General features: G+C 38.1%; 2 protein-coding genes across 3 annotated transcripts; one reads left to right on the top strand and one right to left on the bottom strand.

Annotated features, from left to right (window-relative positions):
- Window positions 1-10525: 10525 nt before the first annotated feature.
- Window positions 10526-36641, bottom strand: LOC127810723 (uncharacterized). The gene is made up of 6 exons (XM_052350338.1): window positions 36638-36641; window positions 35207-35563; window positions 32674-32741; window positions 24262-24345; window positions 23804-24097; window positions 10526-10748 (listed from the first exon to the last, which is right to left on the bottom strand). Exons 1-6 carry the CDS (start codon window positions 36639-36641, stop codon window positions 10677-10679), a joined length of 879 nt encoding a protein of 292 aa, XP_052206298.1. The 3' UTR covers window positions 10526-10676.
- A 13597-nt stretch (window positions 36642-50238) lies between these two features.
- On the top strand, window positions 50239-121004 carry LOC127801364 (uncharacterized). 2 transcript variants are annotated; one of them, XM_052336395.1, is made up of 12 exons: window positions 50239-50651; window positions 58956-59023; window positions 60371-60454; window positions 60618-60911; window positions 82284-82423; window positions 85082-85169; window positions 88072-88257; window positions 89392-89553; window positions 93454-93647; window positions 118053-118203; window positions 119028-119187; window positions 120380-121004. In XM_052336395.1, exons 1-12 carry the CDS (start codon window positions 50297-50299, stop codon window positions 120445-120447), a joined length of 1950 nt encoding a protein of 649 aa, XP_052192355.1. In that variant the 5' UTR covers window positions 50239-50296; the 3' UTR covers window positions 120448-121004. The 2 variants fall into 2 exon arrangements, with proteins under 2 accessions (XP_052192355.1, XP_052192362.1); XM_052336402.1 differs by having other exon boundaries at window positions 88078-88257.
- The last annotated feature ends 892 nt before the right edge of the window (window positions 121005-121896 follow it).

A 121896-nucleotide genomic window follows, 5' to 3' on the forward strand; every position in this document is an offset into this window, starting at 1 on the left:
GGCTTTATTTAGTACTAATAATCAAATGCCGGTGATCAATCACCTCCACGCCAGCGGCGTTCCCCCGTCCAAAAAGCGCCGGCATGTCGGCAGCCTCTAATCTAAGTTAACGGTCTCTTGGTTTTGTGAAAAACTAATGATTTTTTTTTTTTAAAAAAAAATTGTGAGCCAAATAAAGTATTCAATGTCACTGTAATATTGCGCTGATGTTGATGTGATGAGATCGTTATCACAAGTAAATTATGGTGGTGTCACGTGTAGCAATAGAAGATGAGTTTTTCTTTTATTTTTAAATTATAAATTAGTTATTGACGTGTTCTAATTGATTATGATCTGGCGTCACTACAATGATATAATATTATATTATATTAGATATATATATATTTTTATCAAAAGTGACCGGATAAAATGATAACTCTTAGTGTGTGTTTGATTGTATTTAAGTGAAAAAAAATATTTTTCAATTTTCATAAAAAGCAAAAACTACCATCTCTTAGAATCAATTTTTCATGAAAAAAATAAGATAAAATATGTTTTAAAGGGTTGTACTATAAAATTTAATTTCATAAAAAATACAATGTGTCAAACAATAAAAATATAGTTTAATTTCTCGAATATGAAATTTTCATACTATTAAACACACCCTTAGAGTAATTAGGGATGCAATGGAGACACCTCATTCTATTTTATTTCTCTATCTCCATCTCTATTATTGTTTTATATCATATATATTATTATACTATATCTTATGTGAGATATTTAGGAGAGTTTCTCTGAAAAATTTTGTTCTGGCCCAAGGGAGTCATCTCTGTTATTATTTTATATCATATATATTATAATACTATATCTTCTGTGAGATATTTAGGGGAGTTTCTTTGGAAAAAATTTGTTCTATCCCAAGGGAGTCTTCTCTTTCCAAAGGGTTTTCAGCAACCTTATTCCCCAAAAAGCTCATTTGAAGACCCTTTGGGGACCAGCTTCCCTGAAGGCCTTGATAGTCTTCTGAAGACTCTTAGAAGATTACTTCCCCGAAGGTCCAACTAGTCTCTAGAGACTATTTGAGGGCTAACTCTCTTGAAAACTAGGTCTTCTCGAAGCCTAACTAGTGACATCTAGATGCCCTTGCTCGAAAGATCGTGCCATGCATCGTTGTGCATGTATGCCACTGTCTCAGTTCTCCAAGGGGTACAAATATCCCTTAACCTTTCATCTTCTACCCAAATTCGAAAATTCCCTTCTGACTTTTCCGCACACACCTCTTCCAAAGAGTCTATACTCTTCCAAAAGCACCATCTGCATCACACTACATCTGCATAACATCTTTCGCACCATAACCATATCTGACTTAGGTAGTAGAGGGCTCGCAAGGGAGAGATCCCTACTTGCCTTCTCATTGTCTCCTACCTTGCAGACCGAAAGACCTGAAGCTTCCAAGACCCCTTTAAGAAGATCCTATTGTAATTCCCTCGAAAGTAGGGGTGTTCGTGGTTCGGTTTGGCCGATTTTAAACCGGTTTAAAACACCAAACCGCAAAGTCGGTTTTGTACCAAATCAAACCGATCGATTTGATTTGGTGCTGAAAATCGAACCGAACCAAACAGTAGTTTGCGGTTTGGTTCGGTTCGATTTTCGCGGGTTCAAATGTTATCCATTTGGCGAAGATTCTGCTGAAGAATTACCTAGGGTTGGGTGACGGCAACTTGGACGAGCGGCTGTTAACGGAGTTGGAGGAGGTGGTAGGCGAGGCACGAATGACTCCGGCGGACATCAGCGAGGTCCTGATCAAGAACCGGCGGATCAAGGAGAAGGCGGCGAACGAGCTTCTACAGGTGCTGAAGTTGAGAGCCGAGAAGAATAAAGGCAACGCCGGCGGCGACCCGAGGGAGAGGAGTTCGTCGGAAGATGCAGGTGGAGAGGAGGAGCAAGTGAAGCGTCATCTGGAGAGCCCGAAGCAAGGCAGCGAGCCGCAAGAAAGCAGCCTCGAGAAAGGCCATGAAAACGGCGGTGGAGAGGACAAGAAAGATGAGAGGAAGGAAGGAGGCTGATGACGCCCGCCCTAGCCATTTTATATTTTATATTTTATATTTTATATTTTATATTTTTTTAATTTATATATTATATATATACTCGGGCGGTTCGGTTTTAAACCGAACCGCTGGTCTGCCAAACCGCAAACCGCGCGGTTTGGCAGATTTCCAAACCGAACCACACATTCGAAAAATCGGCCGGTTCGGTCCGGTTTGGTTCGGTTCGGCCGGAAACTGCGGTCCAACGATTTTTTTGAACACTTCTACTCGAAAGACATTTCCATAGCTACAAATGCCCAAAGATCTTTTTGGAGCCATCCTTTCCGCACACCCTTTCTGGATGACTTCTTTCGAGCAAATCTTACTTTTCCACCTAGTTTTGCTAACTTTCTGTTGAGTTTCCCCAAAACAAACAAGTTTCAATTGTTATATTACGACAACAACATATATATTTGATATATATTATTTTAATAAATTTATATTTAGAGTTTAAATAACTTCACAATAATTTGATAACGATGAAATTTAATATTAGAAAAAAATTAAAAATGCAATAACTATAATATTTTAAATTATTCTAATTTATTAAGTAATAACAAATATTGCATTGGTTTTTCGTTAAGTAATAACCTAGTGACTTGTGAGAATATTTCTAATTTAAATTTTTAATATAAAATTAAATTTTATATATATATATAAAAAATTTATATGAGGATAGAATATGAATAGGAAACCTTATTATGGCCACCTTATCTACTGAGTATTTTGATACTTTATTGATACCACTCTCATAAGTATTTTCTGATACCCAAACTCTCTTTATTAAAATATCATTTTAACAAATACTCATAAATAAAATATCCATTAAAATCCCTAATTTAGCCCACACTTTCAACCAAAATAATTTTTGAATTAAGAGGAATAATATTTGAAAAGGTTCCATGAGTGAAAAAAAAATCCCTAATTCAAAAACTTATTTAAGTTAAATTAAAATTATTGTGTCCAAAAAAGTAGGTCAAACCTCAAAGAAAAAAGCCCAGAGACTTATTTGAGAAAGAAATTTATAGAAACAAGTCACATGTATATGAAGTCAGAGGGCCGAGACCGAGGAATACCTTTGAGACTAAGTGACCTCATTCGAGAGCCTCCCTCAATGCCTTCGAGAGACCATTATAGACCAAGATCAAGTGTCCTCACTCAAGAGCCTTCTCAATGCCTTCAAGAAACCCTCCCGACCAAGAGCAGATCTACATATGTTTAAGAGTTGGCAATTGCCCTTGTCAACTTCTAAAATTGCATTTGGTCTCTTGACGTTGTGCATATAAATTATTATACCATCTAATGCTTATCTCGCTAAAATAAAAAAGATGAGGGCAATTAAGTAATGCCAAACAAATTTAATATCCAGACTTGAGCCTTCTACCCTTCCAACCCAAGATCCTGACTCCGCCACTACTCCCGGGAATTCATGAGCCACTTGATAATTGTTATTTAAAAAATTCTCGTGGGCCACGTAGACTTGGAAGTCTTTATCCCAATTGCGTGAGGGACCTTTCTAGAAGACTACAAGCACTGAGAGACCCAATCTTTAGACACTATTCACATGAGACTATGAAAAACAAAATCAATCATACCTTCAATATTCGCGCTTACAAATTTAGAAGAGAGCCCAAAATGCACACCGATGATTGCGTTTCTCATTCCACCTATTAGTCTCCTTCCCCCATAAATATGAGACTACTCCTCTAACAAAAATACACTCACAACTCTGTTTAGACTAAAACTCTATTGATTTTCTACATTTTGCACTTTGAGCACAAGACTGATTTAAGTATCAAAGGGTTCGCGCAAGACGCTTGTATATGCCCTTTAACTGGTTTCTCTTATTGTAAATAAATTTATTATTATATTTTGACAAAAAAAAATAATCTCAATTAAACTTAGGGGGTGTTTGGCTTAGCAAACACTTATAAGTTGTCCCTTCAACTTAAATGTTTATAGCTTATTTAGTTATACATTTGTTAAAAATTAAAAAACTTAGACGCTATTGAACTTAAACATTGTTTTAACAGCATTTTGAAAAACCTCTCATCAACTTTTTTTCAAAATGTTGTTACCAGTTTATTTCGTTGATCAAGTGATTTACGATTTTGCTCTCAAATAACAATCATATTTCCAAACTTATCCATCCCATTCATCTTTCTGCCTTCTCCATGTCGCTGCCTCCATCCATGCCCTCCGTCACCATCGCCACCTCCATCTCCTCCATGTCGGCCATCGCCTCCAACCCCATCCCTATCGCTGTCGTCGTGCCCTTTGTCGGTTGCCTCCATCTTTACCTCATCCATCTCTGTCTATTGTTGTCATCTCCATCACCGCCTCTTCCATCTCTCTCTCTCTATATATATATATATTTAACTTATGTATATATTTTAATGTCTCAACATATATGTTTAACATTTTTATAAATTAAACTTAAATTTTAACATAAAATATTGTATTAATATATTTATTAATAATTGTATATAATTAATCAATATCTAATGATAAAAAATTTATCAATTTATAATTTATTTTTATTAAAAATTAATAATTTTATGAGTTTTATTTGTATTATTAGCAACATATTCATTATAGTGTTTTTGTTAAATTTTGATAGGTTATTATCATTTTCAAATTAAACATATAACTATATAAATAATAATTTAAAATATATTTATTTAAATACTTTATCAATTTAAAAATTAATTAATTTTAAAATTTTATACGGCCATTAAATAGAAAGATTTAAAAATCATTTAAAAAGCTTAAGTTACTTGAGTCAAAAGCAAGGCCTCCTTAATCAATGCTCCGTGCAGGAATTCTTAAAATTTTATTTATTTAATTTCTTGTTAATGTTTGAAAAGTTGTACTTTAATTCATTGTATATGAATGTTCTGATCTGATTTACTTTAATAATTGCATTAGGGATTTACATATACTAAACTGTACTTATACTCTTAATAATAATAATAATCATAAAGTTATGAAAAATTTAGACTTGATTCTCTTTCTTATTTTCAATTCATTTTTTATTTTTAATTTTCTAAAACATTCAAAACTTGTTTACTTATTTATTTTTAAGAATACTTTTTCAAAAACATAAAAAATATTTATACACAAAACTCAAAACATATAAAACTTGTTTTGCCTGTTTTTAGTAAAACAATCTCTCAAATCCAAAACACGAAAAACAACTTCTTTTCTCGTGTCCGTTTGACTCTTTCTTCTCTATTATCTTCTCTTCAAGGCCATCACCGCCGCCACTGCCGCGACCATCGTCAACCGCCATCTCTCTTCTTTTTTCTTTTCTTCGTTTTGGTCATTTCCTTCGACCAACAACCTAGATCCGTCATTTAGTCGTGGGTCTCTTCATCTTTTAAGCCAACAGCGAGAGTCTTCAGTTGTAAGAGGTGATGACGACGACCTTAGTAATGAGGTGCGGTGATGACAAGCAACGACAGCAAAAGGAAAAGGGCTGGAAAAGAAGAGATTTGACGACAAGGAAGAGAAGAAGAGAAGAAATAGAGAAAGAAAAAAAGGGTTTCAAAAAAAGAGTGAGTTTCTTGAGTTTGGGAGAAATAAGTTCTAGGTAGAAGAAGGAATAGACATAGGAGAGGAGGGTGAGGATATGTATGTATATATATATATATATGTGTGTGTGTGTGTGTGTGTGTGTGTGCGCATGTTGAGTTTCACTACAGAGCCAAAGAGAATCACAGAGAGATTTACAGAAAGGGGATAAAAAGTCAAAATTGCCCCCGCTCACTTTGCAAATTGGGCCATTGCCCTCGCCCCTGCTTCTCTCTTCTCTCCTCCCATGGCCGCTGCCCTACCCTTATCGTCGCCCTCACCTCGCCTCGTCGCTGCGCCTTCGTAGCCTCGCTGCCTCTTCTCTCCTCGCCGATCATCGCTGAAGATGCAGCGACGATCGGGCGAGGCGAGGCGACAATGGCAATAAGGCGAGGTGGCGATGGCAACGAGGCAACAGAGGCACAGTGGTGAGGCGAGGCGAGGGCAGCGACAAGGCTAGGGCAGTAGCCATGGGAGGAGAGAGGAGAGAAGCAAGGCGGTTGCAATCCATGGGAGGGGGAGGGAGAAAGCAGGGCATGGGGGCAAAATCGTCTTTTTGCCCCCTTTTGGTAAACCCGTCGGGCTTTCTAGCATTATTCATGTATGTTTAAGGAATATATTTATAAAATATATATATATTTTTTGTAATTTATTTATTTAACAATATATATGTTTAGTTTTGTTTATTTATCATAAAAAATTAGGTTGTGCTACTTGAGTTTGTAATTTTATTTTATTATTTTAATTTTTAAACTATATTTATTTTTGGTATTTGTATTGAAACTTGTAATTATATCTCACTTACTATTGAACTGTTTGGTATAATTTTATTATTCAGAATCACATTATGTAATTATAAGTACACGTCTTTAATTTTTATTTTTATGCCTTTTTTTCAAGTTAATTTATTTATTTATTTATATTTTATTCTTGTAACGGGAAAAAATATTGCAAGATTTATCAACTTTAAAATATATAATTTCTTAAAAATATATTATCATTAAATAATTCTAATTTATTGAATAATCAAATTTATTAAATTAAATATCATTAAAAATTTATTCTTAAAATTTCAAACAGAACACGTTTTCTAGTTTTTTGTTATGAGAAACAATTTTTTAGAATGACAACAAAACGCGTTTTTAATTTTTTGAAAATAAACTAGTAAAATAAAAAATTAAAAGTAAATTCAAAATTCAAAATTAAAAATTAAAACGTAAAGAGAACACAATCTTAATTTTTTTTCTTATTGTGTTAGCAACATTTACTTGTCTAAACGTACGTATATTCAATAAATCGTATGAACTTAAAATAGTATTCTCAAACTAAATAATTATGACTAAGAGAAAATCACCAATCACTGTACATAAGATGAGAGTTATTGATCAGTTATGGTTAACAATTGTTACCCAATTTATATATATTTAGTAGTAGTGAATTTCACTCTACATCTTGAGGTTTAGTAAAAACATATCAATTTTGTTTTTAAAAATGACATAAATCTTTCTTATTATTAGCTGATTACTTAAATTAACAATTTTTCCTTTTGTATATGTAATATAAAGTTTTTAAAAATTAAATATTATATATTTAAAAATATAAAAATAATAAAAATATTACCAAAGATTCTTGTTAAACTAGTGACAATCTCATCGAACCCATCTCAGTTCAATTGACTAAAGAGAGATGGGTGCTCGCATATCATCACCAACCAACTAAATGCGTTGACAACTCTACAAAGAAATGAAGTTTTTTCCATAAACTATAGTGGAATCGACCATCCTAACAATTTGATTTGCAACATCAATAATAGAGTTCTCAATTTGTAGATCAATTCTCTATAAACTGAACTTCTTCAAATAGAACCCTATTGTACAGGTTGGTTCAATTTACTTAAAATCAAATCACTCTCGCAAATCAAAAACTCTATTGTAGGAGTTTAGTAAACATGTGTTCAATTTACTAAAAATCAAATCATTTTCGCAAATTAAGAACCCTATTGTAGGGTTCACTAAATAAGGGTTCATTAATAACATTTATTAATGGTAGCTTGTAAGGGAAAAGTATTGTATGGTCAATAAAATCAAGAAAAATCGGTGTTATTTTTTAAAATATAAGAATAATTGATACTTTCTTGACAAATTTAATAATGATATTTAAGATTTACCCATATTATTTTATAATAGTACAAGTAGAGATTCATTAGTTTAATTACATAAAAGATTAGATATAAGAAGGTAACATGTTATGAGTTACGAGACTCGTAAAACTTTTAACGAATTCTAGTTAGAATAAGAGTTGAGTGCCAATATTTAGAAAATTAGACCAAGATATTGGACCTAAAAGAGGGTAGTTTGTGGTTTAATGGTCGGATTGAGATGTATTTTTATAAAATAAATTAATATATATTAATTAGGATTATAATATAAAAAGATATAATTTATTGCATAATATTAATAGATTTAAAAGTGCACTAAATAATATTATTCTACAATTAGAAAATTTTATATGACAATACTAATACCAATTTATGATGGAAATAAAATAAAACTTAATATCAAATATTTAAATTATAAATAAAAAATTAGATAAAATTATGTTATAATTTTTTTTGTTATTTTAAGAATCACTTTTACGAGAAAAATACAAACATCATTTTTATAGAAAATTAGTTTTGTGTTTGCCCAAATTATTTAAAAATACTTTTAATATTGTTATATTTATTTAGTCAACAAAGAAAGAAAGTACTTTTAATAATCAAATTAGTAAAAGGAATGTTCATAGCAATACTTTTATTGTTAATAATATTTTTATATTTATAATTATTTCAATAATAATACACTGGATCCTATTAGAACTTCAAAATTAAAAGTGTTTAAGCCAAAGCACTACTAAAATAGGTAATTTCCTAAGAAATCCTCGTATTGTACTCTTTTGTTCAAAATAAATAAATATATATATCTTTTTATTAAAAAGCTTTTATTTTTTAATTTTTATAATTAAATATTACTTTAAATGATAAATGTATTATATTTTTTACACTAAAATATATATCATATTTTATATATATTAATAAAGAGTAAAATGGTTGCGAGGAAGCATAGATGAGATTTCTTCAACTTCAACTTAAGTTGCACAGAAACAAAAATAGAAAACGAATACGATACAAAACTAAAACAGAAAAACGACATTTTTCCAAAAAAAAATAAGAAACAGTCAAAAATACAGAAAAAACGCATGAATAAAAAAAATATAAAGGTCTTTTAATAAATATAATTTTTAATATAAAAAATAATTATTCAATTAAACATAAACATGAATTCCATCATCTATTCAAATAAAAATAAACATAAGTCACCTCTATCCCTAATGTGGTTATCAAGACAAGATGACAAAAATAAAATTACTTCTATCTTTAACGTAGACATGAAATAGAAATATATTTTTAATAATTTTTTTTAATATTACAAAACAACCCCTAAATGTTTTGACTTCAACATTAACATCAAATGTTAATCTCACCGCTCAATTAACGTTCGTTGAATAAAATGCTAGTAGCTAATTGTAGAAATGATAGCGGGGCAGTTTAAAATCCCATCAAACTAATTAAATACTCACCTCTAACTGCACCACACATGACATAAACCATAAAAAGAACTCTAATTAAAATTATCCATGTTTATGGACAACAACAACAATGCCCAACAAACATACTCCAGGGTTCAGCATTCAGCAAAACAAAAGCAACCAGCAGCTTTGCTATTATAGTAATAATAAGTTCCATTCCACCACAAACACACACACACACAGAGAGAGAGAGAGAGAGAGTTCCATATACGCTAATGGTCCAGAAAGAACTTCAAGCTAGAGAGAGAGAGAGAGAGGTTCCATAAACACCAATGGTCCAGAAAGAACTTCAAGCTAGAGAGAGAGAGAGAGAGAGATCCATAAACACCAATGGTACAGAAAGAACTTCAAGGTATCTCCTCTATAGATAGTAAAAGCATCCTGGATTTGTGCTTCTTCACAATTCTCTCCACAGCTTCACCATAAACCCCTTCATCGTCCCCATCAAAAGAACCTGCTAAAATGTCACCCTCCCCATAATATGTAGACCTCGTTGCCATTGGCTCATCATATGCCCGCCTCACTAAAACTAGAGTTGCGTCTTCTATCTCATACCTGGATTTTGGCAACTGCAATAAAGGCACATGATAAATATTTGTGTAGAAACATTTTGATGGGATAACAGCTCCAGGTCCAGGGGGGGTAAGTGACTTTGACATTGCTAAATCTCGCAGTTTAGCCAGTTGTTCACCAGAGACACAAATCTTACCTTGTTTCTTAGAGTCCCCAACGGTAACATTTTGAAGCTTCTGATTATTTTTTAGAACACTTAGAAGAATAAAAAAACGCTCGCATGCATGGTTTAAAAACACCTTTGATAAGTCAAGCAGGCTATCCATCACACTTCTATCTACATCATCATCATCTTCCTCTCCTTCTTCTTCTTCATCAATACCAAAATCATCAATACCAAAATAATCATTATCATCATCCTCCACCTCCTCCTCTCCTTCTTCTTCGCAGTTCAACGAAAGTTCACTTCTAATAAGGGATTCTGCTGTGAAAAGTATAAAACTTTCAATATTATTATCGAACCTAGCTATCTTCCATTTTAATTGGCTCAACCAAGCCATTTCTGGATCCTCCTCAGAGATGCTGGCAGTCAACCTGGTTCCATTCCAATAAAGGAGGGGACACACTGACGCTCTCAAATCCTCGTGATGGAGGACAGGTAACTGGAGATCCAAAGACATAAGATCTTTGAGTCTAGCCAGGAAGTCAGAAACAGGAGTCTGTTCTTCTACTATGAAGTAGGGAATATTGCGGGGTACAGTGACAGAAACATTCTGAACACAGAGGACAAGGGAAGCAAAACGCTTGGAGACCATGTAGCATCTGCACAGCGATTTAGCATCCAATACCTTGTTGAATATGGAGATCACAACTCCATCAGGTAAAAGATCGAACTGATTATGACGTGAATTCACAATCCGTTCCATTACTTGGGCTTTCTCCTCCAAAAGCTGCACTCACTTTAGCTTGCTGCAAGCACCATTAAGATAGGAACTTCAAGAAACAGAAGGAGAATAACAGAGAAGAATTATCTGCAGATTTCTACAGAAAACCAGATGATCTAGAAGTGTACTTAGATGATCTCTATAAGAAACCAGAAATTAGGAAAAATTCTATAACTATTCCATACAGTTCTAGCTTTCAAGAGGAGTTAGTTTGATGTTTGTCATGAGAAAACTTTATCTAAATCCGGGAAATCAAGAATTTGTTAGAAAAGAATGATAAAAAAGGTACTACAACATAAATAATAAGTCAAATATATTTCAAGGAAACAAATGCAGATGTGCTATTCGATAATAGTGCAATCACATGGATAAAACTAAAGAACAATCCTTACACTTGACCAAAAAAATAACTATTAATATCAGAAATAACTGTGGGAGCAAGATATAACAGAGTCTCCAATTAGAACTAGTTCTGAAAGTGTGTGTAGAGATAATGATGAGTGATTCTGAAACACAAACAAAAAACAAAAGCGAATTACCAAGGACCTGGCTGGCAGAACTTTCATTTTCAGTTCTCAGCTTTTGTTTTCAGGATTTTGGATCGAAAACAGAAAATGGTGTTGGTTCTTTGTTTCCATTCTAGAAAAAGATTAGAAAATTTTGATAATATTTGGAACAATATGAACATACCCAAAAAAGTACTTTCATTTTTTCAGTTTCATTTCATTTAATTTCTTTCTCCACCCCACCTCTTCCCACCCAACTTCCCATTACTGCTTTCCTTCTTTCCTTTTTCATCTCCCACTGCAGTGGAAGATCAGCCCTAACCTTCTCCACTTGCTAACTTGATGCAGAAGCATATTCTTTGATTTATAAGTGTTTTTATTTGTCTTATTTGTTTATCTTATGGGTGGTACTTACATTATTACCTTTAGTAAGTAGTTATGTGACTTTTTTAATATAGATAGATGGCTAAGAGTAGAAGGCTTCCTTTGCAATCAATGGCTGGGATTTAAGATTGCTATAACCCTAGCATAAATAGTCATTCCAGACAAAACATTGGGAACCTTAGGAGATGTTCTCTTCGTATGTCAGTTTTCAGTTTTGTATTTTGAGTGTCCGTTTTGAGATTATCGAAAACGCATTCTTTTTGTTTATAGCGTTTTTCGCATTTTGAAATTTTTGAGCATGTTTGTAATGAAAACAGCCAAAACGACTTTTTGTTGTTTCAAGTTTTCTTTACAAAAAATTTTCTTGTTTTCGAAAATGCGTTTTTGAAAATATGAAAGTAAACACGTTTTCATTGTTTTGAAAAACTGAAAATGGCCTAAAATCAACAAATAGAATAGGGTCTTATTGTTCTAATTCAACATATAGTTTAGAGGGGTTGGTACAAGATACCTTGAGGATAGAAGCTAGGGTTGCAGTACCACCCCTGGTACCATGAATTCGGACGAACATCCCAATTTGTGGGTTGAAAGTGACCCAGATCACTCTAGGTCCTGAACTGGATCACCATTGTTGGCGATCTAGACTTTCAGTGTGATTCCCAAAAAATTTAAGCTTTTAGCATTGATTTGTCATCGAAGAATGTCTTTTTTTGTCAATACAAAAGCATATTCACATAGATCGGAGAGAGGCAAACCTGACGGTGGTGGTCGGAAGTCAATCAGACATTTCACGCGCTGGCAACCTACTGCAAATGAAGCTCATGCGCCAGCAGCAAGTCGTGCGTGTGGGCGCGTTGATCTTCCCTTAGTCAATCTATTTTCACACAGTGGTTGCCAGAAGTAGGCAAACCACCTCCTACAACTATTCTGCGTTACCTTGAAGTTTCGATTGTTTTTTTCAATGTTCTTTCATGGCATTTCGTTGTCGCAAGAGGGCTGCTCCAGCTTTTAACATTCTGTTCTTGCGTGGGCTTTTAGTATTCTGCTCCGGCTTTTATTATTCTTGTGTGGCCTTCCTATTGTTATGTTGTTTTTGTGGTTGAAAGTTGAACAAATATTAATTGCTACAGTATTGAAACTGAATGCAATAACAACACTGAAATAGTTGGAAAAATATTACCATGATAAATTTTAAAACATCAATGAAAGTATTAAATTTTATTTGAAAATAAAAAGATATATAATTTAATTAGTATAAATTTAATATTGATCCAAGAAAATTTTCAAAATGCACCACAACCCCAAAAAACATAAGTTAGATTTATTATGATTTATTTCCTTCCATATATTAAGGAATGTGTAGAATGTGTATATAGTCAACAGGTAATTAGCAGATAATTGGGGTAATTAGTCTCAATTAGTCTCCATAATTTTAGACCTCATTCATTGTAAGTAGCCTAAAATAATAGAATTGAGAGGTTAATCTCTCAAGTTCTCTCCCACTCACTCTCACATGGTATCAGAACTGTGTTCAGAAAACCCCTAAAGTCTCTCACTGTGTCTTTATCTCCAGCGACACTCAAACCCTATTGTTTCTCTCTACCTCGCTCTTTCACTTTTTACCCACAACAAACCTAGCATGTTGGCATATTTTTTGGTGCCTTTTCCAAAAACCAACAACGCCATCACCCTCAAACACCTCTGATCAACATACCCCCGGTGTCATGCCGCCATCGACGAAGGCGCACGCCAACGCACACAATTTGCTTCTTCCTCCATACGCTGGCACGTGTAGGCACGTCCATCATCATCCTGCCTCCAGCCACCCCAAATCGAACCTCTAGCACCCCCAAATCGAACCATGTCTAACCTCAGTGACACCTTCTCAACCCTTGGTGCTCCCATTTCAATACCTGAAGCCTCTCTACCTCTCAAACATTTGTCACCTCTAACCTTGGGACACCAACATCACCACTATCAAATTGATAGGGTCTACCAATTCTCTCTCATAGGCAGCCTTTGTCAAAATGTGGTTCAAAGGACAAGGCCAAACCGATCATCTTACCACAAAGGTTGAAAGTGTGCCAGCAACCAACCAGGCTAAATGAGAACAAGTCGATACCCAATTGTGCAATATCCTATGGCAATCCATTGATCTATTAGTCTTGCAGCTCTTTCGCCCCTTTGAAACTTGTGCTAAAGTATGGAAAGAAGCTGAAGAGTGTTATACCAATGATATCCAATGCTTGTATACCATGTTTTCAAAATCAAGAACCTTAAGCAAGAGACCTCCATGGAATCTTATCTAGGGCAAACTTGAGCACTCATGCAGGAATTTGATGTTCTTCTCCCTCTTACTACAACTCGGGCTAAACAAAGATTATAGAGAGAAGTTTTTCATGGTTATTGCTCTCTCTAGACTGAAACTTGAATTTGACGCAGTCAAACATCAAATCCTAACCAGCTCCACTAATCCTACCATGAAGAATTCTTTTAAAAGGTTGTTGAAGATGACAGGTGCTCACAATGTATCCTCTTCATCTATTGTTGCCCCTCCATTCGAATTTTCGACTCTTATATCTCAAGCTTCCAACTCAGGAGGAAACACAGGATGTAATAATGGTTGTCCACATCCACAGTGCACCTTTTGCAAGAAAATGGGTCATCACTTGAAGAAAAATGCTAGAAGAAACACGGTCGCCCTGCTGCTCTGCATGCGTCGTCTACCAATATAGCTAATGTGTTTTAGAGTGATCCTAGTCTTGCCTCGTCTCCGCCAAGTTCACAGTTGATACCTATGTCTGTAGCAAAATATGACTGTTTCCTGAAATTTCAGATCGCATAGTGGTCCCAAATTGGTAACCCCGTTGCTTGCATTGCTAAAGGTTAATCTCTTGGTCCTTGGATTCTAGATTCTGATGCCACTAACCATATGTGTGGTAATAAATTTTGTTTCTTCTCACTTACCTACTTTGATACTTTGTCCACTATTACCCTTGCCAATGGCACCAAAACTACAGTTAAAGGGATAGGCCAAACCACATCCAATTCATATTTATCTGTGAATTTTATTTTATATGTTCTTGGTAGTCCTTTTAATTTAATTTATGTTAGCCAACTCATTAAAACCCTTAACTGCTCAATCACCATCACAGATAACTCTATTTGTATACAAGACTAGGGTACGAGACAGACGATTGGCATCGAGCATGAATCATGCAGTCCCAACCATCTTGTTGGCCTAGTTCACCAGTAGCCTACACTAGCATCACCCCTCCCAAACTCCTCCATCATCGCCTTGGTCACCCGAGTCTCTCTAAACTCAAGAAATTGGTTCCAAGTTTAGCCTATCTGTTTTAGATTATGAGTCCTGTCAACGTGGAAAACACACTTGTAGTCATTTTTCCCGTAGATTCCCCAATCGAGCTAAGTCCCTTTTCTCTCTTTTTCACACAGATGTATGGGCTCCTAGTCGTGTTAACTCTACTTTAGGCTTTTCTTATTTTGTTACCTTTATTGATGACTATTCTTGTTGCACTTGGATATTTTTAATGAAATGTCGTTTAGAGTTGTTTTCCATATTTCAAACATTTTGTGCTAAAATAAAGACTCAGTTTGGCAAAATTATTTGTGCCTTGCATGGTGATAATGCTCCAAAATATTTGTCATCTCAGCCTATTGGAAACAATCATACTCTGCGGAATAAGAGTAGCCATAAGCTGTTAGCAGTTGCTGCCCCCTTATTTTGTGTGCGTAAAAATGCCTCTTTTCCTTTTCCGAACTCGAATCCCTTATACATGGATGAAACTTGCGCATGAAAAATATATTTTAAAAGGGTTGTGAGTGGCTTAATGCATATAATAAATAGAGTGTTGAAGCATGGATTGTTTTATGGTTATCATTTCCGTATGCATGAAAATGATTTTGGGGAAAAGATGTATGAAGTGGAAAGCGCGCTGCAGACGGGATCCGCTCGGATATATCCTATACAACTATGACCGACATACTCAGGTGGGCTGAAGAATCTACCTTGAGGCATACTCAGGTTGACAAACTCGAGGGTTCTTGCTTATGGTTGTGGGGATGATGGAGTGGGGGAAATTGTACCCAGATTTTTCTCACATGAATATCTTATAAAGCACGCCATGGGTACAGGAATATGTTTGATTACATGATATGGCATGGAGAGCATGCATGTAGTTACTTGATGTCATGTACCGCGCGATATAAGGGGTAGTATAACAATTAAATGTAATGGAGGAGCTAAATGTAATAAGAAAGGATTCTAGGTGCGAGTTAGTTAGCTGTTGTAGGGGATGGTACAGAATTTGTTGCTGTTGTGGCAGCTTGTACATTCCCTAATGATGTAAATGGTTACAACACGTGAGGGGCTAGTATCCCAGCTATATATGGGTACTCTCTCTCTCTCTCAATTATCCAAGCAATACTACAACTTAATTCTCTGAAACCATCTCTCATTTCTCTCTTTCTCCCTGATTTCTCTTTGATTTCCTCTCTCAACTCTATCTCGATCAGCCTACTGATCCAGAATCCCTTAGTCAGTTCCACCAGACCTGACAATCTGGTATCAAAGCTCGCTCTTGGGCGCTGGGTGGATACTACAATATCAACACAATGGCTGATGGGACAAGAATGAAGCAAATGGAGTCCTAGTAGCAAGTGACGACAGCCATGGCGGAGATGCAGTCAAGGCTAGGATCCCTAGAGTCATTGATTGGTACTGGAGTGGATACCTGTATTGATCAGGCGATGGGGAGGTGGCGTGAAGAAAATCGAGAGCTAGGTACCCTGTTGCGTGAGCAGGTGATGGAGCAGATGCAAATGTTCATATGGATGTTTGCATCACAACAACTAGGGAGGATGTCGTCGAGATTTCCGCCCAAGGAAAGGACGGAGCCCATATTCCCTAGAGTAGGAGCGGAGCAACGTCAGTAGGGTACTTTGGACTTTGAGTTCGATACTGTTGTTGCCAAAATACAACAATTAAAATTTGTGATGTGGGGTCCACTCGAGCTTGTTGTCGGGTGAGGTTAGGTTGCCGTAAAAGATGGCGCCTCAAGGGAATTTGCCGCTAGGATGCTCGTCGCAGGAATTCGCCACTAACTCTTGCCACTAGCTCTTGCCCCTAGCTCTCGCCACTAGTTTTTACTACTAGCTCTCGCCACTAACTCTTGCCACTAGCTCTCGCCACTAGCTCTTACCACAAGCTTTTTGCTTTCGCCGTTAGGTCTGGCCACAAGCTTTTTCCTTTGCCACGAGATCTCGCCGCAAGGCTTTTTGCTTTCGCCGTTAGGTCTTGCTGCAAGGCTTTTTGCCTTCGCCGCTAGGATGCTCGTCGCAGGAATTCGCCACTAACTCTTGCCACCAGCTCTTGCCACTAGCTCTCGCCACTAACTTTTGCTACTAGCTCTCGCCACTAGCTCTTGCCACAAGCTTTTTGCTTTCACCGCTAGGTCTCGCCGCAAGCTTTTTCCTTTGCCACGAGATCTCGCCGCAAGGCTTTTTGCCTTCGTCGCTAGGTCTCGCTACAAGGGTTTTTGCCTTCGCCGCTAGGTCTCGCCGCAAACTTTTTTCTTTGCCACAAGGTCTTGCCGCAAGGCTTTTTGCTTCGCCGCAAGGATTTGACCCTGTTGAAGCTCAAAAAATGGGTTAGAGGGCTCGCGGGAATCTTCCCCCGCGAAGACCCTCCGATGCCAAAGTCAATCTCGGATCCCAATGAGTATTCACGAAAATAGTAAAAGTGTATTCAAAGTGACAAAATTTACCGAAGTTGGAAGTCCCCATTAATGTCCTGTAACTGGGTATTTATAGGGCACGATTCTCAAGGGTGGCTAGTGTCGACACGTGGCAGTTACTGAATGGGTTAAAGCCAAGCCAAAGAAGTGGGGGAGGTTGCTTCGACGCAGCCGCGGGGCAACTGGGCCTCGCGGCAGTGTGCCTTGCGGCCAAGACTGCCGCAAGGCAGTTGCTCCTCGCGGTGTGCAGGCGCGAGGCAACTATGCCTCGCGGCATGCAGTCGTGAGGCTGCGCGAGCCGCAAGGCAACTGTGCCTCACGGTTGCTGCTCCTTGTGGCTGCAAGGCTGTCAACTGGTGGCAATTGTTGCCGCCAGCCTTTTTCAATTTTTTCTATTCTCTCTTTTTTTCTTTTTTTCTTTTTCTTTTTCTTTTTTTTTTTTTTTTTATTCATGGAACCACAGATACAAAGACCCTAGGTGAGAATAGGAGGTATGGAGTACAGGCGAATCGGACCTAACCAAATTTTTCGAGGCCGAAATTGGAAATTCCACCATTTGAGGGTGAAAATCCAAGATGGTGGATAAAGAGGTGTGAAAGGGTGTTCTCATTGTATCAAGTTCAAGAACAACAAAAGGTAACTTTGGTTGCGGCTTACTTGAACGATATGAGAGGTGCATGGTTTTAGGGTTGGCTCACATCGAAGGAGGGGAGTCCCTGGCATGTATTTGTAGAGGACCTTTGAGCAAGATTTGGAGACAGAGACTTGAGGGATGTGATCGAGGAGTTCAATAAGCTAAGGCGGGATGGGACAATCCAGACCTATCAACTGAAGTTTGAGGAGTTGAGATCGCTAATGGTAATGCACCAACCCCACCTAACTAAAGAGTACTTTGTATCAAATTTCATAAGTGGATTAAGAGAAGATGTGAGACCCATGGTAAAGATGATGCAGCCCCAAACAGTTAAGCAGGCTGTCAATAGTGCAAGGCAGCAGGAGATGACTATCGAGGCCATGTTGAAGAAACAATGGAGTCAGATGAGAGGGCTAAGTGCCAGAGGCTGGAAACCTAGAAACAGGGCTATGTGTAGGGATACAGGGCAAGGTAGCAAGAATGTCTTGGCCCTACCTTCCACAATGACTCCAGCTGCAAATGGGGGAAGGATGATGGAACAGAGACACTTAGTCAGGCTCTGTTATAGGTGCGAGGATAAGTACTTTGTGGGGCATAAATGTAAACGACAATTATTACTGTTAGAAGTTGAAGAGGAAGGAGAAGAAAAAGAGGACGAGAGTATGGAAAAGGAGGAAGAAGATAGAAGGGAGATATCCCTGCATGCACTGAAGGGGTTGGCAAATAGCAAGATTATTAAGGTAGAAGGGAGAGTTCAAGATGTCCCAATATTGGTACTCATTGATAGTGGGAGTACCCACAGTTTTTTGGATGAAACCATGGCTAAGAAGTTGCAGTGTGAAGTCTCTAATTCACATCCACTGTCGGTGATCATAGCAAACAAAAACAAGGTGGTGAGTCAATCATCTTGCTTGGGGTTTTGCTGGGAGATGAATGGGGAAGAGTTTGTAAATGATTTAAGATTCTTGAAATTGGGAGGTTGTAACATCATGTTGGGGGTGGACTGGATGAAGGAGGTCAGTCCTATTAGTTTTGACTTCAATAAAATAGAGGTACATTTGAGAAGGAGGGGAGGAGGAAGACCCTAGTAGGCAACCATGAAGTAGGGATGTGTAAAATGATTTCGGGAAAGAGGCTGCACAGGATGCTCAAGAACAAGTTATCACAGGTGACTCGATTATTTTCAATCCATACCATGGAATCCACCCTCGAGGAGCAAGGAGAAAAGGGTTAGCTGGCAGAGGCAGTGGGCAGTAGTTCTCATACGCCATGGCAGGTACAAGAATTTGACTCTCTTAACATGTTAATTGAATTTAAGGACCTATTTTCCGAGCCAAGTTTCCTTCCACCAAAGAGACCTTATGACCATACTATTAATCTTAAGCCTAAAACCACCGAACCTGACACTTGATTATTTTTGTCCTATTATAGATGGGTATGGGATGTTCCTTGCTTTCTTTTATTCCGTTTTGACTTGACTTTATTACTCTTGTTGCTTGTTCTTTCTTATGCACTTGCTGAGTTTCGTAACTCACTTTTATTTACGTCATTTCAGGCAAAGGAAAGGCTAAAGAAGAGGGTGAGCCTAGCAGTGTCTGAGTTGGGTGCTAGATGTGTACAAAGCGGTTCCAGCTAGAAGATCTTTGGGGAGTGAGGTTGTTATGTGTAATAGTGGACATTTTGTTCATGTTCCTTGTACCATGTCCTTTGTATTTATATAAAGTTGTGACCCTGTTGTCTATATTCTTTTAGGAGGTGTTGTACCACTTTGTGATGTGGATTATGCTTAGTGTTAAGAGTTGTCATGCGCCCCCCTAAATCTTCAGCAGGTGCCATTCTTGTTGACACTTTCCCTTGGCCGGGGTTTCTAAAGGTAAGGTCGTCATATGGAATAGGACAAAAGGTTGGTTATAACTGAATGAGGGAGGGATTTGTTGCGGCAGCACCTACACCCTACCAGTTGTATATATTCTCCTAAGCTATGCTTGGGAATTATCAATGAATTGAATATTAGAAACTTCTTCTTCCTTCTCTTACCTCTCCCTCTCTCTCTCTCTCTCTCACTTTCTTCCTTCTCACTCTCTTTCTCCCTCACTCTGTTCTATTATGTTCTTACCAAAATCATCTCCTAATCCATTTCGGACTAGGAGCGTACCAAATTCATGGAAGAGCCGTGGCATTTCCTTGACGTCCACATTAAAATAAGGAGGTGTCACGACAATGCTATTTTAATTTTTGCTTTTGCCTTACTGCTTGCTATTAAGATTCTTGTTACATTGTTATTAGTATTGTATTTCAATTTCCAACTGTCAGTTTGTTAGAATCAAAAGGTCACATGTGAGGCCTTAGGAAAAGGACAAAAGATTTGGTTGTAACTGCTAGGAGGGGGAGCGATCTGCTGCATCCGCACCCACCCAAGCGAATATATCAACTCTTCCAACTTTGTGGGAGAGGCAATGAACAATCAATAGAACAATTTCTCAATTATCCTCCCTCTACATTCTCTCTCTTTCTTCTCTCTCTCTATATTCTTCCCTTGCTTCATTCTACCCTTGAATCTCACTAATTCAAGGTAATCATCATTGTCACACCGTGACAGGAGGGGAAAAAGTGATACAAAATATAGGGTGAGAATCAAATAACGGGATTTAAAAGGCAAAAGGCATGCCATTTTCGAAGAAAAAGTATGTGGCAAAAAAGATTGGACCACAGGAAAAGACACTAACCAAATTTGGATTGAGATAGCTACTAGCATTTGAAATACAACAAAAGTAGTTCTAGGAGAGTTGAAGGGAAAAGCTCCAACCAAAAAGAGTTTTGTGGTAAAATGAAGAGGTACAAGAAAAAATCAAAAGCTATAGCTTGCTACAAGACTTTACATAAATGTTGTGATGAAGAAAACTTCAAATTTGAAAAGGTGAAGGAAGCAAAGAAGGCAACTAACAAAGCAAAGTCAACACAAGAGAAAGAAAAAAAAAGTATTTGAACCAAGTGAAATATATAAAAGATGAATACCAAAAAGAACTAGTAAATGAAGGAGCAATCAAGAGAGATGGAAGGAGTATTTCCCAAAGCTTTTCAATGAAGTTTGTGAAACAAGTGTTATCTTGGGGCATCTTAGAGGTTGTTCAGTTGTGGACAATGTTTTCTAGTTTTCTATCTCCAATTATCTATAAAATCTCTAGTTTCATTCTCTATAGAAAATTTGAAAAACACGTTCAAAAGTTAGAAGTGCAAAAACTATTTTTCAATTTAGAAAATTAGAATATATGTTCATAAAATAGAGAAACTTGATAGGTTTTTCTTTTGTGCAATTGTAACTTGTATTAGGAAAGGAGATACAAATGATTTGGAAAAAAAATTGTGGAAAACAGCATTTTTCCAAATCTCAAAATTAGTAAGTAAAATTTGGACCCAAGTTTAGTTCAATTTTGAGAACTACGTTTTTTAAATCTCCATTTTCTGTTTAGAAATTTTTTTGTATTTGGACAAGTTTTCTAATTTTCTATTTTATGTTGTGGAGTAAGTTTCTACAAAATTGCGGTTGTTTTTTGCAACCAAACAACCCCTTAGTAACTCTAAAAAGGATAGGAATTATATGTTCTATGGACATATTTGTCTAAACGAAATAAAGCAAGCATTAAAAAAGATAAATAATAAAACAATTGGACCAGATAATATTTTGTTACAAACATGGTTGGACTAGATAATATTTTGTTACAAACATGGAAATTCATGGAGAAGGGGCATTTTTTGCGTTAACAAAATTATTTAATGTAATCCTTAAATCAAAAGGCATGTCTTATTTGAGTGGAGATAGCATGTAGTGCCTATTCATGAGAAAAAAAGAGATGTTCAAAACTTGAAAAAAGGCATCAAGCTAATGAGCCACGTGATGGTTGAGAGAGGGTAATTGAGAGAAGGCGGAGAGAAAAAGGTCTTTGGAAACCAATTTGGTTTTCTGCTTGATTGGTCAACAATGGAAGCTATCTACTTATTGAGATGCTTAATGGAAAGCTATATAGATAAGCAAAAAGATTTGCATATGGGATTTATGGATTTGGTTAGCCCTTACCATTGCCATTTACACAAGTGCACAGGGAGAACAGAATCCGTGTAATACAGCTTAGTGAAGCTGATTCATAATTAAGAGCTGCTTGTGCTAACAGCATAGATTCAAAATTGGGATACCACATAGATCTATGCTTATTATTGGCATGACTCAACCAAAATTAGAGGAGAGGAAAAATCATTTTCCAGATACCACCGGTCCACACCTCATATGGAAGTCATATAGGATGGCACACCCACATTTTGCCATCTTTGGGCACCCCTTACAATCCAGTAATGGTGCTCATACATATAACTCATGAAGACAATAGGACCATCAGGCTAATTGTGCTTCCTGCAGCAACTGAAGAGATGAGAATGAGTTTGAAACATAGCCAAGTGTTTTAAATATCATCTCCTTGCATACATCTGCAGTTATTATTATCTTCAGACATACGAATAGAGGTCCTTACTTTACATCAACTTTCCAAGCTCTAGAAAAAGCCTAAGAATTCCTAGAATATTCAAGTTAATTCACGACCTACTCTCTCGCCTGAATTTATTTCTATTGCCTTACTATTTCAATTGGATAGGTATCCCTAGGGAATAACAAGGCAGTTATTATTTCCCCTAGACCAGGATAGAGGTCCCTAAATCCACTTTTGACTATTTAATTCCATTCACTGATGTTGCAAGAGTTCCTGCAACTGCTTTGACATTCCTAGCATATTCAATCATAGTTATGGCCCTACACAATTTCTGAATCTACTATAAAAAGCTGCCATGGCAAAAAAGCCAATGAACCTTCAATAATTCTAGGAGCCAGGCAACAAGAATCTTTGGGGTAGACAGGAAGAATGAACTCCACGTATCCCAGCAAGGATCAACAGTTCTGTACCCCTTGACTGAACCCATAGCAAGTTCAGGTCTAATGAACAATTATTGGGACAAAAGGGAAGGGCTGCAGAATTTTTATGTGCCTGAGAAGAGTGATTCATAGGGGATGATGAATTTCATGAACCAGACTTCGGTTCTTTATGTTAGCAAGGGATAACCTACATTACAATGTCTACATGCTGCCAGCCTTATTTGACATTATGAACCTACCAAGGATGACCTGCAGATCAACTAATGAGGCATCCACAAGACCAATAGACATATGTAGCTCGGTCCAGCAGATGTTTTCCAAGCAGTGAAAAACCCCTTCAGCTTAACCTTTGTAAAACTATATTTCTGGTTCTAAAAACTGTGTCTACTTATAGTTTCATAAACTGTGCTAGTTTTAGTTCCAGAAGCTTAAAAAAATTGTAGTTGTATGCCCATTTGCTTATGGTTCCACAAAGTGTTTTCTGGTCTTATAAGCATATAAAGCTCAAGATAACACATTTTATGAACTAGTTAAGGAACATGTCTTCAAGCAATTGAAAAGAAAATACCATGAGTTTAGAAAATAACAAAACCTTGCTTAACAGGTTTCAAAGTTCGTTATGAAGCAAAATCAAAACTATATGAAAATTTTCAAAGTTCTGTAATGTTTGGCCCCAAAAATAGCAAAAAGAAAGCAAATTGAGCTGAAAAAAACATCAAACAGGCCCATAACATCTTCTACTAATTATTCTACTCTTAATTAAGTTGAAGGAAAATAGCAGGAGAGGAACAAAATAATGAAAGAGAAACACAGTAAATCTCTTTAAAAAGTAAAGCTTTATTACCAGTGAAATTTGGACATCCATAAGGTGACACATAATACCTGGCCATCAACAAGAAATATAACGACTGATGATTCTTCCACTGCTACAGTAGCCTGTCTCTCAACCATTGAAGGCATCCTAGAAACAGCTGCCTCTCTGGTGGCAAGTGAAATCCCCTCCATACCTATGGTTGTTGAGATAGCTAATTCTTCCATAACGTCAGCCTGGGACTTGGAGATTGTCAGAACACCTCCAGTATCTGCTACCATAAATTCATGGTCCCCCCAAAAGGATCGACCATACAAGCGATCCCTGGTGACCCCGTGTTCATCCACTACAATTGCTTTGTTACCCTGAAAGATAATATAGAGCAAAAACATAAAAGAAGATTAAGAAAAAAAGATTTGAGTGTGAAACAGAAAATAACAACACTGAAAGATCAAATTTCTGTTTTTTAGAATAGAAATTTAAAGGCATTTTAGTCAGAAAAGAGACTCCAAGGTCAATAATCAAATACCCCAACAAGCCAATTAAATAGTGCTGATTTACCAACATTTGGCCTTCCAACAATGGCAACCTTCGGGAGAAGATTATCAGGGATCTGCAGAATTAGAAAGGTGTAGTAAGCCACCACAAGAAATAGCCTGAGTCATCCTGAAGCGCCTTCAGAGATGGTATCCGATATATACTCCAGAAGCTCCATTATCAAACAGAAACCCAGTTTAATTGCATCACAAGAAAATAGAAAATTTAATTTCCAGCATTAAATAATGTATTCCAAAAATAAAAATCAACAGAGTTCACAAATTTCAAGTATTTAAAATTCTATTAAGCATTTCCCGTATGTTTCTTGACAAATCTCTTGGAAATTGTCAACCATTAAATAAAAACTCATCCCTGAAGATGATGTGAACCCCACGAAGGAAGGTGAGACCCGACGATCAAAAATGGTTCCTTAGCCAAGGATCGTTCTAAACAGATTCGTAATAAACAAAACAAAGAACCTTGACCCGTTATCTATAAAGAGATAAGAACCAAAGGTATAAGAAAGTAGGGTTGACGCCACACTCAAGATAGATGAGAAGAGTTGTGAGTGATAAGTCAAGGATGAACGCCACAAGATAAAATCTTGATAAGTTCAGAGTAGTTCGTTGAAGAACCAAAGAGAAAACTTTCACTAATAATATTGTCCAAAAACTGAATTCCTCTTAGGTTACATTGGCTTATATAGCCGAACACAAATTCTAAATTAGAAGGAAATAAATCAAATCCTAGGCATAGTAGGAATTGATTACAAGAAGAAAATAGTATAATCTGATAAAGAAACAAGAATTATCTAAAATAGAAAAGATTTAAAACAGAGTAGGAAATAAGGGAAGTGGTCAAATATTCAACCATTCTTTTTTATACGCTGGATCTTATCAATCAATCATCCCCAAATCTTGTCAATCAACCAATCAATCAATCAACCCCAAATCTTCTCAATCAATCAATTAGCCCAGATTACTTTCAGAGACTTGGATAACATTGACAAAGCATTGACTATCTTGAATACTTAATTCGGGCATATTAGAATCTTGAACGATGCTTGAATTTGAGATGTATTCAATTAGCCCATTTAATGCTCCGCTAATTTTCTTGGTTCTTGCCCTTGTCATTGGACCTCCATGGATGCTTAACGGGTCTTGTGGGGTTTTAGCTACGTGACTTGCATCATTCCCCCTCTCTTGAAAAGGATTTGTCCTCAAATCATCACCTACATCAAATGGAGACAAATCAACAACATTAAAGCTGGCACTGACATTATACCCACCTGGGAGGTCTAACTTGTAAGCATTATCATTGATCCTTTCAAGTACTTGAAATGGTCCATCTCCCCGTGGAAGTAGTTTGAACGCCTTTGAACAAGAAAATGTTCTTTCCTCATATGCAACCAAACCCAATCACCCGGCTCAAATAAAACTTTCTTGCGCCCCTTATTAGCTTGGTTAGCATATTGTTCAATCCTCCTTTCAATGTTTTGGCGAGCCTTTTCATGGATGTGCCTAACAAAGTCATCTTTCTTCTTTCCATCAAAATTAACACGCTCAGCCATAGGTAAAGGAGTTAAATCCAAATGAGTTAATGGATTAAAACCATACACCACTTCAAAAGGTGAAAATTTAGTTGCTGAATGCACACTCCTATTATATGCAAACTCAACATGCGGCAAACATTCTTCCCATGTTTTCAAATTCTTTTGTATTATAGTACGCAACAAAGTAGATAAAGTTCTATTAACTACTTCAGTGTGACCATCAGTTTGTGGATGACAAGTAGTAGAAAATAAAAGTTTAGTTCCTAACTTACCTCATAAAGTCTTCCAAAAATAGCTTAAGAACTTTGCATCCCTATCTAAGACAATACTCTTTGGCATGCCATGTAATCGTACAACCTCCCTGAAAAACAAGTCAGCAATATGTGAGGCATCATCTGTTTTGTGACATGGAATGAAATGTGCCATTTTAGAAAACCTATCAACAACCACATATATGGAATCCCGACCCCTTTTTGACCTAGGTAAACTCAACACAAAATCCATAGAGATATCAATCCAGGGTTCACTAGGTATAGGCAAAGGAGTATACAAACCATGAGGCTTAACCTTAGACTTAGCTTGTCTACAAGTGACACACTTCTCACAAATTCTTTCGACATCACGTTTCATATGTGGCCAAAAGAAGTGTTCATGCAAAACATCCAAAGTCTTAGTTATACCAAAATGCCCCATCAAACCACCCACCATGAGCTTCTCGAATAAGCAATTCACGCAAAGAACATTTAGGCACACATAACTTACTTTCTCTAAATAAAAAACCATTATGCCTAAAGAACTTTTCAAACGCCATTTTCTCACATGCATTGAATACATTACCAAAATCAGAGTCATCAACATACAAGTTTTTAATGTACTCAAAACCTAATATTTTTGCATCTAAGATAGAGAGTAAGGCGTACCTTCAAGACAAAGCATCAACTACAATATTTTCCTTACCTTGCTTGTATTTGATCACATAAGGAAATGTTTCAATGAACTCCACCCACTTGGCATGTCGCTTGTTTAGTTTGTGTTGCCCCTTTATATGCTTGAGAGATTCATGATCCGTATGAATCACAAACTCCTTCGGCCAAAGATAGTCCTGCCAAGTTTCCAATGCCCTAATTAATGCATACATCTCTTTATCATATGTACGGTAACTTAAGGCTGCCCCACTTAGCTTCTCACTAAAATAAGCAATGGGACGTCCTTCCTACATTATAACAGCTCCAATACCTATTCCTGAAGCATCACATTCAATTTCAAAGGTTTTAGCAAAGTTAGGTAAAGCAAGCAAATGAGCATTAGTTAGTTTTTCCTTAAGCAAACAAAATGCCTTTTCTTGTTCATTACCCCACTTAAAACCTACATGTTTTTTAATAACTTCAGTCAAAGGTGCGGCTAGGCTACTAAAATCTTTCACAAATCTCATATAAAAGCTAGCCAAACCATGGAAACTTCTCACATTCCCCACACTTGTAGGTGTCGGCCAATCTTGGATTGCCTTAACCTTTTTTTCATCTACCTCAATTCCTCTAGCACTAACAACAAAACCAAGGAATACAAGCCTATCTATGCAAAAGGTGCACTTTTTGAGGTTAGCAAATAACTTTTCTTTCCTTAAAACATCTAAAACAAGTTTTAAATGTTCAACATGCTCACCTAAGTTTTTGCTATAAATCAAAATATCATCAAAGTAGACAACCACAAATTTGCTGATAAAAGCACGCAAAACATGGTTCATTAGCCTCTTGAAAGTACTAGGTGCATTATTTAATCCAAAAGGCATAACTAACCACTCATATAATCCATATTTTGTTTTAAATGCAGTTTTCCATTCATCACCTTCTCTCATCCTAATCTAATGATATCCACTCTTAAGATCAATTTTGGTAAAGACACAAGAACCATGCAATTCATCAAGCATATCATCTAATCTAGGAATGGGATGTCGATACTTTACAGTGCTATTGTTGATGGCGCGACAATCAACACACATCCTCCATGAACCATCTTTCTTAGGCACAAGCAAGACTGGAACTGCACAAGGACTCATGCTCTCACGCGCATACCCCTTTTTCATGAGCTCACTAACCTACCTTCTAAGTTCCTTAGTCTCCTCAAGATTGCTTCTATAGGCTGGTCTATTTGGAATTGATGCTCCAGGTATGAAATCAATGTGATGCTCGATTCCCCTTATTGGTGGTAAGCCAATAGGTAGATCTTCAGGGAATACATTATCGAATTCCTGCAAAAGAGAAACAACAACACTAGGTAGAGGGAGGTTAAGTTCATTAGAACTAAAACAAGCCTCTTTGTACAAAAGTACAATCATAGGCTGATTTAGAAACAAAGCCTTTTTTATCTCACTCTCCCTTACATAGAAGTTCACTTGTTTTCTCTATTTTCTTTCCTCACTACCCGAAACTCATTTTCCTTTTTTGCTCTCTTTTTCTCTCTTCGAGGTCTCAGTTTCTCTTACTTTTGAACTCTCACTCTCTTTTTTCATCATCTCAGTTTCTCTTACTTTTGAACTCTCACTCTCATTTTTCTTATCACTCTCTTTTTTTAACCTCACTTGATCTTCATACACTTGTCTTGGGGATAGGGGTACAAGAGTAATTGGTTTTTCATTATGTACAAAGGAGAATCTATTGGTGTAACCATCATGAATTGCACACCTATCAAATTGCCATGGTCGCCCCAAAAGAATATGGTCGGCATGCATCGGCACCACATCACACAAAACTTCATCTATATACTTTCCAATTGAGAATGAAATAAACACTTGTTTAGTTATTTTAAATTCTCCACAATCATTCAGCCATTGTAGCTTATACGGCCTAGGATGCTTCCATCAAATTCAATTTTTCAAGCAAGTTAGTGCTAGCCACATTAGTACAACTCCCCCTATCAATAATCATGCTACATACCTTATCGTTGACATGGCATCTAGTATGAAAAATGTTCTCACGTTGCTCTTTCGCATCCGTTTTGACTTGCACACTAAGAGCTCTCCTTGCCACCAAGAGCTCCCCATCAACCGGGTACTCAATGCCACTTGCATCCTCTAAAGGTGGCATGGACTTATTATCAAACTCATTTTTTGTCTCAATATCACCATCATCTTTCAGAATCATCACTCTCTTGTTTGGACATTGAGATGTAATATGGCTTGTCCCCAAACACTTAAAGCATTTGATATCTCTATTTCTAGGAGGTAGAGTATCAAACTTTACCTTATTTGGTGCTCCTCCATCTTTGTTGGTGTTGGAGGTTTCGACTTTAGGCTTGAAATTAGGCTTTTCATCCTTTTTGCTCCAATTCGATTTCCATGTTGAAGAGCCCGAATTTTGCCCAATTCGTGTGGACCCCTTTCTCTTCAATTGTCACTCCACTTTAATGGCCATGTGTACCATGTCATCTAACTCAACATAATGTTGTAATTCTACCACATCTGCAATATCACGGTTCAATCCAACTAGGAACCTGGCCATGGTAGTTTCTCGGTCCTCCTCCACATTGGCTCGAATCATGGCTATTTCCATCTCCTTGTGGTAGTCGTCAACACTTTTAGAGCCTTGAGTAAGGAGTTGCAACTTCTAGAATAAGTCCCTATAGTAGTGACTTGGAATGAATCGCCTCCTCATAATAGCCTTCATTTCTTCCCATGTCTCAATGGGCCTTTCATGATTCTGTCTCCTGTTCAAAATAAGTTGATCCCACCAAATAATAGCATAATCAGTAAATTCTACGGTGGCCAATTTTACCTTTTTCAATTCAGAGTAGTTGTGACACGCAAACACCATTTCCACCTTTGTCTCCCACTCCAAATAAACTTTTGGATCGTTTTTTCCTTGGAAAGATGGAATCTGCATCTTAATGTTATCCAAGTTGTTATCAATCCTTTCTCTATGTCTAACTCCTCTATCTCTATTCCCACGCCTAAATCGGCCTATACTGACATTAGAGGCACAATCATCATCATCTAGGTCTTCTCCATAGTCATCTTCATATTCATACCTAAGAGGATGCCTCCCTCTTCGTTGTACAGTAGGAGCTCTAGGTGGCTGCCCCCTTTGTGAACTAGATTCAACTTTATCTATTCTCTCATTTATCTCAACAAACCTCATCTCCATTCGTTCAAATTTTTGCTCTAAGGACTGAAAGAAGAGTTTGAAATCTATATTTTCCTGAGCTTCATTCTCTCAAGACATGTTTAATACCCTGCAAAATAAAGTTAGGAAACCTCACAAACACTCCCTCACGTGTTTCCTCTCAAGATTGATAGCACTCACATTCGTGTATTCTCAAACTTGGCTTTTACCCTCTTATGAGCTCACACTCTCTTGCCTTTTTCCACTCTTTAGCCTCCTCTGTTAGTTCTTTATTGAACTCAAATGAACTCAATCAAAACTTTCCTTGCAACAATCCAAATTCAACAAATCAGATCACTAAGAATGAGAATGGGTTAATTCGCAAAGGATGAAAAAAATAGGAAGAATTTAAGAAGCCGAAAGAACAAAGTTATAATGAAACAATGAATAAGAAAGGCAAAGGAAAAGGAGATACGAATTTTGATGTAACTAGGGTCGACTGCTCTAAATAGACAAAATACACACTTTATGCAATCAAAACTTGGATGACAAGCAACACTTCAACTAATTCAGATTCAATTGATTTCTGAATTTTCTATACTTTTTTTTTTTTTTGAATTTTCAATTTTCGCACTTTCTTTTTCTTTTCGAACTTCCAACTTTCCACTCCTTTTTTTTTTTTTTTTTTGGAATTCCCAACTTTCCAACCTTTTTTTTTTTTATATATAATGAAAATAACAAAACTTGAACAAATCAAGATGAAGAAATAGGCAAAGTTGCAGACTCGACGAACAAACAATGGTGCGGGAATAAATAGAAATAATAAACAATGAAAGCAAAAATAAGGATAGTTCAAACCTGATTTACAGCCAAAGTTCTGATACCAAATGATGTGAACCCCACGAAGGAAGGTGAGACCCGACAATCAAAAATAGTTCCTTTGCCAAGGATCGTTCTAAACAGATTCGTAATAAATAAAACAAAGGACCTTGACCCGTTATCTATAAAGAGATAAAAACCAAAAATATAAGAAGGTAGGGTTAACGCCACACTCAAGATAGATGAGAAGAGTTGTGAGTGATAAGTCAAAGATGAACGCCACAAGATAAAATCTTGGGAAGTTCAAAGTAGTTCGTTAAAGAACCAAAGAGAAAACTCTCACTAATAATATTATCCAAAAACTAAATTCCTCTCAGGTTACATTGGCTTATATAGCCGAACACAAATTCTAAATTAGAAGGAAATAAATCAAATCCTAGGCATAGTAGGAATTGATTACAAGAAGAAAATAGTATAATCTGATAAAGAAACAAGAATTATCTAAAATAGAAAAGATTTAAAACAAAGTAGGAAATAAGGGAAGTGGTCAAATATTCAACCATTCCTTTTTATGCACTGGATCTTATTAATCAATCATCCCCAAATCTTGCAAATCTTGTCAATCAACCAATCAATTAATCAACCCCAAATCTTCTCAATCAATCAATCAGCCCAGATTACTTTCAGAGACTTGGATAACATTGACAAAGCATTGACTATCTTGAATACTTAATTCGGGCATATTAGAATCTTGAACGATGCTTGAATTTAAGATGTATTCAATTAGCCCATTTAATGCTCCGCTAATTTTCTTGGTTCTTGCCCTTGTCATTGGACCTCCATGGATACTTAACGGGTCTTGTGGGGTTTTAGCTACGTGACTTGCATCAGAAGAGATATACACTTTCTAGTAAATAGATAATGTGAGCAACAAGAAGGATACCTTATGAGAAGAGAAAGAAACATACAGCCGGAGAAACAAAATTATAGGTTAACAGTGCCAGAAATGATACCTGAACTTAAAAATAGACTACACTCATACCCAAGTACCAGATCAAATTATCCACACAATTACTCGAAGTGACAATGATTCCAAAAGTTAAAAGTTTGCTCTTAGCCAATTTATCACAAAGCTAAGATTCCCTCAACAAAGAACCAGACAGCAAGAGAAACAAAACTATAGGTTAACAATGCTGGAAATTATGAATGTACTCCTTGAACAAATTGACTACCTGATTACCCAAGTAGCGGATCAAATTATCCAGACATTGAAAGATGGCCACAATTTGACAAGTTGAAAACCTGATCATGGCCACTTAATCATAATCCTAGCTTTGGTCTCTACAAGGATGCTGAACCAACCTTTGTTCTAAAGTTTTCCAAGTCAATCAACATAACTACACCCTCAACATTTATAGCAAAAACCTAGCTATCAAGAAAAGGGGAAACTCAAGAAATCTCTCCAACTTCAAGCTAAATAAACCATAATTACCAATCTTCCAGTAGTTTATAATGAGAAGCTGAAACACATTCCTCCTAAATGGCCAACAATTTCCAAATAGTAATACATCAGAATACCCCCAAAAGCATTAGCAACCGAAGCCCTTGGAGAACTGTGCTAAGCTCTTCACATTGAGTAAAGGAGTCCAAGATGATTCTGCCATTCCAGCAGGCCAGATAAACCGAAATATTCCCAAGTATGCCCCACACAAGCTTACAAGTCACACGTCCAAATGCCAGAAAGTCTACTAATGCATCCCTAATGTTTTCTACGTGCTCTTGGAATCTTTCAAATGCTTTACAAACAATAATCTAGTAGATTATCGATAGAGATCCTTAATGCTGCACATCACTATCCAGAATATAAACCAAGCTAAACAAAATGAACCAGTTACATGCAATTGACAGAAACAACCAAGAGAAGTTGCTTACTGACATTTCTAGTAGTACTCTTACGCCCATTCTGCCTTCCGCTAGTTTCCTTTTGATTATGTTCGTCATCTTCTGAAACAACACAATATTCCATATCAAAGTTCTGGGCAAATAAGAACAATCCAAAAATCAGAAAAGACTAAAATGCGAAAATATAAGCAATCATGTAGCAGATTTTTTAGCCATTTTCACTGAAAGTTCAAGAAATAAATTTCAATCATGTTTAGCAACTTCCATCCTTGCTGGTCTAAGCATTTACTCCTGTCCGTTTTCTATTACAACAGATGGTATTCATAAGGCTACATCATAACTTTTTTCCCATATGAGATGAAAAACACCATAAATATCAACAACCATGATGAATCTGAATGGCAATTACTTTGTCAAGAGGAATTAAGTCAAGGATTGGTTCCACAGTTTTACAAATCTAATCTTCTCCACATTTCAGTGCTTCTTCTTTAGTAATACCTATTGATACATTGGTCTAACCACCTAATTGCCTTCATTCTTATAGAAATTCATTAACAAAAAAATTGAAACAAGTTCCAAACATAATCAAAAAGCAACTTGCATTAGGAAAAATATAAGTTAAGAAGAGAAAAACAAAAAAAAAGTGGGGAGAGACGGGGGTGGATGTTACTTATATTAGAACACTGCACTGGAAGATAAATTTTATGCAGACTTTGCCCACATTAATATTATTTCTCAATCACCTGTCCTTATTTGATTAAAATGAATTCCACCATCATGTTCTTAGTTTATGGCAGAGGATGAGTAGAAAACTAATCATTGTACATACATGTTTTGTGCATGTAGATAACCACACCCTCCTTAATATTTAGCTTCAAATTACAGAATCCTTCGATTTATTTATTGTCACTAACACCCTGTGTATTGTATTGCTTTTCAGCCTAATAAGATTAGACATGTTGATTGGATAAATGCAACAATATACTTCAAGCCTAATATAATAGGCATCAAATCTACGGATAATATGTCCATCTCTTACTTAGGTGTTCCCTTAAAAGCTATGCTTTGCACATTCATCTTTTTTGTTAATCGTCCTCTTTTTGACGCAGTAGAAAACCAAATCACCACTTCTTCTACAATGCAGACCATGGACCCCCACATTATTTTTAGCCTCTTCTACAAATAACTACCACCAACAGCACTTTGCACTATCACACACCTTCTTTTTATCGCTATATCAAAACAAGGCACAGCCACCCTACTCACTCTATCAAAATCAGAAGGAGCTGCAGCTACCACTCAGCATGCCACCTCTCCATCATCCCTCAATCAACCTGAGTATACTTCCAAGTCTTCCTCTTTCTAATTCTTCACAACAAGCCTTCTCTACCTGCTCTGCTGGCCTCCCCCCTGTCCTATTCCAATGCTACCTCTCTATCTGATTTTATATTGGACACCATGGGGCCGCATGCTAGCTGCAGCTGTTGGAGTCAAAGATAAAACAAGTATGTCCGGTATCAAAGGAGATTTTCTTGCAACAATGCTATCTATGCTATGTGCTAATTGCCTGATATGGTTTTTGTGTTTTATGTTCTGGTTTTTACTTGATAGCTTAATTGGACTAAATGTGTTTCAACTTTGTACCTGCATTTTTTCTATTTCTTTTTCTTAATTTCTGCACCTGTTCATGGATAAATTGGATTGTTTAATTTATGGATTATGCATGTTTGTTTATCATTTAGTTATAAATTTATGATGTTAGAATCTTAATCTCGAATGCTATGGGTCCACTTATTTTTCTTGGAAAGATTTGTGTGTGCTATAAAGAAATATATTGTTTGCCAACATCTGTCCATGTTTTGTATTGGTTACCAAAGCTTGTCTTATTGTTATACATATGCATGTAGAAATCGCATGCGAACAAAGGATGCCATAGCAGTTGCAGTTGCCACTTCTTCTGCAAGGGCTATTGTTGGTAATACAAATTGAAACCAGAAACGGCTCATTCTCGTAACAGTTAACTAATTATATTTAACTATTTTTACATTTTGGATGTGAGCAAACTTGTTCTATGTGCTGTAAATTTACACATAGACTTTGTGTTTGTGCACGTATGACATGCGAATAAAAGGCAATATATCAAGGAATGTAAAGAGCGGTGAATGCTATATTGGCTTTCTAGTCACTCTGCTATGAACCCAAAAGCTTTAGACGTTGTGTCATGGGAACAGGCCATGCCTCTCCCACTATGATTGGGATTATGCATTGATGGCATCAAACCATAACGGCGGATGGGCAAACTTGCTGTCTCGCACTTCCAGGCTAACTGTTCTCATCATAAAATAGTTTAACTTCAATATTTACCGATTTGAAGTTTTAGCAATTCAAAATCAGCCTTCTAGTACAGAAAGCAAGGCCCACGAGAATGGGAATGCCAAGCAGGTACAATAAAACTTTCCCTATTGCCGTTAGCTTGGACGGAAAATTTATAACGGTTGGATTAGGATACCCCATTATTGATATTTTATTCTGCTGAATACGTCAGGCCGGGCGTTGCTAAAACGTACCAATTCTCAAATCACGGGATAGAGATTGGGAATACTCTCGAACGGCGAATCGTGCTTCTTCCTCGAGCGCTTCCACGTCGAGAGTAGAAGTTTCGTAGTCCTCCTCCTCCTCGCCATCATCGTCGTCAGAAAATTCTTGATCCTCGTCCAGGGAGCCTGCTTCGCCGTAAAATTTACCGGCGGGAGGCGGGGGCACGCAGCGGATGATAGTGAAGTGTCGAGGACGGCGGGGGCGATAGAGGCGGAGGGCGGCGGAGGAGAGAGAGAGAAGCAGAAGTTGCAGGGGGAGAAGCGAGGAGTCCCGGCGGCGGTGGGGATGAGAGATAGAAGCGGGGCGTTGAGGCCTCGACCGTACATCTTACGCTCCAGAGCAAGAGTTCTGCTATTTGTACACAAGCACTCTTACATAATGGTTTATAAGAACCATATAGTGCGAGAAATTATCGATATTTGTAGGTGTAAATTGATACAATTTATTATGATATATTATGGATGAATCGAATCAAAATGAAAGGAGGGAGACAGACAAATGGGACAAGACTCATCAACTAAATCCTTATTTTTCAATCGACAAATACGTCATTCTCCTTCTGTGACACAGAAAGCGAGAAAAGCTACTTTCTCGACAACCCCTTCCCCGTTGGCATGCCATAGCGCCACCATTTTTCTCTTGATATCGTCATAGCCACTGCCTCCAAGCTCTCCGTGAAGGCATCGTCACTGTGAAACCACCAATCATCTCTGTCATCAACCTCTCCTTTTCTATCTCTTTGGGGATTCACTTCAGAGGCCACCGATGTCCTTTTTTTATCGACATCGCAAGGCCACTGTTGCTTGACGATTCAGATTCGTCTCCCTCTAATCATTGCTTCTGTAAGCCCAACTAGGAGGTCAAACCCAGGCATCAAAGGGTTAGTTCCTTCCTTCCGTGTTTTTTCTCGCCCCTAATCACTTTTGTCTCTATAATACATCCATGAAATTAGGAATATTATTCATCTTGTTCCACCTCCTTGTATCTTTCCTCATCATCAAATGGTTTGGTGGTTCACGAATGTGTTATTGAAATTTATGTTGGCCAATGAATTTTTTGATACCGTGATGCGTTGATTTTTCTCAGTTGATGAAATACATTTTTTTCTCTATTTTAGTTTATTGTGAGATGTTCAAAGGTGCTAATTTTTGTGAAGTGTGATGCAGTATGGGTTTGTTATTTGAACCTACAAGTATAACCATGACAAGTTTGTGAATTTACTATGCAGGAAATTGCTTGGTACACCCCTTGTGCATTTGGTTTAATTAACAAATTATTTTGCTTCTTAATTTATTTAATTAATTCTTATTAACTATTTGTGCAATTAATTTACAAGTCTTTATTGAAACTTGATTTCAGCTTTGTACTTGAATTTGTATTTCGCTAATTTTGGAACTTACCCATCACCGACGATTGGGGTGACCAGCAACATTCAGTAGTCAAGATGGTCAACAAATGTTAGAAATGTCATCTTAATGAACATGTAATTATCTTGTATGTGTAATTGATGTTTTTTCTATAAAATTGATTTGTTTATGAATGAAATGAAATTTTTGAAATTGAGAATGATGAACTTTTGAGAGAAGCTGATAATGTGAAAATAAGGGATGATGTGAACACATTGGATAATAAATTATTAGGAGAAGATGCTTTCACTTGTGCCTAAGGTTAGGATTAAGTTCAACAATGAAAATGTAATATTCGATTTTTACAAATCATATGCTTATGATATAGGCTTCCCAGTTAGGAAAAGGAATTCAAAGAAGGTTGACGATGGGGTTGTAAAGTAAGTGAAGCATTGCAAACACTTATTTAAAGCCTCAACCAACGACTCAAATGAGGTGTAAACTAAGGTATCAACATGTTTAGAGACTTGTGGGGTGTAGCGGATTAACTCTCTCATTCTTGAACATAATCATCAAATAAGTCCTTCGAAGTCTAGGTTGTATCAATGCAATCGAGAATTTAGTGCACATGTAAAACGCAGGCTTGAAGTAAATGATATTGTTGGGATTCCATTATACAAAAGTTTTAACTTAGCAGTTGTTAAGGCAAAGAGATATGACCAGATGACTTGCGTCGAAAAAGATTATAAAAACTACATTGAAAAAGTGAGACAGTTAAGACTTGGGGAAAGAGATGTTATTGCAATACAAGCCTACTTCTTAAGAATGCAAATTCAATGCCCTGATTTTTATTTCAATATTGATTTTGATGAAGAGACTCGATTGAAGAACGTGTTCTAAGCAGATAATAGGTATAAAGAAGGCTACAAGTAGTTCAGCGATGTTGTCACCTTTGATATCACACATCTCAGAATAAGTATGACATGTCATTTGCCCATTTTGTTAGTGTGAATCATCATGGCCAATCAACACTGCTCGGATGTGATTTAGCGTCGAACAAGGATACTGAGACATTTGTTTGGCTCTTTAGGACATGACTCGAGTGCATACATGGTCAAGCTCCCATGGGCATAATAACTGACCAAGATAGGGCAATGCAAAATGCAATTCAAATAATTTTTCCAAACACTAAGCATAGATGGTGCTTGTGGCATATCCTAAAAAAGTTACTAGAAAAATTTGGAAACCATGTTCATAAAGGTTATATACATTCAATAATCCATAAAGTAGTATATGAATCCCAAACTCCTGAAGAATTTGAACAGGACTCAACTTCAATGATTAATATCTACACATTATATGAGAACGAATGGTTGTTAGGATTTTATACAAAAAGAAGTCGTTGGGTTCCATGTTTCTTAAAGATAAGTTTTTTGGCAGGGATGTCGACAACTCAACGGAGCGAGAGTATAAATGCATTCTTCAATAGGTATGTTAATTCGAGGACTTTGTTGAAACAATTTGTTCAACCGTATGAGCAAACATTGAAGAGCCAAGTGGAGAAAGAGTTTCTAGCAAATTTTAGGTCATTTTCTCAAATAGTCCCCTATGCATCTAGATACAAAATGGAGAAACAACTTCAATAAGTTTACACAATATCAAAATTTAGGGAATGTCAAGAAAAGTTCACCGAAATGATGTATTGTCAGGTTATCCCTACCGATGAGGATTTTATGGTGACGAGATACGACGTCCAAAAGGTTGTCATGTTCGACGGAGAGAGGAAGAAGAAAATATTTACAGTTTTGTTTTAGAGATAAGACTGTCATATAGTTTGCAGTTGTCATTTGTTTGAGTTCAGGGTAATACTATGCAAACATGCTATCTCAATTTTGGTACGCAACGATGTCACTATGCTTCATGAGATGTACATCTTGAGGAAATGGCAGAAAGAAGTGAGAAAAGCCCATTCAAGAGTCGCAATCAACTACGATGGTTGGGTTAGTACTCCTAAACAAAGATGATATGATGAAATGCGTAAAGCATTTGACAAGATCGCAGACTTGACATCAAATAGTGAATCACGAACTCAAACGATTATGAAGTGAATTGAATTTTAATTGAATGACTTATCAAAAATAGGAACAAGTGGGAGTAATCTCATTTCCCAACAAAGTGTTCAAGTTGCATCTGAATGTGAAGTACAAGAAACTATTGACAGTGGGAACATTTAAGATCCGAACTGTACGCGTCACAAGGGAGCACTGAGGAAAAATTGCTTACAATGCGCATTAGAATGAACTTTGAAGAAATCTAAGATCAATTTCGAAAATTGTTGTTTTAAAATGTGGGCTCATTATCAATACGCAATGTTAAATGATGACATAAACTTATGAAACTTGGTTGATTATTTGCATTATCTTGTAGGTAGCAATTTCAGATGTTTCTGTAACCTCCGGTGGATTCCTATGAGGATAAATGTGCCTTAACTTTTAAGATATGCATTTCTATGCTGATACAGAGTGATGATAAACTAACTTTTTAAGTTTAATAGTTTTATTTTAAATTGGATCCATATTGCAATGTTGTTATGCAGCGTTCATGGTGCTGCAAGGAATGTGTGTATTTGCTATTGGACTAGTATAAATTTGCAAGGATCATATCAACACTAATGTTCATCAAACTTTCTTCTTTCTATATTATCAGTTTTCCTTGCTTGGCATTATTTTTGTGTTTTCAAACATTTTTATATTTTTGAGGCATGTGAAATTACTTTTGATTGCATTTAGATACTATATCTAAATGGAATATAAAATCACAAATAACCTAAGACCTAAAAGGCGTCAGCAGAAACTAAAACCAATTAAGCAAAGTTGGATCTAACTATTGATAAAGTAATTATAGATCGACCTAATATGTTTATTTTAAAGTTGTAGTGCAACACCTAGTGTATTGTGTTTTTATTGATTAAGGCTCATGGTTTACTAACTTTATACTTGTTGTTGTAGATTTTATTTATTTATCTAGTAATTTTATTGAGATAGATTTATTTTTTATTTTTTGGGGTGGGGTAATACATGGAGTGTAAAGTATAAAAACAAGAGGCAAAAATGGGCAACCAAAGTATCAAGGGAGATTGACAAATCATAAGAATTAATTGAATAAATTATTTATTTATTTATCTGACTTTATACTATTTGTATGATGCACACATAATTTCAAAAACAATAAAACGCAAAAAACTTGAGCCAAACTATATTACAAGAGGAATCGGTCATCATCTAGCCATCACAACAATCACATTATTACATGCTCACTTCGCTCACGTTTTCACAATAATTAATGGTAAAACTATACGAAATTTTTTCTCATTATATATAAGATCACATTTTAGTGGTTTATGTTACTCATTTATGTGCAAGGTGTTCAATCAACAAATTGGAATCATGCTTACAGAATGAGTTTGACACCTACAATAGGGATTAGTCAACAATTGGTTTCAATTTTTTTGCGACTACAGTGTCTTGTGATGGGAGAAGCTGCTGGATTAGTAGACGAGCCCAATAGTAAACAAAGTTTTACGTAGGAGAATGTGGTTTAAGCTATTAGAGTGACTTGTAGGGAGAGGACAATCATTTTTTTTTTTTTAACCAGGACAATTTTTTTTTTTTTTTTGGGAGATTGTCTTACATGCCTCATTTTTATTGTTGTTTCTGATGAATTGACCAGATGCAGCATTGTGAAGCCAACCAAAATAGTGATGAATTGGGCTCCATAGAAGCTGCCAATGAACTAACTAATCCACCATTTTTTGGAAAAATTCTTATAGTGAATTATCTTCCATGAACTCTGTATATAAAGTTTTAAGTGACATAAATTGGCCCGTAGAAGATAACATCATTTCAATGAAAGATTTATGGACAAAACCATTTGTAGAAGACACATTTGCAGCCATTCAATACACACAAAAATGTTAATCATATTTGCATTCAAACCAACTGTCGCAGTTGTTGCATTTTGTTCCTAAAATATGGTGGTGTTTGGCTACAATAATTGAGCTGGCTAAATAATTCTAAATAATTATGAAATAATTATCAAATTTATTTATTTATATAACCTCTAATTAAAAAATTATGAAAGTTAAAAAATTATGAAATAATTATCAAATTACCCCTACAAACTTGTTCTCTTGACATACAATTTATGAAATATATGAAATATCTCCATAAATACTTGTTATAATTTTACCATTACAAACACATCCAATTAGAATTCTTATAACATATAGTTTTACTCAATTACCATTACACACGCATATATAAATACAGTTTTCAAGTGTCAACCACAATCATGCCAGCCCATTTCCTTTACACTCTTCATTTTCCCTTGCGAAATGTTACACTCACTAAAATCTCCACATCTTCTTCTTCATATATTTGAGCTAGAGTCTAGAACATGCGAGAAAACTTTTCTACGAGAAAATTGGTCATAAATTTAGTCGAAACACTGCCACTTGATTCACTTTCTTCGATTCACTTCCAAAATCCACACTTAATACTACAAATATTGAACAACCTTTATTTGTTTATAGACTTCTTTTATAACATCCCGCATCGAGCGATAGGTAGAACCATAATAACTTACCCCTGATAGACCTATGCGAACTTCCCAAAGGTCACCCATCTTTAAGTTTCCCCAGCTTAAGCACGCTTAACTCAAGAGTTTTTTGTCTACATTCAGTTCAAAAGGTATCTAGCTAGTATTATTTCATTATTTACTTATTCTTGATATATACTACCCTTCTCTGAGCTCTTGGGGTATTACATTCTCCCATTTTGAGCACATGACTGGCTGCACTCTCACCTTGTAATTAAAACACAAAACAAAACACAATAAAAATTTTATATATTTTTTTCTTTATTTAGGTGAGAGGTTTATACTCGTCAGTGTACGAGTGCAATTGTAATCCAAATTTAAATTTATACTTTTTGGATGAGTCAAGGTCGTCCACTGAGAAATTTATTTATGGCAAAAGAAAAAAATAATGTCACACACGCGCACACGTATTTAGATGGATTGATAACAAGATTTTCTTATGATTTTCTTAGATAACAGATACTAGAAAATAAAGCATGGTAGAAGTTGAAATAAATGCTTAATGTGAGGATATAAAATTGGATAGCAGTTGAATTAAGACAATTTCAACACCAACACGTTAATTCTCAAATTTTACCAGACAAGGTTAGTAACATTAATTTAACTTCAGATATGAGGGTTTGTTATTAAATGCAATTAGAGATGATGATAGTTCTAGTTTAAGCAATCCCCATACATGATATGTGGGATTCTAATTTAAGCAGCCACCATAAATCCAATTACAATTAATATACAAACAACTAAATTAATCATTCGAGTTTGGGTATGATAGCGTTTCTAGTTCTAGTAACTCCCATGCGTCACGTGAAAGCTCTAAGTTAGGCTTACGCTCCAATCAAAACCTAGTGATTTCCAAATAATTAAAACTCACTCATACTGAAATTTAAATTAATGTTACTCATTTAAAGCGCAGCTTTCTTTGGGAATCATTGGTGTTGGACACTATCCTTGCCTTAACCCAATATTAGATTTAGCTACTCATTTCCATTTAAAAGATAATTGACAAGAATTTAAATGGCATAATTTAAATAACAGAATTTAAATGACAAAAATTAAAATAGCATAAACTAACCGGCCACTTAGGCGGTGGATAATTAAAAGACAAGAATTAAAATTATAAAAATTTAAAGATAGAAATTAATCGGCCATTTAGGCGGTGGAGTAACAATAAATGACATAAGAATTTAAAAGAAGAAAGAAAGAAAGTAAGATTATAAGAGAAAACAAGAGAGAGAATAATAGTAATTATCTAAGAGAAACTCTAAGAACAAAACTAAACTTTGATTCAAGTAATAACAACCTCTCACAAATTCACCAAAGTGAGCTATTTATAGTCCACAAGATGCAATACAAACCACACAATTATTCAACTAAACATAATTATATCTAATGGGCACTCACAAAACATCCACCTAACTAGTGGAAGAAAATTAGGTAAAAGACAAAAAAAAAACAAAAGACTTTAGGTGGTGGAATACTCATAAGAATACAAAAGACTTTAGGTGGTAAAGCACTCATAAAAATACAAAAGAAATAAAAGTCTTCTACAAATTGGGCTTTGTTGGGCCTTTGGTTGGTCTTGGGCCTTTCTTATGTTGGATTCTATTTGATAGTTGGGTCAAGTACACTTGAAACATCCTCTAGACTCTATAGTTGGCCCATGATTTTGAGCAACAATAATGGGTAATCCAACGTCTTCGATTTATGCCCCTAATTAATTGTAGAAGTCAACTTCCTTGCTTCATCCTGTAATAATATGTAATGCAAATAATTATTTATTTTAAGCATAATTATAAAGCCAAAATGGGGATATAATTCATTAAGATTTAGGAAATATTGAACCCTCATCAATGACGTCCTCGTCATGCGACCTTATAACTAGTCTTAGCTCTCCCTCATCCAGCGTCCCCAATCTAGTACCCCCAACATTTAGCTAGTACATGGTTCCCGATCTGGTACCCCTAGCCTTTGGTTAGTACACGGTCCCAACACACAGGCCGGGTTGCTATGATACCACATGTAATATCACGCATTGAGCGATATGAATGACCAAAACAACTTACCCTTATGGGCCTACGCGAACTTCGCAGGAGTCACCCATTCTTAAGCTTCCCCAGCTTAAGCATGCTTAACCCGAGAGTTATTTGCCTACATTCAGCCCAAAAGGTATCCAGCTAGTGTTGTTTCATTCCTTACTTATCCTCGATATATATAATCATTCTCTGAGCTCATGGGGTATTATACCTTTTCCACCTCGAAACATTTTACAATGCATTTTCTACATAATGGACATAACCGCTTTGTCATATATGCCGCAAAGTAGTGCCCCCGCTGTCTACAACTATGACATATTTCTGCGTTTCGTCCCATCATTATAACAATGTGAGTTAGAAATTACACTCCAATTAACAACAACACAAGGAAAAAAGATTCATAATAACAAAACTTCTATAGAAAGAGAGTGTTACACATTTCCTATCCATCGCAAATGCCAGCTTTTCCTATATCTATTACTATTAATTCAATTGGGGATGCTATCCAAATGAGATAGTGATGACACTTGAGCAACCAATTTTGGCAAATTATTGCCTCTGCAGCATACTACAATACTTCTCCTAACATAGAAAAATTGGTCGTCAACCATCAAACCCAACGGCCTAAGCAACAAGTTCATGTTTGGACATCTCCTTTCAACACCTATTATTCAACTACAAGCATGATTTCATCTGGTATGACAACAAAACTATTTTCAAAATCCATTTATATTAGAGGACAAGAGTAATGACTACTCTGATCCAAAATCATTGTATTTTTTTTTTAGCGGTAAATGGACTTAAAACTAAGAAATATCATCATACGAGAATGCTATTATGTGAAGACATAGGCAAATATATAAAACTCGAAGTACTACATACCAGAAGCATTGGCTAGCAGTGGTGGATGTAGTAGGCAGTGGGTAGGCGGGACGTTAGGCGTGACTGCTGACGATGAGGGTTATGGGTCTCGTTTTAGAGATTTATGGGTTTTTGGGCGACGGGTGAGGGCGACGATTGTGAGAGATAGAGAGAGATGGTGGTCGTGATAGGATTGGTTGGTGTGTGGGGCGATAGTCGTCAAAGTGAGAGAGAGAGAGAGAGATAGTGACAGTGGTCGTTAGAATGATGGCTACATGATGGGGGCGACAGTCGTGAGACAAGTGAGAAAAAGAAAGAAAAATGGTGGTAAGGCTGACGATGTTGGGAGAAGGAGAGGCGAGTGGGGCCAACGGTGTGGTCAGAGAGAGAGAAACAGACAGACAGACGGTGGCCGTGAGAGGGGTGGCTGGCGACTGGGGTGACAGTGTTTGAACAAGGAGATGCAGGTGGGGCTGACGGTGTCTGTGAGATGGAGAGTGAGAGAAAGAGTCAATCGTGTTAAAAGAGGTGGCCGAAAGGTGGGGGTGATGGTCGTGAGCGTAAGAGAGAGAAAGAGAGACGAAGGTGGGGTCGACAGTGTCGAGACGGAGAGGCAAGTGGGGTCGACGGTGTCGTTAGAGTGAGCGAGAAAGAGACAGACAGACAGACGGTCAAACATATGGTGGTCGTGAGAGGGGTAGTTGGTGGTTGGGGTGACGGTGTTCGGAGAGGGACATGTTGGTGGTCAGAGGGTGGGGTCGACGACGTCTACGAAATGGAGAGTGAGAGATAGACAGATGGAGAGTAAGAGAGATAGGATGGAGATAGATAGATGGATGGTTTTGGGTCATTTATCACAGGGGCAAAATTATCATTTCATCGTCCATGTAAACCATTATGTAAGAGTGATTCTGTACAAATAGCATAACTCTTCAGGAGTTGGGGTAATTCTACACTGCCCGAAATCTCTTACAATCTGCCTTACCAAAACAAATTTGCACTAACAAAATTACCTTTCACATCTCAACAATATTGCAAAATTACCACTGAATGTTCTATAACAAGGGCTTCATTTTCTCTCTCTCCACCGTGACGTGCATCCTCTCCACCTCCGACGTGCGTCTCTTTCTACCGTCGACTCTCCTTACCAGTAGTGACAAGGTCTCTCTCTTTCTCTCTCTCTCTTACTCGCGCGGGCTCACGTGCGTGCGACCGAGCCTCTAGAGTGTCTTCGGCTCATTCCAGCTGTCAGTATCTCTTGCGTTGCTCTTTCCCCGACGTCCTAGTGGCTCATTCCTAAAATTGCTCTCTTTCTCTCGTATGTGCGATTACATTTCTGGTGTCCCAATGGCTTGTTTTAGGTGTTTTTTTTTTCTCTCTCTCTCTCACATGTGCGACTGCGTCTCTCACGTCCTTTCGGAGCGTTCTGGTCGTCCTTAATCCTCCGATCCGTGAGTTTGGTATATTGTACATTTTGTATTTTAGTTATTATATATTTGTAATTTTTTATACTTGTATTTATCTTCAGCCGATTAATTGTGCTGGTTAGTTATTATCATTTTAATGTTTTTCATAAGATAATCTGGAAGATGTTATGTTGTTCTAGCAAGAATTAATGCAAGAGTACTTAACAAGAACTGTAAAAGATGATGTGTTGAGACTTAAGAGTTATCTAAAAAAGATGAATAATACTTTACATGTTATATTAATATCATTGGTTTATAATGTTCCTTGTTTGGCTTTTGATTTTATATTATGGTGCTTAGCAAGTTGCCTATGAACATTATGATAGACAAAGTGATATCAATGGGGTTTGTTTGAGAGATTTTGCACATGCATGTTTCTTGAACATTATGATAGATGAAGTTAGAGTTTATTTTCAATGAATGTAAATGTAATGTGAGGGAAGTGAATTTGGTGGTATTTTGTTTATTTATATCAATTCTGTCTAGCTACAGTGGTGGGTGGGGGTGAAAGTGGTCTGACTGTAGGCAGATGGAGATTTCAGATTGGTGGTGGTGGCGGGTTGTGGCTGTCAGTGATGAGGAAGGAGGAAGAATGAGGCTATTGGTAAGGAGAAATGATGAAGGAGGAATGGAGGCAAAAAAAAAGGAAAAGTTGGCGCTTCTTTTGATAAGTTACAATCGCCGAATATTGCTTAGGAATTACACAAATTTGCTTTGGCAAGGCGTCGATAAGAGAATTATGGCAGTGTAGAATTGCTCTTAATTTGAAGGGCATATAGCAAGAAGACTCAAACCTTTCGCCAATGTTTAAATTTATCCAAATGTTTTAATTTTAGCAAGTGTATCTTAGTTGATTTAATTAATTGTAATTTTATGAGACACCTTAAATTAATTTAGGAGATGCGTATCATTGTTGACATGGCAAGTCACATATCACAAATAAATATATATATATATATATATGAGTGAGATTCACATGTACACATATGAGTGTAAATCACCTATATCATTTTTTTTTTCATGTATGTATATATGGGTATCACTCATATATATTTTTTATGATAACATGCAATATCAACAATGACATATAATATTAACAATGACACACACCTCTTAAATTGATTTCAGATGTTAGATAAAATTGTACTTAATTAAATCAATTGTGATACAATTATTAAAATCGAAACATTTGAATAAATTTGTAAATTCACAAAAATATTCAGGTTTTTGTAGTTATTTACCCTAATTTGAATGGTTTAAAGCATATGATAATTAATTTATAATATAAAAAATAATCAAACTTTGTTACACACTCCTACCGTGGTCTCATATGCATTTGGTGCCAAGGCTTGGTCAAGTTTTCTACATAATAAGAAATCAATCATTGTTGTCCCCATGACAAGTTGAAATATAGTTAGACCATGATAAATTGAAATTCGCACTAATAACTCGTGAGTTTGATTTCTTATTATATGCAGTGAGGCAAAACCTCCACTTATAATTTACCTGCTCTGTCAAAATCGAGGGCATGAGCGGCAAGGGACAGCGTAAGGACGATAATCTTAAGAAATCAGCCATTGTTTTAGGGAAAGTATAGGTCTTTGATAGTTTAAATAGTAAAAAATGAATCGTTCAAATTTAAACTAGTACTTAATTATTCTCCCTACTTAGCTTTTCTTAATCATAAAAACTATTGGATTTATGCACTCAAATAGTTAAAAAAAATTATAGATTTGGGTAAATAAATTTCTATTTTATAAATTGTGTAATCAAATCAATAAATTTTAAGTGATGTAGTTAAATATTTATCATGGACCATGCGAGTGAGTGCATATATTTGGTATATCTACATATTTGCCTTATGTGAGGGTTAATTGCATGCTATTCATGACAAATTTGTAAGCCTTGACTAAATTAATTAAATACTAATTGGGCTTAATTAAATGTAACTAAAATAAATAAAATACTATGAGCAATGTGTTCTAACAAGTCACGTGTTACTTGTCATTAGCAAGAATCAATCTTGATGTTGAATGGATTCTTTTTTAAACCGATTGCCAATAACATTTCGTATCGAGTTATAGAAAGGATCGCAATAACTTACCTTTATGGGTTTACTTGAACTTTTCGGCAGTCACCCATCATTGAACTTCTTCAACTTAAACACGCTTAACCTATAAGTTATTTGTCTACATTCAACCCAAAAAATATCCAGTTAATGTTATTTCCTTCATTACTTATTCTCAATATATATTACTTTTATTTGAGCTCTCAAGGTATTACAAATAAATCAAAGAATAAGACAAACACCATTGATTTAATTTTTGACATTAGTAATGAAAAAGATAAAGTACTTAGTGAAATATTTTTTTCTCAATTATTAGACTTTTTTTTCTTTCTATGGGCCAATTGTCGTGCATTCTCTCTATTATTTATCGATGATGGATTTTTTTTGGAACTTGTTGACAACGAGTTATTGACAAGTAGCTCGAAACAATTTTATATGAATAATTATAGTAAGTGATTTTTTTTTTTCATTTTATGTTAATTAAATTGAACTAACATCGATTAACTCAATATAATTTAATTAGAAATTCAATAACAATGTTAGTAACCCATGAGATGTGTAAGCAAAAAAATTGAACTACAGAGACCTTTAGATCAAAATTTTTAAGCATGAGTGATATTTGTTCAAATATCCAAATAACCACAAAAGGATTTAAGTGCAATTTACCCTATTTATGAATTATTTACTTTATATATATTTTATCTATTTTTTTAAATTTGGTTGACTAAAATTTATGAGATTGTTAAAAATTTACAAGTTTGTTGAGGATGTTTGGCTTATTGTTTTTTAAGATGGCTTTTAACCTTTTATATTTAAAAGATATGTAAAGTTTTAAAGTTACATAGTATTTAAATTGATAACGTATTTAAATAAATGTATTTTAAGATATCATTTATATAATTATGTGTTTGGTTTGAAAAATGTGACAAATTATCATAACTTAATAAAAATATTAAAATTGACATATTGTTGAATAATACAAATAAAATTAATAAAAATATTAAATTTTAATTAAAAATTATAATTTGATGTACAAGTGATCGGATTTGTACGATTACTTATCAATAAATTATATATAATTATTAAAAAATATATTAATATAAAAATAAATAAAGAATGACAAAGGGATGGAGACGACAACAACAATGGGGTTGGAGTCAACGAAAGAGATGGAGACAACAGTAATAATGGAGTTGAATGTGGCAATGGCGATGGGATTGGAGGTGACAAAGGAGATGGAGATAGAGATGAAGAAAGAAATAAGAGAAGCGGGATAAAGGGCAAAATTGTAAAATATTTGATGGATTGTATTTTTTCATATATACAATATTTTGAGAAAGTTGGTAGAGCTTTTCTAAAATGCAGTCAAATAATATTTAAACACAATAATATTTACTCTCTTTAATTTTTAATAAATATGTGAATAAATAAGATATCTTGGTTTTAAACTTCACTAACATATTTCAGTTTTGTGTTTTGAGTTTTGAATTCATTTTGAGTTTTGTGTTTTAAGTGTTTGTTTTGAAATTTTAAAAAATGCATTTTTTTTGTCATTCTGAAAAATTATTTTTCAAAACAGATACCTATAAAATGTGTTTACTTTGAAATTTTAAAAACAGTTTCTTTTTTATTATTATGATATTTTATTTAATAAATTATAAATTTGATTCAAATTCTTTAAACTATAAAATAAAATTAAAAAAAAAAGTCAACAACCTTAGAAATATCATTTAAAAAAAATAATACAAATAAAACATATTACATATTCAATTTAATAAATAAAAAAAATCAAATAACACAAAAAAAAATCAAATCACGGAGCCGCAACCCATTTTCTTCATCTAGGGTTTTTTGTGGGGCCATTTTCTTTATCTAGGGTTTTTTGTGGGGGGCGCCGATTACGATGGCGGTGGAGGGTGCTGGTCTTGGTTGCGGTCGCAGTGGGAGGTGCTGGTCGTGATGGAAGTGGGGGGTTATGTTGCACGGAAACACTTCATAGGTGTCGTTTCCCCGTTTCAGAAACGTTTCCTATTCCCGTTTCGGACCCTATTTATGCTTATTTTTTTAGAAAAACGTCCATTTCCACGTTTCCGTTTTCGTGCAACATAGGTAGGGGTACTGGTTGCGGTGGCGATTGGGGGCGCTGGTCGCGGTGGCAGTGGGGGGCAAGGTCGATGACTGTGGTTGGGGTAAGGGGCGCTGGTCGCGGTGGCAGTGGAGTTGAAGGTCGACGGCGGTGGTAGTGGTTGTTGATGGCCAGAAGAAGAGAAAAGAACGAAGAGAAGATATTTGAGAGAAGAGTGAGTTTGTGCGTGTGTAGGTGGGGGAGGGGGGTTGTTTTCTGCGTTTTGCATTTATTTTGTGTTTTTAGTGTATTTTCACTAAAAACAACAAATGTTATTGTGGTTTCTTAATAAAATTTTTACTTGTTTTTGAAAACATGTTTTTAAAAAAAATAAAAAAATATATTTTCAGTGTTTTAAAAAATTGAAAATAAAAAATGACCCGGGAAAGAGAACAGGAGTGTAAGCGAAACACCCTTATAGGTCATAACAGAATGAAAATGAAAAATCTCCACAATAAGTCTTAATTCTATCCAAAACTCGGATTTTGCAGAGAGGAACTCAGGATGTACTGTCGCGGCCTCTGCGCCCCGCTTCTATCTCTCATCCCGACCGCCGCCGGGACTCCTCGCTTCTTCCCCTGCAATCTCTGCTTCTCTCTCTCCTCCGCCTCCCTCCGCCTCTATCGCCCCCGCCGTCCTCGACACTTCACTATCATCCGCTGCGTGCCCCCGCCTCCCGCCGGTGAATTTTACGGCGAAGCTGACTCCCTGGACGAGGATCAAGACATTTCTGACGACGATGATGGCGAGGAGGAGGAGGACTACGAAACTTCTACTCTCGACGTGGAAGCGCTCGAGGAAGAAGCACGATTCGCCGTTCGAGAGTATTCCCAATCTCTATCCCGTGATTTGAGAATTGGTACGTTTTAGCAATGCCCGGCCTGACGTATTCAGCAGAATAAAATATCAATAATGGGGTATCCTAATCCAACCGTTATAAATTTTCCGTCCAAGCTAACGGCAATAGGGAAAGTTTTATTGTACCTGCTTGGTATTCCCATTCTCGTGGGCCTTGCTTTCTGTACTAGAAGGCTGATTTTGAATTGCTAAAACTTCAAATCGGTAAATATTGAAGTTTGTTAAACTATTTTATGATGAGAACAGTTAGCTTGGAAGTGCGAGACAGCAAGTTTGCCCATCCACCGTTATGGTTTGATGCCATCAATGCATAATCCCAATCATAGTGGGAGAGGCATGGCCTGTTCCCATGACACAGCGTCTAAAGCTTTTGGGTTCATAGCAGAGTGACTAGAAAGCCAATATAGCATTCACCGTTCTTTACATTCCTTGATATATTGCCCTTTATTCGCATGTCATACGTGCACAAACACAATGTCTATGTGTAAATTTACAACACACAGAACAAGTTTGCTCACATCCAAAATGTAAAAATAGTTAAATATAAGTAGTTAACCGTTACAAGAATGAGCCTTTTTTGGTTTCAATTTGTAGTGCCAACAATAGCCCTTGCAGAAGAAGTGACAACTGCAACTGCTATGGCATCCTTTGTTTGCATGCAATTTCTACATGCATATGTATAACAATAAGACAAGCTTTGGTAACCAATACAAGACATGGACAGATGATGGCAAACAATATAATTTTTTATGGAAAATGCTATTGGTACACTTTTGTGTACACCTTGGGCTACATAAAGGTGTACCAATGACAAAAAAGCCCCTCATTAGGCGCATAAAGGCGCGTGAGGCGCATGTGAGATGCAGGGTATTTTAGTCATAATAACTCCTTATGTAGCCCAAAATGTACAAAATGGTTGTACATCTAGCATGATTCATTCTTTATAGCACACACAAATCTTTCCAAGAAAATTAAGCGAACCCATAGCATTCGAGATTAAGATTTTAACATCATAAATTTATAACTAAATGATAAACAAAAATGCATAATCCATAAATTAAACAATCCAATTAATCCATAAACAAGTGCAGAAATTAAGAAAAAGAAATAGAAAAAATGCAGGTACAAAGTTGACACACATTTAGTCCGATTAAGCTACCAAGTAAAAACCAGAACATAAAACACAAAACCATATTAGGCAATTAGCACAATAGCATAGATAGCATTGTTGCAAGAAAATCTCCTTTGATACTGGACATACTTGTTTTAAGCTGCAGCTAGCATGCAGCCCCATGGTGTCAATATACAATCAGATAGAGAGGTAGCATTGGAACAGGACAGGGGGGAGGCCGGGAGAGCAGGTAGAGAAGGCTTGTTGTGAAGAATTAGAAAGAGGAAGACTTGGAAGTTGTCACGGAAGGGGGCCCGGGACTGATGGATCAAGTAGCTATAAGTCTTGCTTTATTTTTTGCTTACTATTAGTCTATTATAATTTCCTTATTGCTATAATCTTGTTATTTTACTGCTGTAACTCCACTAGTGAAGTTAGTTAACCAAGCTAGAAGATTCCCACGTGGAGGGGGAATAGAATAGGACAAAAGAGCAATTATAACCGCATGGAGAAGGGATCTGTTGTGGCAGTCCCCACCCATTGAGTGTTTAAATATTCCCCAGCTTGCTAGAGAAATTATGATTGAATTGAATATCAGAATTGCTTCTTTCTCCACTGCTCTAATCTCTCTCTCCTTCTTCTCTCATTCCTTACTCTCGTTCTCTCCCTCCCTCCCTCCCTCGCTCTGTTATGTTTTGTGTTGGTCGAAACCTCCTCCTAATCCAATTTGGGTAGGAGTAGTCTACATTCACGGGTGCGCCGTGACAATTTGGTATCAGAGCTACCTTTCCTCGACCGAGTAAGGAGGAAGTCGGTGATGGAAGAAGGGACTTGCATGGAGAATTTGGAATCCCAACTGCAACAGGCCAGCTCAGGCATGACCGATTGTCAAAATCAGATCGACTAGCTGGAGTTAGGAGCTACCCGTAGCCATGAGGTGATCATGGCATTGGACCGTCGAGTGGAGAGCTCCATGGATGGAATGGAGTAGAGGCTGGAATGGTCCATCGCAAGGGTGCGAGACGAACTGGGTGCTCATATGCAACAGTTCATGGTTATGTTTGCTCGCCAGAACCCGATAAGGTTGTCTCCTGATTTTCCACCTCCAGAGCACACAGAACCAATCCTACAGAGGAATAGGACTAACAGGGAACAAGGAAGCTCGGAGATTGAGGCGGACTCGGAAGAGGAGTTGGCCGGGTTAATGTACAGGACTTGGGAAGGCCCTGTAAATCATCATCACCCGGGGTTTTTGATGCCTCGGATGGATATTCCCACCTTCAAGGGAGTTAATCCTCGATGGTGGCTGAGGAAATGCGAGAGAATGCTTGAGTGGTATGGTGTTCTTGAGGGGCAGAAAGTACCCCTGGCTACAGTTTATTTCAATGAGATGATTGACGCCTGGTACCAGGGAAGCCTTAGGTAGGGGAGGATCTACACTTGGGAGGAATTCTCTGAGAGAGTGTGCGAAAGGTTTGGGGAAAGAAGTATGGTGGACATTGTAGAGAAATTCAACAAACTAAGGCAAACCGATAGTGTGGAGAACTACCAGAAATGCTTCGAGGAGTTGAGATCTCTCATGATCCAACAAAATCCTCACCTATTAGAGACCTATTTTGTGTCGAGTTATCTAAGTGGCTTTAACGACGAGCTCAGACCAATGGTGAAGGTGTTGAGGCCTCAGTCAATGGAGCAAGCCTCCGAGAATGCCAGGCTGCAAGAGTTGGTGGAAGAAGCCTTAACGGGGAAGCAGAGGCAGCAAACGAGGGGAGTGGTAGTAGGCTCATCTAATGCTACTAGAAGACACCCCAACCAAGATTAGGTAAAAGGAAGTAACAGGGTGAGAGGGGTGGTAGGCCCCAACCCAACTCCTTTTGGAGAGCAATGGAGGGAGCAGAGAAGACTGGCGGGATTGTGCTTCCAATGTGGAGAGAAGTACCATATGGGACATCAGTGTAAGAGGCAGATACTATTGCTGGAAGGGGATGAGGAATCTGACCAAGAGGTAATGGAAGAAGAAAAGGAGGAAGGGGCCAAGGAGGACAATGGAGAAATATCCATCCATGCCCTGAAAGGGGTAACCAATAACAAAATAATTAAGGTGGAAAGGCAGATTAAAGGAAAAAGCCTGATGGTCTTAATTGACAGTGGGAGTACCCACAGTTTTTTAGATGAAGGCACGGCTAAGAGGCTTAGGTGTCAGCTCACGAGTACACCACCCTTGAGTGTGACCGTGGCCAATGACCAACGAGTGATGAGTACATCGGCTTGCAATGGGTTCTGCTGGGAGATGCAAGGAGAGCAGTTCGAAACAGACCTAAGATTGTTATAATTTGGGGGATGTGATGTAGTATTGGGGGTGAATTGGATGAAAGGAGTAAGTCTGATTAGTTTTGACTTTAACCAAATGCAGGTGTCATTTGAAAATGAGGGAAGAAGGATGGTATTGACAGGAGGTAAGGAAGTCAGAACATGTAAAATGATAACAAGAAGGAGGTTGCAAAAGGTGTTCAAGGGGAAATGGAGTCAGCTGGCCAATCTCTTTTCCATCATAGCATTGGAGGAACTTCCAGGAGGGCACGGGAAGGCCTACCTAACTGTCAGCTCAACTGGGGAGCCCCCTGACCAGGTAAACCGCTTAGATTGCATTAATGAATTGTTGGCAAGATATGAGGACCTTTGCATGGAACCCAATTCCCTACCTCCCACCAGACCATATGATCACACCATTCACCTAAAGCCAAATACTGAACCCATTAATCTGAGATCCTATCGATACCCCCCACTCCAAAAGAATGAAATAGAGAGAATGGTTAGGGAAATGCTTCAACAGTCCATTATCAGGCCTAGCCAAAGCCCCTTTGCCTCTCCCGTCCTATTAGTAAAAAAGAAAGATGGATCATGACGATTTTGTGTGGATTATCGCCAACTTAATGCCATAACCATTAAGGACAAATTCCCTATACCCTTGGTGGAAGACCTCTTAGATGAACTTCACCAAGCCCAAATCTTTTCAAAGCTTGATTTGCGTTCGGGGTATCATCAAATTAGGATGAGACCGGAAGACATACATAAGACAACCTTTAGAACCCATCACGGACACTTTGAATTCTTGGTAATGCCATTTGGGCTTACCAACGCCCCGACCACCTTCCTATCCTTAATGAACCGAATATTCGAACCCTACCTTCAGAAATTTATCCTGTGTTCTTTGATGACTTATTAGTCTACAACCCTTCCCTTAGCTAACACCTAATTTACCTTAAAACCACCTTGGATATCCTCAAATCTAACCAGCTCTTCATTAAGAAATCTAAGTGTGCATTTGGTCAAGGGCAAGTGGAATATTTGGGGCACATTATATCCAAGGGAGGGGTTAGCACTGATCCAAAGAAAGTGGAGGCTATGGTGTCCTGGCCGAGGCCTAATTCAGTGAGATCTTTGAGAGGGAGATCCTAGGACTAATCGGGTACTACCAACGGTTCGTGAAAAATTATGGGATCCTTAGCAAACCACTCACAGAATTATTGAAGGAGGGTAATTTCAATTGGGGCCCTGAAGCTGAAAGGGGCTTTGAGGAGTTAAAAAGGGCCATGAGTGGAGTGCCGGTGTTAGGGCTGCCCGATTTTAGCAATCCCTTTGTCCTGGAGATAGATGCATGTGGGACGAGTGTAGGGGCAATCCTAGGGCAAGAAGGGAGGCCCTTGGCGTTTTTGAGCCAAGCTTTGGGCCCAAAACATGTGGGGCTTAGCATATATGAGAAGGAGTTCCTCGCGGTGTTGATGGCTGTAGATAAATGGAGGCATTACTTGGAAGTGGGGAGGTTTATAATTAAAACAGACTATGAAAGCTTGAAGTTTCTGTTATAGAAGAAACTACAAACACAGTTGCAAAGAAAAGGGATGGCCAAGTTGATGGGATTAGACTACTCGGTACAATACAAGAAGCGAAAAGAAAATGTGGTTGTCGATGCACTATCAAGGCGCCATGAGGAGGGGAGTGTGTCAGCCATAACTACTATCATTCCAGAATGGTGTCAGCAGGTGATCGAAAGCTATGAAGGAGATAATATAGTGAGGGAGTTGCTGGAAAGGGTGGCCATGGGATTTGAAGGGGTCGAAGGATATACACTGGTGGATGGGATGTTGAGGCATCAGGGCAGGATTGTAATTGGAAATAATAAAGACCTCAAGAAGAGAATCTTGCAGTCACTGTATGAATTTCCATTGGGGGGACACTCCGGGATCCAAAATACTTATCTGCGGGTGAAACAACTTTTCCATTGGCTAGGGTTGAGAGTAGAGGTAAGAAGGTTTGTGTTGGGCTATGACATTTGTAGGAGGTGCAAGACTGAGAATGTGGCCTACTCAGGGCTTCAACAGCCCTTGCCGGTGCCTGAGCAAGCTTGGTCTAGCATCTCTATGGATTTCGTCGAGGGGCTGCCCAAGTCAGAAGGAAAAAACAGTATAATGGCGGTGGTTGATTGGTTCACAAAATTTGCTCATTTTATAGGGTTGGCCCATCCTTATACAGCCCAAGAAGTGGTAGAATTTTCATGGATCAGGTTGCAGCTCTGCATGGGTTTCCCAAAACGATTATCTCTGATCGTGACAAGGTTTTTACAAGCGCCTTATGGAAAGAGCTTATGAAGGCGTTGGGCACTAAGTTGAACATGTCTTCAGCCTACCATCCTTAGACGGATGGTAACACTGAGTGGGTAAACCAAGGCTTGGAAAATTATTTGAGGTGTATCTGCATCTTGCAACCCAAGAGTTGGCACAAATGGCTATCCTTAGCTCAGTGGTGGTACAATTCTAGCCACCACTCTTCCTTAAAGATGTCTCCCTTTGAGGCTCTCTTCGGTTATAAGCCTCCTCTACTACTAGCTATAGGAGAACATTCCACTGCTGACTCAGTAGAAGAGTACTTACAACAGAGAAGGGAGGTATTGCAACAGCTAAAATAAGAATTGGCTACAACTCGAAATAGGATGAAGCAAGCTGCGGATAAGAAGAGAAGTGACAGGGAATTTGAGGTCGGGGAGAAGGTATACTTGAGGTTGAGGAAACACCACCTAAAGGCTATTACTAAAAGGTGGGTCTCAAAGCTTGTTCCTAGATATTTTGGATCGTTTCTCATATTGGAAAGGGTAGGAAAGGTGGCTTACCGACTACAACTTCCGGAGGGGACCCGAATCCACTCAGTTTTTCATGTCTCCTTGTTAAAGGCAACAATAGGGACTGAGCGAGTGAACCCTGCAATGCCAACTATTCCCAAGGAGGAGGACAATATGGAAGAACAGTAAGCTATTTTGGATAGGCGGGTCGTTCACAATCAAGGGGTTCCACTCATCCAAGTACTGGTGAAGTGGTAGGGTGGTGCAACAGGAAATGATACTTGGGAGTACCTGCCTAGCTTACTCACACGGTTCTCCAGAGCTGCCAGCCTCCTTAGCATTTCTTGAGGACAAGAAAGGTGTAAGGAGGGGGGAATTGTCATGGAAGGTGGCCCGGGACTGATGGATCAAGTAGCTATAAGTCTTGGTTTATTTTTTGCTTACTATTATAATTTCCTTATTGCTGTAATCTTGTTATTTTACTACCGTAACTCCACTAGTGATGTTAGTTAACCAAGCTGGAAGATTCCCACGTGGAGGGGGAATAGAATAGGACAAAAGAGCAGTTATAACCGCATGGAGAAAGGATCTGCTGTGGCAGTCCCCACCCATTGAGTGTTTAAATATTCCCCAGCTTGCTGGAGAAATTATGATTGAATTGAATGTCAGAATTGATTCTTTCTCCATTGCTCTAATCTCTCTCTCCTTTTTCTCTCATTCCTCACTCTCGTTCTCTCCCTGCCTTGCTCTGTTCTGTTTTGTGTTGGTCGAAATCTCCTCCTAATCCAATCTGGGCTAGGAGTAATCTACATTCACGGGTGCACCGTGACAGAAGTATACTCAGGTTGATTGAGCGATGATGGAGAGGTGGCATGCTGAGTGGTAGCTGCAGCTCCTTCTGATTTTGATAGAGTGAGTAGGGTGGCTGTGCTTTGTTTTGATATAGAGATAAAAAGGTGTGTGATAGTGCAAAGTGCTGTTGGTGGTAGTTATTTGTAGAAGAGGCTAAAAATAATGTGGGGGTGCATGGTCTGCATTGTAGAAGAAGTGGTGATTTGGTATTCTACTGGGTCAAAAAGAGGATGATTAACAAAAAAGATGAATGTGCAAAGCATAGCTTTTAAGGGAACACCTAAGTAAGAGATGGACATATTATCCGTAGATTTGATGCCTATTATATTAGGCTGGAAGTGTATTGTTGCATTTATCCAACCAACAGGTCTAATCTTATTAGGCTGAAAAGCAATACAATACACAGGGTGTTAGTGACAATAAATAAATCTAAGGATTCTGCAATTTGAAGCTAAATATTAAGGAGGGTGTGGTTATCTACATGCACAAAACAGTATGCACAATGATTAGTTTTCTACACATCCTCTGCCATAAACTAAGAACATGATGGTGGAATTCATTTTAATCAAATAAGGACAGGTGATTGAGAAATAATATTAATGTGGTCAAAGTCTGCATAAAATTTATCTTCCAGTGCAGTGTTCTAATATAAGTAACATCCACCCCCACTCTCTCCCTACTTTTTTTTTTTTGTTTTTTCTCTTCTTAACTTATATTTTTCCTAATGCAAGTTGCTTTTTGATTATGTTTGGAACTTGTTTCAATTTTTTTGTTAATGAATTTCTATAAGAATGAAGGCAATTAGGTGGTTAGACCAATGTATCAATAGGTATTACTAAAGAAAGAAGCACTGAAATGTGGAGACGATTAGATTTGTAAAACTGTGGAACCAATCCTTCACTTAATTCCTCTTGAAAAAGTAATTGCCATTCAGATTCATCATGGTTGTTGATATTTATGGTGTTTTTCATCTCGTATGGGAAAAAAGTTCTGATGTAGCCTTATGAATACCATCTGTTGTAATAGAAAATGGACAGGAGTAAATGCTTAGACCAGCAAGGATGGAAGTTGCTAAACAAGATTAAAATTTATTTCTTCAACTTTCAGTGAAAATGGCTAAAAAATCTGCTACATGATTGCTTATATTTTTGCATTTTAGTCTTTTCTTATTTTTGGATTGTTCTTATTTGCCCAGAACTTTGATATGGAATATTGTGTTGTTTCAGACGATGAAGAACATAATCAAAAGGAAACTAGCGGAAGGCAGAAGAGGCGTAAGAGTACTACTAGAAATGTCAGTAAGCAACTTCTCTTGGTTGTTTCTGTCAATTGCATGTAACTGGTTCATTTTGTTTAGCTTGGTTTATATTCTGGATAGTGATGTGCAGCATTAAGGATCTCTATTGATAAACTACTAGATTATTGTTTGTAAAGCATTTGAAAGATTCCAAGAGCGCGTAGAAAACATTAGGGATGCATTAGTAGACTTTCTGGCATTTGGATGTGTGACTTGTAAGCTTGTGTGGGGGCATACTTGGGAATATTTCGGTTTATCTGGCCTGCTGGAATGGCAGAATCATCTTGGACTCCTTTACTCCATGTGAAGAGCTTAGCACAGTTCTCCAAGGGCTTCGGTTGCTAATGCTTTTGGGGGTATTCTCATGTATTACTATTTGGAAATTGTTGGCTATTTAGGAGGAACTTGTTTCAGCTTCTCATTATAAACTATTGGAAGATTGGTAATTATGGTTTATTTAGCTTGAAGTTGGAGAGATTTCTTGAGTTTCCCTTTTTCTTGATAGCTAGGTTTTTGCTATAAATGTTGAGGGTGTAGTTATGTTGATTGACTTGGAAAACTTTAGAGCAAAGGTTGGTTCAGCATCCTTGTAGAGGGGTAGCTAGGATTGTGATTAAGTGGCCATGATCAGGTTTTCAACTTGTCAAATCGTGGTCATCTTTCAATGTCTGGATAATTTGATCCACTACTTGGGTAATCAGGTAGTCAATTTGTTCAAGGAGTACATTCATAATTTCCGGCACTGTTAACCTATAGTTTTGTTTCTCTTGCTGTCTGGTTCTTTGTCGAGGGAATCTTAGCTTTGTGATAAACTGGCTAAGAGCAAACTTTGAACTTTTGGAATCATGGTCACTCCAAGTAATTGTCTGGATAATTTGATCTGGTACTTGGGTATGAGTGTAGTCTATTTTTAAGGAGTTCAGGTATCATTTCTGGCACTGTTTAACCTATAATTTTCTTTCTCCTGCTGTATGTTTCTTTCTCTTCTCATAAGGTATCCTTCTTGTTGCTCACATTATCTATTTACTAGAAAGTGTATATCTCTTCAGGGATGAGTTTTTATTTAATGGTTGACAATTTCCAAGAGATTTGTGAAGAAACATACGGGAAATGTTTAATAGAATTTTAAATACTTGAAATTTGTGAACTCTGTTGATTTTTGTTTTCGGAATACATTATTTAATGCTGGAAATTAAATTTTCTATTTTTTGTGATGCAATTAAACTGGGTTTCTGTTTGATAATGGAGCTTCTGGAGTATATATCGGATACCATCTCTGAAGGCACTTCAGGATGACTCAGTCTATTTCTCGTGGTGGCTTACTGCACCTTTCTAATTCTGCAGATCCCTCATAATCTTCTTCCGAAGGTTGCCATTGTTGGAAGGCCAAATGTTGGTAAATCAGCACTATTTAATCGGCTTGTTGGGGTATTTGATTATTGACCTTGGATTCTCTTTTCTGACTAGAATGCCTTTAAATTTCTATTCTAAAAAACAGAAATTTGATCTTTCAGTGTTGTTATTTTCTGTTTCACACTCAATCTTTTTTTCTTAATCTTCTTTTATGTTTTTGCTCTATATTATCTTTCAGGGTAACAAAGCAATTGTAGTGGATGAACCCGGGGTCACCAGGGATCGCTTGTATGGTCGATCCTTTTGGGGGGACTATGAATTTATGGTAGCAGATACTGGAGGTGTTCTCACAATCTCCAAGTCCCAGGCTGACGTTATGGAAGAATTAGCTATCTCAACAACCATAGGTATGGAGGGGATTTCACTTGCCACCAGAGAGGCAGCTGTTTCTAGGATGCCTTCAATGGTTGAGAGACAGGCTACTGTAGCAGTGGAAGAATCATCAGTCGTTATATTTCTTGTTGATGGCCAGGTATTATGCGTCACCTTATGGATGTCCAAATTTCACTGGTAATAAAGCTTTACTTTTTAAAGAGATTTACTGTGTTTCTCTTTCATTATTTTGTTCCTCTCCTGCTATTTTCCTTCAACTTATTTAAGAGTAGAATAATTAGTAGAAGATGTTATGGGCCCGTTTGATGTTTTTTTCAGTTCAATTTGTTTTCTTTTTGCTATTTGCGGAGCCAAACATTACAGAACTTTGAAAATTTTCATATAGTTTTCATTTTGTATCATAACAAACTTTGAAACCTGTTAAGCATGGTTTTGTTATTTTCTAAACTCAACAATAATTGCCCAGCATAGCTTAGGAGAATATATACAACTGGTAGGGTGTAGGTGCTACCACAGCAGATCCCTCCTTCATTTGGTTATAACCAACCTTTTGTCCTATTCCATATGACCACCTTACCCTTAGAAACCCCGGCCAAGGGAAACCAAGGGAAAGTGTCAACAAGAATGGCACCTGCTGAAGATTTAGGAGGGTGCATAACAACTCTTAACACTAAGCATAATCCACATCACAAAGTGGTACAAGACCTCCTAAAAGAATATAGACAGCAGGGTCACAACTTTATATAAATACAAAGGACATGGTGCAAGGAACATGAACAAAACGTCCACTATTACACATAACAGCCTCACTCCCCAAAGATTCTCTAGCTGGAACCACTTTATACACGTCTAGCACCCAACTCAGACATTGCTAGGCTCACCTTCTTCTTTAGCCTTCCCTTTGCCTGAAATGACGTAAACAAAAGTAAGCTACGAAGCCCAGCAAGTGCATAAGAAAGAACAAGCAACGAGAGTAATAAAGTCACGTCAAAATGGAATAAAAGAAAGCAAGGAACATCCCATACCCATCTATAACAGGATAAGAATAATCAAGTAACCATTTGCATGCTCACCATGCCATGCCATACAATCAAACATATACCTGTACCCATGGCGTGTTTTATAAGATATTCATGTATAAGAGAAAAATTTGGGTACAGTTTCCCCCACTCCATCATCCCCACAACCATAAGCAAGAACCCTTGAGTTCGTCAACCCAAGTAAGCCTCAAGGTAGACTCGTCAGCCCACCCGAGTATGCCAACCGCAATTGTATAGGATATATTTGAGCGGATCCCGTCCACAACACGCTTTCCACCTCATACATCTTTTCCCCCAAAATCATTTTCATGCATATGGAAATGATAACCATGAAACAAACCGTGCTCCAACACTCTATTAATTATATGCATCAAGCCACTCACAACCCTTTTTAAATATATTTTTCATGCACAAGTTTTATCCATGTATAGGGGATTTGAGTTCGGAAAAGGAAAAAAAGGCATTTTTACCCAAAAAGAATAAGGGGGCAGCACCTGTTGATAGCTTGCAAGATAGCTGTCGACTGGTAGCAGTCTTCCCTTCCCCGAAATCCCGTATCTCTCACTCAAAACCTTGGTAAAGTGGCTCAAAACCCTGCCAAGTCCTCAACCCTAGCCAAAAACACGTCATCCCCAAGAAAGATAGGGTGAATAAGCCCTATTTGAAGCACTTGGAAGAGGATTAAAAGTTGTTTTATCGCACAATTCCTCACAATTTTACTTCGAACCCTGTGGCAGGGGTTTTTCTTTAAAATTTCAGTTATAAGATGAGGAAATCAAAGCTTTTGAACTGCAACCAGGGATTAGAACTTGCCTCAAGCTCTTCTCCTTTCCCTTCTACTCTTTGTTAGCCGCCAGGTTCAATCTACAAGCTGTCATACATGAAGATTTATCAAGATTTTAGGTTCCAAAACAGGGGTAACAGGGTTTCTAGGTGAAAATCAGCTATGTATTGGCTCCTATTGCTTCCACAACCCAAGAATTTGAAAAAAACGTCAAGATGAGAAGCTGACCTAACTGCTGGGAGTTCTTCCCTTTGTCCACTGTCTTCAAATTTGCAGCTGCCTTCTTGCTTTGTTTCTCCTATTTATATGGGTTATTTTCTCCCTTTTCTCTTTATTTTAATGTCATACACCCTTTTCAGATTTCCAGCAAATGAAATTCACATTAAGGAGGCTTCTTTAGGGTTTATCTAGCTTACATTTCATTTACCACATCAAGCCCACAATTGTTGACTTTAATTTTCTCCTTTGGACTTGTTGACTTTTCAATCTTGCCATTTACCACATCAAACCCACAATTGTTGACTTTAATTTTCTCCTTTGAATTTTCCACCCGCCATGTCCCTCTATTCTTCTTGTTCTTTAACCCTCAACACTTGAGACAAGCCAACAATGGTGCTTATTACACACATACACAATACTTGATTCACTAACAACTTAAACCATTTGCCAAGGTGTTACATTCCAGCCCCTCCATCTGGGGAGGGGAATCTTATTGCCTTACCTAGCTAATACTAATAGAGGAATTACACTAGTAAGAGAACAAAAATTACAGCAATAAAGGAATTACAATAGTAAAAGAAAATCAAAATTTTGCTACTCTAATTCACTGTCTAAATGAGCCTTCCGTGACAATTCCCCCTCCCTTACACCTTTCTTGTCCTCAAGAAATGATGAGGAGGTTGGCGACCCTTGGGTATTGTTTGAGTAAATTAGGCAAGTATTCCCAAGTGTTGCTTCCTAGTGTTCCACCCTGCCACTTAACTAGCACTTAGATGAGTGGAACTCCTTGGTTGTAAACCACCATTCTGTCCAAAATTGCTTCTGGTTCTTCACCCTTCCCGCCTCCTTAGGAATTTTGGGCATTGTTGGATTCACCTATTCAGATCCTGCTGTCTTCTTTAGTAAGGAGACATGGAAAACCGGGTAGATATGGGTTCCCTCCAGAATTTGTAGATGATAAGCCACTTTCCCCACCCTTTATAGTATGGAAAACGGACCAAAATACCTGGGAGCAAGCTTTGATACCAGCCTTTGAGTAATAGCCTTCAAGTGGGGTTGCCTTAATAAGTATACCTTCTCTCCCACCTCAAACTCCCTGTCACTTCTCCTCTTGTCCGCAAATTGCTTCATCCTATTTTTAGTTGAGGCTCCTCCTCTACTGCAAGTATTCTTCTACTGAGGCTTCAGTGGGATGCTCTCCTATAGTCGGTAATAGAGGAGGCTTTTATCCGAAGAGAGCCTTGAATGGGGACATTTTCAGGGAGGAGTGGTGGTTAAGGTTGTACCACCAATGGGCCAAGGAGAGCCATCTATGCCAACTCTTGGGCTGCAAGATGCAGATACATCTTAAATAAGTTTCCAAGCCTTGATTTACCCGCTCAGTATTTACATTTGTTTGGGAATGATAGGCAGAAGACATATTAAACTTAGTTCCCAACGCCCTCATAAGCTCCTTCCATAGGATGCTTGTAAAAATCTTGTCACAATTTGAAATTATTGTCTTAGGAACCCCATGTAGAGCTACCACCTGATCCATGAAGATCCTAGCTACTTCTTGGGCTGTATAAGGATTGGCAAGTCCTATAAAGTGAGAAAACTTGGTGAATCGGTCCACAACTACCAATATGCTATATTTTCCTTCTGACTTGGGCAACCCTTCTGTAATACTTCGACAAATGGTTTAAGTTGTTAGTGAATCAAGTATTGTGTATGTGTGTAATAAGCATCATTGTTGATTTGTCTCAGGTGTTGTGGGTTAAAGAACAAGAAGAATAGAGGGACATGGCGGGTGGAAAATTCAAAGGAGAAAATTAAAGTCAACAATTGTGGGCTTGATGTGGTAAATGGCAAGATTGAAAAGTCAACAAGACCAAAGGAGAAAATTAAAGTCAACAATTGTGGGCTTGATGTGGTAAATGAAATGTAAGCTAGATAAACCCTAAAGAAGCCTCCTTAATGTGAACATTTGCTAGAAATCTGAAAAGGGTGTACGACATTAAAATAAAGAGAGAGGGGGGAAAATAACCCATATAAATAGGAGAAACAAAGCAAGAAGGCAGTTGCAAATTTGGAGACAGTTGACAAACGAGAAGAACTCCAAGTAGTTAGGTCGGCTTCTCATCTTGATGTTTTTTCAAATTCTTGGGTTGTGGAAGTAATAGGAGCCAATACATAGCTAATTTTCACCTAGAAACCCTGTTACCCTTGCTTTGGGAACCTAAAATCTTGATAAATCTTCATGTATGACAGCTTGCAGATTGAAACGGGAGGCTAACGAAGAGTAGAAGGGAAAGGAGAAGAGCTTGAGGCAAGTTCTAATCGCTGGTTGTAGTTCAAAAGCTTTGATTTCCTCATCTTATAACTGAAATTTCAAAGAAAAACCCCTACTAAAGGGTTCGAAGTAAAACTGTGAGGAATTGTTTGATAAAACAACTTTTAATCCTCTTCCAAGTGCTTCAAATAGGGCTTATTCACCCTATCTTTCGGGATGACGTGTTTTTGGCTGGGGTTGAGGACTTGGCAGGGTTTTGAGCCACTTTAGCAAGGTTTCGAGTGAGAGAAACAGGATTTCGGGGAAGGGAAGACTACTGCCAATCGACAGCTATCTTGCAAGTTGTCAACAGTTGTTGTCGCCTTATTCTTTTTATATAAAAATGCCTCTTTTTGTTTTCCGAACTCAAATCCCCTATACGTGGATGAAACTTGTGCATGAAAAATATATTTTAAAAGGGCTGTGAGTGGGTTGATACATATAATTAATAGAGTGTTGAAGCATGGTTTGTTTCATGGTTATCATTTCCATATGCATGAAAATGATTTTGGGGGAAAAGATGTATGAGGTGGAAAGGGCGCTGCGGACGGGATCCGCTCGGATATATCCTATATAGTCGCGGCTAGCATACTCAGGTGGGTTGACGAATCTACCTTGAGGCATACTCGGGTTGACGAACTCGAGGGTTCTTGGTTATGGTTGTGGGGATGATGGAGTGGGGGAAACTATACTCGGATTTTTCTCTTATACATGAATATCTTATAAAGCACGCCATGGGTACATGTATATGTTTGATTGCATGACATGGCATGGTGAGCATGCATGTTTTTATTTGATTATTCTTGTCCTATTATAGATGGATATGGGATATTTCTTGCTTTCTTTTATTCCGTTTTGACTTGACTTTATTACTCCCGTTGCCTGTTCTTTCTTATGCACTTGTTGGGCTTCGTAGCTCACTTTTGTTTACGTCATTCCCAACAAAAGGAAGGGTAAAGAAGAGGATGGGCCTAGCAGTGTTTGAGTTGGCTGCTAGATGTGTATAGAGTGGTTTCAACTGTCATGTACCTAGGATTTAGCTTAGGAGTGGATTGACAATCAGATGGATTTGATGGAACAGAATCAAGAATAGAACATTGGAGAGGAAAAATGGACAGAAATAGGGGAAAGAATGTAGAGAGAAATGAGGGAGAGTGTAGAAGAAACAAGGGGGAGATTGAGAGAGAATTGTAGAGTGAGAATTAGAGTTTCATTCAATCATTTCAAGCATGCCTTCCATCCTCTCTAGCTATGGCTTATATAGCCTCATAGCATTGCACATGCACCCATGTGCAGTTACAACAGTGATTATAACTGCATATAGCCAAAACAAATAGCTATAACAGAAAGAAGAAAGGAAATTACAAAGTATAGTAATGCATGTAAGCTTAATACTATTATATTTCCTACTTTATCCTTGGGGATCCTCAAGGTCATGACAATTCCCCTTTCCTTGAGAAAATTCTTGTCCCCAAGAACTTCAGCAATTGGTCACTGCTCTTTCCGAATACCAGCTCTCTCAATCGGTTTCATTCTTCTTTCCTTCTTTCTCCTTCGAGGCCTCTTCATCTTCATTCTTAGGTTTCCAATATCAATTCCAAGTCTAAGTTGACCTAAAACTTCCATAGGGAAAACTTCATCAAGTTCAAGCCCAATACAATCACTCCCGATAATAGTTATCCAATCAAGCTTGGTCTCCAATCTATGGACATGATCAACAACTTCCGTATAGACATACTTAGTAGCTGAAAGTTGGAGTCCAATGTAAAGACTATCTGTGTCCGCGACCCCCATTAGTAGTTCATTATTGTCCAATACAAGTAAGGGTGGCAGATCTTGTCATGACCGTCCCTAAGCAGCAGCATTTTCAATTTTTTCCTTGCATTGTAATTCATCTGTTTTACTATCTACTTTTGGGGTTTTATTGTAATTTCTAGCACCAATTTGTTAGCTAAAGATTCCCCACATGGGAAGGAGCTGGAATAGGACAAAACTTATGGTTACAACCGTTAGGAAGGGAGGATCCCCTGTGGATGCGGCCTCCCAGCTATATCAGCTCCAAGGTTGCCCTGAGAAGAGGATCGAATATGAATATTGCATTCTGTTTTCCATCTATCTTCTGGCTCTTCTCTCTCTCTCAAAACTCTTTCTCTTTATTTCTCTACCTCTCTCTCTCTCATTTCTCTGTTCTCATCGATAACATCTCTTTATTATCACTCGTGTCAAAGGAGTACTCCTATTGTCAACTACGGTTGTGATAATAATTGGTATCAGAGCCCCAGATTCTCAGCCAACACTTGTAGTATCTGGAGCGATGGCGGATGGTACTCGCATGAAGAGCCTAGAAGCGCAGCTTCAACAAGTTAACTCGACGGTGGCGGATTTTCAGAACTGAACCGATCAATTGGAGCTGGACCGCAAGCTGGAGAGTTCCATGGAAGGATTGGAGCGAAGGTTGGGTTCTTCAATCGCGAGAGTACGAGACGAACTGGGAGCCCAGATGCAGCAGTTCATGATGATGTTTACTCACCAGAATTCGGTCAGGATATCACCGGACTTCCCTCCCAGGGAGAGAAATGAGCCCATTTTGCAAGGACATAGAATGGATTGGGGAATTGGGACATCCGAACTTGAGATAAACCCGGAAGAGGAGTTAGAGAGGATGTTGGGGAGGGACAGGGTCGAACCTCCCAATCATCATCAACCGGGGTACCCAATGCCTCAGATGGAGATCCCGACATTTGAGGGAGCGAATTCGCACTGGTGGATAAGAAAATGTGAGAGGCTGTTTGACTGGTACAACATACTGCAGGCACATAGGGTACCACTGGCCACTGCTTATTTCAATGAAACAGTGGACACATGGTTCCAAGGGTGCCTTAGTGTAAGGAGGGAGCATACATGGGATGAGTTCTTGGAGAAGTTGTGCGAGAGGTTTGGAGAAAGAAGCATGATGGATACCATAGAGGAATTCAACAAACTTAAGCAAGTAGGAAGGGTTGAATCCTATTTGTAAAGGTTTGAGGAGTTAAGGTCATTCATGATTCGCCACAACCCCCACCTCTCGGAAGCTTATTTTGTATCAAGCTTCATAAGTGGCCTTAGCGAAGAGTTGCGGCCAATGGTGAAAATGATGAGGCCGAGAACAATGGAACAGGTTTCAGAGAGTGCCCGTTTGCAAGAAACCTTAGTGGAGGCGATGGTGAAGAAACATAGGCAACAACAGTCAGCAGAGAGGGTCTGGGCACCTCTAATGCCGGGGGAAAGAGCTACAATCGGGAAGGGATGAAGGGAAAACACATGGGAGGATCAAACTCAGCTCCATATGGGGAACAACTGAGAGAACAAAGGAGGTTAGCGGGCCTCTGTTTTCGTTGTGGAGACAAATACCACCCGGGACATCAGTGTAGAACCTACTAGAGGGAGATGAAGAAGAAAATCAAGGGGGGACCGGGGAATTAAACCCCGAGGATGACGACAAGGAGGATAATGGAGAAATTTCCATTCATACTCTGCATGGGGTAGCTAATAATAAGATTATGAAGGTGGAAGGCAGATCAAATGGGTGTAACTTGATGATTCTTATCGACAGTGGGAGTACATATAGCTTTCTGGATGAAAGCACAGCCAAGAGACTGGAATGCCCACTCACTGGGACACCACCCTTGAGTGTGACAGTGGCAAATGGGGATAGGGTGTTGAGCAGGTCGGCTTGTAATGGTTTCAGCTGGGAAATGCAAGGTGAAATGTTTGAGGTGGATCTAAGACTCCTACAACTCGGAGGCTGTGATGTTGTCCTAGGGGTGTATTGGATGAAAAAGGTGAGCCCCATAAGATTTGATTTTAATAGAATGGAGGTCTCTTTCGAGAAAGAAGGGAGGAGGATGACTCTGACTGGAGGAAAGGAAACGGGTAGTTGTAAAATGATCATTGGGAGAAGGTTGCGGAGATTGTTCACAGGGGGATGGAACCACTTGGCACACTTATTCTCCATAGTGGCCATCGAGGAAGACAGAGGAGGAAAGGAGGTGCACGGGGAGGTGTTACTGACAATTAGCTTCCCTCGCCATCAAACTGACTAGGTACCATACTCAGACTTTCTTAATACGTTGTTGTTAGAATATGAGGATCTATTCTTGGAACTTTCCGCTCTCCCCCCTACCCGAGTTCAAGACCACACAATCAACCTAAAACCTAACACAAAACCCGTTAATATCCGATCTTACCGTTACCATCCTGCCCAAAAGAATGAAACCGAAAGAATGGTCAAGGTAATGCTTCAACAGTCCATAATCCGTCCCAGCCAAAACCCTTTTGCTTCCCCAGTTTTATTAGTGAAAAAGAAGGATGGAACATGGAGGTTTTGTGTGGATTACTGCCAACTAAACGCCTTAACCGTCAAAGATAAGTTTCCCATACCACTTGTTGAGGATCTTTTAGATGAATTACACAATGCCCAATTCTTTTCTAAGTTGGACCTTCGTTCGGGCTATCACCAAATTTGAATGAAACCAGAGGACATCCCTAAAACAGCCTTTAGAACCCACCATGGGCATTTTGAATTCTTAGTGATATCTTTTGGACTCACTAATGCCCCGACCACCTTTCAATCACTCATGAACCATATATTCGAGCCTTACCTTCGCAAGTTCATACTTGTATTCTTTGATGATATCCTCATCTATAGTCCCACCTTTGATCAGCACCTATCTCACCTAAAGATCACTTTTAATATCCTCAGATCTAACCAGCTTTTTATTAAGAAGTCTAAGTGTGCTTTTGGTCAAGGGTAAGTGGAATACTTAGGCCACATCATATCCAACGAAGAGGTCAGCACATACTCGAGGAAATTAGAGGCTATGGTATCCTGGCCAAGGCCCAATTCAGTAAAGGCTTTGAGGGGATTTTTGGGCTTGACGGGGTACTACCAACAATTTGTGAAGGGATACAGGGCCATCAACAAGCCATTGACGCAATTACTGAAGAAGGGAGAGTTTGAATGGGGGCCATCTGCGGAGGAAGTGTTTGTTAAATTGAAAGAAGCTATGAGTAAGGTGTCAGCCTTGGGGCTGCCGGACTTTAGCAAACCATTCATCTTAGAAATAGATGCAAGTGGCACGGGTATTGGAGCAGTGTTAGCTCAAGAAGGGAGACCACTGGCTTTTTTGAGTCAGGCCTTAAGCCCTAAGCATTCGGGGCTCAACATATATGAAAAGGAGTTTATAGCTGTTTTGATGGCGGTTAGCAAATGGAGGCATTACCTAGAAGCAGGCAAATTCATCATTAAAACCGATCATGAAAGCCTAAAGTTCCTGTTACAACAAAAACTTCACACCCAGCTACAAAAGAAGGGAATGTCTAAATTGATGGGGCTGGATTACACCATACAATATCGGAAAAGGAAGGAAAATACAGCGGCGGACGCTCTGTCAAGGTGCCATGAAGAGGGAAGTGTTGCAGCCATATCTCAGGTGGTGCCGGAGTGGTACAATGAGGTGATTGATAGCTATGAAGGGGATGAAAAGATAAAGGGAATAATAGAAAAAATGACGGTGGGAACACAGGAGGAGGAAGAATATACATTAAGTGGGGGATTGTTGAGGCGTCACAGAAGATTGGTGATTGGGAATAATATCGGGCTTAAGAAAAAGATCATGCAATCCTTGCATGAATCGCCGCTAGGAGGGCATTCCGACATGCAGAACACTTATGTACGGGTTAAGAGGGTATTCCATTGGCCAGGGATGAAAGCTGAAATTCGAAGATATGTGTTGTCTTGTGACACTTGCAAGAGGTGTAAGTTCGAGAACATAGCCTACCCAGGGTTGTTGTAGCCGCTACCCATCCTTGACCAAGCCTGGACTAGCATGGACTAGCGTGTCAATGGATATTGTGGAAGGCCTACCGAGATCGGAGGGAAGGGACAATATACTGGTAGTGGTAGACCGGTTGACCAAGTTTGCTCACTTCATAGGGCTAACTCATCCGTATACCGCTCAAGATGTAGCCAGGGCCTTCCTTGACCGAGTGGTAAAGCTGCATGGGACTCCCAGGTACATTATCTTAGATTGGGATCGGATCTTCACCAGTCTAATGTGGCAGGAACTCATGAAGGCATTGGGAACTAAGTTAAGCATGTCCACAACCTACCACCCCCAATCAAACCGGCAAACGGAGAGGGTAAATCAAAGTTTAGAAACCTACTTGAGGTGCGTTTGCCTCTTACAACCCAAGGAGTGGCATCGGTGGTTGTCCTTAGCCCAATGGTGGTATAACACCAACCATCATTCCTCTATTAAAATGTCACCATTTGAAGCCTTATTCAAGTACCAACCACCAACTTTACCGGCTGTAGAGGGGGAATCCAATGTAGCAACGGTAGAAGAATACCTTTAGCAACAAAGATAGGTCACTCAACAGCTTAAGCAAGAGTTGGTATCAGCTAGGAACAGGATGAAGCAAGTAGCTGATCGAAAGAGAAGTGAAAGGGAGTTTGCGGTAGGAGATCATGTGTATTTGAGGCTGCGATATTCCCATCTCAAGTCCATCACTAAGGGAAATGTGACTAAGCTTAGCCCCAAATATTTTGGTCCTTTTGCCATAGAAGCCAAGGTAGGACAAGTGGCATACCGCCTGAAGTTACCGGAAGGGACCCAAATCCATCCAGTCTTTCATGTCTCTCTCCTCAAGAAATCAGTGCGAAGCCAGCCAGTGAGCAGGGCCCACGGCCGTCCCTAAGCAACAACATTTTCAATTTTTTCCTTGCATTGTAATTCCTTTGTTTTATTGTCTACTTTTGGGGTTTTATTGTAATTTCTAGCACCAGTTTGTTAGCTAAAGATTCCCCACGTGGGAAGGAGTTGGAATAGGACAAAACTTATGGTTACAGCTGTTAGGAAGGGAGGATCCCCTGTGGACGCGGCCTCCCAGCTATATCAGCTCCGAGGTTGCCTTGAGAAGAGGATCGAATATGAATATTGCATTCTGTTTTCCATCTATCTTCTAGCTCTTCTCTCTCTCTCAAAACTCTTTCTCTCTATTTCTATACCTCTCTCTCTCGCTCATTTCTTTGTTCTCATCGATAACATCTCTTTATTATCACTCGTGTCAATGGAGTACTCCTATTGTCACCTACGACCGTGACAGATCTACATCCATAGTTGCAGTTATTGTCTTCCCTTTCAACCCACAGCCATGCTTTGTTGCAAAAATATCAACAACATCCTCAAAATGTAGCAATGGAGGATTGTAGACTTGCCTTGGATACTCATACCAATGTTGTTCATGAGCATTAGCATTAGGAGCTGCTGCAACTTCAATTCCAACCAACAATTTCTCAATGACTGACACCTGGCCTCCATCTCGACCTTCCTTCCTAACATGATTTACAACTAGATTAGGCTGTGCATCACCGCGATCATCATCTTCTTGCTCTTGTAAAGTGTGGTCTACCCCAATCTCCTCATCCAATCTTCTTTCATCTTCGAAATCTTGAGTTTTCATTGACTTGTTTGCTTCATTTTCTGCTCCAACTTCCTTAATATTGGCTAAAGTTTTAGTTGGAATCTCCTGATTACATGCAAATAATCCAGCAACTCCTTTTTCTTTGTGTTTGCTGGAATATTCCTCTTCATGGACTTCTTTTTCAAAGGGATCAGATGGTCCCTTTGGGTCTGCCATCCTAACCACCTGATCATCTTAGTTTCCCTTTAGATAAAGCCTTTCACTGCCAAAATTATTCTCAATATTGCGGTCATCATTCTTGTCATTGCTACTAAAATTAGAATACTTCTTTTGCTGCCCAAAATATAAAGCAGACAGTGAATTCGTTTCCCTTCTTCTTGACTTCTCCTTCTGCTGCTCCATTTTAAGGAATTCATCTTTGTTAAGACTTTCGTGATAATTCTCAAAGAATTTAGCGGGAAAGTTGTAGTGATACTTCTTAGTAAGTATTATCGCAAACTCTTGCAATTGCTTGTGTAACATACGGCCAAATTCCTTGCACACTCCATGTATCCCACTTCTTGTTTCCTTGTCAACTCGACTGGACTCATTATCCAACTTTCCCCATGTCTGATTTTTTTGGCTAAATTGCTCATGATTCCTTTTGTTTCCAGCTGAAATTGCAGCCTTATTCTGCTGCCATTGAGGCTCCGACTGCCTCATGTGCGCACTGCTTCCCAAGGCTTCACAAGCAGGACATCCCATTGAAAATGTAGCATCCTTCGGCTGCAATTGAGATTCCATGGCTGACATCTCACGAACATGACACTTGGAAGACAAAGACCAAGGGATAGGGGTTCTATACATACTGTTCTTCTTCAAACAAGTTAACCAAAATTCAAAGGCGAAATTAACCTTTGTTTCCCTTTGCTCACAGCCTCAAGCACCAACGATCAACGAGCTGGGTATGCTGGAAGAATCCACTTCTCACACTGAATTCGCCGAATCCGCTGCGCCACTTTGATCTGCAACTGAATTGACAATTAGAGCTGACTAACGCAATGGATAAACAACCTCTTGACTTGCTCACGAACACTACAAATTCAGGATCGTTCGGACCTACATCCACTTCGCGCCTTCACTACTCGCCGGAATTGAAATGGTTCAATGATCTTCCCAGCTGCGCCTCTTCTTTCGGCCTCATCTGTCTGCCTTCCAAGTTCGAACTGAGGGTGCTCGCTTGCTTGGAGATTAACACCTCCCAATGCCTAACCACCTTCCAGATGTCCAGAGTCGCTGGAAACACCACCCAACCAAGTCGCATTCAAGTTTTCTCAATCTAGACCTAATCACTGAGATAGAATTCCCTACTGTTATGATTAGGAGCTCTTTTGACAACTCAATCAATGTTTCGAAATGTCAATTCTCTCAACTCCTCACCCGAAATCAATCCAACCAACAGAAACAAAAAACAAGAACATAATTTAAATGAATGAAAACCAGAAAACAATCAAACCACAAACCAAACAATAGGCGCAAGATATATCCTGGTTCGAATTGCTTAAAGCAACCCTACATCCAGCCTTCAAACACCCCAAGAGCAGTCTTGATTTGTTTAGAAACCGATCAAAACAATAGTGCTTCCTTGGCTGAGTACACCCACATTATTCTCTCCAAGATTACAAAGCTATATTCTAATCACACAGCCTTTCTCTCAGAGAATACACAAAGCACTCGACAAAAACAGAAAATGAGAACACTTTGCATCAATTGCTACCCCTTGCCCTCTATTTATAATAGTGGGCGGATATTCCAATGAAGACTTTAAAATATTTACAGTTTAACACCCCCCCCAAACTATCACTAATTATAGTTTGGGTTATAACTTCTATCTAAAATTTTCAATAATCCTCAAAATACACTACTATAACTGATCTTATTAACCTATACTCTAGACAACATTTTAACACCTACCTTCAACTCAAATTGAAACCACAACCATGCAGCTACCGCCTAATCACTGACCAACACCACCGTTTCTGCTGTCGCTGGCTAGAATTGGCTCTACTCGCGATTGCTGCATATTCAACAATCTTCTTTGGTCGACTCCTTCTCACTCAATCACCGACCATGGCTGGAGGACCCCAACACTCTTTGAGTTCGCCTTGATCGCTAAGTCCTCAGAATCCAATTACGATCCCAGTAGGCTCCGATTGTACCATCAAAATGGTTCAACTCCGTCGTCTCGTCAATTCTGTGCTGTTTCCGAAATTGCCTCCTGCGACTTGTTCCTTTCCACCATCGATCGCCGGTCAACTTCAACACATATCGTGGATTGGTGTCCGTTGCAGCTACAGAATTTTATCGGAATTCAGTTGGATCTACCTGGCTTGCTCGTCCTCAATTCCAAAACAAAATCACTTGAATCTTAGCCGGGCCAATCCACCTACCTCTCTTTCAGATCCGAGTTGACACTCACCCCCTCACATGTCAGAATCGACTCCGAGATTCAACTGAGAATATTTTGGTTGTTTCTCTGTCACGAATGCGCAGTTCACCGGAATAGTCGGAGTTGCATCAGAAGAAGAAGAAGAAATTGACGGCAGTCGTCGGTATCCGTTGGACCTAAATCAGTAACGAAAACCGCCGAGGAACGATGCTCTGATACCATTTGTCATGTACCTAGGATTTAACCTAGGAGTGGATTGACAATCAGACGGATCTGATGGAACAAAATCAAGAATAGAACATTGGAGAGGAAAAATGGACAGAAATGAGGGAAAAAATGTAGAGAGAAATGAGGGAGAGTGTAGAAGAAACAAGAGAGAGATTGGGAGAGAATTGTAGACAGAGAATTAGAGTTTCATTCAATCATTTCAAGCATGCCTTCCATCCTTTCTAGATGTGGCTTATATAGCTTCATAGCATTGCACATGCACCCATGTGCAGTTACAACAGTGACTATAATTGCATATAGCCAAAACAAATAGCTATAATAGAAGAAGAAAGGAAATTACAAAGTATAGTAATGCATGTAAGCTAAATACTATTATATTTCCTACTCTATCCTTGGGGATCCTTGGGGTTATGACACCAACTAGAAGATCTTTGGGGAGTGAGACTGTTATGTGTAATAGTGGACGTTTTGTTGATGTTCCTTGTACCATGTCCTTTGTATTTATATAAAGTTGTGACCCTGTTGTCTATATTCTTTTAGGAGGTGTTGTACCACTTTGTGATGTGGATTATGTTTAGTGTTAAGAGTTGTTATGCGCCATCCTAAATCTTCAACAGGTGCCATTCTCGTTGACACTTTCCCTTAGTTTCCCTTAGCCGGGGTTTCTAAGGGTAAGGTTGTCATACCTTCGATGAAATCCACAGAGACACTAGACCAAGCTTGCTCGGGCACTGGTAGAGGTTGTAAGAGCCCAGGGTACGCCAAATTCTGATTCTTGCACCTCCTGCAAATGTCACATCCTAACACAAACTTCCTTACCTTTGCCCTAAGCCCTTGCCAATGAAAGAATTTCTTCACCTGAAGGTAAGTGTTCTGGATACTTGAGTGTCCCCCCACTGGAGATTCATGCAATGATTGCAGGATCCTTCTCTTGAGATCTTCATGATCCCCAATTACATTCTGGCCATGATATCTCAGCTTTCCGTCCACCAAGGTATACCGTTCAACCTCCTCAGTTCCCACGACTACCTTCTCCAGTATTTCCCTCACTTTTTCATCTTCTTTATAACTCTCTATCACCTGTTGGCACCATTCGAGAATGACAGTGGTTATGGCTACTACACTTCCCTCCTAATGACACCTTGAGAGTGCATCTGCAACCACATTTTCTTTTCCCTTTTTGTACTGTATTGAGTAGTCCAAGCCCATCAATTTGGCCATGCCCCTCCTTTGCAGCTGTGTTTGTAGTTTCTGCTATAACAGAAACTTCAAACTGTTGTAGTCTGTCTTTATTATAAACCTTCCTACTTCCAGGTAATGTCTCTATTTATCTACAACCATCAACACTGATAGGAACTCCTTCCCATATATGCTAAGCCCCAAATGTTTAGGGCTCAAAGCTTGGCTTAAGAATGTTAATGGCCTCCCTTCTTGAGCTAGGACCGCCCCTATACCACCCCACAAGCATCTGTCTCAAGGACAAAGGGCTTACTAAAGTCAGGCAGCCCTAATACTGGTACCCACTCATAGCTTCCTTCAACTTGTCAAAGGCCTCTTCTGCCTCGAGTCCCCAGCTGAAATTCCTCTTCTTCAGCAATTCAATTAGAGGTTTGCTAATGATCCTATAGTTTCTTACAAATCGACGATAGTATCCAGTTAGTCTTAGGAATCCCCTCAAAGCTCTTATTGAATTAGGCCTCGGCTAGGACACCATGACTTCCACTTTTTTCGGATTAGTGCTAACCCCCTCCTTGGATATGATGTGCCCCAAATATTCTACCTACCCTTGACCAAATGCATGCTTAGATTTCTTAATGAAAAGCTGGTTAGATTCGAGGATATCCAGAGTGGTCCTAAGGTGAATTAGGTGTTGGTCAAGGGAAGGGCTATAGATGAGTATATCATCAAAGAATACAAGTATAAACTTTCAAAGATAGGGCTCGAATGTTTTGTTTCATTAAGGATTGAAAAGTGGCCGGGGCATTGGTGAGCCCAAATGGCATCACCAAGAATTCAAAGTGCCTGTGATGAGTCCTAAATGTTGTCTTATGTATATCCTCCAGGCTCATCCGAATTTGGTGGTATCCCGAATGCAAGTCAAGCTTTGAAAAGAATTGGGCATGGTGAAGTTCATCTAAAAGGTCTTCCACCAAAGGTATAAAGAATTTGTCTTTGATGGTCATGGCATTAAGTTGGCGATAGTCCACACAAAATTGCCATGATCCATCCTTTTTCTTGACTAATAGGATAGGAGAAGCAAAGGGGCTTTGGTTAGGTCTAATGATGGATTGTTGGAGCATTTCCCTAACCATTTTCTCTATTTCGTTCTTTTGAAGTGGAGGATATCGATAGGATCTCACATTAACGGGTTTGGTGTTTGGTTTTAAATGAATTGAATGGTCAAATGATCAGGTAGGAGGTAGGGATTTAGGTTCCATGAAAAGGTCCTCATATTCTACCAGCAATTCATTAATACAATCCAAGTGATTTACCTGGTTAGGGTGTTCCATGGGTGAATTGACAGTCAAGTAGGCATTTCCGTGACCTCCTTGTAATTCCTCAACTACTACGATGGTAAAAAGGCTAGCCAACTAACTCCATTTTCCTTTTAAGTACCCTCTACAACCTCTTCCCTGTTATCATCTTGCATGTCCCAGCCTCCTCACCCCCTGTTAATATCATCCTTCTTCCTTCCTTTTTGAATGATACCTCCATCCGGTTAAAGTCAAAGCTAATTAAGCTTACCCCTTTCATCCAATCCACCCCCAAGACTACATCATAGACCCCCAACTGTAACAACCTTAGGTCTGCTTCAAATTTCTCCCCCTACATCTCCCGCTAGAACCCATTACAAGCTGAGGTACTCATCACCCTTTGGCTATTAGCTACGATCACACTCAAGGGTGGTGTCTTGTGAGTTGACACTTCAATCTTTTGGTCGTACTTTCATCTAGAAAGCTATTCGTACTCCCATTTTCAATTAAGATCATCAAGCCATTTCCCTTAATTTGTCCTTCTATCTTTATTATTTTGTTGTTGGCTACCCCTTCCAAGGCATGAATGGATATTTCCCCATTGTCCTCTTTTACCCTTTCTTCACAATTCTCTTCTTCTGTTAACTCTTGGTCAGTTTCCTCATCCCCTTCTAGCAATAGTATCTGCCTCTTACACTGATGTCCCGCATGATACTTCTCCCCACACTGAAAGCACAAACCAGCTAATCTCCTATGTTCTCTCTGTTGCTCTCCAAAAGGAGCTGGGTTAGGGCCTACCACCCCCCTCACCCCACTATTTCCCTTTACCAAATCCTAGTTAAGGTTCCTTCCAACCACATTGGATGATCCTACCACCATTCCCCTTGTTTGCTGCCTCTGCTTCCTCATTAAGGCTTCTACCACCAACTCCTACAGCCTAGCATTCTTTGAAGCTTGCTCCACTGACTAAGGTCTCAACACCTTCACCATTGGCTTGAGCTCATCATTGAGACCACTCAGATAGCTCGACACAAAGTAGGTCTCGGAGAGGTGAGGATTAAGTTGGATCATGAGAGATCTCAACTCTTCAAAACGTTTTTGGTAGGTCTCCACACTATCGGTTTGCCTTAGTTTGTTGAACTCTTCTATGATGTCCACCATGCTTCTCTCCCCAAACCTTTCACATAACCTTTCAGAAAATTCCTCCCATGTGTAAATCCTCCCTTGTCTAATGCTCCCTTGGTACCAGGCGTCAATCACCTCATTGAAATAGGCTGCAGCCAATGGTACTCTCTGCCTCTTGGGGATGCCATACCGCTCAAACATCCTTTCACATTTCTTCAGCCACCATCGAGAATGGACTCCCTTGAATGTGGGAATCTCCATCTGGGGCATTGGAAACCTCAAATGCTGAGGATTTACAAGGCCTTCCCGACCCCTATCCATCAAGCCTTCTAACTCCTCTTCAGTGTCCACCTCAATCTCCGAGGTACCTTGTCTCTTGTTCATCCTATTCCTTTATAGAATTGGTTATGTATGCTTTCTAGGTGGGAAATCAAGGGGCAATCTTACCGGGTTTTGGCGAGCAAACATGACCATGAACTATTGCATTTGTGCACCCAGTTCATCTTGCACCCTTGCAATGGAACCTTCCAGCCTCTGCTCCAATCCATCCATGGTGCTCTCCACTCGATGGTCCAATGCCATGATCTCTTCATGACTCCGGGTGGCCCCTAATTCCAACTAATCAATCTGGTTTTGGCATTTGAACATGGCCGAGCTGGCTTGTTGCAGTTGGGACTCTAAGTTCTTCATTCGTGTCCCCACTGCCATCTTTTTCTTCCTTAGTAACCGGCTGAGAAATGGTAGCTCTGATACCAAAATGTCACGGCTCTTTTGTGAATTTGGTACGCTCCTAGTCCGGAATGGATTAGGAGATGATTTTGGTAAGAACATAATAGAACAGAGTGAGGGAGAAGGAGAGTGAGAAGGAAGAAAGTGAGAGAGAGTGAGCGAGAAAGGTAAGGGAAGGAAGAAGAAGTTTCTGATATTCAATTCAATGATAATTCCCCAGCATAGCTTAGGAGAATATATACAACCGGTAGGGTGTTGGTGCTGCCACAGTAGATCCCTCCCTCATTCGGTTATAACCAACCTTTTGTCCTATTCTAGCCCCTCCACGTGGGGAATCTTACTGCCTTACCTAGCTAATACTATTAGAGGAATTACAGTAGTAAGAGAACAAAAATTACAGCAATAAAGGAATTACAGCAGTAAAAGAAAATCAAAATTTTGCTACTCTAATTCGCTATCTGAATGAACCTTCCGAGACAGACATCAAGGACCATAAACCTATATTGACTGGTTAGGCATACTCCCGATGTATTTTTACAATCCTTACCGCATAAGTCATAAGAAATTAGTCTATTTGAGTAGCTAATAAGCTATTTTTATGTATGGCCTAAGTGTTTATCTTGTTTCTTTAACCTGGTATTAGCTATGATAAACTGATATACTCCTGATGTATTTTTACAATCCTTACAGCATAAGTCATAAGAAATTAGTCTATTTGAGTAGCTAATAAGCTATTTTTATGTATGGCCTAAGTGTTTATCTTGTTTCTTTAACCTGGTATTAGCTATGATGAACTGAGATGCTGTGGAAAAAGCAAAATAGCTTTGCCCTCATTATTTTTTTCTCCAAATCCATAAACTCAATGTACCTCCCTATATCCATTGCCCTCTAAATCCTCTCAAACTTTTGTCTTTATATCTTCTCCTATCTCAACTTGCTGGTGCAGCATATGTAATAACAATATTCATACTCTCTTCTCCTAGAATGGCTTCACCTGCAATAATCTTGTCTCTTATTCTCTTCACATTCACTACCCTGCCCTTCAAAGTTTGATCCACGATAATCCTCAGACCATTTCTTGCATGATCTTTCCTTGAGTACCAAAGTTATATCTAGACTCATATCAACATTCTAGCCTTCTCTCCAATTCATCTGGTCTCTTGTTTGATTTTTCTCCTAATTGTCATGTCTGCCACTTGCATAGATAAGCCATGATATTCCACAACCCAACTCTTAATATATGATTCTGAACTTTCTTTACTCGCATTTTTCCATGAAAATGTGAGAATCCTTGTAGATTTGACACTACATTTGGGTGCTAATGCAACAACCCTAGCTCATTTTCACTACACTTAAACAATGTAGTGTATTGCTAAGAGGGTTACACCCAAATGATTTTCTCATTTGTCTAAAATTCATGATGTTTTGATCCAATGAGTTTTCATTATCAGCTACCTAATGCAACCCTCCACCTTTTTCTGGGTTTGGGACCAATTATAAATGAGAGGGATACCTTCAACACTAGAAGTCTTGGGGTAATTACTCAATCCACAAGAGATTATGCAACATAATCAATCTGGACTTAACATTTTTCCTTTGATATCAAAGGTCACCCCAGCTCCCCCTTCTTTCTTAGCTCTTTCCAATTTCTCATCTTTGGACAAGGGCTCTCTACCTTATCATGGATGATGGATTATTGTAATTCAAAGCTTGCCTTACCAGAAATCTCCTTCCATTTCTTCAAATAATCTTTTGGAAAAATGAGTGGAAAATATCTAATAACCTTACTACTAACCCTCACTATCTCCATGGAAACTTTCCTCTCCGAGCTTGATATTCTCTGATAGAAAAGGAGAAAGAAACATCCAAGTCCCCTCAACCAAGCATAATAGGGATGTGAGCCGCTGACTAGTTTAAGCCAATTGTACCATACTCAAGCCTCCAACTTAATTCGAGCACTAATATTTATTTTTGTTCTTTCTTTATTGAAAGCTGTTATTCACATTTTGCATTGAGTGACTGGAAAGTTTAGAAGGACTCGAACATTCTTTTGAGGATTATGTGCGGCAGTGGCAATTAGGGAAATTAGGCTAACTGTATATATTATATTAAGTGAGGGGTAGTTAGGGAAATGTCCCCGTTATATCATCCCTCTTGTAACTCATGCCCTTGTGTCTATAAATAAGAGGTGTGGGGTAATCTGTCGAAACCTGTGATTGATCATTCTCATTGATAGTTTTCGAGAGCTGTATTGTAAGAGAAAGCCTAGAAAGATAGCCTTGTAATCTTGCAGTGAGAGTTCTTATGTATTAGTGAGGGAAGAGGGATTGTGCAAGTGTGATTCTTTGTACTGAATTCATCAAGTTTTCTAGTGGATTGCTCTCTCTGTGAAGGTTGGATGTAGGACTGATTTTAATCAGTCTGAACCAGGATAAATCTCAGTGTATATTGTGTGGTTTGATTGCTCTAACTCTACTCTTTGTCAATTCTTTATTTTCTGTTTTTGTTGTATGGTTGAATCGGTGAGGGAGTGCATCAAGAGTGTTTATATTTGTTGGTTTATTGGGTGAATTCATAGATCGACAGTGCTCCCAATTGTAACAAAAGCTAACTTATATTCATATGAAATTCTTAGTTGGACTAGTTTCTGTTTCCATGATTGGATGAGCAATTCTATTTGGATGGCATAAAGGCACAATGAATCTGCAGGCAGGTCTTACAGCAGCTGATGTGGAAATAGCAGACTGGCTTCGGAAGAACTACTCACACAAGTATATCATTCTTGCTGTGAATAAGTGTGAATCTCCACGTAAAGGAATCATGCAAGCATCGGAATTCTGGTCCTTGGGGTCAGTTTTCTTGTTCTTATGTCTTTTCTTCACCCTTTAATCAAGGTCTGTACCTATTCTCAGATCATTTAGTATATGCTACAAGTTTGCTCCGTAGAGTCTTCTTAAGTTGATGTTTTTGGTGTTGGACTGCCTGCTTTGTGGTGCTGGACTACCATTTCATCTAACCGGTTTATCTTGATTTCAAATATAAAAAGGAGTAGCATGCTACTTTGTGCCTTATGTGGGGAAGAATAATTGGCAGATAGAATTCTATATTCTCCGTAATTACTTTTATGATTTAGTAAATGATGAATTTCTTCTTCAAGCCCTGCCTCCTCCCTCTTTTTTGTTTCCACTCCCGTGGTTCCTGCTTGTGTTATTTGGATAAGATTGTTTGAGAAATAATTGCAGGTGGAAATGAGTTTTTACATATTTATATCCTAAGCCAGTATAATATACTTGACAAGATAGAGCTTATACTCTTTTTCTGTCTCCTCCCTTTTTTGCTATAAACTTCCTCCATTTCATCCATTTGCCTCACAGGTGTCTATCAATCTTCTTCTCACATATTCAAACCATCTTAATCACGGTTCATGCATCTTATCTTCAATAGGCACTACTGCAACCTTATCATATATGATATCATTTCTTATTTCTTATTTTCTTGTATGCCACACATCCACCATAACATTCTCATCTCAGCTATGGTCATATTTTGCATATATTAGTACTTAATTACCCAATATTCAAAGCCATATAACAAAGGAGGTCTTATAGCCGTCTGATAATAGCTTTAAAGGGATTTTATGATTGCATAAAATTTTAGGTGCACGTCTCCACTTGAGCCATTCTACCTCGATTAGTTTGAAGAAAATCTAGTGAAGGCCCTTCTATATCATTTTTAATGTTTCTTTTACACTTTTTGACATGACAGTCAAAAGAATCATCCTCTGTAAGAAGCAAAAAAACCAGAAATCAGGGGTTTCAAAGGGACATGCTGCATATATTAGACTGCATTGTGTGTCTTATAGTCAGGCTGTGAAAACTGATGTTACATGTGGTTTTCTCCATGCAAACAACCATCCTCACAGTGTTTACTAATAATGATGGATTAATTGTTCTTAATATCATGTGATAAATTCTTGTGATTGAATTAGCTTAATGACCAATTCCCAGTCTGTAATTTGGCAAGAGACTTTTGGGACATGATAAAATATAGAAGGATGTGAACACTGCTATTAAACTGTTAATTATATAAAGGTTGTTTAGTTTATACAAATGAGAAAAAGAGGATAACTTATCATCTGTCAATTGCTTTTTCCATATTCCTCTCCAAAGGAGGCTGACACCCCAATAACACTCAGTTGCTTGTACAAAGACTGAATTGTAAAGGTACCTCTCTTTTTTAGGCGCCATATTCAGCTGTTCTCCCCTTGCCCTATCAGAGAACTTTTATGGAGTTCCAGCTCCAGTGTGCACACTTATTGGGACTTTACTAGTTCTTAAAGTTTGTTGTTTGGCCTGTCAAAACAATTAAAGGGTTCTGCTGTTGAGTCATTTAAGCAGTCCTTGCCATTTTAGTGATTCAAAGGCAGCCCATTTGAAGTTAGTTACACAGGCCTAGAAGAAGATGGGCATTTTGCAAAGCCAGCCTTCCAAGGCAAAAGTATCCTGATGCTGGAAAACCAGGCCCAATAACCTCTTATGTTTCCCTAAACTCCAAAGGGTCCAGATACCTTGTACTTTTTATTAAATGCAAAGCTTTTACTTCTAAACTTTCAATTGTATAAAATGTTTTTTGCTGAGAATTGTATGTTATATTTACATGTTCATTATATTGTTTCAACATAATTCTATTTATTTATTTTTCACAATTTAGACTTTTTTGTGTCTACTTTTCATAGATACATTATTACATCTTTTTTCCTCTTACATTGTAGAATCTTGCAATCCTTGATCTGATTCTATAAGCCCCACCAATGATTACATAAGATCTTGATTTTGATAAGCTTAGTTCTTGGAGCTTCTTATTGTCTAGGGAAGAGGTTGCATGGGTGAATGCTTCTCCACTTTCTTGTAAGATGATACTGTTCAGTCCTAGTGGTTTAGTTGAAATTTCCAAAATTAGGAAATTGACTTGATGACAACTTTTTATAGCTTTCTTAAGATCATTCTTTGAGGGCAGGGGAAGATAGATGAATATGAGCCTAACTAGAGGAGGTACCTTTTAATTTGCTTGTCCTATAATGGCCTTTATGACATAGATGGCCAGCATTTCTTGTTTGGATTTGTTGAAATCAAGGGCTCTCACTGGGCTGTGTTCTTTGTTTGTTATGTTACACTACGTTCCATTCTCATATTGGATAACTGAGGGAGCATAGGCTTCTTATCATGGATTAGGGGTATATGTGCAAGAAGATTATTCTGAATATAGTCCATACTTTGATTATTTTTTTGTGACATCAAGTGAAGGAAATCCTCTACAAATATAGTCCATACTTTAAATGCTTTGAAATTCCAGGTGTTATTTTTGTCAAGACTCGAGCTCTTTTCTTTTTTGTATTCATTTATCATGTGTGCACTGTTGTCTTGCTTATTCTTACTATATACAGAGCTGGGGTTCCTTTCTGTTTACTTTAACCTGAATTTCCAATTTGTTTTTGGTTGATTAAAAAGCTTTCAGCCTCTTCCTATATCGGCTCTTTCCGGAACTGGAACAGGAGAGCTTCTTGATCTTGTTTGTTCAGGACTGAGAAAAATAGAGGTATTTGATTCCTAAAATTGGCTTGCAGTTTCACGCTTATCAGAATTACCTTATTTGATGAATTCCTATACTTTTTTTGGCCCTGTGGAATGATCCCTATCTTGTTTCTGTATCTTAAGTTAAAAAATCTGTATAGCCAAGTGTCACACAAACAAACCCTAGTAGGGAAGCCTCAACGACAATCACTTTACCGCAAGGCTAAAGGAGACAGAGCTAGTCTATGTATTTCAGGCAACTTAATGGCTTCTCTTCGGTATCAAAAGCTACATTAACTCTTTTTAGAGAGAAATGATTTAAGGGGTTCATGTGTGGCATTTTGATAGCTTATCTTCAAGAATTGACCCCTCCAGTTCAATTGAATTAGTCATCAAAAACAATGTGTTGCTTTTCCAAAACTGAATGTCATTAGTTTGAAAAATCCTTGAAATCCCACATTTTCCTCAAATGATTTCTAAATTCTGTGCATTTACAATTACATAGCTGAAAATTGTGGAAAATAGCTTAGAACTGAACAAGCCATATCAAATTGGTGATTGGTATCACTATGGGACATAGCCAAAGAACAATTTGAAGCAACAATAGACGACAAGAATGGAATTCATACCTGCCACTTATGGCCAAAACAGAGGCCGATTTGTCATAAATTTGTAGATACCATCAGTAAAATAATCTCTAGTTTTGTGAAAACAAGTATTACATTAGTGAAAGATACCTCAAGAAAATATCAGGGGAAATGGATGCTAGGCTCATTCATTAACAAGTACTGAAAAAAAAAAGAAGCTTGGAATTACTGCTTGAGAGATTTTTTTAAATAAAATTCAGGAAGTTTCTTAGGGTTGATCACATGCTTACCAAAAGGAGTTGCACTAACACCAATTCTGGAGGCAATTACATGGATTAAGCCAAGGTTAATGGAGGCTTTTATGAATTTGTCCATGAACACATCAAAGTGGCTGCAAGTAATTACAGTTTGAAAGCAAAACTTTGCAGCCTATGCGAACAACTCAAATCAAATCACTTGCAGTCAATGTTGTAGGTGTTGAAAGGACTAAGTTCTATCAACCAAATAAGCAAGAAAACAATTGCCCTCAATTCAAAAACTGTAGATGCATATTTAAGGTAGTAATAATAAGAAGGTAGTTGGAACCTAAATGTTAATGCAGGAAAGTTGCTTACATAGGTGAAAATGAAGCTAAACCGAGCCTATCTTCTCATCAAACAACTGAAAGCAGTATGGGGGGACCTACAACCAAGTCTAAGAACTTCTTGTATTTACCTTTCTATTACGAAAGAGAATAAATGTAAATAAGGTCGGTCCCCCCCCCCCCCCCCCCTCCCTCCCCACCACCACACACCTACCCACCCAAAATTCAGTGGATGCCTCAAAAAAACCATAATCCAAAGAAACAAAAGGTCAAATCTCCTTAGGGTTGTTATTGGCTCTATATTCATGCTTTCTACAAAAATACCAGAAGTGCTGTACAATTAATTGGTTTCTATATTTTTTGTGTTCAAATCCTTCATGGTAACTGTGTGTCAAAATTTGCTAGATGACTTCAAATTGATTCTTATATGATTACACCAGAGGAGCTCATTGGTGCAAGTTGAAAACACTGGAAAATCACTGTGAATGGATCCCTCACATTGGAAGAAGAAATCCTTCACCAATGGCTTTCATTGCTTGTAGATGACTTCTCTAGTGATATGTTTCTGTCAAAACAACTGCTGTATGCACGCTAACAGTGTTTTTGTAGCTTGTGGACTTTAGGTTTGCTATATTGAATAGCATCGATGTACAGTTGTGTTACACCCTTCGGTAGAACTCACCCTCAAAAGTTAGTTGTCAAGGGGAGGGTGCCGAAGAGATTATAAACCCCACACCAAGAGACTAAACTTCCGATATGGGACAAGTCCCATATCTTATAGTGGATCATAACATACCACCACGCTTTGGAGTCCGGCGCTCACAACGATAGGTTGTGCAGTAGCCACGGCTAGTCCTAGACGAACACTGCAATACTGGTGTCACCTTCGTCGCCACGCGATTGCAACTGGGAGACATGAGACCGGCTCTGATACCACAGTTACACCCCTTGAGTAGAACTCACCCTCAAAAGCTAGTTGTCAAAGGGAGGGTGCCCAAGAGGTTATAAACTCTATACCAAGAGCCTAAACTTCCAATATGGGACAAGTCCCATGCCTTGCAGTGGACCATAACAAGTTGGAACTTTGAAATTATTTTGGAAAGTGTTAGGATTCAAATACTTAGGTATAAATAGAGAATGGGTAAAGACTGGATTAGATACCAAGGCCATCTTTACTTGTATTTATTTAAAATTCAGAACTTATTCCAAAGACATTTACGTCTATTCAGTGTTCTTTGAATTTTTTTTTTCTTTTGCAAGTGTCTTTTTAACATATTTAGCAACTATATTATATCTTGGCCTTTTCTAGTTTATTATTTTGTGGAACAACTCTTGGATTTATTGATCTTTAGATAAATAAATTTATTCTATAAAGGTGCAAGAGGCAGTTCTATTTTACTTCTACCTTTTATATACACAACATAAATAATACATATTCAAATTTATGTATTTAATACATGAGATAAAAAGAACGAGGTTACTACATGTAGGATCCTAAAGACTTTCCTTTCAGACTCTCTGCTTTGCAGTTCCTCTTAGAATATCTAGTAGTTTTCATACTATACAATCTTTTTCACATAAATAAGTCATGGATTCTGGGTTACCAAGGAATTCTGTAACTCGTCTGTCATACCATCACACTATCTTGAGTTTGTTGTTTTGCGATGGTGCACTTCTAATTTTTAGCAGTCTTGATAAGATTGTAACTACATTACTAAATTCTCCTTAACTATGCTGATAAATTTTTTTGTGCTTAGTCACAGGACTCAGAGAATATGGATGATGAAAATTATGTTCCTGCTATTGCAATAGTTGGCCGACCAAATGTTGGTAAAAGTAGCATTTTGAATGCATTAGTTGGAGATGACAGGGCAATTGTCAGTCCTGTCAGTGGTACTACTCGTGATGCTATTGATACTGAAATTACTGGACCAGATGGACAGGTTAAACGTTTCTCAAAAACACTAAGTTGTTCAATTTGGAAAATGTTTGTTGACTATAGTGATCATGTTACTTTATACTTATCATAAAATCTTAGGATCTGAGAGATTCAACGAAACTTTTTATGAACAAAATAAATTGTTATTTGGTAATTTTGCACCTGTTTGTTTGATGCATTATTTCTGCACAAACATGGGTATCGAGGTATCTTTGGCTTGCTTGCTTTGAGCACCTTAAAGAATGAAGTTAAAAGGATTCAAATACAGCGGCATACCATACCAGATTACTTCTGCTCAGCAAAAGTTGATTCCGAGTGAAATAATAATTTTTCTGTCCAAACAATTAAGCAAAGATTGATAATCATAAACTGAGAGGCTCATCAGATGTGTTAGTTGAATTATGGATTTGATTCAAATGCCCATCAGTTGGACAAGGACATTTGGTGCAAGATAATGTTCCAATAGCCAAAGTTTAAGATCCTCATAGTTTGCTTTTGTTTCAGCAGTTGTAGTTGGGGAAAGATGAGCTTACTTCTTGTGTACTTGAATGAATATGAGCTCAATGGTGTGTTGAAGCAAATTGAGTTATACATGATTTGCTTTCTTGAGCAATGCATTTGTAGAAGCAAAAGATTTTCTGCGAATGAACCAAATTTATGGTTAAATATTTTCAATTTATCTCATATGATTCCTGATGCCTTATGAAGGCTACTGTGGTTACCTGATGTCCCCCCCCCCCCCCCCCCCCCCGCACACATGCACACACACACACAGAGGCCCAAAGAAAGAAAACCTAGAATCTGTCTAGAAGCTAATATATTTTGATCTTTTTCTGTGGGGCTTCTTATTTATTTAGAAGTTCACTCTTTAACCAATTAATAAGAATACATTATTAGAATTATTGGCAAGCTATCAAACATCTCAGTTAGGAATTTAATTTCTGTTCAATCACTGCTTACTTAATAGAATAATTGAACCCCTGTTGATTGCATGTGTCAAGGGGTGACTACAAGATTTATGTTTTGCTTTATCTGAGTGGAAGATCAACTTTTTATGCATTTTTGCAATCCATATTTTTACCCTTGCACTCTCAATGTTATGAAAAACTTACACCAGTCATTTCCCTTATGTCGGCAGAAATTCCAGCTTATTGATACTGCTGGAATAAGAAAAAGAGCCTCAGTAGCTTCATCGGGCAGCACAACCGAGGCTTTATCTGTTAATCGGGCTTTTCGTGCCATTCGTCGTTCTGATGTTGTCGCACTTGTCATCGAGGCCATGGCCTGTATCACAGAGCAGGTATTTTTTCCTCAGTTTCTGTGTAGATGGAATATTTCATGAAAATGCAGCTCTAATGATTCAGGCTCAAGGTAGAAGTGTACTTGGGGGTTAGGAAAGGGATCTCTCTTCTGTCACCCACAAACACCCTTGCACAATAGTGAAATTGGCAGTTATACCTCCAGAACTGCAATTTGATCTTGTCATCATTACAGGGTTTGCTATTTTCTTAAATGGAAACAGGATGATATTTATGTTGCTTTTCTGGTTGGGCTTTATCAGTATGGCATTTGATGCTGCATCTTGAATATTCTGATTTGCTTCCTGTGTTGTTTCTGGAGACGTCAAATTTTTGGTTGAGTACTTTGTGATTATTTTTGTATTAAATCAGTAACAATAAAATAGGCATTATTGCACTTCAGAGGTGAGGATAGCAAGCACAAGGAGACTGAGGTTATTTCCTTTTGCTTCCGTGTGTAGGAATTGGTTTTTCATTAAAAATATGACTACTACTGATGCAGAACCTGAACCAAGGAAAAAAATAGGAATCTTGATTACTGAAACCAAATATCATTAACCAATATTTTTCATCTAAGTCTAACCTGCAATACGTCACTAAAGGATTATTTATAGACAACTAATAGATAAAAATCTACTCTAACTAGGATTCCTTGACCCAATATAATTAAGATTATAAAGATAATCCCAATCTGATTAGGATTCTTGGAAATAAAAGAAATCAAAAGAAACTAGGAAACAAATTAAAAATAAATAAACTAATAAAACAATATTATTTTCTATTTTTATGCCTAAAATATTGTTTTCCAAAATATTTGTTTCTACGATCTTTATCAACTATCCTTCTCCGTATCTCAAAACCTTAATATTTAAAGGTCTTAGATGGGATTATGTGGCCACTCTGATATACTTCAACCCATGAAGCAAAGAACAGGTATGGACATACATACTGAGATGAACATGGACATATTACAATGATTTGAAGAAAATGAGGATATGGACACAATGGGATGTGGCAAAAAGTTTGTATTTCATATAATTCTATCAAACTAATATCTGTGAACAACCAAAAAAAAAAGAAAGAAAAACTACTATTATTTAATTCAATTCAATAAATGTAGATACAATTCAGCATACAAGGAAATATCTTTTCATAATGTATACTATTGTATAATTGTACTACAAATTCAAAAAGCATTTAATTTAAAATTCAATGAGTTACCCATCAGGAATGGATAAGTCACTAGTCAATAAAACACCAGTCAACACTAAGTGTTTTTGAAAATAGAAAAGGTACTGGCTGAAGATTCAATTCTGAATCCAACTTCAACCAAGTTACTGTTTTGCACATTGAATGAGTTATAACCATTGGAAACACGATATGGCGCATTTGACACCTAGAATGTCTCATGGGCTTGTCGTCCAATGCCTTTCTGATATGGATACGACACCTAAATTCAAAGTGCCATGCTTTATAGATTTTAGCATACCTGTAGCAAGGAAAAGGTTGAGAATGGCTAGGGTAAGAATTCTTATTACTGACGAGCAGCAGTCACACTTCAATGTGCTCAGAAGGCTCAAGTACTGCTCTTTGGTAGACTGCTGAAGTTAAAAGAAAAAATATACTAGATACCTACATGTTTGGGATATGAGGCACCATTAAATCCCAGTAGTAGTGATCAACAATATATTCAGCCTCCTAAACACAAGTGTCAATCTTTCTTTGATCCGTGTTGGGAGCTCCCTCGGTGAAATGATATGTTCTATAGCCCGTCAGGTACCTTGCACCATTGCAAATATTTACTACCATTCAGTTTTCTAGTAGTCAATTGTTTAGGCGATATTATAGATATAGCAAACTTTGGACTCCATTTGTACTCCCAGTGGACAAATCTCACTGTAGAGTGATAAAGCGACCACGGAGCCCTGCATACAAGCAGAAGACAAGTCCTGCAAAAGCACAAAAGGTTACCCTAATAGTATAATGTCTGAAAGCCCAAATGTAGCATACAATGACAAGTTGGAGGAAGGTGAGTTAGCTGGTGGTGGCCGTAGCCTAGTCAGGGATTCAATGCACTCACTAGACTTTCGTCTGGTAGGTCTTACATCCTAGCAACCTTGTCACAAGTGAAGGTGCATGGTGATGCATCAGCGACGAGACCCCATGAGGGTCTCATTGACAGCGGACATGCCTTTCAACGGGTCCATCAGTCCAAACAGGTGCTTAACATACTCATTTTGTAGTCGTAGCCTATTTTTGTATGACTGTGACCATGTAAGACTCCAAAATGCTTTAGAACACGAAGAAATATAACTAAGACGATCATGAGTAGCAAAACACGTGTCACGTTCTAATGGTTTGGGTGGCTTACAAGTGAGGGTAGTTATAGATGTTATGACTTGTACCTAGAGAAGGCTATATGCAATTGTACTTTTTTTCCAGTTTTGGTGGGAGTTGAGGCGAGGGGACTCAGTATATAAAGACCTGATCCCCATCTGCCTAGAGGCATCTGGAAATTCAATCAAATTAATCTGAATTTCTCCCTCAGCATTCTCTCTCTCTCTCTCTCTCTTTTCACACTCTGTTTCTCCCATTTCTTTACTGAATTTTCTCAGATCAAACTGATCAGTGAGAATTCAGCATCAGATCAGAGATCTGACAACACATTGATACCATTTTAAGTTTGTACGGAATGGAGAAAGACTGCAGAACCAACTAGAATAGAATATGTACTTAAACAATTCTAGTTTGTACTTAAACTAAAATAGAATATGTACAATCCTATTATGATATTGCTATATTAACAGGAACATTATCGCTGATAGATATTAGCTAGTGGCTCTTACCTTAAATTAGCTATGATTTCCTGCTAGAAGCTAGAAATCTTAGAAAAAACACTTTAATCTGCATTCCATAACACTTCTTAATTTTTATTCAACTCCTCAGCTTAAAGTTTCTCAAAGACTGGGCAAAGAAGACCCATTGGTCTGCTTTAGACTGACTATAGATGACAATATCACTAAAATAGCCCACCACAAAATGTTTTCCTATAACGGGATGTAAAACCTGATTCATTATTTATCATTTGAGATGAAAAAATCTCAACAAGATCATTTTTGTAGATGTCTATTGCATGGAAAGATCCAGATTGATCCCACTCCAGATTATAAAGATAAGTTCTGTTGCTTTGATACTAGATAGTTGGGAGTAATATTGTCCCCTGTAGTGACAAGAGTCCTACTTAACACGGGGGAATGATGGAAATCATATTACAAACAAATTTAAACAATTAGTTTATCTGGAAATGTTTATTTAGTTAGGAAGTTTATTTCTGGTAGGATTAAGAAATTTTCTTTTATTCAATTTTTTTTCTTTATTTCCTCATTGAACTATCCTAGATGTGCATATATTATTGACTGTAATGAATTTTTGGACATTTGAAATTGATAATTAATTATTGACTACAAACCTGGTGACTCTTCCTTAAGGATTTTCTTCTCTCTGAAAAAGCTCTAATTTCATCTTGACATTCTTAATGTGAATTCATTCTCCAGTAACCAAACAAAGCACTTGTTTACCACTGTTGTGTCTTTCCATTGTTAAGAGGCAATCTTGGTTTGGACCTCAAGAAACTTTTTTAGTTGTAGAAAATGATATTACAACCACAACCCTACTGTATTGAAGTACTATAATATTGAAATTTGCTAAAGGCCCAATGTTCAAGTGGCTTATGTTAGATGCAAAAATAAAACTTTTTTGATGATTGACTGATATATGGAGTGTGTTATAATTCCATGAGTTTCTGGCTTATTGTTCTTCTGCTTCTTATCTCTTTTCTTTTCTTTTCTTTTACCAAATAATCCATTTTAGTAAACTTCTGTTGTTTTGCCTGAATTTCCTAGGATTGGAGGATTGCTGAAAGGATAGAAAGAGAAGGAAAGGGTTGCCTGATTGTAGTAAACAAATGGGACACAATACCAAATAAAAACCAGCAAACTGCAATGTATTATGAGCAAGATGTTCGAGAGAAGCTACGCCTTCTTGGATGGGCACCTATTGTTTACTCAACTGCAATAGCTGGGCATAATGTTGAGAAGTATGCTTAAATATTAACAAGATCTTCTCTGTGCAGTACTCTTTACAATTCAATTGCATTATCTAGAAAAGTCTGTCACCATGTCCTATCCTTGCCATCATTGAGGCATGACATGGTCAAAGAACTAACCCACACTAACTCAAAAGCACATGCATATGTCCTTAGTTCCTTGGAATCAAAGTCAATCAGTATCTTTTTTGGTGGTTTTCCTGTATTCTTGGTACAAATAAATACCCTTATGTATTTGGTATTTAGTCTCAGGTTGCTGGGAAGATGTGTACTAGGTGAATGTATTATTTAAATGTATTAATATGCAAGTCTTTTCCTGCTTACTTGTGGTAGATATGCACGACATAGCACCCTTTATATTCCTCTATTTTGTCACTCTTGTAGTTAATTATTTTTTCTGTTTCTGTATTCTTGTTTTATCATGTTTCTGTTGATAAAACCATCCCACAATTGGAGACTTCTTGGTGTAGACTCATGCCTATACCTTAACGAGAGTTGCCTACTTGTACAGCTATTAGTCCAAAAGGTTTGTGTTTTCTGTGGAGAAAGTAGAAGACAGCTGTAAAGAATCAAATCCAGAATGACTCTGAAAGATGTCATTCGTGGCTTAGAAGACTTTATTTTCATTCTGACATTTGATCAATCAAGTCCATCCATCCTCTGGGCCTGCTGAAATCATTCGAGGGCTAATAGTCCCTAAAGAAATTAAGGCTTTGGATTGGGAATTGGGTCATAGAAATGGTAGTACTTGTGATTATCTCCAACTGAGATAAAGTATTATCAAAATGACATGTTAAACATATTATACGGTAATAAGTTTACCATCTAGATATGCGTGCAAGCCACCCACTTCATTTGGATATGATAATTGTGAAGATTAGGAAGTAAACCCTAGCTTTTAATATGTATAAAACCACTTAATTAAATTCATAGACTATACACTTATATATATATACAAATACAATGGGCCATGGGCTCTATCATAGGATTAACCCTAGACTATAACCATATAACTCAACACTCCCCCTCAAGCTGGAGCATATATATCATATGCGCCAAGCTTGCTACAAATATACTCAATTTGAGGACCCCTGAGAGATTTAGTGAAGACATCTGCTAACTGATCATTGGAATTGACAAAATCTGTGGTAATACAGCTAGATAAAATCTTCTTTCGGATGAAGTGACAATCTGTCTCGATATGTTTGGTCTTCTCATGAAAGACTGGATTGGAAGCAATATGTAATGCAGCTTGATTGTCGCAAATTAATCTCATCTGTGATATCTCCCCAAACTTGAGCTCCTAAAGCAATTGTTTTAACTAGATAAATTCACACGTTGCCAAGATCATAGCACGATATTTTGCTTCAGCACTCGACTTAGCAACAACCTCCTGCTTCTTACTTTTCCAAGATACTAGGTTTCTTTCAACCAAAACACAATATCCTAAAGTAGACCATCTATCAGAAGGAGAACCTGCCCAATCAGCATCAGAATATCCGACTACTTGAGTATGACCCCTGTCCTCATACAATAGTCCTCTACCTGGAGCTCCCTTAATATACCTGAGAATCCGGACTACTGCATCCCAGTGGCTATCACAAGGAGACTATAAAAACTGACTGACAACATTGACTAAGAAAGAAATATCTGGGCAAGTGATAGTGAGATAATTAAGTTTTCTGACTAGCCTGCAATATCTTCCAGGATCAACAAGAGGCTCCCCCTGTCCTGGTAAGAGCTTTACATTAGGGTCCATAGGAGAATCTATAGGTTTACAATCAAGCATCCCAGTTTCTTCCAGAATGTCTAACACATACTTCCGTTGAGAGATAACAATACCAGAACTGGACTGAGCAACTTCTATGCCAAAAAAATATTTAAGTAACCCCAAGTCCTTAGTATGAAAATGATGGAAAAGATGTTTTTTCAACTGAATAATACCATCCTGATCATCACCGGTAATAACAATATCATCCACATAGACAACCAAGTATATATACTTCCCCTGTGATGTGTGTTTATAAAAAATCGAATGATCAGACTCACTACGAGTCATACCAAAGTCTTGAATGACAGCACTGAAACGACCAGACCAGGCTCGAGGAGACTACTTGAACCCATATAGTGAGCGACGGAGTTTACAAACCTGCCCAGACTCCCTTAGAGCAACAAACCCAGGAGGTTGCTCCATATAAATCTCCTCCTGAAGCTCACAATGTAAGAAGGCATTCTTAATGTCCAGTTGATACAACGGCTTGTGGCACATAGTTGCTATAGAGAGAAACAAACGCACAGAGAACATCTTAGCAACAGGGGAAAAAGTGTCACCATAGTCAAGGCCAAAAACCTGAGTATACCCTTTGGCAACCAAACGAGCCTTGAGGCGATCAACCTGCCCATCAGGACCCACCTTGACAATATAGATCCACCGACAGCCGACAAGAGATTTCCTTAGGGGTAAAGGAACCAAATCTCAAGTACCATTGGAATGCAAAGCAGTCATCTCATCCACCATTGCTTGTCGCCACCCCGGATCAGAAAGTGTCTCACTAATAGTCTTAGGTACTGAAAGAGAGGATAAGGAAAACACAAAAGCACAAAAAAGAGACGAGAGACGGTGATAGCTAAGAAAATTATAAATAGGATGAGGATTGGGAGAAGAACAGGTACCTTTTCGAAGGGCAATAGGAAGCATATCCTTAGAAGGCAAGACCGCGACAGATGGAGAAACTGGAGTAAGATGTGAGGCAGCAGGAGTCGCTGAAGTAGTAGGAGATGCGGGAGAAGGCGCAGGAACATCTCCACCGGGAGGAGACCGAGGCTAATGACGCCGATGATAAACCTGCAATAGGGTAGAAGAAGGAACATGGAGAATAGGAGCAGGAGGACTCGCGGGAAGAGGGATGGCCTTAGAAATGGGTTGACACTCGGAATGAGGCGAAGAGTAGAAAGGAGACGACTCAAAGAAGGTAACATCCGTCGAAAGAAAATAGCGGCGGATGTCAGGAAAATAACACTGATAACCCTTCTGAAGGCGAGAGTAACTAAGAAAAATGCACTTGATGGACCGAGCAGACAATTTATCTTGACTGGGAGACAGATTATGGACAAAACAGGTGCAACCAAAGACACATGGAGGAAGAATATATAATGGTTGATCAGAAAACAAGAGAGTGAGGAATTTGGTGCTGAAGAACTGATGAGGGCATCCTGTTAATGAGATAGCAAGCAGCAAAGACAGCTTCAGCCCAAAAGCGAAAGGGGACATGATGATGTAGAATAAGAGTACGAGCAGTTTCAATCAAATGTCTGTTTTTACGCTTAGCAACCCCATTCTGCTATGGTGTATATGCACAAGACAATTGATGCAAGATCTCCTGAGAAGACATAAAGGTAATAAAGGGAATAGAAAAATATTCAAAGGCTTTGTCACTGCGTAATACTTGGACAGATGTATGAAATTGCGTTTTGATTTCAGCACAAAAGGATTCAAAAATTGAGAATAATTCAGAACGATTTTTCATTAAATATAACCATGTGCAACGAGAATAATCGTCTATAAACGTTACAAAATATTGAAAACCCAAAACAGACACGACACGACTAGGACCCCAAATATCGAAATGAACTAAAGCAAACGGGGACACAACCTGATTATTGACACGCTTTGGAAAAGAAGTGTGAGATTGTTTTCCAAGTTGACAAGACTCACAATGAAAAGACGACAAACTAGATAAACTGGGGATCATCTTCTGAAACTTAGCCAAACTAGGATGTCCCAAACAATTGTGGAGAAGAGCAGGAGACTCAGTCACCGAGCAAGCAATAGGCGATGTAGGAAGGTCGAGATGATAGAGACCCTGCGACTCACATCCGACGCCAATCATCTGTCCCGTACCGCAATCCTGGATAGTAACAAAATGATCATCAAAGGTGATAGAACAATTTAAGGCACACGTAAGTTTACTAACAGAGACAAGATTAAAGGGACAATGAGGAAGATAAAGGACAGAATCTAAAGGCAGAGAAGGTAAGGGTTTGGTAGTGCCAATAGCTTTAGCAACCGCTTTGGACCCATTGGCTAATTTTACAGAAGGTAAAGAAATAGAATTAGTAAAATGAGAGAACAAATGGGGATTACCAGAGATATGGTTAGAAGCACCTGAGTCCAGGACCCATGGTCCTGAAGAGGATGACTGAGCGAGACAGGCAGTGGAATCACCAGAGTGGGTGACAGAAGCAACTGTGGATGAGGTTTGCTGGGACGTCTTATACTTGAGATTCTCATCATAGTCAGCCCCAGTGAGAAGGACAGATTGCGGTGGATGACCATCAAAGGACTCAGATCGAGAACCATCAGCATGAGCAACATTAACACGAGGAGGGCGGCCATGTAACTTATAACACTATTCCTTAGTATGCCCCCACTTGTGACAATAGTTACACTTGAGGCGTTTGCCCCGATTACCATGATCTCCTCCCTGCTCGCCACTACTCTGAACCTGTGAAGCCATGATTGAATGATCACCTGCAAAAGAGGGAGGCACCGTAGGAACAGATGAAACCCGAAGAAGACGAGAATACACTTCATCCATAGTAGGTACAATAGGACTAGCAAGAATATGATCACAAACAGGAGCAAGCTCAGGACCAATGGCAGCAAGAGTACACACTATGAAGAACTTATCCCGCTGAGCTAAATCCTCCGCAGCAGTCTTACCAGCAGGTAACAAGGAATTAAATTCAGCTTTAATAGAGGCCATCCGACCAAGAAAATTAGGAAGAGTCAAACCCTGTTGTCATAAACTGAGCATATTAGACACCACTGAATACAGGCGTTGAATGTCATTAGTGTATAACGCCTTGGCCTAAGCCCACAATTCACAGCACGTGGTATAGTTAGTATAGATCGGATGAAGAGGGGGATCAATTGACTGCCACAGGAGACTGCACAACAGAGCATCAACTCTCTGCCACTTAGGTTTGTTTATGGTCACATTCTCGGCCTTGATAGTTAGATGATCCTGTAAGCCTTGACCCATACACCATAGTTCAACCGCCTTAGACCAAGAGATATAATTGGAACTACCCATCAACTTCTCAGTAGCAATGGCTGGAGAGGGAGACAATACCAGAAAAGGAGCCAGATTTACTAGTACCAGCCATGTTGGATAAAAGGGAGCCCTACAAGATCAACAGATCTGAAACAAAAGGGTTAAATAAGTCGAAAAAATAAAGGCTGGATGATCCAGCATAGAGAACAGGTGTGCTAGAGCGACGACAGATGGCGGATGTCGGTGACCGGCGGCTGCGAATGGCGACGAAACCACCGGTGCTGGGATGAACTGAAGGAGGCGAGTCCAATGGTGAAGACGACATTGCGATCGAAGCACTAGTAAGAGAGATCGGAGCAAAAACGTCTCCGTGAACAGTGCGAGAGAGGCGGCGCGTGGCGGCCGCAACAGCGACGATCCTCCTAGGGTCAATAGATCGGAGGCCAGCGAACACAACAGTGGTGGTGGTGTGCGTGATCGATGGTCGGACGGTGAAGACCCGTGGCTGACCAGCAGCGCGCGCGCGGTAGAAACGCAATGGGCAGCGACGGCGGTGGCATGACAGGCTGCGGCAGTCGGTGGCGACGCGACCGATGGTGTTCGTCGGTGATGTCAGGGGCGGCGGCAGCTAGGGTTTGTATGGTGGCTGCTAGGGTTTGTATTTTGGCTCTGATACCATGTGAAGCTTAGAAAGTAAACCCTAGCTTTTAATATGTATAAAATCACTTAATTACATTCATAGACTATACACCTATATATATATATACAAATACAATGGGCCATGGGCTCTATCATAGGATTAACCCTAGACTATAACCATAAAACTTAACAATAACAAATAGGTAAGCCTTAAGAGTCCAATTCGAACCTATTACAGATGTCTATATACATGAATAACATCATAACTGGATAAATGGAAATGTCAATATAGATTGATAATCACAAGTCATGTCTAAATCATCCTTTCACCATGGTAAAAAATATACAATATGTTATAAACAATGTCTGTGTATCCAAAAGCAGACATCCAAGTATGTAGATACCAAAACTATTTGCTACTCAGTTAAAGTGACAAAGACCTTCCAATGTTAACCAAAAACCAAAATCTTTAATGGTAACATGTCGAGTTCATAGGTTAAAGTAGGCTGTAGAATTGTATTTTTTATATTAGTTGTAGCAGATTATTTCTGCAAAAGATCAGTTACAGGTTGTAACTGATTTGTAACTATTGATTGGTGCCATGTACCTAGGGTTCAAGAGATAATTGGAAGGAATTGGGGGGAGGTATATCAGAAGAAAAGGAAGGGAAATTGAGAAGAATAGAAACAGTGAGAGAGATTAGGGAGAATCGAGAGAAAGAGAGGGAAATTGAGAGAGATTGAAATCAAATTTCATTCAATAATATTCTTGTATGACTTGAATTAGATTGGATCATCCTTATATACTGATCCGGCAGCAAAGGTTGGCGCCAACAAGGCTACCAAATATTCAAATCAATATAGTTGAAGGTAGTTGTCTTTTAGGTACCAATTGCTACAACTGCAATGCAACTAAAAGAAATTCATCTATTATCTAATTACTACTATGTTCTTGGGTCATGACAATTTTTCCCCCTTAGAGAAAGTTCTTGTCCCCAAGAACTTGCTGCAATTAGTCTCGTTTCTTCACCCAATCCCAACTTGCTCTTTTTCTTCTTTTCCATCTTCCAGCCCTTCCATATATAGTAACTGTTTCCTATACATGTGACCTAGGCTAAGCTGTTCTCCACATCAATAGCACAGCCCTGCTTGTCTCCTTTGTTCCATCAAAAGAGACTTGGTTGAATTGGGATTAGAATAAACCCTGTGACTAGGATTCCCTTCTAGATGTGAACTATTTGCTGGATCAATTTCGATTAGGAGTTGGTGTTTTGTCATAAGGGCTTCCACCGATAGCTCTTGTAGTGAAGCACCCTCTGCTACTTCTTACACTGTCTTAGGCTTCAACATCTTCACCGTTGGCCTAAGTTCATTGCTTAAGCCATTGAAAAAGCTCGAGACGAAGTATTCCTCAATCATGTATGCATTGCGACTCATCATGTGTGACTTCAACTCCCCAAATTTGAGTTGATATTCCTGTACTGTCCCATCCTGTTTCAACTTGTTCAATTCTTCTACTATATTCGTCATGCCGCGATCTCCAAATCTCTCACACAACCCTTTTAACAAATTCATCCCAATTGCAACCATCTCTAACTCTAGACCATCCCTGGAACCACATATCCCCTACGTCGTTTAGATAGGTAGATGCCAAGGTAACCCTCTGCTTTTTGGCCACTTGGTGGATGCTAAACAACTTCTCGCATCGCCTTACCCACCACCTAGGTTTTGTCCTTTAAATAGAGGTAATTCTAGTTTTGGTACCGAAAAACTGGGTTGATGTGGGGTGACTTGTGTCTCCTGCTACCTTTCCACCACATTTTCGCCCACGGTGGCTGGTTCGACCTCAAACTTCGAGGACTCGGCCATCCGGTTGTTAGTTCCAATTCCTGGAAGAATTGGTTCTAGCCTATCTTTAGGGGGAAAATCAGGTGAAATCCTTACCTGATGTTGGCTAGAGAACATGAGCATGAATTATTGCATCCATTCACGTAGCATGTTTCTCTGCTCCTGCATCTCCTCTCACATCTGATTGCGCATATAATCGCGCAACCAATCCATGACAACGCCCAACTTCTTATCCACCACCGTTCCAATCATCTCCTCTATCCCATGCGACTCTGCATCTTCACCACTGTCGTTGTCACCTGCTACAACTGGGACTTCATTTGCTTCATTCGGGTGCCATCGGCCATGGGTGGATTGATCACTAGAGGAATTGTTGGCCAGAAACTTATTCTGGTTCTAATCCTCGCCTAGATTTAGAGTCACCTGAAATCACCTATGAAACTGTTTCTTGATAATCACCTCTTGAAATCGTCTAAATCTACAGGAACAGTCTCTTGAAGCAGTCCCCTAAAATTGATCGTCTTTGTTGCAACTTCTTGAAAATTGCCTGCGCCCAGCTTCCAAGGATGTCAGAATCTGTGTCATCTTTCAATTCCGAACCAAATTATTAGAATTCACAATCGCCAAGGAGTGTCGGAAAACGCAGTTGAAATCACCTCTTGTTTTGCCTGTTGCAACAGTTTCCTATACTCGTCGAAATTACTGTCGTAATCACCTGGCCTACCCGCCTCCAAAAGCCGAACAACACTTACCAGATTTCACAATTGAGAGTCAACTACCGACTTTGTCTTCAAGACTCAGAGCAAGAATTACTTCAAATCTGTTGTAATCACCGAAAGCCGCAACTCAACCGTTTCCGCTAAGAATCATCTGACTTCACCTTGCCTACTTGCCTTCAAATCGAATCAAAATCACAGCCAAGGATTAACCTCACTGATACCAAATTGCCATGTACCTAGGGTTCAAGAGATAATTGGAAGGAATTGGGGGGAGATAGATCAAAAGAAAAGGGAGGGAAATTGAGAAAAACAGAAACAGCGAGAGAGATTAGGGAGAACTAAGAGAAAGAGAGGGATATTAAGAGAGATTAAAATCATATTTCATTCAATAATATTCTTGTATGACTTGAATTAGATTGGATCAGCCTTATATATTGATTTGGTACTAAGGTTTGGCGCCAATAGGGCTGCCAAATATTCAAATCAATACAGCTGAAGGCAATTGTCTTTTTAGGTACCAACCGCTACAACTACAATGCAACTAAAAGAAATTCATTTATTATGTAATTACTACTATGTCCTTGGGTCATGACAATTGGGTAGCTATATATAAAGCTAATCAACCTATTTGGAGAATCAATTAAGAATTGAATTCAATTTCTCATTTCTCTCTAAATTTTCTCTGTTCTCTCTCTGTTTTCTCTCCACTTTCTCTCTGTTTCTTTCTTCCACTCTTCTCTCTCATTTTTATGCTGAAAACCCTAGGTTCAAGACTAGGTCTTGACACAACAATATGCAGAATGAATCACACTAACATCACAACAAATAATCTAATACTAGAATGGTCGGAAAACAAGCAGATGCAAATTATGAAAAGAATTTATTTGTGGAAAACATGTGTGATTGGTGGCATGCAATGGTTTTCTTTCTTTAGAGTTTGAGATACTATTTTATGTAATTTATACATAGATTTTTAAGTAGTTGAAATTACTACGAAAAACTTTATTGGAGTAAGCTTAGCTGGACAATGTCACATTCCCAGGGTTACCTAGGGTTGTGATTGGAATTATGAGGAGAAATCAGAATAATAGAACTGAATGAGGGAGAGAAATCAATAGAAAAGGAGGGGGGGGGGGGGGAGGATTAGAGAGAAACGGGAGAGGGATATAGAGAATTAGGAAGTCAGTAATTCAACTTCATTGCACACATGATGTCCATCCTCTTACAAGTAGCCTTTTTATAGGCATAGCTAGCTACTAATTGATTTCCTAATCCTAACAGCACCCATGTGCTCCTAACAACTTACAAAATATCTCCACATAAACTATTATAACGCTATTACAATAATACCCCTCTATTGCTCATAGGGTCATGACAATTCCCCCTCACCTTAAAAGGTTTCTTGTCCTCAAGAAACTCATTACTGTTGAACCGCTGTTTCTTCATCAAATTCCCATTCTCACTGTCTGTTTAATCTCTTTTTCTCTCTTTCTCCTTCTAGGCTCATTCCTCTTTGCTTTTATGTTCCTTCTCTTTTGCTTTTCTTGCACTGGTAAACTGTTTTCGCAGATCTCCATGCAAAGGTTCTCTTTTCCCACTAATTTGTCAATCCCGGCAATGTCTTGGGTCTTCATACATGAATTATGCCAGTGCATGGTAGCAATTAGTAGTCTAGCAACAACCTTTTCTTTCAACATCTTCCCAACTGCAACAACCTAATTCACAAAGGGTAATTGCAGCTCATGGCCAAGCTCAATCTTGTCTCCTCCATGAATCAAAAGTTTGACAACACCCCTATTTAGCTGTGGAGAATCTCCCATCCACCTCATAGGTATTATCTCCAAATGCTTAGTGCAATGCTGTTTGATTACTTCCACTGCTAGTGCGACACCAGGGCCCAAACTTCTGTGTCAAAATCTGCGTATAGGATAGGCAAAGTATCCTTCCTAGCCAAAATTAATCTTCTGACGTTCTCATGGTGGTCTTTGGGTAAAGCATGTTGGAGTAGTTCAGTGGCAGGTGGAAGATCTGTAGGACTTGGGTACATTAAGCCCTGTAACAAGGATATCAGATTTGGAAATTCAGCAACACGTGTTGTAGGAAGTTTATCTATGTGTTTAAGATCAAAAAGAACAATATGCCTCTCCATAGTTGTTCCAATTGGTTGCCACAACTCCGAGAAGACAGCCCTTAAGCAATGCCTATCAGCCTTTTCATCAATCATTGGCCACCCCTCCTCAATTTCCGACACAGTGTAAGAATAGAAACCAACTTGGCTAGTATGATCTAAGGAAACTCCAACCATTTCGGTAGGGTCAAGATCCTGGTCCAACTCATCTTCGACATGATCTTTAGTCAGTATAACAAATGAATCAATGTTTTGTTCCCATACTACTTCATCATGATTTATTGGTTGTCTTTTGAATTTCTTGGTAAGTGTAACATGATTCATTTCAACATCTTTCTCCTCCATTGGAGCCTCAATAATTCCTCCAATAGCTTCCCTTCCTCCCTTGTCATCTTGAATGACCTGCTCCATTTCAGGTATTTCCTCACTTCTTGCAACAACCAATCCAAATCTGAGGGCTTCAGCAATCTTAAGAATACCTCCAATCTGCTAGCTGCTCTTAGACTAACCATTAGGCTGCCTTCTGACTTTTGTGCTTTCTAGAAATGGCTTCCAATGCCGTTTCATGAAGTCTTGCCCTCTTTGCCACTTGTTCTACCATAGTAGGGCACATTATTCTCACAATAGGTGTCAACACGTCGTTAAGACCATCAATGAATTTCAACACGAAGTAAGGTTCCTTCAAGGTTGGTTGAAAATTAAGCATTAGCGCTTTCAATTACAAAAAAATGACCTTATAATCCATGATTGACCCTTCTTGCGTTAGGTTATTAAATTCATCTCTAAGTTGATTTAGGAAAAAAGAGTACTCCTTAGAGAAGCATTCAACGGGAACACTAACCTGAAATTTCTGTGAGAATAGAATCATTAAGTTATCCACCTTTTGTTTGAGGTTATCGAATTCATTTCTCATTGCGACTCATTCCTCCTTGAATGTTTTCTCCCTTGACTGTGCACTTCCACTAAGTCCTGCAACCATCTCCACAGTTTAATTTTCTTTGAAAATATTTCGTAAATCAACTTGCTCCGCTGCAATCTTTCCAAAGGCACAATTGGTTTTTGTTGCCGCCAAGAATCGATCATAAATCGCCTCACAAGCAACAACCTAGATCCATTGGATAGTTAATCCCTTCACAACAGTCTCCTAGGGGAATTGATCGCCTTTCTCAAGTCTAAATTCAGCAATCCTGAGTTCGGCTCAACCAATTGCACATGCAACGACTAGATCTAAAATCACAATTGAAATCGCTAGTTTGTTTCACCTTCGAAATCGCGACAGCCCAAAGATTGATCAGCTCTAGTTCAATCGTGACTTCCTTTCCCGTCGGAATCGGTGCCTTCGTCTCTCACCCAATCACTGTCCAAGGGCCAGAGAACCATTGTCTCTATTGTGATCTTCTTGGAGTCACTGTCGGAACTCCCTTGTTTGTTTGCGTCACCACCTTCGACGGACTCTCGTCGACTTGCTTGCTCAGGTTTGAGTTAGATGGGGATTGCTTGGCTCTAGCAGCTTCAATCGGATTTGCTGCTCACCATGGATTTCATAAACCTGTTGCGCAACTCTACTTGTGAGGTTGCCCTCTTAAATCACACATTCATGCTCGGAATTGCCTTGCTTTTAGAAAATCCCTTCCGATAATCGTTGGCCTGTTACAACTCTAAAAATCGCTAATCTATGATTAGCTTCTAGAAATTGACATACGAAGAGCTTCTGAGAATCGTGGCTCTGCTTCACTGCTCCACTTTTGAGATCGACTATGATTCTAGGTCCTTTAGGATTAATTGATGCAGTTGTCGAGAATCAGCTTCCTGTGATTCAATTGGCTCTGTTACAGTCCTTCAAAGTCACCTCCAAAGTGAATCTAGTCCTCACCTTTAGCCATCCTCCTCTCAAATCCTTCCTCAAATTTCATCGTTAATCAGTGACCGCAATGGTACGACCACAACACCTTCCTTCTCCAAATCGCAATCACTTTAGACTCCAAAATCACCAGAAACCTCCTGCACAAGTCGCCCAAGTTCTAACTGCAATTGTCCTGATGTAGCAACCGCTCCTAGACTCGATTCTTTAATTTGACCAAATTGCCAAAAACCCCTTGCACAATCGCCATCGCTCCAAGTTCTAACAGCGATCACCGTGATGCAACATTCACTTCCAAACTGATTCCTTACTCGCTAGAATTTCAGCTTAGTCGCCAAGGACCGCTGGGCTCTGATACCATTTGTCACATTCATAGGGTTACCTAGGGTTGTGATTGGAATTAGGGGGAGAAATCAAAATAATAGAATTGAAAGAGGGAGAGAAATCAACAGAAAAGGGAGGGGGAATTAGAGAGAAACGAGAGAGGGATAGAGAGAATTAGGAAGGAAGGAATTCAACTTCATTTCACACATAATGCCCATCCTCTTACAAGTAGCCTTTTTTATATACATAACTAGCTGCTAACTGATTTCCTAACCCTAACAGCACCCATGTGCTCCTAACAACTTACAAAATATCTCCTAACAAACTATTATAACCCTATTACAATAATGCCTTTTTATTTCTCCTAGGGTCATGACACACAATAAAACAAATTGGGCAGGCATACGCCTGAGGGTTAGCGATATCATTGTTGACTAGTACCTGACCACACGGCTCAAAACAAAGCCATGTGTGTTGGTGAATGCACAGGGTTAGCAATTCCTTGATAATTGGGGTCAAACACAGTGCACTATGTCTAACATTCCTTGCTGTTAGAGAGAATGTCCTAACTAGACTCCTCCCAAATTATATAGATGTGTATATAATAGAACATAGGTGCCTTGTAAGGAATGACTATAATGATTTAAGGTAAATAGGTTTTTATTATTTCAAATTTATAACCAAAAAACACATCTGATAATACCCTTGATCCATATATCATTTTCATTTTTCAAATATCAAAAAATCATCCAGTAGCTTAAGCATTTGACTATCAATAATTGCCATAACATACCAGCGGTCTTTATCCATACAATTAAATAGTTCCAATCATGTCATATACAATTGATGTCCAATGTAAGCTTGTTCCCCAAGGTTTTTAAAGGAAACAAAATTCTACGTATATGAAAATGGGCTTTATGTTATTCTAAGCGAGGTATAATATGTATAAAACGTAGATATATATATGTATGTATGTATGTTTGAAAGAAGAATGCAATTTAATGCATTGGAATGCCATGTTTGTCAAGAAAACCATTTAACGATGAAATATAAGGGTGCGCTCAACTAGGCCTCACGTGGGCATTTCTGACAATAAATAACCTATAACAATAAATTAAAAATACTATCAAAATAATACCAAATAACCTAACATAGGTTCGCTAACAAACCCTAGGTTGTGTTCTAACCTAGCCCCTAATCTTAATAACCTAAGCAATGAATACTAATCTATAACTAAAGAATGCATGACATAACTGTCTTAATATTTTGTTGATTTTTATGTTAGGCTTTGGATAGATTTGGTACAAAAAAGAGTTAAAATTGGATGAAAATGGGTTTTAGTGAAAGACAACACTAATAGTCATAGTCAACCCACTCAACCGGGTCTGCAAGTCAAGTTTGGGTTTAGATCTGGACTCAGATATGGTGTGGTTTAGATTACTAGGTTAGATCTGGATCAGGTTGGGTACTTTAACTAGGTTGGCAAGTCAAGTCTCGATTAGGAAACCCCATGCTCGTTTTGGTTTATCTCATTTGGGGTTGGAATATCCTATCAAAGTCATGGTTATCCCATCCCTGTTTTCCCAGGGTTCCATGGACTAGAGTTTCTTAGAGAAATTTGATTGCCCAATTTTGGCAAAACCTAGTAAGAATTTGGAGAAGGGCCACTTTTGGTAAAAGACATAGAGGAAATAAAGTGATGAAAGAAGATGAGAAAGAGAGAGGTTCCCAGGGCTGCGTAAAGTCCCAAGATTAAAAAGAGAGAAAAAACAAAAGATGAAGAAATCTAACCTTCTTTCAATAAAAAGAAAAGAAAGCCCAGAGCATCAAACTCACCTAGGTTTCAAAATGGCTTGTTGACACCATCCTTAACCTTCTAGATTCTCCACGTGCTCAAATCCAAGATCTTCTCGTTGAGGTGACATTACCTGACATAAATGAGGGTTTAATGGCATGGTTTTGGTTCTTCATTGACACACACCTTGGTTAAAGAGAGAGTGGTAAAATGGGGATTTGGGTTGGGGTGGGGTGGGGGGAGGGCATTCATGTGTCCTATATGTTGGTGTTGTGAATCAAGGCTGTAATCATATGTGTGATTAAGACTTTCTTTTTCGAGCCTTCATCGCCAACTGCCCTTCTGCTGCTACCAACAGCCTACCACCAACAACCTTCATTATTGCCCAGCCTTACCTGCTACTCCATCTATCACCAACACCCTTCATTGCTGCGATAGTACCTTATTTGTCATTCTTTTCTTAGCCCTTCCCACTAACTAGAAATGTCAACCACCACTGATGAAGTTAGTTCCCATGACACAAGAGAAACACCGACACTTTTGTTGCTTCAGTCGTTGAGAGAACTACAACAAATCAATGTTGTCTATTGGTTGGATGGGAGAAATTATCTTAAATGGTCCCAATTGATTTGAATTGTTTTGAAAAGGAAAGAGAAGATTAGTCATATTATAGGGACTGGACCAAGGAAGGAAGATCTAGCTTATGTGACCTGAGATTAAGAAGATTCCATGATCATTGCATGGTTGTGGAGTTCGATGAAATCAGTGACACCTACATGTTTCTATCAACAGCAAAGGAGGTTTGGGAGTCTATCTAACAAACCTACTCGAAGGTTAAAAATGCAACCCAACCTAGATTTACGAATTGAAGACCAAAATAGCTGCAGTGAAGCAAAGAAACAAAATTATCACTAAATATGCCAATTTCCTAAAGGGACTCCGGCAAGAGATGGATCATTTTCAGGTAATTGAGATAAAGAATAATGATGATTCAGCCACCTTTAAAGCTTTCACAGACAAAGATCGCACCTACGATTTTCTTGAAAGCCTCAACGTGGAGTATGATCAAGTGAGGGTTCAAATCCTAGGCCAAGATGACTTACCTTCACTTAATGAAGTGATTTTGATTATTCTAGTTAAGAAAAGCAGGCGCGGTGTCATGTTGGACACAAAACCAGTTGAGGCCTCAACAATGGTGGCAAATGGAGGAAGTCGTGGGTTTAAGAAGGACCAATTGATTGGAGAGAATGGAAAAGTAGGTCTCAAATCCACAGGTAGAGACAGCAACAATGAGAATATGTGGTGTACTTTCTACAAGAAACTAAGGCATACTAGGGAGATGTGTTGGAAGCTGCATGGGAAGCCACTGAGCAAAGTGTTAACCTTAGGACTCTTGAGTATACCCTTGGGCGAGAAAAACCTCTCATAAACCCTTTCCAACACTCTCAGGTGCAGTGGAAATATAAGAATAGAAAAATGAACAACAGAAAGAAATTAATAGAATTGAAAAGATCAAACCATAAAGGAGACACAACAGATTTATCCTAGTTCAAGCCAATTTAATTAGCTGTACATCCAACAGTCCAACACCCCAATCGAGCAGCTTTTATTGAGAAGAAACTGATCAGTACAAAACCCAAGCCCTCTTTCAATCTTATCACTCAAGCACAATCCCTTGTTCACTCCAAGAAAGCCCAAGAACTCAATACACAAGTCTCAGTTTCTCTAGAACAAAAGTACTCACAATAGTAACCGAGAACTTGAAAAGAAAGAAGATGATCATACTAGACTGCTGCCTTGCCCTCTTATTTATAGAGGAGGCGGAACCCCCCATATAACTAATCAAATATGGAATATTACAGTTAGACCCCAAAGATACATTAATTACACTTTGGTTTAAAAAACCCTAACTGTCTAATAGCTTCCATCCGAAAGCCATCAACGCTCCCATGATCTTCCAATTGAAAAACTCTAAGCAAACCTCAACACAAAGAATGGGGAAATAAAGGTGGACAACAGCAGCATCGGAGCCAGGGGTATGTCAATATGGCAACCCCACAAGGAGAAGAACAATCCCACGAACCAAAGGAATTCAATAAGGAGAAGATTGAAAGGTTGTAATACTTCTTAAGTACTATTGAAAAACCCTCATTTTTAGGTACCTGCTCATTATTACATTCAAGTAAACCTTCAAATTCCCATGCTTTAAATGTCTCTGATACATCCTTTAAAGACTTATGGATTATTGACTCCGAAACCACTGACCATATGACTCCTTCCTCCCGGTTTTTTCACTCATACTCACCTTGTTCTAGCAATCGAAAAATTGCTACAGCTGATGGTTCTTTGATCACAATAGTTAGAATAAGAAAGATTAAAATCAGTCATTCCCTGACCCCCAAAAATGTCCTTCATGTGCCTAAACTATCTACCAACCTTCTCTTTGTATCCAAACTATCCTATGATGTCAATTGCAAAGTGATTTTTCTCCCTTCTTGTTGTGTGTTTCAGGACAAGGACTTGGGATTGATGATTGGACATGCTAAGGAATGGGATGTCTTATACTATCTTAAGAAATTTGAAAAAGTACCAGTTGGCAGGTGGAACCAGCCCTTAACATGCCTTTTAGAACCACATATATCCCCCAATGACACTATTTAGCTGCATCATTACTAGGTGGCACATCTTGCTTTTTCCACTTTTAAAATCCTATTTTCTTCTTTGTTTAAAAACCTTGATATTAGATAGTTTCATTGTGATGTCTACGAGTTTGCCAAACACAGACGTGTTGTTTTTCTTGCTAGTAATAGCAGATCTCATACTCCTTTTGAATTGATTCATAGTGATGTATGGGGTCCATCAACGATTCCAAATGTTTATGGGGCACGTTGGTTTGTTTCGTATTAATGATTACACAAGGATTACATGGATCTTTCTTCTTAAATCTAAATATGATTTGAGTGATGTTCTCCCCAATTTCTTTTCTATGATCCACAATCAATTTGGGGCACAAAACAAATGGTTTAGGTCAGACAATGTAAGGGATTATTTCTACCAAACCCTTTCCACCTATTTCCTTCAACATGGAGTTATTCATGAAACTCAGCCTGGGGATGTTATCCACTGCCAGTCCCAAGCCCAGATAAAGGAGGAGAGTTGTGTTAGGTAGCCGACAACCAACGTAAAACCTAGTCGGATCCAAAACATGAACTCTAGACAAATAATAAAAAATCGTTGGAGTGTAACCCTTCATAGCGACACGCTACACTGCCTGCGTATAGTGTCAAGTGAGCTAGGGCCATTGCATCGACACCTGGATGTAGTGACAAACGAGCAAGGGTCCTCGCATATGCTTGGACGAATGTGGGTAAAAAAGCTAGTCCAAAATAAAAAACAAAATCAAATTCAAAGTCAAAGCTAAAGCCAAAACCAAAATCATAGATTAAGAATTGGGTCGTGGAACATAAGAACATTAACAAGCAAAACTATGGAAGTGGTAGATGTGATGATTAGGAGAAAGATTAATATTATTTGCCTTTAAGAGACGAGATGGGTAGGGAAAAAAGTAAAAACTTTATCATAAACTAGATATAAAATATGGTACACAGGAAATGATCGAGCAAAAAATGGAGTGGGGATTATTATGGATAAAAGCTTAGTAGATGAGGTAGTGGATGTAAAGAGAATAGGAAATAGGATTATTATGGTGAAGGTTGGTCTAGGAAGAATGACCATGAATATCTTTAGTACATATGCACCACAAGCGGGGTTAGGTGAGGAGGTAAAAGCAAAATTCTGGGAGGACCTAGTGGGACTCATACAAATGATACCAAGAGGAGAGAAAGTGATTATAAGAGGTGACTTAAATGGTCACATGGGTTGAGACGGAAACGGCTATAGAGAGGGACATGGACAGTATGGATTCGGGGAAATTAATAATGAGGGCAAGTCTATTCTAGATTTTGCTATGGCATATGGGCTTATCATAACCAATACTAGGTTCAAAAAACGGGATGAACACTTAATCACATATAAAAATGTCACATCAAACACCCAAATAGATTACTTACTCATGAAACAAGAGGATCGGTTATGTTGTAGGGATTGTAAGGTGATACCGGGGGAGTGTTTGACTACTCAACATAGACTTTTGGTACTTGACGTCCAAGTAAGAAATTGAAAGAGAAAAAATCACATAAAACAAAATCCAAGAATTAGGTGGTGGGATTTAAAAAGGGAGAAACAACTAATCTTCAAAGAAAAATTAAGGGGTAGAAAGGAATGGAATGGAGAAGGACAGGCAAACCAAATGTGGAGGGAAATGGCTACTGCCCTAATAAGCACGACAAAGGTAGTCCTTGGACAGACAAATGGTAGAGCCCCAAACCTTAAGGAGTCGTGGTGGTGGAATGAAGAGGTACAATTGAAAATTAGAAATAAGAAAACTTGCTATAAGGTTGTATATCAGTGCAACAATGAAGAAAACCTAAAAAATTATAAAGAAGCGAAAAAGACAGCAAAAAGAGCTGTTAGTGAAGCAAGGTCAAAAGCATATGAGAATCTATATAAACGACTTGATACAAAATATGGAGAAAGGGATATATATAAATTAGCTAAAGCAAGAGAAAGAAAAACAAGGAATCTAAACCAAGTGAAATGCATAAAAGATGAAAACCAAAATGTATTAGTGAATGAGGGAGCAATTAAGGAGAAATGGAAGGAGTATTTCATAAAATTATTCAATAATGGTGGGGACACAAGAGTTAGGTTGGGACATCTTAGTAACTCCGAAGGAAACGTGAGCTATACATTTTATCAACGCATAAGTTCAAATGAAATAAAGCAATTATTAAAAAAAATAAAAAATCATAAGGCAGTGGGACCGGATAATATACCAATAGAAGCATAGAAATGCTTGGGAGAAGAGGGCATCTCTTGGCTAACGAAATTATTTAACACGATCCTTAAATCGAAAAAGATGCCAAATGAGTGGAGGAAGAATACTTTGGTTCCTATATACATGAACGAATGAGATGTTCAAAACTGTGAAAATTACAGAGGAATTAAGTTAATGAGTCATACCATAAAACTCTGGAAGAGAGTAATAGAGTAGAGGTTCAGAAAAGAAACAAATGTCTTGGAAAATCAGTTTGGTTTTATGCCTGGTAGGTCAACAATGGAAGCTATATACCTACTGAGGCGCCTAATGGAAAGGTATCGGGATCATCAGAAGGTCCTACATATGGTGTCTATAGATCTAGAAAAGGCCTAGCATAGGGTCCTTAGAGAAGTATTATGGAGGGTTTTAGAGAAAAAATGAGTCTGAATAGCCTATATACAAGCCCTTAATGACATGTATCATAGTGTAGAGACAAGGGTCAGAACATGCAGAATGGATACCGAACCGTTTAAAATTACAATGGGACTGCATCAAGGTTCTGCACTAAGTCCATACTTATTTGCTTTAGTAATGGATGAACTCACTAAACACATTCAGACAGAGGTGTCATGGTGTATGCTATTTGCAGATGACATAGTGTTGGTGGATGAAACAAAGAAGGGAGTGAACACTAAGCTTGAGTTGTGGAGAAACAATTTAGAATCTAAGGGATTTAAATTAAGTAAAAGGAAAACATAATATATGGAATGTAAATTTAGTAAGAATGCAAGAGTGGAGGATGTTATAATAAAATTGGAAGACTAAATCTTACAAAGAAAAGATCATTTTCGATATTTGGGATCAGTGATTCGAAAAGATGGAGAAATTCACGAGGATGTCACGCATAGAATTAAGGCAGGTTGGCTAAAATAGAGAAATGTATTGGGGATTTTATGTGATGGTAAAATCCCATTAAAACAGAAAGGAAAATTCTATAGGACAGCTATAAGACCAGTCTGGTTGTATGGCTCAAAATGTTGGGCAGTCAAATACCAGCACGAGCAAAAGACGAGTGTAGCGGAGATGAGGATGCTAAGATGGATGTGCGGCCATATAAAAAAAGATAAAATTAGAAATGAGGTTATTCGTAATAAGGTAGGAGTAGTGCCAATCGAGGAAAAGATGAGAGAGACTAAACTAAGATGGTTTAGTCATATGAGAATGAGACTAAGAAACGCTATTATGAGAAGAGTTGATGAAATGGAACAATTAATCAAAAAAAGAGATAGAGGCAGACCCAAGAAGATTTTGAGAGAGACATTAAAGTTTGATATGAAGTGTATGGGTCTAAATGAAGATATGACAAAAGACATAAATATATGGAAGTCTAGAATTCATGTAGCCGACCCCACATAGTGGGATAAAGACTAGATATGTTGTTGTTGTTGTTAGGGAGTTATTCATGAGTCTTCATGTGTTTCTACCTCTCAACGAAATGGGCAGAACAAAAGAACAATCATCTCCTACATACTACTAGGGCATTGTTCTTTCACAAAAATGTGCCTAAATAATTTCGAGGGGAAGTTGTCTTCATAGCCACTCATGTCATCGACTGATTACCCTCCCGAGTGTTACATTTTCAGACTCCAATGGTCATTTTATTCCACTTCTATCCTGCTCTTCCTACCATGAATCAGCTTAGTCATAATGTATTCGGGTGTGTTTCATTTGTTCATGTTCACAGTCCTCATTGGGGGAAGTTGCATACTAGAGCTCTTAAGTGTGTCTTTGTGGGCTTTTCTTCTACACAAAAAGGGTACAAATGCTATCATCTTCCGACTATAAAATTTTTGGTTTCTGCGGATGTTACCTTTGTTGAGATTGAACCCTATTTTACTCACCCTTCTCTTCAAAGGGAGACCCCAAGTATGAAAGATAAGGATAAGTTGTTCCTTCTTAACTTACTACCAACTCCTAAACCTATACTCGACCAACCTACATTTGAACCTAAACCTCTATCCAAACCTACACTTAACTCTACTCCACCAACTCATGAACCTAGATCCTCCCTCCAACCTAGTCTCCAAATTGCAGGGGGAGAGACCACCACTGACAAACATTTTTTTCAGATTTACTCAAGAAGGAATAATCTAGAATCCGAACCAAGGCTACACCTATCATAAGCTCCAACGTCTGGAAATGAGGTAACATCTATTGGATCACCTTTTAATGTTGATTCTATTGCTGATATTGACCTGCCTACAGCACTAAGGAAAGAAATTAAAGAGTGCACAAAATATCCCTTATATCCATTATCTCACTTTGTATCCTTTAAAAGATGCTCTCCATCTCATAGAAGTTTTCTTACAAACATACATACATACAACATCCATTCCTACCACTTTATCAGAGGCTTTAAACTGTGAAAATTGAAGGAATGCCGTGGATGTTGAAATGCAAGCCCTGGAGAAGAATAATACATGGGAGATTGTGGATTTACCAAAAGGGAAGAAACGTGTTGGGTGCAAATGGGTCTTCACGATCATGTATAAAGAAAATGAGACACTTGAACGATACAAAGTTAGGTTGGTAGCTAAAGGTTACACCCAAACATATGGATTAGACTACCAAGAAGCCTTTGCCCTGGTAGCCAAGATGAACATAATGAGAATTCTTTTATCCCTAGTAGCTAACTTTGACTGGCCCTTACTACAGTTTGATGTTGAATAATGCTTTTTTGCACGGAGATCTTGAGGAGGAAATTTACATGGACATACCCCCAAGATTCAACAAAAACAAACCTGGGACTAAGGTTTGAAAACTCAAAAAGGCACTATATAGGCTAAAACATTCGCCTAGATCTTGGTTCAGGAGATTTTCCAAAGTAATGCAGGCCATGGGTTACAAACCGAGCTAAGGGGACCACACTCTATTCATAAAGCACTCAGGTTTAGGTTCAGGTTCAGTCACAACTCTTATTGTTTATGTTGATGACATTATAGTGACAGGAAATGATGAAAAGGAGAGGCAAAACTTGGGCAGATGTTTGGTTGAGGAGTTTGACATCAAGGAATTAGGGAATTTGAAATATTTCCTAGGCATTGAAGTGACACAGTCTAAACAGGGGATATTTATATCACAACATAAGTATGTCCTTGATCTTTTGCGAGACACCAGGAAAATGGCTTGCAAACCATCCAGCATTCCAGTTGACTCTAGTCAGAAACTTAGTGAAGCTAAGGGAGATAGAGACGCAGACAAAGAGGCATATAAGAGGTTTGTTGACAGGCTAATTTACTTATCTCACACATGGCCAGATATAGCCTATGTTGTTAGTACAGTGAGTTAATTCATGCAGGAACCCAAGGAACTTCACCTGCAAGCAATTAATAGAATCTTGCATTACCTTAAGGGTACTCTAAGAAAGGAAATTTTATTCAAAAAAGGGGGCAAGCTCACCCTAGAGGCATTTACTGATACAGATTATGCAAGCTCAGTTGTTGATAGATGATCTACCACGAGATATTGTACTTTCTTGGGTGAAAACTTGGTTACTTGGAGGAGCAAGAAGCAACTTGTCGTGACAAGGTCAAGTGCAGAATCAGAATTCTGGACAATGGCACAGGGGATATGTGAATTGTTATGGTTAAAGATTATTCTTGAAGATCTAAGACTCAAGTGGGATGACCCTATGAAGTTCTATTGTGATAATAAGTTAGCCATTAGCATTGCACACAATCCTGTGCAGCATGACCAAACAAATCACATTGAGGTGGATCGACATTTTATTAAAGAGAAATTAGACAGTGGTCTTATCTGCACACCTTATATACCAAGTGAATCACAGCTAGTTGATGTTCTAATCAAGGGACTCAATAATTAGGTCTTTCACAAGCTTACAAGCAAGCTGGGAATGAACAATGTCTATTCACCAGCTTGAGAGGGAGTGTCATGAATCAAGACTTTAATTATATGTGCAATTGGTCAATATTTTGTAAATTTAAAAGCTATAATTAGGATGTGATTATATCTATGTTACTGTATATAGGAGATTACCCAATTTGGAGATTTGTTTCCATAGTTAGGTAGGCATCCTATATGTATATATGTATCTACCAATTAAATGAGAATCATTGCCATATTTTTCCACAGTTGGCAAAGGGAATGTCCTAATGGGCCTAGCCTTGTCAAGGCCCTTCCCTTTCTGCGGGCTTGGCCCAACTCCTAGGCCAGGCTTGCTGGTCTTTTTGTAGTATTTATCTATTTATTTTATGTGTTTAAAAATTGGGGTTACTACGTAGATGCTAGGAATGCAACAGCCTTCTTGTGTTTCAAATACATCCTCAGTACAATTTATACATGAGAGATGTGAAGAAATTGGATTGAAGACAATATAATGTTCTTGACTGGCGAACATTCCCATTAATGTTCATTGGATCTCCAGTTTGCAGCTTCATGTGTAGATGGTTAGCAACAGTAATATTCCTTTGAATAGTTGATTTCATAATACTGAAAACTCCAATGTTGTTGCCATTAACTAGTAAAATATGATGGTTCAAGTAAGTTCACTCAATTTTTCCTTTTGGTGTGCAGTTAATTCTTTCTAGTCCTGATGCAAGAGAATTGTTTAGTCCTAGTTATTCACTCAATATGCAAATACCTGCTTGGAAAGGTTGGAGAATTGGTCATGAACAGAGGACCTAAATTCTCATGAAAAGAGTGGCAACTAGTGTCATGAGAACAATTTTTGGTCTCGGATGATTTAATAGAAGGTATTGGAAGCCATGGCCAGCAACCAGTGCTTATTCGGTTTTACCGTGATAATGCAAGGCGATTGTTGAGTGGTAGCAATGGTGTCAATTAGGAAAATAGAAAACGTCAGATTATTGTCTAAGCAGCATACCTTCAGCTTTAAGAAGTTGCATTCCTGTACATCCTGTGCTAATCCTTTTGGTCATCCTTTTTGTTTTTTCCCGTTCTTTTTCATCTGGTGCAAATCATGTCCGGGTTTACCTTAGCTGAATGTACTTAAGCATCATTGAATGGAAGTCCCTTCTAAAGGCAGTAGATTCTGGACTTTATCTCTGTTTTAGATCCTCTCAGCTAAAAATATTAATTGTTTTTTTTGTTTAACCGTGTGGCTGCAGGATCCTTGTTGCTGCGAGTATTGTTGAAAAAGAGAGATCAAGAAGGCTAAGCACTTCAATATTAAATCAAGTGGTACATGAGGCTGTAGCTTTTAAGTCTCCTCCAAGGACCCGAGGTGGCAAGAGGGGCCGTATTTATTACTGCACTCAGGTACCTAAATGGTTCCCGAGATCTCCATACTTCTTTCTGCATTTGTATTCATTCTTTATTTGTTGTTGGTGGTTTTAAATTTTTTAGGATATTACTAAAATGTCAATCATGTTATGTAGATCTAGAATGTTTTTGGTTGAAATACTGTTTGGTAATGTATGGATATTAGAAGGTCTATACTTGGTCCAAATAACTTTAATTTCTTATCATTTATATGAATGGAAGTTAAGGTTCTCATACTATGAACTCTTCATGCTTTTGGCGGATGGTAAATTTAGTTAGTACTTATGAGTATTGTCGAAGATTGTGGGTTTATTCCTAAATATGGCTCATTTCCTAAATATGCTCTCTTCCTATTATTGGAGATTTCTTGTTTTATCTTTTTTTCCTTCTTTTATATTTTCTAAGATATTGGGATCTAATCTCCCAATCTCCAGTATATATTGTAAAGGACATATTCAGTTCAATACGAGAGAAGAATTATTTCTTTCTTCAAGTATTATATAAGACACATTTTTATTTTTTATGTCCTTCATGCAGAAGTTATGTTCCATCACATTTACAAGTTATGGCACTGGGTTTGCTTAATGGAAAATACATATATACCCCACATTTATAATGATTGATCAGTTTCAGAAACAGTAAATGGGTTCTAGTAGCCCCTTTTTGTTATAATAAAATAATTATTGCCTAATATTCAGGATAAGTTTTTTTTGTTTATGTCATTACATAATGCATACGTTTCTTGACATGTTTCATGTTTCATTTTTAACTTCTTTTTTCCAACAATGGTGAAATTTATAAAACTCAATTCCCTTTGGCAGGCTGCTATTAGGCCACCCACGTTTGTTTTCTTTGTGAATGATGCAAAACTTTTCCCAGAGACATATAGACGTTTCATGGAAAAGCAACTACGGTCAGATGCAGGATTTTCTGGGACACCTATTCGTCTCTTGTGGCGCAGCAGAAGAAAAATGACAAAAGGTAATGTTCAGTGTCATGGGCTCATATTAGTATAGGCTGATGTTCTTTTTCTTGGTCATGTTTGTTTATATATTTGAGCATGAGATAATGCATATTTCAACAGGTTGGAAATGGGACGTGATATGAGTGCCAGAAACTTAAAATAGAAATAATTTTTTAGTCAAAAATATAGCTGCAACACTAACAATGAAGATGATAATCAGTAATCATTGTGGTTATGAAATGGCTTGTCTTCTTGAAAGTAGGGGCGTGGGACAAATACTACCCGATATAGACAATCAACTCTCGGAAATATTAAGACTGATACGTTAAGGACATGTCAATAAATGATACTACTAATTTTTTTTTTTCCTTTTATTTTTCCCTTATAAAATAAATTAATGTTTTATTATTTCTAATTAGTAAGAAATTACTTTTCACATTCTTCATGCTGGACAGAAGTGTAAATAAAATGTCTAAACATTTGCTCTAGAAAAGTTTTATTCATAAATGAATTCCTGCAATTGAAGTGTCAGGGTGAAGGAGAAACTAGGCTGGATCTTCATTTACTTAAAAAGGGGGTGTCCCTATTGCACGAGACTTCTTGCTTTGGTCACCTTGTATTTTTGCAATGAGGTTGTTTCCACGACTTAAACCTATGACCTTCCATCACAGAGGAGCAACTTTACTGTTGCTATCAAATCTCGCTCTCATTGATCCTTATTTACATGTAAAAAAAAAAAAAACAATCTTCACTAGTTTTTATTTCATTATGGGTTTCTAACTTTTTTCTTTCTTTTCTTCTTTTTTTTTTTTTTTTTTTTTTGGGGGGGGGGGGGGGGGTGTTGTTGGGGGATATTGATTTTAACTTGTGGTGTGATGCATGCTTGATTAACTGATGAACGTGCATTTCCATAATTTGCCAAATATATTAGAAGTGTTCAACTCTAATAAAAATTATTAATAGTTTAGGACAGACACAACTGAAGGACTATGAGACATGTTCAGAAATGTCCAAGTATGAACGTCTAACATACATTTCTATAATTGGCCAGCTGTGCTAGACGAGTATGAAAGATAAAGAAAATGAGAAGCCAGAAGTAAAAGTAGATAAAAGCATGTTTTTAAGTGTAAGACATGTCTAGAAATATCCAACAAGTATCACATCATCTGTCATTAAGTTTTACTGGTAGATGATCTCTACTTATTTCAGGAAGGGATTCAGCAAGGAGAGAAGAAAATTTCACACCACAGCACAAAAAGTTGGTCATAGCTACGTGAACTGGTAAACTGGTTCCATCATCCGAGGATCAGCTGGGATATCTTCTATACTCTATAAATTGTTTGTGAAGGTTTCTGTAGACAAAACAAATTCATGATGGAACTTTGATTACTACTCCTGAGGTTAAGAATGTGGGCTGCTCCATGGCATTGAATCCATTCTGCTTTCCCTGATTACGATTGGTGTAAGCTCTGAGCAAAGCGAGACACCAGAAAGAGTGCGATTACAGTGATCATGATATCGATGTGATGACTATTATGGCCGTAATTAAACCTATGAAGCTTGCCCTATGGGGATTCTGCTAAAATTCCGAGTCATTTTGCAGTTTGTATTGTAATTATGTAGAGAAGTTAATTAGTGGGGCAATCCCTTTGTCAGCTTATGTCCTTTGTGTAGGCAGGAGAAGGAAGCAAACTTGCAATGTTTTTGCAGCATCTTATATATTCTGTAGCATAGGAATGGTTAATCATGTGTAAAAACTCACTTTCTAATCTATCCATAGTTCTCTGATTTGGTAAATTTACCATTGGTAGAACTTTTTCTTTGGCATGGAGCACTTCTCTGTGATGCTGAGTGTATGCTAAACATGGATAATCCTAATTTAGTAACTTCTCATGAACATGTTGATTTATGAGATAATTTGGGAACTTAACCTTAGTAGAAATATTAGAAAATCATGCAATTCTTTGCACCCTTATGGTTGTAAAGGGGTATGAATAGTGTTTTTATGACAGCAATATTTAAATTTTCTTAAGAATATTCATGCATAGATTTTTGCATATTTATTTGACATGTTCATTAAGTTCATTCAAATGTATGCGGCCTCAGTCATTAGTCAGTTTTTATTGAAAAAAAGAGAGAAAAAACTCTCGTCTTGAACTTTAAATGGGAGCCAGGTGTAAGAGTACCATATGAGCTATGTTTTTTTTTTATGTCACAATTTTTTTGTGAGTATTTTATCCAATTTAATTAACGTTTGTTAAAATGATTAAGATAAGATTGTATTAAAATAAAATTTAAATGTTTTTCAAATTAATATATAAAATGAAAAAGATAAGACTAAAAATTGTTTTAAAATTTTTATTAAATTATTTGTTAAATTTTTTAAAATATACTTGATGGCATATGCGTCATTTTTTCTTATATATAAAATTTAATATATATTTATCTTGATAAAGGGGGAGAGATAAGCATATTTGAAAAATAACAGATAAGAAGTCATATAATTTGTTTTCAAAAGTCGTCATATAAGTTTAACAAATATATTATAAACGATAAAAGTCTCTAATACTTTTTATATCTTATATTTTTCGATTTATATATAAATTAACAAACATAGTCTTAATGAAATATAATTGAATTATATCTAATATGAATTATTATATCCTAATAGTCTTCAAATTTGTCAATTTATTAGTAGAAACCCTGACACCTGTGTTATTAGAGTT

The sequence above is a fragment of the Diospyros lotus genome, chromosome 1, assembly GCF_014633365.1.
Source record: "Diospyros lotus cultivar Yz01 chromosome 1, ASM1463336v1, whole genome shotgun sequence".
Classification (NCBI taxonomy): Eukaryota; Viridiplantae; Streptophyta; class Magnoliopsida; order Ericales; family Ebenaceae; genus Diospyros; species Diospyros lotus.

Bases quoted from the DNA above. Each gene is read 5' to 3' on its own strand.
- LOC127810723 (XM_052350338.1), bottom strand. The intron at 24,346-32,673 runs GTCAGTAAGCAA...CTAATTCTGCAG, and splicing joins GTAAGAGTACTACTAGAAAT to ATCCCTGATAATCTTCTCCC. The intron at 24,098-24,261 runs GTATTTGATTAT...ATTATCTTTCAG, and splicing joins TATTTAATTGGCTTGTTGGG to GGTAACAAAGCAATTGTAGT.
- LOC127801364 (XM_052336395.1), top strand. From the start codon at position 50,297: ATGTACTGTCGCGGCCTCTGCGCCCCGCTTCTATCTCTCATCCCGACC. The intron at 60,455-60,617 runs GTATTTGATTAT...ATTATCTTTCAG, and splicing joins TATTTAATCGGCTTGTTGGG to GGTAACAAAGCAATTGTAGT. The intron at 82,424-85,081 runs GTCAGTTTTCTT...TTGATTAAAAAG, and splicing joins TCGGAATTCTGGTCCTTGGG to CTTTCAGCCTCTTCCTATAT.